The 114,517-nt window shown below is 38.9% G+C and overlaps 3 protein-coding genes across 5 annotated transcripts; 2 read left to right on the top strand and 1 right to left on the bottom strand.

The window, feature by feature from the left end:
• Nucleotides 1–450: 450 nt before the first annotated feature.
• Nucleotides 451–21,328, top strand: ldb3b (LIM domain binding 3b). Of its 2 annotated transcripts, none has more exons than XM_052103419.1 (10): nt 451–510; nt 763–967; nt 12,168–12,316; nt 12,764–12,839; nt 16,183–16,205; nt 16,826–17,026; nt 18,242–18,271; nt 19,590–19,756; nt 19,925–19,961; nt 20,781–21,328. In XM_052103419.1, the coding sequence occupies exons 2-10, from the start codon at nt 872–874 to the stop codon at nt 20,875–20,877; spliced, it is 876 nt and encodes a 291-aa protein (XP_051959379.1). In that variant the 5' UTR covers nt 451–510; nt 763–871; the 3' UTR covers nt 20,878–21,328. The 2 variants fall into 2 exon arrangements, with proteins under 2 accessions (XP_051959379.1, XP_051959380.1); XM_052103420.1 differs by lacking the exon at nt 451–510 and adding an exon at nt 511–618.
• A 1,385-nt stretch (nt 21,329–22,713) lies between these two features.
• On the top strand, nt 22,714–98,263 carry bmpr1ab (bone morphogenetic protein receptor, type IAb). Its single transcript, XM_052103418.1, has 13 exons — nt 22,714–22,928; nt 44,921–45,059; nt 63,757–63,993; nt 89,744–89,915; nt 90,019–90,121; nt 90,261–90,357; nt 90,502–90,598; nt 91,410–91,545; nt 91,880–92,072; nt 92,179–92,476; nt 92,945–93,120; nt 94,722–94,852; nt 95,004–98,263. The coding sequence occupies exons 3-13, from the start codon at nt 63,924–63,926 to the stop codon at nt 95,127–95,129; spliced, it is 1,599 nt and encodes a 532-aa protein (XP_051959378.1). The 5' UTR covers nt 22,714–22,928; nt 44,921–45,059; nt 63,757–63,923; the 3' UTR covers nt 95,130–98,263.
• Nucleotides 98,264–98,350: 87 nt separating this feature from the next.
• Nucleotides 98,351–114,262, bottom strand: mmrn2b (multimerin 2b). 2 transcript variants are annotated; one of them, XM_052103415.1, is made up of 8 exons: nt 113,893–114,262; nt 110,469–110,582; nt 110,265–110,365; nt 109,751–109,852; nt 107,440–107,553; nt 104,130–104,536; nt 101,440–102,937; nt 98,351–99,039 (listed from the first exon to the last, which is right to left on the bottom strand). In XM_052103415.1, the coding sequence occupies exons 1-8, from the start codon at nt 114,165–114,167 to the stop codon at nt 98,621–98,623; spliced, it is 3,030 nt and encodes a 1,009-aa protein (XP_051959375.1). In that variant the 5' UTR covers nt 114,168–114,262; the 3' UTR covers nt 98,351–98,620. The 2 variants fall into 2 exon arrangements, with proteins under 2 accessions (XP_051959375.1, XP_051959376.1); XM_052103416.1 differs by having other exon boundaries at nt 98,398–98,868; nt 110,265–110,371.
• Nucleotides 114,263–114,517: the final 255 nt, after the last annotated feature.

Genomic DNA, 114,517 nt, shown 5'->3' with positions numbered 1-114,517 from the left:
CATGATTACCACGTAATATTAGAATAGTTAACCCTTAGTTATAAAATACTTTTAGTATAAATAATTTGTAATTTTACATGTAGTTACCCCTTTATCCCTCAAACTTTGCATATTTTTCCCTTATACCTACACGTATGTAATTTATAGGTACACTATTATTACAAAAAGGTACGCTGTAAATTCTGTGTACTTACGCTCTAAATTGCAGGCTGTAATATAAAGTGTTACCCAGAAGACTTGCCACTAAATTACATCTAAATGCTCCTTTTGTTTATTAGTTGCTTCTTATTAGATTTATATTCACTGTGACCTGTGAGTTGAAGCCTATGGCAGAGTGGAAAAATGTGTTGCCCTAAGAAGAGGCTATATTCGCCATGTGAATCATGGGGGCCTGGCATCTAGAGGTGTCCCCTTACACACCATATAAGGGCTGCCAGGACTTAAATGTTATGGCTTTCTGCAGAGGGGATCTATCTATTCTTAGGCTGTCTGTCCAGGCTATCCAAGCAGGCAAGAGCTCTCCTTCTTTTGCTTTTTTAAGACTTTTACTTACTTTTGTTAATGTAAACAGGGCTGAGACTTAAGTATTTGTTGTGTTGAAGTCTGATCAATTCTGTGGTATGTTTTGCATTGTGTTGATACAGCTGATAAGTTGTAGCTTGTGTCCTGTGTGTATGGTTGTGTGGTGACTAAGGGCAATAGGTAGTAATACAGCATTTTTTCACTGTACTGCTGTTTTTGTCTGTTGTTGTTCTGTTTCAGAGGCTCCTCGGTGCCTGCCCGTACCCTGGGTGTTTGGTCATCCCGAGTACAGGGAGAAGAACTGAAAGGAAAGAAAGGAGTTAATTGACTCTGTTAAATTCTCTGCATAATGAATAATTACACAGTAACCCTGAGCGGACCTGCCCCATGGGGCTTCAGGCTGCAGGGAGGCAAAGACTTCAACATGGCCCTGACCATCTCCCGGGTGAGACAACCAATTTGTCTTTTACTTTATGCATACCAATCATATGGATACATCAGTAACCGTCAACTGACAGCATACTTACATTAAATATAGTATTACTGGTAGAAAAATTACTTAATTGTCATCATACAGTATGTCTGCTTTGATTTTAAATACCCCATATCAGAGATTAGTTTGACCTTTTATAGAGGTCTTAGGTTTTGCCATATCTAAAAACAAGGCATTGAGTCACAGTAATGTGTTGAGTCACATTAATACATATGTTGTTGTTATGTAACAAAACGTTGCAGCTGTTGTTGTATTGGTTATTGTCCAAGGCAAAGGAGACATTCTCTTACCAGTGAAATGTAAGAAGCCTGGATATATGCAAATTATATTTACCCAGAGAGAAAAATTAAATTATACTTATTTAATCTATACAGTATGTAAAGAATAAAAAGGAGACTTGCGCTAAACATCTCATGAGAAAGCATTTAAGTGTAAATATGTTTATCTTTTGTTTTTTCCCTTTGAATTGTTTGTTCTTTATTCTAGGCAGATGTTATAATTTTAAGGAAATGTTTTGTCAAAAGACACTCAAATTATTTTATTTTTTCTGCATTTCTGCTTTAGGATTTTAAAAGAATAGTTCACCCCAAAAAAGACAATTCTCTCATCATTTACTCACCCTCATGCCATCCTAGATGTGTATGACTTTCTTTCTTCAGCAGGACTCAAATAAAGATTTTTACAAGAATATCTCAGCTCTGTAGGTCCAACACATATAGGAAACATAAAAGTAATCCATTGACTCCAGTGGTTTAATCCATATCTTTAGAAGTGATATGATAGGTGTGGGTGAGAAAAATAACTATATTTAAGTCTAAATCTCTTCTTTCACAAAAGAATGGTGGCTCCATGTCTTGCCTAGAAAGAAAGTCATACACATCTCAGGTGGCATGAGGGTGAGTAAATGATGAGAACATTTTAATTTTAGGGTGAATTATCCATTTAATAGCGTTTTCAAAACATACACATTTTTTTCAAGAATTCCTGTCTTGATGGAAAAGGCATCCCATCCATCATCTCATGGTTGTACATGGTTGTACATTCTGTTGTTAAATTTGCTTTCCTCAGACAAAATGTCAAGATTGACATAAGCTTACTCATTACAGTGAAAAGGACACAGTAGATGGTAATAGTAATTACACTGTGGACATTCACATTTGTAAACAGTGCTATTTCAGAATACCTTAGCATCCAAGGGTAACAAAGCACTCCCAAACTCTCCCAAATAAATCAATACACTGTGCTATTGACAGAGTAGCGCCACTTAACCCATATGTAATTGAATTGTTAATGCAAAGCGCTCCATAACACATAATATACAACAGTCTTCTGTCTCTCATTCAGTAACTGAAGCTCCATGAATCCTAATTGTGCCATGTTATGGACTCAGGGAAATGGATGTACATTGTCTAACAGCTCGAAGAGATTATATTGTTCAAACAGAGAGTGATTTTCTATCTTACAAGAAGTCACTGGCCTTGTATAATCAGTCACAGGGATTTCAGCCCAGTTTGTTTGTTCCACAACTGAGCCCTTTCTTGACTTTTGATTGGCCACTTCAATAAGAGTCATTACCTCTGTTTGTCATGGTCATGGGAGGTCCGGCTCCTCATATTAGCTGCTTGTCTGGAAGCAATTACTGTGTGGAACATCATTGAAATCAACCACCATACCGGAAAATATGTCTTGCCTATTTAGATTTCCATTTTTTCCCTAATCAGTATAGTCAGTGGCAAGCGCTTTGACACTGTAAACAGAGTCTGCTTTCCTAAAGCACTGCAATGATAATCTACATAAACTCTTAAAGGGAAAGTTCACCCAAAACTGAAAATTCAGTCAATTACTTACCCTCCATGTACTTTCAAACCTGTATGATTTTTGTGAAGAAGAAAAAAAGATGTAAGGGAGGATGTTAATCTCAGTCACAATTCACTTTTATTGCATCTTCCTTAAAATAAATGTGAATGGTTACTGAGGCAAACTTTCTGCCTAACAAAAAAAAATGTCTTTTTAGGGTGAGCTATCCTTTTAATCCGGGCCCCAAAGCTCAGGGAACTGCTTACTTCCACAAAGAAGCCCAGTAATTACTTGCAGTGTTTTCTTTGCTTTTGTAATACTTGCTAATCTTCTCCCTGTCTTCCCTTGCATGTTTAGACAACGTGTAAATCATGATAAATGTACTGTAAATGCCTTATTTTGAAGACAAAAGAATGAGTTGATTTTCTAATTTAATATTTTGATTCAGTAAATAATGACAATCTGATATTTTGTCTCTGGTGTAAACCCTTATGGGAGAAAAATTCTCCAGGATATGTGATATTAGTGTCAATAGAGGAGCCGAATAATAGCTCATGTCAGCTCGGGCTAGACAGGAGAGTAATTTACTGTGGCTGTTGACAAATGCATTTAGACCTGAGATGCAACCTTCTCAAATATCTCCTCACAATTATTCCTCAATGGCTGTATTTCATTTTTCATGCAAACTATGATCCAACTTTAATTAAGATGACCTGGACTCAATGTTACAAACAAGGCAAAATGACAAAGTAAATACAAGTGAGTGACAGAACAATATGAGATAAAGTTAATTATGTTTTTGTAAATTTTGAAAAGGTACACATTCCAGAGGTGCCATAGGCCATAGGCCATCCTAGACCACTATAACCTCACTAGAAATTCAATAAAATTGAATTTAATTCAAAATAGTAACAATAGTAGTAATAATAATGACAATTATAATAGTAAAAGTAATAGTAATAATAACTCATTTACAAAACATATGTTTTGTCAGGTAACCCTAAAAAAATGTCTTCATAAATTATCATCAAAATGTACTGCTTTTATTAAGTTAACACACACACACACACACACACACACACACACACGCACACAAATATTTAAACATAACTAAATAAACATGACTACATAAGGTTAGATCTAGTAGAAATTCATCCTTAAAGGAATATACAGGTTCAAAAGATTTTAAGCTCAATCAACAGAATTTGTGGCATAATGTTGATTAACACAAACATTAATTTAGACTTGTCCCTTGTTTTCTCCAAAAAAAAAAAAAAACATCTGGGTTAGAGTGAGGCATTTACAATGGAAGTGAATGGGGCCAATATGTAAACAATATGAGTGTTAACGTGATTCTAGTGTGATAAAGTTACTTATTAAACTTTTCTGTATTAAGTCTATCACTTTATTTTTCAGTTTCCTTGTTACAATATTACATGTATTGACTAAAGTAATAACAGTAAATTATGCATAAATACAAGTATCTAACACTAAACCAAACGCTTACCCTAACCCTATAATAATTACATGTTGTTAATTAATATTACTCAGTACCTACTTATGTAATTACACTGTAACAAGGACATAGTAACATGAAGTGTAACCATCATATTCAATTTTACAACTTTGTTTCCATTACAATATAATGCTGTACACCCTGTAATCCTGGTAAACAATTAAAAATATTTACAGCTCAAATAATACACAAGTTTTAACAGAATGTCAGTACATTTATAAAAATTTAAGCTTCACATTTCTGCATTTAAACCCTTTAAAAATCGGCCCCATTCACTCCCATTTTGATTTTGATTTTTAAATGAGGGACAAGTAAAAACATTTTGTGATAATCAATGTTATGCCACAAATGCTGCTGATTGAGCTTAACTTGTATTGAAACCGGGAAATTCCTTCAAAGGTAACATTTGCAGGTTACCACTTTTTACAGTATCCTGAATTGTGCTTCAGGATACTGTAAAATTGTGTTTTGACTCCTCTTCTAACCTATATAAAAAGCTTTGTGGTCAGTAATGATAGCTATGACAATCCCAGGGCTTGACAACCACCTTTGGCCCCTGCAAATCCTGACTTATGGTTACTGATTTTAACCTAAAGGTCAGTCCAGCAGAAAGACTTTTGAGGGTCATAAATGTGAACAGTACAGAGACAATGATTTGTAGGGAACAATTCATGAGGTCAATGTCCACAAAGCATGAGGTCATCTTGAATTTAATATAGAGAGAGAGAGAGAGAGAGAGAGAGGAGAGAGAGAGAGAGAAAGAACTAGGCCTACTATTGGGGTTGTTGGTCCCTTCCCTTTAAAACTGTTCCAGAGTAAAAAACTATAAACCTATTTTTAGACTCGACAATATGGGACCATTTTAATTGGAAACATTTAAATTTAAATAGCTGCTTGTTTTTGTCTTTGTGTGAACCAAAGTGTTACATCAGAAAAATGCTAAGAAAACAGGACTTTCAATCGCAGTGAGCAATAACCTTAATAAACTATGATAAAAGCACACACAAAGTCAACTTGTTGATGGCTTTAAAATTGGGAGATATTGTCAGTGGCTCTTTGTGGAACATCACCACAAATAGCAGAAAGCACTGGCACCAAAGTCCTCTCAGAGATAATTTTCATCATCATATAGTGTTGTGGAGGATATTGGAGTCCAAAGTGCCAATATTGTTTTCTAATCAAGGCTTCACAGAGAGCCATAAAAAGTCTGGATTCATATGTAATGTACTGGATTAAGTAATTTCACCAGAGATGAATACTTAAGATGCTATCTGGTTAGTGATATACCTACATTTTACTTATCATTCTATTTTCTTATATTGCCATTGATATATGTTCATATTGTATCCCCACAGGCCTGTGTATTGCCAGTGTTCTTGCAATATAAATAACGCATAATAAGTCTATATAATTGCTTAAGGTATTTGGTCTTTGCTTTTTAGAGTTGTAAGAGGTCAGGCTACATGAAGCTGAGGCATATTTGACATAAAGTCATTAAGGGTCAAGTTCTATAATGCATGTACAGTATGTTTTTGTCGAACCAGTTTCCTCCACGACTTGACAGACTTTTTGAAATGCCAGATAAACTACACGCATTTAACTGTAACTTTAATAGCAAGATTAAAATTTTAGCACACAAAACTGACCTGTAAGTGAGTGATTTTCAACCTTATTGCAGTGTAATGTTGTTTACATTCATGCACTTGGCAGACACTTTTGTCCACTACATTAATTGTATCGTCAACACAAAACCAGTGCTTTGAAATAATTTAGGAGGTGGAATACAAAACATCCTTGATTGACTCTCAAAAATGCATATTCAAACTCTCAATCACTCTACTGTGTGTGTCCATCTATTAAATTAGTCTCTTACTGTCATTCAGCATGTTGCCCCTGTCACGAACCCCGCTCCCTCGCTCCGCCCCCTTGAGCTCGTACGCTCTTTTTCCTCCCTCGGGCTTCCACGCCCGTTTTGCTCGTTCGAGCTTGCATGCTCGTTTTTGCTCCTACGAGCTTACATGCTCGTAGACTATCTCCCCCCCCGGGCACACATGCACTCCGCGAGCATACTCGCTCGCTTCCCGCTCTCATCCAGAACATTATGACCACCTGCACTCGTCCCAATCACCACGTCATTGTTTACACCTGCACTTGCGTCATCTGCACTCCTGTTCATTGTTTACACCTGCACTTGTCACTATATATTCCACACGCATTCGTTTCTCCAGTGTTGGTTATTGTATTTAGTTTCCCGTGTCCTTGCCCCCCGCTAGTCTCGCCTAGTTCTGATACTCCTCTTGTTTTCCTCTTAGCTTGCCAGTTCCTCGTTCCCCTAGTAACCCTGTCTTCTCCCTTTGTAGTTTACCTGCCTCTCGATCCTGTTTAGGCTTTGACCCTCGCTCCCCTCGACTACTCTCCCAGATTTGCCCCCCTTTACTCTCTTTGATTCCCCGGTTTTTGACCCTACGCTTCCCTCGACAACTCTTCACTGGATTTGCCCGTTTGTACTGTTGCTTGCTTTTATTGTTGCAATAAAAGCAGTTTGTTGACTTACATTGTGACTGTCTCATCTTGTGTGTGTGTGTCCGGGTTACAGCCCCTTGATTGACTTGTCAGTCACAGAGCAGTTGGCTTTAAGGAGCATGAATAGGGAGAGGACGAATGGGAACAGTAAGAAGGGTGATGATGATGTACAGAGCTGTACTTTAGTTTAAAGTGTGGCTCCTGGAAAGCATTTTAATAATCTTTAAGTACTTAAGTAAAAATATGCAATTTAGTCTTTCAATAATATCATAAAACTGCATTCATAGTTTAAGAATTAGCCAAATGCAGTTAAAAATAGTTTTAGTTGGAGTATCGCATGTCACACCGCAGGAAAAAGCAGGACACATAAACCTCCCAAACAGTGGCGGCTGCTGGTCTTTTAAAGAGGGGAAGCTCATTTTCGGCCTACAAACTTATTTAAAAGTAAATTCTGCCCTACGTTCCTTTTCGAGAAAATGCACTGTGACTCTGTCGTACCAACTAGGCGTCTTTTCCAGTGACTTGACCAGTGTCTTCTCAATGGCCAGCAGAGCTAGGCTGCTTAAATGACCTTGGCCCATTGTGTTACGGGTGTAGGACTTGAGACGCTTTAAACAGGAGAAGCTCCTTTCTACACCTGCAGATGTAGCTCCAATTGTTGCCACTAATGAGAACAGTTTGTAAAGCTGAGGCATTGCACTGTCCAACTCCATGTCTTTGAGGAACACCAAGTAATCACACAGCTTTCCCCTGTTACCCTGCAAGTCCTGATCTGAATACAGGACTTGAAGTTCAGACCTCAGTCTCCCTGAATCAAAGTGATGCCCATAACTTTTCAGGACACTTTGGAAGGCCTCCTCTGGAAATTCTTGTCTCATGTCATCAAATTTCCCTGGATTGACTAATTCTAAGAAGAGCATACTTTCCAAATTTGAAAAACGTTGAGGAATCTGCTCCAAGATGTTATCAAGGATGGCCATGTAGAGATTTCTGTAGTGCTCTTGGGGATCCTGCAATTGGGTCAGACGGCGTTTCTCATGGGCTCATCTCGTGGGTCTGATGTGAGATCTGCTGTTTTGGCATAAACAGCTTGGAAAGCCCCTCTGACCTTTTCTCTTTGACAAATGCAAGAAGAGATTCAATTCTTTTCTTGCAGTAAAAACATCCATCGCCCTCTGCTGGACAACATCAAAGACCACATCAGTCTCAGTGAAGATTTGTTCATATGTGTACAACATGAACACAAACTCAAAATCCTCCAGTTTCCTCAGAAAGCCTTTGGCACAATCCAGTGTATCATCATCAGTTGTCGTGTCTGCAATGATGTTTTCAAATGTCTGCAGGAGGCCATCATAATTGTTTGCCACAGTGCTCACTATCCGTGATGTGAAATTCCATCGAGTAGGAGCGTTTCTGGGCAACCTTGAACAGCCTGCAGACTCCAGAAAAGACGTCCTCTTTGTGGATTTTGAAAAAAATGTGCCAAACCCAGAGAGTGATGCAAAACAAATTCTGCACTCAGGCAAGCATTTAGCCCCCTGTGACAGCACCAGAATCAGTCTGTGTGCATAGCAATGCACAAACATTGCACTTGGGGCTATTGCTTTCACTTTGGCCTGCAGACCATTGAGTGCTGAAGCCATGACAGCAGCCCCATCATAGGTCTGTGCCACAAGCTTATCCTTAAAATTGTAGGCCTGCATGTTCTCATTTAAAACATCAAAACCGGACTGAGCATCTCGCCCTCCAGAAACATCAAAAAATCCAATAAAGCGCTCCTGAATTTTACCTGCACTATCCACATAGCGAACAATGACAGAGAGTTGGGCACGGCAGGATATATCAGTTGTTTCATCCACCTGCCATCCAAAAAAGGGAGCATCCTGAATTTCATCTCTGATCTGATCAGAAATGGTGGCTGCAAGAGCAGAGATCAAGTCATTTTGAATAGTATGGGACATACCAGAAAACACAGTTGAGGACTCTAATTGAGCAAGGATGTTACATCAATAAGGCGGTTTAGGAAGGCCCTGTTTTGTTTGACTGTTTCATTATGTTTAGTCACTTGAATGTGAGCACCTTCATTGATTGCATGCTCAACCCTGATCCTGCCCATGCAACTTAATCTTGCACATGCACTCACATGTTCATTGCTCTTTTCATGTCTTTTATATGCCCTGTCAAAGTTAGACAGATCTCCAAACCCCACTTTTGACCAAACAACACATCCGTGAGATGGTTTCATCAAGAGGCATGGCCAGCAGTACATTTTATTTTTCACAGCACTTCCAGTCAGCCAGCTAACTTTGTCATACCAGGAGAGCTGAAAATACCTGTTATTTTTCCCTATTTTTTGCATTAAATCAATCTTAGGTGTTGATCTGCCCTGCTGTTTAATTCTAATTTTTTCCTCGTAAGGAAGACTTTCAAATGGCTTCGCCAAAATCAGGTCGACAATATTAGCACCGTCTGCCATCGTGCGCAGTTTCACCCGTACGACGCTAGCCTAGCCTACTGAATGAATGAATGAACGAATGAACGAACGAACGAACGCTCTAAAACAAAATATATTAAACTTGGTAAAACTGAAACAAGGAATGTGGTGTATAATTGTGTGAAATGTATTATGCAAATTGACTAGCAATTTCGCCAAACAAATATAAAGAAATAGGTTGCAGCAGTTTGTCTTTCGACTACACTTGAGAAATCTGCGATGGGACTGAGCGCGAAATAGCTTCAGTGACTTCTTATAGTACAGATTCGCTGTCAATCAAAAGGACATGCAGTCTTTCGACAGATCCTCCAATCATCACGCGGAAGCCCGGAGTCCGGGCCAGCCCACTCCTCATTCACCCCTAGAGACGCTGAGCGTCCGTGGGCGGGACATAATCGCAGCATTTATCCAATGACCGTCTATTTTCGGAGCACTGAAAAAAACTGTTCAGAGCAGCCCCATTGAAGTCAATGGACGCTCGGCTTCGACAGGGAAATGCACTGACGCTACGGGAATGTATGAGAAGTAAATCGAGACAGCTGACCTGCTATATGTAATGTAGCTGATTCTGAACGAACTCGTCTTCGAGATGAACGTGTTCTAACGCATTTTTAGTCAATAAATTGTTTACACAATAGTACATATTTGACCATTATTTTTTTTGACATTATAGGGGAAGCTGAGCTTCCCTTGCAGTCTTAAAGAAATCCCCACTGCTCCCAAAGTATTTAATATCAGCTGCATATGGTACATATGTGCTCTCCTATTAATGAAACATCTCCAGAGGTTATTGTTTGGATGGTGGGTACAGTATTTACTAGTGGAACATTACATTAGCACAGTGTGGCAGCGGGGGCGTGGTCAAGCGCCCGTCCGGGAGAGAAAAGCGGTAAGGGCGCTCACACCTGAGCTAAATTATGTCTAACACCTGTCTCTAATTGCAGTAGCGTGAGGAGAGCGGATAAAAGCCAGCAGCCACAGAGCATCGAGAGAGCCTGACAACACGGCAGAGAATACGTGTGTGTGTGTTAAGAGAACTAAATTAAGTGACAAAAAAAATAAAGCTTACCCCTTAAGCTGACGTCTGTTTCCGTCCCTTCCTTGGTCCTCGTTAGTATAGTGTAGTGCGAGCGCCCTTACCGCTTTTCTCTCCCGGACGGGCGCTTGACCACGCCCCCGCTGCCACACACAGGTTTTCTCAGGAGTGTGTATATGTGTGAATGTTGAATAATAGCAGCAGGTGAGACAAAAGGTTTGGAGGCAGGGTCCCAGAATACAGGGTCAAATAAAGGGAGGCAGGGAGCGTCAACAACAAACTTTATTTTTAACAATTTAATGAGCTGCCTGAAAGTATAGCCACTGGCAAATATGGGATTTATATTCTTATTCCATTGGTTTCAGAGCTTTTTCAAACTCTCTTAAAGGAATACTTTACAAAAAAATTATAATTTTCTCATAATTTACTCACCCTTATGTCATCTTAAACTCGTATAACTATTTTTCTTCTGTGGAACACAAATTAATATTTTTTTTGAATGGTGATATGATGTATTTATATCCATGCAAAGCAAGTCAATGTGGTCTGACACTTTTAAACTCCAAAAAGGATAAAAAAGGCAGCATAAAGTTAATCCATGCGACTTGAGTGGTTCTGTAGCGATATGATTGGTTTTGGGTCAGAAACAGACCAAAATGTAACTTCTTTTTCACTTTTTTGTCTAGCACAAGGAAATGTAATTGAGTTTCAAATTATGATCACACCAAGGAGACTGCAGATGTTAAGATTCATTGTGAAAAATTAGTTACAATTTGGTCTTTTTCTCACCCCAAATAAAACGTATCACTTCAGAAGAAATTGATTAAATACTGCCTTTATGTCCTTTGTGGAGCTTGAAAGTGTTGGACCCCATTAATATCTCAATCAAAATATCTATGTTGGTGTTCCGCAGAAGAAAATAATCCATATGAGTTTAAGATGGCATAAAGATGAGTAAATCATGAGTTAATTGTCTTTTTTGGGTGAAATATTCCTTTAATGTAGTTTTGGTGGAAATTCTTAATATCTCTGGCAATCTGTGATTTGGCTGTAGGTCGAGTATTTAATATAACAGCATGATTGCAAGTGTGATATAGCTTTTATACAACAGTACTATAATCAATAAGTTAATGTCAAGTAACTTCCATTTTACAAATCCAAAGCAAGATCAACAGTTGCGTGTCGGCATGCGAAGCACAGACTGGCAGCTTCCCTTGAATGGTGTAAACAGACAAAGAGAGTGATACAAACAGTGAAGTGTCCCATTGCTATTTCACTAAATATTAGCAGTCTTGGAATGCTACTTGTCCAATCAGATTGGAGGATCATAACTATCTGATGTATTAAATTATTTAGCATATAACATTTCATAACATTCTACAGCAATGACCTAATTTCATTATAAGGGTTGGACAGCATGGATTCTCTGAGCAAATATTGAAAAAAAATAAATAAAAATTAATTGGTGAATTAATCACTAAATGTTTTTATGTATGACTTGTGATCAGAATCAGCCACTGCACTTGTGAGTGACAAGTTATAAATTAAACATGACCAATTTATCATAGAATCATGTATACCAAACATAGTGTAATCGTGTATAACCAAAGCACATTTTATAGTAATTGTCAACATTTAAATTAGATTGAGCTGTATGGCATGGTTCCTACAGCCATGACAAATAATACAATGGCTTTGTCTTCAAGTATGTTGTGCACAAACATCATTCTGTGGTGTAGTGGTCAGTTAAGGTCAATTTAACAGAATGTTTGGTGTCTGTCCACAGATCACACCAGGCAGCAAGGCAAGTGGAAATCTCAGTCAAGGTGACATCATTACAGCAATCGATGGGGTCAGCACTGAGAGTATGACCCATCTAGAGGCCCAAAACAAGATAAAGTCAGCTACCACCAAACTCACCCTCAACATGCAGAGGTAAACATCAACACTGATGTGTTTACAGGCCTACCCATTACCTCTTGAACACTCAATCTCTATCTTTTTTTGGCTCCAACTTGAATTCTTACATCGTCTTTCCATCTGACAATTTTCAATTTTGTTTGTTGGTAAATGGATAAACTTAGGGAGTATCAGCAATGAATCTCATTTACTTTACAACCCTAGCAATTTACTAATTGATTCATTTGTGTCCTGAAAGTTAGTTGAGTTAAGTCACTGAGATGCATCTAAAGTATAAATTGTTTAATGCTATAAATTGTTTATAGTGCATTAAATCACTATAATTAAAATGAAGGTGCTACATCTCTACCCCCCTTATCTTAACAATCAAAAATGTAATCTTCTACATAACCAATACAGAATTGACTCATGACAGATAAAAAGTGTGATGTGTTTTTGATTTGAATTCCATACTGGTCTCAGGTCGAGACGTCCACCTGCTGTTCCCACAGCCACTCCAAGAATGGACTCTCCTATGCCAGTTATCCCTCACCAGAAGGTAATGTCACATTCTCTCCCTCTGAAATGTTGCCTGTGCCAAGTATACATGTTAAACTGATTGTTTGATTTCCTGACTGTGGTGCAAAATTTATGCAGAAATTAAGAATTTGTAGTCAGAGGTTAAAATGTTGACCTTCTGTAAAGAGGAGACAAATATTTTGAAGGAAACTCAACATAAATTTTTGGCTGCAGGTGAGCCATTTCTTTATAACCCTTTACAGCCTTGGGAGTTCCTTAGCATTTATCATAGTGAGAGGAAATAGTGTGGCGAGATTGTGAAAACAAACATTCTCTCCATAGCTGACACTTAACTCCATCTACAGGCTTTTGTAGGCCAAACAACAATAAAGACGTCATATGAACTGCTTCTCGTGGGATTTTTTACCAGTCCAATTCTCGTTTGCATTATTGTTGCCTTTTTGATGTTCTCATTTATCCCTTTTTCATGACTTTGCCTAAAAGTAATTCACTTTATCCCTTTCTTCTATGCCTTGGCTGTTTGGCTAATAGTTTATTTGAAAATATGATCTAATGGTTTATTTTATATCAAGGAAAGAATGGACACTGAGGAAGGAGAATATGATGAAAAAACAGTCAAAATATATGCTGTTCTATTGGCCAAAAAATCTCTCATTCCAAACATTGAGGTGGATCCTCCAAAACCTGAGGAGAAACCAGAAAATGCTTCTATATCCCAACCTTTAATTAATTCCTCTACAAAAAGCCCTGTTTCTATGCATTTCTCGTTTGGCCAAGGGGCAAAAACCACCCCAAATCAAAGAGGGTGGTATAATGCTCCCAATGCCCTGTTTTCAACTGAAGCTTTAAAGGTAATAATCATGAATCAAGGCAGTCTAACTGGCATCCCATTCCTGGAGTACATAACATGATTAGAATTAACCCATGTATCCGATTTAACAAGCTAGTTGCTAGTGCTAACTTGTCACTTACAGGGATCAGAAAGGCATTGGCAAGCCTCACCAGTATCCCTGCAGTACCAATATGGCAACAAATACTCAGAACATGCCGTCATTACCTCTGGACATTCCGCACTCACGTGCATTCTCACATGCAATGGTTCAGCTGGGAATGTGCTTGGCTTACCTGATCCCCCTGCCTGCAATATGAGCAGGGCCTGGTCAAGTGTTATCTGTATCTATAAATGTAAGCTGTTTCCACATGACAACATAGTACAGTTATTTCAGTACCAGTGGCGGCTGCTGGTCTTTCAAAGAGGGGAAGCTCATTTTCGGCCTACATTATAAACTTATTTACCCTATTTTTTGCACTAAATCAATCTTAGGTGTTGATCTGCCCTGCTGTTTAATTCTAATTTTTTCCTCGTAAGGAAGACTTTCAAATGGCTTCGCCAAAATCAGGTCGACAATATTAGCACCGTCTGCCATCGTGCGCAGTTTCACCCGTACGACGCTAGCCTAGCCTACTGTATGAATGAATGAATGAATGAACGAACGAACGAACGAACGAACGAACGAATGAACGAACGCTCTAAAACAAAATATAGTAAACTTGGTAAAACTGAAACAAGGAATGTGGTGTATAATTGTGTGAAATGTATTATGCAAATTGACTAGCAATTTCGCCAAACAAATATAAAGAAATAGGTTGCAGCAGTTTGTCTTTCGACTACACTTGAGAAATCCGCGATGTGACTGAGCTGAAATAGCTTCAGTGACTTCTTATAGTACAGATTCAGCTGTCAATCAAAAGGAGATGCAGTCTTTCGACAGATCCTCCAATCATCACGCTGAAGCCCGGAGTCCGGGCCAGCCCACTCCTCATTCACCCCCAGAGACGCTGAGCGTCCGTGGGCGGGACATAATCGCAGCATTTATCCAATGACCGTCTATTTTCGGAGCACTGAAAAAACTGTTCAGAGCAGCCCCATTGAAGTCAATGGATGCTCGGCTTCGACAGGGAAATGCACTGACGCTACGGGAATGTATGAGAAGTAAATCGAGTCAGCTGACCTGCTATATGTAATGTAGCTTATTCTGAACGAACTCGTCTTCGAGATGAATGTGTTCTAATGCATTTTTAGTCAATAAATTGTTTACACAATAGTACATATTTGACCATTATTTTTTTGACATTATAGGGGAAGCTGAGCTTCCCTTGCAGTCTTAAAGAAATCCCCACTGTTCAGTACTGTCAGGGCTACATCTCTTGTCATTAGATGAAGATTGCCATATATTTAAACTGGTTAAAATGGCTAATAGATAAAGGCAATTCAATATAAATAGAGCTTTCACTTCAGAAGAAGAAGAAGAAGCCTATATTACACTTATATAATATAGTCTAATTGCTTTCAGCCTAGCACAGTCACAACAATGTATCTGCTCTGTCTGTCCAAAGACATAACACATTCCCACATGCACCAACTATGGCACTTCAGCTGTAATTGTACATGGTTGCAAATGTGTGCTTGTTGGCTCGTTTAACAGTCCTGAATGTCACAGCTCCAGTTCAAATATATCCCAAATTAAGTTCTGCCACAGCTGAGCAGAGCACATGCATCCATTGACTTTTCATTTTTGTTTGGCTATGTACGAGTAGTCCAATAATTTATACCCAGAACTTTGCCAGAAAGGTAATTCAGATTATTTCTGGACCTGGGTGTTTGATTCTTGTGGTATAATGCAGCTGGCAGTAGCAAATGTTTGGTCATTTCGCTGAATAGGAGGTTCAGGATTGTTAGCTCTCTTTACTCATAGTCCATACAGTGTCCTCTGGGTGTCCATCTGTAGCCAAACTCCTGTTCCAGTCAATCACTCTGTTCTGGGAACAAACCAGAATGTTAGATTCATGACAAATATAACCAGTTATTGCCATCATCTAAGGTATGACATTTACATTTACATTTATGCATTTGGCAGACGCTTTTATCCAAAGCGACTTACAGTGCAATTATTACAGGGACAATCCCCCTGGAACAACCTGGAGTTAAGTGCCTTGCTCAAGGACACAATGGTGGTGGCCATGGGGTTAGAACCAGTGACCATCTGATTAACAGCCCTGTGCTTTAGCTACTACGCCACCACCACTCCACCATGACATGACAGATTAATGGAAATCTGAATTTAAGAGAGAGATAGAAAGTCTGGTTTAAACTTTTTTTCCCCATCAAAATTACTGAGGTGTTTCTCGAAATTCCTTATGGCAAAATAAAGCAGGTTGCATATGGTAAAACTTCCAGTCAGTTTTGCCCTGCTAATGTAAATGGATATGAATCCATTAGCATTTGTTTAATTGAACACACTGCCAAATAAAGGCTTACGTAAGCCCTTTTGTCTCTTTTTTTTTCCCCTATGTTGTCGCAGGTCATTGCCAACACAGCTGCCACGTCAGTAACAGTTTTTGAATTTAAAATATCCAGAGTTGAGTGTGAATGTGTGTGCTCTGAAGCATGGCCACATGCAGTACTATGATTGTGTTTTGCATGCTTACATTTTGTGCTCTTGACTGTTCAAAATATATTTGAGTGAACTATTCAAATGGGATAAAACAGTAATTTGACTTTTGTTATGGTTTTATTTCTGTTCACTGCATCTTTGCATGGTTTTTGAGTATTATTGCATGCCATGTGCATTGTTCACTGTTTGGGTTGAGAGCTCTAAAAAAAAGAGTGCATACAGATGAACTGGTTGTACATGGCATGATAACTTTGCGTTTTCAGATATTGGATTTTATTAGTATGTCTAGAGACAAAGTCATGGCCATCATAATCCATAAGCTTATAAGTGCATTGTATTGTAAAGCATTGGCTGGTGTAAACAATTCACTTTAAGAATCATTCCACTTAAACTAAGTAATGCAAACTGAAATATATTTACATGATACTGTGTAGAACTTCCAAACTTAGTGCTGTTTTACTGATGCATGAGGTAAGTTTATATTTTATAGTTTATATTCTCTGTGTTTTCACCCTCCCACACCTTGTCACACTCACCTGAACTCTGAAAGCCAAGAGTACGTTCCCAGCTTCAACCCCATCGCACTGAAGGACTCGGCTTTGTCCACTCACAAGCCCATCGAGGTGAAGGGACCTGGTGGAAAGGCTACTATCATCCATGCCCAGTACAACACTCCTATTAGTATGTACTCTCAGGATGCCATTATGGACGCCATTGCTGGTCAGTCCCAAGCCAGAGGAAACGAAACGAGGTACAATTTTCACCACAACTGTGATATGTCATAATTGAAACCACAAGACAAAACTTCAAACCAGCAGCACATCATTGTACTGTAGCAACAAATTGTGACCTCCATTAAAATAAGTGAGCTTACAAAATATTAGTCTTAGACTTTTCAAATGTTCTCAGAAAACAAAAATCAAGGATATTACAAGAAGCAAAACATTATTTGCACCTTTTATTCATTTTTGTACACTAGAGATCATCATTTTCCATTTTTCATATTTACAGTTTAAAGACCATGAAATTGCTTGATGAGTGCATATAAAGGTGATGTCCCTTAAAAAAAGTCAATAGACTTAAAAGTGCAATTTTGTCTTACAAGACCTAGCGGTTTGGATGCAGCATCATTTGAAATCAATAGTTTTCAGTTTCAGATGCCATTGTAGAAATTAAGAATTTACAGTCAGCCATGATTACTTTAATCAATGAGTGAAAGTGTCAAATAACAGGACAGTTACTGAGAATAAGTGAGTTGTATTTGGCTGGTCATGTGATTCTAACATGGCAGCCCCCATGTGCGGACCCTCTCCATGTAGCATAAAACAGCTTTTATAAGGTTACTGATATGACTTGGAGAATATGACCATGTGAGTGGTCATGATTTCCTACATATATTGTAAAATTTCACCTTTAAGTTACATCATTGCCATTAATCATGATTTGCTACCCACTAGTTGGTTAAAGGTGGTATTGGGGAATATTCTCATTCCAGAAAGCATTTGATTGGACACAAATCTGATTAGTGCTGAGACTGTACATTTACTAAAAGTGATCTTTGTTCATGTTCTGGAGTACATTAGCATATGGATGGCCAACACATAGACTAAATGCCACAAAGCACTAATTTTGATTTTATAGGGTCTTTAATCTTTTGATTAACATTTGTAAAACTCCCTCCATTCTGGGATGTTCATAGCAGCTAGAGCTAATAAGGCAGTCATCTAACCACAAGACTGGGCCAATTTCAGACTTCCACAAGGTTATGTGTAGCAAATTCATCTGTGCTTTTCCTCCCTCTTCTGCTGGCTCATTGTGGACTCCATCCACAACCATCCAATCACCCCACCAATCAACTATACCTCATCACTCATCCTTACCCCACCCTTTGCTGCTTGTCCCCTCCCTCAATGTGACATGACTCTGTCTTGCCTCCTCCCATTCTGGATCGTCATGTGATTGATAGTGGAGAAGACTCCGCTGGATCTCCCTTGGCGTAAGTAGCCACAGTCTATTCAGATCCATCTCAGCCATGTTCACTCATCTCAACAATGTTTTAAAGGCTGATTGCATAAACACTGAAGTGGAATTTTTGGTCGATTTCTCAGTCAGTTCAATTGCCATGTTATACTTTTGGGAATTTGTAAGTAAACTGTGAAATTTTTTAAGTAAATTTGAAAAAAGGCCATCTGCATTGTATTTAAAAATCAGAATTCAAACATTGTGGCACTTCCTCTGCAAATGGAAACTTAAAAAAAAGAAATAAGCTAAAAGCAATGTTCTGAGTATATCTGCCATCATTTATATAATATCTAACATTTTACATTCCCTAACATGGGCACTCTGCATTCAGTTTTATGCACATCAAATTCTAACTCATTCTTAAGTCTTGAAAAGTCACTTCTGCCTCTATCACAGATAGATCTTAAACTCAGACGTAATTATAATTTTAGTTATAGTTCACCCAAAAATGAAAAATCTCTCATCATTTACTCTTATGCTATCCCAGATTGTGTATGACTTTCTTTATTCTACAGAACACAAATGAATATTATTAGAAGAATATCTCAGTTCTGTAGGTCCATTAAATGCAAGTGAATTGTGACCGGACCTTTCAAGCTCCAGAGATCACATAAAGGCAGCATAAATGTAATCCACAAGACTCATTGGTTAATGTCTTCTAAAGCAATATGATAGGTGTGGGTGAGAAACAGATACATATTTAAGTCATTTTTTACTATAAATTATCTTACCTGCCCAGTATATGCACAAAGAGTTGGAATCTTCCTGAAAAGGACTCAAATTTTATCATATCACTTTAGAAAACATGAATTTAACCACTGGAGTCTTTCTTGCACTGTGTGAATCTACAGAGCTGAGACATTCTTCTAAAAATCTTTGTTTGTGTTCATCAGAAGAAAAAAAATAATGCCGTCTGGGATAGTATGAGAGTAAGTAAATTATTTTGGGGTGAACTATCCTTTTAAAACATCACAAATCTCAGAGAGCGGATAAATACATAAGTAGCATTTGCATTATGAGATGCATTGTGTATTCATTCAAATATAAATTCAACAAATACTGTCCTTAACTGTACTAATGAATCCAGCATTGGTTGAAAGCTGTTAACATTGGTTTACGTAATCATTACCAATGTGCCCAAAAACATAAATAAAAATACAAATAAAAACACAGAAGAATGGCTAATCTTGTTTTCTCTCTCTCTCTTTCTCTCTCTCTCTCTCTCTCTCTCTCTCTCTCTCTCTCTCTCTCTCACACACACACACACACACACACTCTCTTTTGGGGATTAGATCACTTCCTATTAAAGACCCTCTTGTGGACAGTGCTTCTCCAGTTTACCAAGCTGTGATCAAACCTGATGAGAAGGAGGCTGAGATGTCTGAATGGGCCCGTCGTGCCGCCAACCTGCAGTCCAAGTCCTTTCGCATCCTTGCTCATATCACAGGAACAGAATATTGTGAGTTCAGACATTCTTTATAACAGCATTGAAATTTAATGAATGTGCTGTTATAAAGATAAATGTAACTCAAATGCAGAGTTTGTGTAATAAAAATCACTCTGAACTTAATTTTGTAGACTCATTTGCAAGTAAAGCGAGACTCATGTATCTTTCCTTATGTCACAGTGCAAGATCCAGATGAGGAGGCTCTTAGAAAATCAAGGTAATCCACTTTGCGGTTTTTTTATTGACACTGTTGCCATGTAGCCAGGTCAGACCTCAACATGATATTTCACTCAAAAAATAAAAATTCTGGCATCATTTACTCATGTTGTTTCAAAGCTGTATAACTTTCTTTCATGGAACAAAAAGGAATTTATCTAGTAGAAAGTCCAGGCTAACATTTGCTATACAACGAAAATGGATGAGGACCAGGGCAGCCATTTGCCATTCACTTTCATTGAATGGAAAAAAGCTGCTTGGACATTATTCCAAATAACTCCTTTGCGTTTCAATATAAAGATAATATATTATATTATGAAATAGTTTTCCGTTTTGGGTGAAAAACCTTCCTTTAAAGGGATAATTGTATGACATTGTGCATGACTTTCGTTCTCCAGCAGAACACAAATTAAGATCTTTAGAAGCATATCTCTGCTCTGTGGGTCTATACAATGCAAGTGAATGGTGACTAGACCTTTGAAGTTTCAAAAACCACATAAAGGCCAAAGTAATCCATATGACTACAGTGGTTAAATCCATTATATTTTTTACTATTAACCTCCACTTTTACTTTCACATTTTGAAAGTGAAAGTGGAGATTTATAGTAAATAAATTACTATAATATTTATATTTTTCTCATCTACACTTATCTTATAGCTTCTGAATGCATGGATTTAAACAATGTCTTATAGATTGATTTTGTGTGGCCTTTATGTGATTTTTGAGGCTGGGCCACATAAAGGCCTGCTGATAAATTATAATTATTGTGCATATTTTCATTTAAATTGTCTTTCTTTCTTCCACTCCTGCCTTATACAGGGAGAAGTTTGAATCAGAGTTAAAAGGCCCACGATTTGTCAAACTGAAAAACAGGCACCATGGCCTGTCTGCACAGATCCTTAACATCCAGGGGTGAATGCCAACAGATGTTGGTATACAGAGATTATTGAGGCAGCAATCAACAAGGAAAGGGGAAGGTTGCAATAGGCAGAATTTTAGTGACTGGAATGTGAGTTATAAGATATAATATGTGAGATATAAACTAGCTTGTAAGTGAACACACAAATATCTCCTGTGTTTGATGTTCATATGTCTTCTTAATGTAACTTTCTGTTAACTTTTTGCTGAGTTGTCATTTTTTTTTCATTCTATGTCTCTCTTTTGGCTGCTCTGTTATTCTAAATTAATGCTGAATATTGAATTGCTTGACTTAATTGCTGATGTTAAAAAAATTTAACCTGAGAGGAATTATAAAATATATGTACCACATCCACTGCAATGCACCACAGCACACATTGAGATACTAACCAAATGTACTATTGGAAATGTGAATAAAACATTATTACTTTTAACCAAATAAACAAAAGTGTCAGTGTCAGTTGTGTGCAGTTATGAGCTTTTATTCGTCATGCTAGTGAACTGTAATCTAAATATAAGTCTTTAAGTAATAGTTCACCCAAAATGTAAAATTAATTAGTCGTAAGGTCATTTCTTCTGTGGAACACTAAAGGAGACATTTAGCTGAATGTTCTGGTCTCTTTTCCATACAATGAATGTGAATGGGAACGTGGTGGTCAAGCTTCATAAAAATGACCAAAAAGCACCTTAAATGTACCATAAAGTAGTCCATATAACCTGCACTACACTGCAAGTGGTTTTAGTGTGGATTTTGTAGTTGCTGCAGTTTTCATGCCTGTCACATGGCAGACCTGATATCAGTTATAACAAAAATTTTACCAAATGTAAAGTTATTGCGTTTTAGCTTTGCTGCAGTCCTTTTCAATTTGCCAAGTTTCTCCAAATGAATACCACGTACATGCAGAAGATTCTGGCAATTTTCACAAAACCAGTTCTTCCAAACGTGTGATGGCAGTTTGTGGTTTGGAAATAATAAACAGTTCTGTAAGTCACCTTTAGATGGAACTTTTATTCAGTGTGAAAGGTCCTTTGATTACCTATTATCTCCACTGCACAGTGTATTAGCGCATACCTGTTCCATGAGTTTGTGTACATTTCTCAGCTTAAAAATGTATATCTTTAATACTTCTTATTATTTATTAAGCGCTTGTTGGTTAGTCTTTACTCCAAATTTAATGGGATGGTTCACCCCAAAATGAAAATTCTCTCATCATTTACTCACCCTCATGCCATCCCAGATGTGTTTGGTTTTCTTTCTTTCTTTCTTTCTTTTTTCTTTCTTTCTTTCTTCTGCAGAACACAAACAAAGATTTTTAGAAGAATATCTCATCTCTGTAGGTCCATACAATTCAAGTGAATGGTGGCCAGAAATTTGAAGCTCCAAAAACACATAAAGACAGCATAAAAGTAAATCAAATGACTCCATCCATATCTTCAGAAGCTATATGACTTGCATTGTGAGGTACTACAGAACTGAGATAATCTCATAAAAATATTAATTTGTGTTCAGCTGAAGACTGAAAGTCAGACACGTCTGGGATGTATAAATGATGAGAGAATTTTCATTTTTGGGTGAACTATCCCTTTAAATGTGAAAAATTACAGTTTCTATCTTCGGTTGGACACCAGATGGCACCCGCGGCTTTCATTTTTGGGTGACCCCCTCCATTCATCCTTCCTCACCCTCTCCAGTGCGTCTATGTAGCTTGTTTTTCACCGCGCTGGTCGGCGAATAGAACGCTCGCGTTTAGGCGCGTAGCGGTGATTGGAGGAGTGAATCAGCGCGATGCCGTGATTGGAAGACTGAATCAGGGATGATCGCGTTACGCTCACGGGAGGAATGTTTCCTCACGCAGAGAAACTAGAGAGAAAAGACCGAAAGAGACCTCAAAACCGGAGAAAAACCTCCACGAAAGCAGGATAAAATTATTTAAATCCCCGGCAGACAATGTGTCTGTACTCTACGCTTTAGAGCGGACCTTCGTCACGAGTCAAACAAGTCCGAATTTCAAGGATCTTTATTTGATATACTGGACGCTTCATCTATAGGTAAGTGGGAATTCCGGATATTTGCTTAAGGATTTTCTTTCCTGTAGTAGAGGTGGGGAAAGTTTGTTTGTCTTGCAGTAGTTTTGTTTAGCAACAAATGGGCGCATTAAACATGCAGGACAATGACTTGAAATTATACAGCGAATTCCTAATCTACAACAGGTTGGAAATGCAGACTTTCATGTAATTTTGCGTGCATTGTTGACTAATAAACAGCTAGCACCAGTAACATTGGGCCCTGCAGTTCTTCCTCAGACTATCAGCCTTGTTTCAGCCTTTAAAGCTCTGCCATGTGATAGTACCATATTATTTATTGGCCTATGTTGTTTATTGTATGTCTGTGAAGGGTTGATTTGATTACATCTGTGTTAATATACCCTTGTCACATGTCCTTACAGGCAACGTGTAAAATCATGTTGACTACCTGGTTGTGTTGTGTAGCTTGGGCTCACTTTTATCAGTAGTTGAATTAAAACAGTTCATCAAGTCTTTGATTAGACTGATGTGTTGTCTTGGCATTAATATTGAGGTTGTCCATTGTAATTATAAGTTTACACGTCGATTTATTTGATTGGGTGTTGAGTTGTTTACTTAAAGGCTGTAAGTGTACAATATATATGCATATATATATATATATATATATATATATATATATATATATATATATATATATATTAGTAGGTTATATTTAATATTTGTTAGTAATTGACACATTTGTTACAATTATGACATAGTAGTTTTATTTGTTCAATGCTAATTTACTGTGTATTAAGTATAATTATACTATATTGTTTTAGTATAATTTTGTTACTCCTTACTCCATTATATAGTATACATATTTCAAAATGGCAATGTTTTAAAATCAAAATGTGATGAGTTAAAAACAAAATCCAAATATGAGTCTGCTTGGATTTTTATTTTTTATTGTATTTTTTTTACCACAATTCAAGCAGCAACCCCTTTTGAAATTACATCATATTTTTGCTATGAGTGATCCATGACCTTTTGATCTATGACGTTTATGTCTCGCTCTTTCACACGGCTAATATTTCTTACAAGTTGTTTTTGAGAGATCTTTCGAATGAAGTGGGAGTACATCTTTTTTTGGTCCTGCTGACCCTCCCCAACACCCAGAGAGAATGAACAGACTCCTGATTAGTCCCAGGGGCCATTAAACATGGAGACAAGGATAAATCTCTTACGAGGAGAGAGACAGCTCTATCCATATATCTTAATTTACAGTGGTATTGGCCTTTCAGATCTGAGAAGGGAAGATGAGAAGAAAGCTCCAAACGAAAAACAGAAAACACAAGAGAGGGCTGTGCTTTTTTTTTCCTGGCACTTCTGAGAAGCCCTCTCTTTTTCAGGAGAGGCAGTGTTCGGAAACACAAAAAGACCCGATGCCTTGAGTTTATTTTCCCACTCTCAGTGTCATTAATATGAACAGTCTCAAGTATACACAGGGTACTTTCAGCTTCTTAATGTCTAGAGGCCTTTTCCAGAAACTCCTAGTTGTTGAGAATAGATTGTGTTGGAAGAAAAGATAGTATTGTTAACGGTTTTGAGATAATGTGTTTGCAAGTTTGAATAATGTTAATTGAGGGCAAAGCTCGGCTGAAAATATATTTTTCTTAATGGGGTGTCTCTGTGCATGCCTGTATTGGACTGTGGAATTCCTGTTGCATGCATTGGTCAAACCACCTCATTGGTTTTCATTGGTAACATTGAGTATGTTTATATGGGCAGTTATAATCCAGCTACTGTGGGTTTTTACGCAGTCAAGCTACAGTCTTTATTAGGGATGCAGCGAAATTTCAGTTTAAAGTGAAGAAAAGGCAGAAAATATTGGCCTCAAATTTGAACAGAAACTTACTTTAAAATCCAGTTACAGAAACACTCACATGGGTAGAAAAGAATTGTTTATGTTGCACATTAAAGTCCAAATCCACAGAAGTGAAGTGATCACTCTCTTGGTTATTAGCAAATTAATTACAAGTGTTTTCCAGTGCTCAGATAATTTGTGTTATTGTGTGTCATAGCCATTACTATCAAGCATGAATATGACATTAAAGAAGCATAAAGGCAACATTAAAGTAGCTCATATGACTCATGCATTATATTCAGTCTCTTGAAGCCATACAATAGAGCGCAACAGTGCCCGCCCACTTTTTCAGCTTTCTGGGTTCCGTTTGTTTTTTTCCCATTTATTTTCCTATAGACTTGTCATAAAAGAGTTGTAAGCCATGAACCAAACCAGGCAAAGCAGTTTTTGAAAATCGGACAAAAAAACAAAGATACAAGGCTGTGTACTTACCATCTTTCACGAGAGCATGGACTACAATCCCATAAAGTATTGCGATTGATGTGATTGAATAAAGAATGATGGGATTGTATAAAACTATTGATTTTTGGTTGATTTGTTGATTATAAGTATTTAAAGGGTGAAGACAAGAGACAGACTCGATTACATCATTCACTGTCATGGGAGTGGGCACTCGCTCCAAGACACGTTTTGCTGAATTAGTTGGCAGCTGTTCTCTGATTGGTGAAGCTTTCTCTGCTGGACTATGGGTAATGCAGTTGTTTACCATGAATTATGCTATCAAACGCGACTTTTAAACAATGAAGCTGAAATAACACAGACTAATGGGAACAAGTACTATTGATTAACAACCTCTGAGCTAACGGTAGGTCTGCCTTTAAAGGTTTATAAGTTATCGTTGAAAATCAGTTTGTCAATGGAAAAATTAAAGGGATTTTTACTTCCGGAACCAGATTTATCTGCGCCCCTATCTAAATGAACTGCAGAACTACACGCTCACTAGAAGCCTGTGGTCGGCTAAGGAACATCGCGTTGTCGTACCAACACAGAGGCACCAAAACACTTTCCCGGACGTTCAGTTTCATCATACCATGTTGGTGGACGGCCTTCCCAACTCCATCCGTGAAGCTGACTCACTCTCTTAAACGACTTAAAACACATCTTTTCCATGAGCACTTAACCAGTCACAAAAAAAAAAAAATCTTGTGGCTTTTTAATCTGTTTTGAATACTATTCTGATGCTAGTGAAACTTTGTAGTATGGCACTTTTCGTACCACTGTCTCCTTAAGATGATTCACTTATGTTTGTCCCTCTTTTGGATAAAAGTGTCTGCTAAATATGTAAATTAAATGAAAGTAATGAAGCTGTTATAATCACTCAATGATTTTTGAAAGTATACATCGCATAGCATTAGGGGTGTAATGGCTTATCATGGTACATTGCAGTTCAAAAATGTGATGATGCGCATCAATGAGATGGGACTTATAAAATAAAACATTTACATAAAAAAAACTAAAAAAATGTAGTGTCTGTTCTATCCAAATCACGCAACGTCCTGAGCCTATGTAACCTGTAACATGCATTCAAATGGAAGTTGCTTTATTGCACAAAAGGAGCTCTAAAATACAATTGTTATAGGATGAGTTCAGCTGAAACTGTGAATACTTAAAGTGAAACCAGTCCAGCAGTGGGAGAGAGATGCGCCTCTTTTAGCACAATTTTAATTGTATGTAATCAGTGACAGTGTGCAACCAACTTGCGTATCTAACATTATTCTGTATTTTCAGTAAGCACAATTATTTGATGGCCCCATTGCCCTGTTTTGGGCTGATTTTTAGTCCCAGTACATCCCTGATTAATCATTTAACACTTTTAAGAACCGTAATTTTAGCTACATTTTAAAGGACAGGAACTGTTTTGCATATCTCTTTAAAGTTATAATAAAAAACAAAAAAACTGTTCAATCTTAACTTTTGTTGATTCAGGCTTAGTTTAAAGAATCATGAACCGAAACGAACCTTGAGTTCTTCTGAACCAAATCGTGAGATTAGTGATGTGTTACACCCTTACATAGCATGCTAACCCTGGCCATAGTTTGCATCTGTTACACTCTTTTATTATATTTTATGATGGAATATGTAAAAATGTCCACATAACATCATGAATGCTTTTAAATAAAGACATTTGATGCTTCTGCAAAGATGGGTGTTGGGTGTTACTATGGCATATAGTCAATGGAGAGAATACAGACAAAAGAATAATAAGTAGATGCACTTCAGTATGTCACAGGTGTGAATGGCTTACAGACTGCTGATCCCTCCAAAAATATACATTTCAAGCATTCACCATGATATATTTGGGTTGTTGTTGTTTTTGCTATCCTTCGTATGAGCATACCACCAAGGCCAGTCTTTGTGGTCCAATAATGGTACGTGCTACAATCGCATCATCTAGGTTTGTTAGTTCGATTTTGAAAAATCTGGACTGGTATGATTTCAGTCAGACTAAAGCATTTACATGACATTTTAAAAATATGTATTATTGCTTTTTTGTCATCCCATTGTTGTCTGAATATAGGTATTTTTGTCAGATTTTTTTTGGAATTGGTTCAGTAGACAGAGTTTAGTTTTAGGGACTAATATTAATCCTAATCGATGGCTGTTCTTTTTTTTTGTTTTGTTTTCTATTTATGTTTTTTACCAAATTTTTATTTTATTTTGCAATATTGCTTCTTCCAACAGGCGTACAAAAATGTGTGCATACACAACACTCACATCCATAAACTAGTAAATAGAGACACATACACACAGAATGCAATAATAATAATGGTAATGGTAAAGAAAAACAACAATGACAATAATAATTCATACAAAACAATTAAGTTATTTTTGTTTTTTTGAAAAGGTTAGTCACAAGTCACACGGACAACTCTTTTATTTGTTGTGTAATTACATTAATTCAATGCATGTGATCATCCAGTGCATAGCCTAGATTGTTTAAACACAGAAATGTAATCAGGAATGTTTGCCCTGAAACATGTTTATAAGGTCAGCCTTGCCCTTGACACAGGAATTCACCTTCAGAATCTGTGTCAGATAGATTTGTCCCATACAAGTCTGCCTGTTTTTTCTCACAACTCTTTGTTGCTCTTTGTTGCATAACTCCATTTCTTGCTCTTTCCATCATGTTTTTTCAAACTACTTGCATGTTTGTAAGTGCAAGATGCGGGCTCGATGACAAAGACAACCTCACCACCACCCCTCCCACCTCTATCTTGCAGCAAATGGATCCTTTAGTGATTTGAGTTGCTCCTGCAGACATGGGCTAGAAAAAGTCCTATGCTCTGCTTGCAACTAAAATAGAAGACCAAGAGTGGGAGGGGAAGAGAGAACCAAATCCAATTTTCTCCCTAAGAGCCAGGCTTTCTCTTTTTATATAGCTGTATTTAAAGGAGAAATGGTGGCCTGCTCCCTCTGTGCATGACTCTCTTTATTTTTTGAAGCCTGTGGGCCCTCTTCTAGCCCAGGAGTGCCTCTTTTCAGAAAGGGGGAGGAGTAGTAGAGTCATGTTACGGCCCTGTGTGGCCTAAGCTGAATCAGAGGAGAAAGTAATATCATGCCAACATAAGACTAATCGTATGTGCTCTGATTTGCTTAAGCCTCAGTATGCTTTTGTTTTCAAGTGAGTTTGCATTGCTATTAGTGTTGTCACGGTACCAAAAGTTCGGTAGTCGGTACCAATACCATTGAAATTTCACGGTACTCGATACCATTTTCGGTACCAAAGCAAAAACAGGTTACTAAACAACACTCTTTTATTAACAAAGTTAACAAAACATTAGCAGCAGAACTAAGAACAGAAATATACCATTGAGCAACATTTAATTTAAATATATTATTTTTGAATTATAACAAAACTGTACAATGTATGCTTAAAGTATTTTTGAACACTTGTATAAGATTTGCTTACCAAGTACTAAAAAAAACCCTAAATAAACCAGCATACAATAGAATGAATAAAAAACAATTTCCAAACTGATATGCAAAGTGCTCTCGTATTAATAAAGCTGCATATTGCCATTTTTCTTCATGATAAGAAATGCACAGTGACATTATGATTAAATAAGTCACGAGCCATCGCGTTCTAATCTAGCTGCATTAAGTGTGCGGGCTCGAGGGATGATCGTCCCCGAGGCTGAGCCTCTCTCAGCCGGGTGCAGTTTCAATCCCCCCCAATATATATATAATTCCCTAATACTTTGTGATCTACATAAAATTAAGCTGTGAAAGTTTAGAGTGCATCTGAACTGATCTGTGTAATTCTTTCTCTCCTCAGTCAGGCGTGAACTGCAGTGCTCATTAGCAAGCAAGCAAGCAACTTTATTTATATAGCACATTTTTAAACAACAGACGTTGCCCCAAAGTGCTTTACAGAATAATAACATGAAAGTCATACAACAAAAAACAGACATGCATTATTCAGAAGCTAAAGAAAATAAATATGTTTTTAAATAAGACTTAAAAGTTGTAATCGATGGAGCTGATCTCACATGGAATGGGAGACTATTCCAAAGTTTGGGACCTACCACGGAAAAAGTACGATCTCCTTTTGATTTTAAATTACAACGAGGTACCTTTAAAAGTCGTTGATCGGAGGACCTGAGAACTCTAAAAGGAGAGTAAGGAACTATAAGATCTCTGAGGTACTGTGGGGCAAGGCATGACAATGCCTTGTAAACAAACAAGAGAATTTTAAAATCAATCCTAAATTTGACCGGAAGCCAATGTAGGGATTGCAGTACCGAGTAATATGTTCTCTCTTCGCACCCCGTTAAAAGCCTTGCCGCTGCATTCTGCACTAACTGTAGGCGGACAAGCAGAGTCTGGGGGAGACCGATATATAAAGAATTGCAGTAGTCAAGCTTAGATGTAATAAAAGAATGAGCTACAATTTCTAAATCCTCACTAGATAAAAAATGCTTTACTTTAGCAATTGATCTCAGGTTAAAAAAGCTGCCTTTGACAACAGCACCAATCTGTTTCTTAAAGTTAAGTGATGAGTCCATGATTACCCCTAAACTCTTTACATGATTCTCAGTCTTTAGGGATAAAGATCCCAAATGATCAGGAAAGCAAGATAAGACGGGAGAGCCTACAATCAAAACCTCAGTTTTACTCTCATTCAATTGGAGAAAGCTGCTGGATAGCCAGAGTTTAATGTCACTGTAATATTCCTGTTCTTTGTCCAATGAACAGGTGTTATCTAGCCTCACAGGAAAATAAAATTGGAGATCGTCTGCATAGCAATGATATGAAATTAGAATATCGTGCAAAAGTTAATTAATTTCAGTAATTCAACTTAAAAGGTGAAACTAATATATTATATAGACTCATTACAAGCAAAGTAAGATATTTCAAGCCTTTATTTGATATAATTTTGATGATTATGGCTTACAGCTTATGAAAACCCCAAATTCAGAATCTCAGAAAATTAGAATATTACATGAAATCAATAAAAAAAAAGGATTTTAAATACAGAAATGTCGGCCCTCTGAAAAGTATAATCATCCATATGTACTCAGTACTTGGTTTGGGCCCCTTTTGCATTAATTACTGCCTCAATGCGGCGTGGCATGGATGCTATCAGCCTGTGGCACTGCTGAGGTGTTATGGAAGACCAAGATGCTTCAATAGCGGCCTTCAGCTCTTCTGCATTGTTTGGTCTCATGTCTCTCATCTTTCTCTTGATAATGCCCCATAGATTCTCTATGGGGTTCAGGTCAGGCGAGTTTGCTGGCCAATCAAGCACAGTAATACCATGGTCATTGAACCAGGTTTTGGTACTTTTTGCAGTGTGGGCAGGTGCCAAGTCCTGCTGGAAAATGAAGTCAGCATCTCCATAAAGCTTGTCTGCTGAAGGAAGCATGAAGTGCTCTAAAATGTCCCGGTAGACGGCTGCGTTGACTCTGGACTTAATAAAGCACAGTGGACCAACACCAGCCGATGACATGGATCCCCAAACCAACACAGACTGTGGAAACTTCACACTGGACTTCAAGCATCTTGGATTGTGTGCCTCTCCATTCTTCCTCCAGACTCTGGGACCTTGGTTTCCAAATGAGATGCAAAATTTGCTCTCATCAGAAAAGAGGACTTTGGACCACTGAGCAACAGACCAGTTCTTTTTTTCTTTAGCCCAGGTAAGACGTTTGACATTTGAAGCCCATGTCCAGGACCCGTCTGTGTGTGGTGGCTCTTGATGCAGTAACTCCAGCCTCAGTCCACTCCTTGTGAAGCTCCCCACACATTTGAATGGCCTTTTCCTGACAATCCTCTCCAGGCTACGGTCATCCCTGCTGCTTGTGCACCTTTTTCTTCCACACTTTTCCCTTCCACTTAACTTTCTATTAATGTGCTTTGATACAGCACTTTGAGAACATCCAACTTCTTTTGCAATTACCTTTTGAGCCTTTCCCTCCTTGTGGAGGGTGTCAATGATGGTTTTCTGCACAACTGTCAGGTCAGCAGTCTTCCCCATGATTGTGAATTGAACTGAACCAGACTGAGAGACCATTTAAAGGCTCAGGAACCCTTTGCAGGTGTTTAGCTGATTAGAGTGTGACACTTTGAGCCTACAATACTGAACCTTTTCACAATATTCTAATTTTCTGAGATTCTGAATTTGGGGTTTTCATAAGCTGTAAGCCATAATCATCAAAATTATATCAAATAAAGGCTTGAAATATCTTGCTTTGCTTGTAACGAGTCTATATAATATATTAGTTTCACCTTTTAAGTTGAATTACTGAAATTAATTAACTTTTGCACGATATTCTAATTTTTCGAGTTTCACCTGTACTTTCGAAAAACACTGCTTAAATGAACCATGTAGAGCGAAAACATTAACCATTATTACAGTTTAATATGATTTCATTTTACGTTAAATGAGATCAAACTACTATTCGACAATGAAAATTTGTCTCGTAATTTTTTTATTTTCGACGTTGTCGATAATGTCGACGTATGGTTTCAGCCCTAATGCAAATGATAATATGCTTTTAAAGTCCCCTGCTTTATTTGCTTGAATTAATCCGGGTTTCTGTCTTTCAGGTGCTTTATTAAGTTTGATTTGTTTCCTCCTTTTGTCAGAAAATTGTGAGCACCGTTTACAAATAGATTTTTGCTGATCTATGATGTTTCCCTTTTCATCAGCCTCAAATACAAAGAATTTCCAAACCTGGCTTTTCCCATTTTTCTTTTCGACAAGATTCAGTTGAGACTCCGCAACAGCTTTGCTTGTCGTCATCTTTTGCTTGTTGTGAGCATTCAAAATTTCCAGCCTCTGCATGGGTACCGGGTAGACCCAGTACTCAGTACTCTGGTACCTTCAGAAATTCTGGTATCGTAAAAATATTTTTGTTTCAGTACCGACTTGGTACCGGAGTACCGGTATTTTTGACAACACTAATTGCTATATTGTATTTGTAATGTAACTAGTTGGCTGCTAAATATTGTGTATGCAGCAAGGGCTTAGGTTTGATTTTGACATTGGTGGGAAAGTAAAAGCAATCCGTAGAGCCCCCCTGGAAGCTGAGGATTTTTGTATTTGTGATATACTTTTGACCACAATTTCATGTCATCTAAAGCCATTATTTGTATGGTTGCCAACACACTCATAAATGGAGTTTTTATGTAAATATGTCCCTGAGACAATAATTGCTCAATTTTGATTTTGTAAACCAACAACATTACAATTTAGCTTTCTGTACTTCATGATAGAATATCTAAACAAGCATACATTCATAACTGAAAAAACATTAATTAGGGATTGACATTAAGGTTTTAGTCTATATTGACTACAAGAATATTTTAATCAATGAATTCTATAATGTTTTAAATTATAGGTAAATAATGACGACAAGGAGGCAGTTTAGCAGAGACTTAACTTTAACTTTTATCTGTCCATAATGCAATCGTCAACATCTTTCATACATCAGCATCAGAGTACATATACCTAATGTATGGAGAGCTCCTACAGGTATAACCTGGTATTGTAGTCCACATAACCAATAACCAAGTACTGTAATCACAGAACACAAGAAATTCTTTACTCAATTTTGTCAGCTGAATGTAACATTGAAGGACACATTTTAAGTACTCCTACCTTTTGAAACCAGTGATCTGTTGATTTGTTTCACATCAATATTTTCCAGTTTGTCCTGGTGGACATGGCACACAGCAATATAATTCAGTCTCACTTGTGTCATTGTTGTTCTGATCAAACAAATATCTACATTTACTCTTATAATCATGTTGTTACAAGCCTAGGCCTCACCTCTGACCCTGCCTCTCCACCTGCCTCTCTTCCTGCTCTGTCTGAGCTACTACCTTGCAGGACTACTTCTGTCAACTGACCTGACAAAATAACACATTAATGCATGCCATATAAACAGCGCAGAAAAACATTTATGGCTTAGTAAAGTATTATTATTAACATTATTGTTTACTCTACACATTAGCAACTAAGAAAATATTTTAAGTGACTTACACTTTGACTGTTTGAAAAGTAGATCCTATTGTACACCTTTCTTTTTGGCTGCCATCCTGAATCAGATTATTACCAAATTAGCCTAATTGCTGCACGCAAGCACAAACTAATGTTTAGGCTTGCCACTCATCCTGTGATTGAAAAAAAATGCACTGTCCCTGAATCAATATGAGATGCGATTTGTCCCGTATTTTCGTGCACAGAACTGTTGGTATAGGATGGTGTCTTCCTCACTTGCCTGTAGCATGTTGCGTATCTAGTTGACGAAGCTTTGGCGCTTTGTACAACCACTTTGCACTCGCAAAAGTATAACCAAGTGAAAAAATACACTTGTATACAAAATACACTTACTGTATATTTAAGATACATTCTCTGTCTAAATATCATATATGTTGCTTCTCAAGTGAATGTATCTTGTTTTAAGGATTTTAGCCAATTTTAAATGGAAAACGAGACTAAACACTTGATAATAAAATTTATTTTATTTAAACTTAATAAAAATATTTTTTCCCTTTTATTAATTGAGGGATTTTTAAAAGATGACTTTGTCCTCTTTATTGTTGCACGTTTAATACAACCTTTTAAGTCTGGGCACAAGCTGAATAATCTGTTAAGAGCTAATGATTAATTGTTGCAATAATTGCCAAATAGTCGAATAATCGTTCTAATAATCGTTAGATTAGTCGATTATCAAAATATTTGTTAGTTGCAGCCCTAGCTGTAATAAGATGATGTAGTGAAAAGCCAAATGAGGGCTAGTTTCATGGCCTTGAATGGCAGCTGAAATTGAGCCTGGGGAGATTTTTATCACTCTGCAGTAACAGTGTGCCTGTTTATTTCCCTTTTTACTGCAGGGAAGGGAGGAGCACACATCCCCACTTGGTGAATCTTTTCTCACTAAATGTTATCTTCAAATCTTAATGAATGCCAAGTCTGCAAATGGCCTGTATGCTGTTATCAATTGAAGAATGATTCTTTTGAGAATCTCTGAGAAAGGACAGAGGTAGCAGATGCAGAGCAGCAGAATTGTTTCAGGAATAACACAAAAAAATCTAGTATAATTTCATATAATTGAGTTATTCAGTTCAGTTTAACTTAAATACTACTGCCACAAAAAGCCAAAACTTTGCAGCAATGCCAACTAGGGATGTAACATTTTAAAAGGACATTTATCAAACCTTTGAAATCTTCTCATTGACGGTATTGCGTGAGTATAAAAGATGTTTGCAGAACTTTTCAAAAAATCTAAATCTGTTTAATTTTGACAGAATCGGTAACATTTACAGCATCATATAAACTTGGCGAGAAAAAATAAATCTTTAAATTGTGCCATCCTTATGTTACATTCAACTGTCACTCAAGTTTAAAGGTGACATGCAGGTGTCGCGAGTGCAGTGCATCACGAGCACATCAGAAGTGCAGCACGGGTGCATCATACAGACATGTCCGAGCCTGAACCAGGTCCGCTGTCTAGGATTACTTCGGTATGTTAAAGACCCACGAGGCACCATCAATGTTGATATTTACCCAGTCTTTAAAGTTTATCGCAAAAAAGGTTCAGCTCAGACGGGAAACACTTCAAACCTTAAGCACCATTTACGTGAGCACCATCCCACAGAATTTGCGAGATGGATGGAAGTGGAAATATACAGGATATAGAGTATACAGGATAATAAATTATAGACCCTCTTTTATAAAAGCTCCAGATTCAAAGTTTTACATGATTTATTATGACTTGGTAGGTTAAAGTTATGTTTATGCTTTTTGTCACATTCACAAATGCAGCAAACGGTTTAAAGAACTCGTTCAACATTACAAAGTGCCAACTGTTTGTTCATTTGCTGAAGTGCAGTGCAACAGTAGGCCAACAATGTGTTTGATACTCTTAATAACATGTTTTACCTGTAAAACATAGTACTAAATAGGGTTTACAAAGTGTATGGCTTTTGGTGTGCAAGAAATTGACATTGACAATATACATGCAGAAAATTGACAGTGAAACTGTGGCGGAAACTAATATAGGACAAAATGGAAATAAATAAACTACAAATGAATAATAGATTTTCAGTAGGTATTGTTTAGAATTAAACTATATCACAAATGCAACATATTACTGAATGCATACAAATGCATATCTAAGTATTAACCTGGGCATTAATCATTAAAAATTATTACAATAAAATGTTTTTGATTGTCCAGCTGAATGTGCATTTTAAAATAGTCTCACTCCATTTTCTATTAACCTGATAGCTGAAGGATGTGCTACCCAAGTGCCACCAAATAGAATTGCAAAAATAAACAATGTTTTCAAAACAGTTTTCTGAATACACACCCCATCTGCAGTTGTTCAAAGAGTCAGATAGTCTCGCCCTCAACTCACGACATTGGATGTGTACTGTTGTTAGGTGGGGTCTAAGCAGGTCGCTCAAAACAAACACAGGAATTTTTATAGTGCCACAGAATTATTATTTTTTTATACAATTTTTGAGAAAATGAACCTGCGAATGGCTTACTAATAGTTGTCTCTGCGTATTAAGCTGGGATAGAAGAAAGTATTCTAACACTGAAAAAGTTACATACATAAACTTTAAGTCAAACTTAGGGGAAGCCCCGATACGATACTGGTATATACCACTCTCATATACTCGTGCTCGTAAAAATGCTCTGATACCAAATAAAGATACCATCTGACGTACGAATGTCATTACATAAAAATTCAGCACACAAATTAAAATCATGTTATGTCCTAGTGAGATTATTTAACTGCAAATGTGTCGATTTAATAATATAAATATATAGTTTGTAAATGCAGCGTGCTTACATTGTGTGCACTTGTGAATTTTTGGAGACAGTGTTGTGCCGATGCCGGCCGCATGCACCTTTTTAAAGCTCATCCTTGTCTCATACAGGAAAACACTGTACTGAGCATCACGGGCTGTTTCTAGCAGATGACAGCGAACAGATAGCACATTCACTTTGTTGTGTGAGGCACATACAGAGTACATACTTTTTTAATTCAAAAGCAGCCTTTTGCAGTTTAATAATTTGTCACGTTGCAACCGGCTTTTCCAGACTGAAAATGTACCGTCATAAAAACAAAAACACTTCAAAATAAAAGCTTAATTTAAATGAAAAAATATATGACAGAAATATATCACTGTTGTAAAGGTGTGTAATATTCACTATATTATTATTACTAATAATAAATCAATAGTAATTGCAGGGCTCAATGCTAAGGATTTTTTCTTCTGGCCCGATCGGGCCAGTGCTTCAGACTTTTACTCGGTTTCTTCACGCTTGTGCGCTCACAAGTCTGTTCCTCACTGCTTCCAGTATGTTATGCACTCGCGTGTCATTGCAAGCTAAATATAATCATGCTCTCTTGTCTCTGAGTGCCCGGTTCGAAGACTTTGTTCACTGTGTATTTTTTGTGCTCTCTCGCTGGTTGTATGCTAACACTAACGTTATAAATTCAGCAGTGACCGTTCTAGCAACTGGCCCGATCCTCTCTCACACTGGCTTCGGGCCATCGGGCAGTCCTTATTGTCGAGTCCTTAATTGTATTTTATTTAAGTGTTGTGTCATTCAGTAGAACTCCGAATCTGAGCGTCACTGAGCCGCACCGCAAAGTCATCAGTAGAAAATATATCTATATTTTTTTTGTAGCTTGTATCTGGACTTTAGTTCTCTTTTTTTTTTGTTCAATTTAGTTGTAAGATATCAGCTCACTTTTCATTCACACAGTTATTTTTTGGAACCCATTCAACTTAAATATTATTATAATTTGTAAACAAACGATGATAATAATAATATATTATAATAGTAATATATCTCAATCATGCACCTGTTGTCACCGGTCTCTCTCTCTCTCTCTCTCTCTCTTTCGCACTGCTGTCACAGCGCTCACTCTCCCCTGAGTTCTGATTAAACGCACCAGCACGTCATTAGTGGCTAATCAAGGACTGCATAAATACCCCGGTTTCACACACACTTTTTGTCTGTTCTCATCGATAGTATCTCTGAGACTTCAGACTTTTCTACTATGTCAAACATACCTGTGTCTTCATTATTGCCTGCAAGTATCATAAGACTGTTGTGAGTTATCATGTCTATACCCTGTCTGGAAATTAATCTTCTGCTGTTTGCCACGCTGCTCAACTGGGTTTACATCACTGTTTCAATCATCTGTTCAATAAACCCTGATACTGAGTTCATATCTCTTCCTCCGTGAGTGTCTCCGTGACACCTTTAACTTTTAATCTCTAACGCTTTTATTTTGACATTCTGAACTTTCCAGGAAATCCTGTAAGTGTGTCTGTTTGTAGGCAAGTTCACAGTAGTTTAATTCACTTCTTATTCAAATTCTGGTAAAAATGCACCTCATGTGCCGTTCTAAATGCATATTATAAGTGAACCAAACTTTTAAGCATCTACATCTGAGATGTTGTGTGTGAGTAGCGCTCAAATATTGCACATCGCGTGAAGGCTAAAAGTAGCAGCAGGGTGTGTGTAAACAGAGCAGCGACATTCAGTAACGCGCTGGAGCTGTGTGTGCATTTTATATATTTACTTATTAAACAGAGCCTTTTGTGATTCACAGAGCTATTACACGTCTTCAAGTGGCTTTGAATAAAATGTCGTTTGAAATAATTAAATTGTGTTTTAATTGCATATTTTATGTCATTTTTGGAGTTTGACAGTAACGAACATGACTAATACACCGTATCTGATTTGGATCGGGCTCGTCAGACCGATACCCGATCCATTTAAAAGCGTCAATATCGGAGCCGATACCGATCCAGGTATCGGATCGGTGCATTCTTACTTTATAAGTAAGATATTCCTGGTTCATACATGCACTGTTAATGACGCACAGTGACACAGAGAAAACGCACGCTTCTGTGGAGTGACGATTAAACGAAATCTCAAAGGTTTTGCTTCATGACAAATAAGAGTTGGTGGGTTTAATCAGAGCATTAAAATAAAGTTTGAATATGAGGAAATTAGGACAGAAATATTTTACAATTGCATAATATAATAAAATATTATATAAATATAATAAAATAAATATTACAATTATTATATAATTATATTATTTATAAAAAATATAAAATGTGTTAAAAAAAACAGCAGTGTAAATGTAAAACTGACCAACAAGAGAGACCTATTTTAAGTATTTGAAATATTTTGATATTTAAAACTTTATTTTTCATGTTATTTGCAAGTTTTTAAAGCCTTAAAAGGAAATCACATATTCTTATTTTATTATTTTATTTATATATTTCAAGTTAAATATGTAAAAATGACTTTGGGTGTATGAAAAAAAAATCACTCCTTAAGAAATATGACAATTTATAAGACAATTAATCGTCTTATCCCGAAAACAGGAAACTAATCTTCATAATTGCAATTATTTGTTTGATTATTACTCATAATCGTGACAGCCCTATATTTAAGCAATATTTGACATCTGTGATTCCCTGTAGTGCAGCACTTTTGGATTGTGGTTCTGTATATAAGCACTTAATTTGATAAAAGAAAAAATATACAATTTTATGATGAGAGAATTTTTTTCTCCCCAATTTGGAATGCCGAATTCCCAGTGTGCTCTTAAGTCCTTGTGGTGGCGTAGTGACTAACCTCAATCCGGCTGTTGGAGTACAAATCTCAGTTGCCTTAGTGTCTGAGACCATCAATCCGCACATCTTATCATGTGACTTGTTGAGTGCAATATAGCAGAGTCATAGCATGTGTGGAGGCTCACGCTATGCTCCGCAGAATCCACGCACAACTTGCCACGCGCCCCACCGAGAGCAAGAACCACATTATAGTGACCATGAGGAGGTTAACCCAATGTGCCTCTACCCACCCGAGCAGCAGGGCTAATTGGTTGCTTAGGAAGCCTGACTGGAGTCACTAGTATGTTTTTTTTTTTTTGTGTGTGTGTTTTTTTTAAGCGATTATAATTATGGGGACACTAGAAATGTCCTCATAAACCACATTTATAGCATAATACCCTAGTAATTACCAGTTTGTAACCTAAAAAAACTTAAACCTGCCCACACACACGTTGGTGCAGCTATCATTATGAGGACTCTCCATAGACTTAATAATTTGTATACTTTACAAACTATAGATTCTATCCCCTACACCTAAACCTAACCCTCGTAAAAAAATTCAGCATTTTTACATTTTCAAAAGAAACATCATTTAGTATGTCGATTTCAATTATGGGGACACTAGAAATGTTTAGAAACCACATTTATAGCATAATACCCTAAATTTTGTAACCTAAAAAAACTTCCTCGTAAACCACACACACCTCAATTAGATGGGAGCGCATATGTGTAAGAAATTTGCACTGAAGCCATAGGTACAGGTTTGGTTTAAAGAACAAATTGACGCACTTGGTTTATGTTGTGTTCTTGTTTTTTTTATTTGGTAAATGGCAGACAACATTTGGAATAATCCGTTTTTAAAAATCCGTAAATGACTGACATATTTTCGTATGCAATCTCTACACTCTTTCACAAACCGCCTTGAGTTCGGGTTTTGGGAAAACTTAGCTTACAAAACCCATTTTTGGTAACATCTAAATTTGAAAATATGTAGGTACAGCATTTTAGGTTTTACAGAGCTTATGCGTTTCAAATAATTTGTTAGCATATGCTTTTTATATGTGTAAGAATTTGCACCAAAAAGACTTGTTTTGTTTGGAAACCACATGTAAAATTATCCTTGTTAAGCCCTTACAATGCAGAATACCCTCATATTTGATATGTATTTTTTCATGTCACTCTCTTTATCTCTTGCCATGTCTTTCAGGAGCTTTTTGTTGGAGGGTGCAGTTGTGAGCATACTGAACAATAGAGGAGAGTATGTTGCAGTTAGCTTCCATTATTGGCAGTGTTGAGTCCTCCCAATGTTTAGCTTTACCAAATGCATCTATTGCTACTCCATTATATTAGCGTCATACAGGTATTGACATAATAAGAATTGCATTGGCTTGCTTGAACTTGACACATGTTGCTAGTGCGGCACCTTGGTCTCTCTTAGTTTTTTTTTTGCTCATACTTGCTCTTCTTTGTAAAGTGTTATGTATATGTGTGTATTAGGTATCCCTTTTGCTTCGTATGTTCATTATATTTTAGAAAGATCTTCCCAAATTTTAACGATTTGTTAATTATATCCAAACAGTACTACTACATTGAATGTTAACTGTGTTCTGTGTATTTGTAGTGTAGTTTGTCAAATCTGAGATGTATTTGGCATTTACACAGAACCAAACAACTTCAAAGTTGTCCATTTCCACAGTCAAACTCTCGCCTGAACTTTGCGTGTGCTCATTGCACTGCTGAACCTGAACAAAACCCTCCATAAAAAGCATTCATTAGCACTGATCCCTCCAGCAAGCCCTGCTACCACAGTTAAAGAAGCAGGTTTTAAATGTTGTACTTGTAGGTTAAACACTCATTGACTGGATTTAAGAGTTGAAAAACAGATTCAAGTTTGATTATTTCAACTGTTAACTTGAAATGCAAAGTAGAACAGAAACCTGCTTTTTCTAATCTATCATTTAGCTTCTCCATTTTTCATAATGCATTATTTAAAATATGCATTTGACTGTATTTGATAAGCATATTTCAGTAGAAAAGCCTGTATTTAAATGTCTTACAAAGCACCCTGAGCTAGTAGCCTACATATTGTGTTTTCTCTTTCAGTAACCCAAATGAATGGACAATGGCTGATTGTAATTGAATGACTTCCTCCATAATAGGTTTTTGCTTTGTAGAGGAAATGAGTAAGAATTCCTAAATGGTGAATATGAACAGATGTGTTACATGGTGGTATTGTTCATCATCACTCAACTGTTGTGAGCTCAAGGTTAATTATTTATTATCGCCTTTCATCTTTAGGCTTTGGTCAGTCACACCTCTTTATAGACTGATTTACCTTGATGTGGTGGAACTACTATAACAACATATAGTTGTTTAACTTAAAAGTTATAAAAGTGAAGTCTGAAGAGAAGTCCAAGAGTTCACATTTAGACTTGGTATTATCTAATCATTTGAATGAAATTTCTATATTTGCAGTGTTCTCATGGACTGTATGAACAGATTAAGTTTATGATTTGATAGTAAACAAGTTTAATGTTGTCTCGTAAACCGGAAGATCCTGAACTCAGCGGTTGCCTTTCCACAAAGCTAAATCGTGACTGAATATTCTCTCCTAGCTGTTTTACTTCCTTGTAAAAAATAAAAAAAAAAAACACAAAAATTAACGAGAATCACAACCACAGCGTAAAAATAATGAGTGGGTGCTTTTTTAGCTCTTTGCAGGTTGCGAGCACGGTTGAGCCCACCCTCAAGGCATCTGTGTTCCCATACCCAGTGCCTCAGTGAACCACAATAACCTTCTCATTTCATGGGCTTTAATTTCAATTAGCTATGACTGATCATTTGCTTTGATCGTATTAGTCTCCTCTCAGAGCCCCAATTGCTTTTTATACACTCTCATACTTTCCTGTTAGTTTTACTAAACCCTCTGAAATTATAAGTAGTGATGGAATGTCAAATGTTTGATTTCCACTTCCTACAGCTGTCCCTCATCTTTCAACTCTGGCTTCTCACCCTATATGTCTCTCTGCACTCAGAAAACAATGTCACAAATCATGCTGTGCATTAGGCTGATGTTTCCAGTCTAGTGTTTGTTGTGGAGATTTTTTGTGCATACAAAATCCACTCTGATTAAAAAAAGAAAGTTACTTTCCTTACTACAAGTAGATGGCCATTTTTTGGGGGCTTAAAAAAGCTTCAACTTTAAGCATCCGGGGATAAATCCAAATTCCAGGTCTTGGGATATCCAGAGAAATGGGTTGTAATCCTCTTTTTGAGTGAGGGCATTGGGGTCAACTCCTGGTACCTGTGTGGATCTGAATGTCTCAGGCGTGGTGACACACTGTCTGAGGAGCATTTCTGACCTGTATCAGGCACTAATCCACACAAAGTCTCTGTTCATTTTAATTCTGGGACAAAGGCTGTTTGGAGAAAGTGATCTCCTGTGTGAAAGGCTGATTGCACCTCTCTGTTTTGGCATCATATTGGCTGACTTAGTATTCACTCTGCATTGGCATACTGTGCTAGAGCAGGGTTTTACAGTGCGGGCGTTTCACTTGTATTTGCGAATGTGGCTTATCAATTCAATTATATTTTATTTGTATAGATTTTATTTTTATTATTTATTTTTATTTGCCTTTCACAACACACATCGTTTCAAAGCAGCTTTACAGAAGATCCGCATTAACAGACGATAAAACTGTAATGTCTATAAAGTCGATGAATCATCATTGTGCAATTTAGATAAAATAACGATTCTTAATCGTGTTTAAAAATAATTAAATAATAATTGTATTAATAACCCAAGTGAGCAAGCTGTAGGTGACTGTGGCAAGGAACACAAAACTCCATAAGATGTAGATTAATGGAGAAAAATAACATTGGGAGAAACCAGACTCACTGTGGGGGCCAGTTCCCCTCTGGCTAACATCATGAATATAATGTAAATATTACTTATACATAGTTAAAATCATGGTTTAAAATTATTAAACTAAGTAAGGGTTAAGGGTCAGTGTTTCAACATCGATTGTGTTTGAACTGTAAGATTAATGACCAAAGTCTTTGAAGTCCATCTTGATTAATTGCAGAAGTTCACATAGATGCAATTGTCCTTGTTAATTAGCTGACGAAGGCTTGTTGGCAATAGTTAGTCTATGTATTCCATTTCAAGATCGTAGTCCATCAATAGACCGAGGTGATGCAGGTTGGAGTTGGCATCAGTTCATCCTCTGAAGTCCGTCATAATAGATTGAAGTGATGTTTGGCTGGCACCGGCTGCATTTAGTCATCATCATTCTGCGACATGTAGCAGTGGAGTCCAACATGAAGCAGGAATGGTGCTGGATCCAGCCGGCTCTGGTGACCTCAGGATAGGAGTCCCGAGGTTGAGACAGGGAAACAAATACAAAGATGTAAGCATAGATGCCATTACATTTATTGCAGAGTTAGAGATCATGATCACTGTTTCTGGTTTCTGGTTCCGGCAGACCCAACTAAAGCAGCCTAATTGTGGGTTCGAATAAATTAGGTGTATGCCTGGCTAAATAGATGAGTCTTTAGTCTAGACTTAAACTGAGAGAGTGTGTCTGCATCTCGAACAGTGTTTGGGAGACTATTCCATAGTTTAGGAGCCAAATATGAAAAGGATCTACCTCCTTTTGTGGATTTTGATATTCTAGGAACTATTATAACAGGCCAGGATTTTGCGATCTTAATGAATGTGTTGGAATATAGCGTGGTAGAAGATCACTCAATTACTGCGGAGCTAGACCATTCAAAGTAAAACAAACCTCTAACTACAAATTATTTCAATATAAATGTATAGCTTATTAAGAAATGCTTTATTATTAACTAGTATACTGGATAATGTAGCAGTAAAATAACAGTAATTCCAGTATGAGTCATCATTACTTTTTGTTTTTTTGCAAATTTTTTCAGTTTGTATCTGGACTTTAAAGGATTCAGATCTCTTTTTTTTAATTTTTTTTTATTTATTTGTAAGACATCAGTCCACTCTTCATTCACACAGTTATTTTTTGGAACCCATTCAACTTAAATATTATTATCATTTGTAAACAAATAATAATATATTATAATAGTAATATATATGTGTGTGTGTGTTTTTAACTTTTAAACCCTAACGCTTTTATTTTGACATTCTGAACTCCTCTGGAAGTCCTGTAAGTGTCTGTTTGTAGGCAAGTTCACAGTAGTTTAATTCGCTTATTATTCAAATTCTGGTAAAATGCACCTCCGTTGCTGTTCTAAATGCATATTATAAGTGAACAAAACTATTGAACATCTGCAAGTGTGTGTATAAACAGAGCAGCGGCATTCACAGCCTTTTGTGATTCACAGAGCTTGACCATAACGAACATGACTAACACACAGTATCAGATTTTGATTGGGCTTGTCATACCGATACCCGATCTGTCTAAAAGCTTCAGTATCGGAGCCAATACTGAACCAGGTATCGGATCGGTGCATCCCTAAATTGCAGTTTGCATTTTATCTCTGTACTTGGGTGTTCTGGCAAAACCCCGTTTTCTACTACTCATTATGTCTGTTCTTAGATTTATTTTTCAGGCACTGAAGGTGTATGATAAATAGTGGACACACCTCTCACTGGCTAAAAGCAAGTTGATGGTAACATGGCCTCATAATCAGACCCACTCAAACCCTATAGAAACTATTTTGCAACATTGTGGTTGTCAGCACAAGATAAAAGTTTTTTTCCTCATCTCTGAACTTCATTAGGGTCAAAAAGTACTCTAAGAACATTGTATGGAGATTTGCAGATCATAAAGTGTATGAAAACAGTGTCTGACACAGTTATTTTTTTCTGATTTCTGCTGTTTTCTATTTGTTTTTTTGTTTCTTTACGATCTTTTTTTATGCAATAATGGGCTCATGATGTGATGATCTCATAAATGCAATATTGTCTCCCATTTTTTCCCACCAGATAATATACAGTAATCATAGTTTTCTTTACTCTGTTTCTTTTTAGGTACTCCAAAGATTTATTTAGTGAGTTTGTGGCTTTTGCCTGGTGATACTGCCTCTCAATGCTGATGCTTATGAGGCTGATTAGCCTATACTGTGGTACCCCAGATCATCATGTACTTCCACACTTGCTACCCTGTGAGGTAAGATCTTTTCTTTGTTATTTCAGAGCCTTGTAAATTGCTGATAAATCTGCTATATGTACATTACTTCCTCTACTATAAGAGTGACTTTATCTTCCATTCCAAAATGTTACCTTTTTTACCTTTTATATATTGTATATTATTGTTTTGTTAATCAGGGCCAGTTGTAATTCCCAAAAGCCTTCCTAAACTTGGCTGAATGCTTTGTAAAATAAAACTGCTGGTAAGTGGTTTGCTCTCGGTTGCCAGAGGGTCCCTCTTTTTCAAAGGCTCACGTCATAGCCAACTGCATTAGTCTCAAAATCTGACTGCTGCAATTTTTCTTCACCTCCCTTACCTTTGGCTGTTTTTTCGAAGGGAGAGAGAGAGCATACAGCAACCTTGATTGCCGAAGACCAGAGATTAACCCTTAACCCCATGCCTCAGACAGGGACAGGCCTACGCAATCAGTGGATTTCCTGTCTCATAATTATTGGCGCTTGATTGGTCTGTCAGAGACCAGATCCCCCTGCAGCCCACCTCTAGTGTTCCACTCCACATTAATGACCCACAGACATATGAGAACATATGTGTTTACCTGCAGAACTCCATGCATACAGCATCACTGTTGGAACCAATGTGTTGGGATTATCTCAGGGACTTTAGGGCTTTGATTTTGATTAGACTTTAGTTGAGATGTTGCCCAGAGCCATAGTTTAATCAGACTGTGATGTATTAAGCTGGATGTTGGGATGTTTACATGGGGCTGGTTGGATGGCTGGCTGGAGGGAGGGACTGTTCCACTCAATTGCAGCCACATGTTTGCAAAGGATGTGGAGCTGAATGAGGCTGTGTGATCTGCCAGACTTTAAACAGGACCCTCGCCTGTGGGCAGCTCTGAAGTTTTCCAGCATGTAGCTCCAGCCTCTTCATTACTGTGTTTCTGGATAAACACATTGCCCAGTTGCTGTACAATCTCGCATTTATAAACCATACTCACACTGCTGAAGATTGCCATACAATCGCTCAGACAAATCTGTTCTTGAGTTAAACCAACACACACACACAGACCACACGTGTATACACAAGTTATGTTGGGATGGCACATGGAAGATTTCATATGTGCTGGTGAACATTTGCAAAGAGCAGAGCCAGGAAAACTTTCAAACATGCACATACAGCATGATGGAAAGTGACATTAACTAATTCTGGTTTTGGTTTATAATATTTTGTCCATCCATTTTATATGATTTGTTTTTCTATGTTTATGAAATGTGAGTTGGTGCCATTTTTGGATACGTGTGCTCCGTTTTTGCCTGCATCAGCAAAATCTCTCAGCAGTCCACATTTTTCATAATTTTGTACATTTACATACACCGTTATAATCAAGCTACAGTCTTCATCTGTCTGAGTATACATGACATGGCATAATCGAATATATTTGAAGGAAGGATGACAAATACTAGGAGTTAAAACACATTATTATTCGGAGCGTGTGCACAAAATAGGCCAATTGATTAACGTGTATACATCCTGGATGAAGCTGAGCTACAATTGCATTATCTATGTCTTTTCGTCTGACTTTGCAAAAAACAAACTGATTACACTCAGACTAAAGTTCAGTGGTAAATATGCTGGCTACCACCCCTGGAGTTCGCTAGTTCAAGTCACTGGGCATGCTGAGTGACTTCTAATTTGGTCTCCTAAGCAACCAAATTGGCCCGGTTGCTAAGGAGGGTAGAGTCACACGGAGTAACCTCCTCTTGATCGCTATAATGTGGTTTGCTCTCGTTGGGGCACGTGGTGAGTTGTTCATGAATGACGTGGTGTATGGCGTGAAGCCACACGTGCTGTATCTCCGCGGTAACGTGCTCAACAAGCCACATGATAAGATGCGCGGGTTGACGGTCTCAGACATGGAGGCAGCTGAGATTCATTCTCCACCACCCGGATTGAGGCGAGTCACCACACCAACATGAGGACTTGGAGCACATTGGGAATTGTGCATTCCAAATTGGGAGAAATAGGGAAAAAACAAACACTAATTATTGTTTCAGTCTTGACTAAAATCAAGCTTTTAAAGTGTGTTTCTTTAAAAACACTTTGGATCTCAGATCAAAGTGTCCATATGTCACGTTCTATCTATGAGTAAAGTCTTTAGAACTGAGGCCTTTAATGATCCTCATGCTGCTCTAATTAGGCAAACTCGGTAGGGTTGATGTGATTAGTCGATGTTATCGACTACGTTGACAATACTGAAATTGTTGACAAAAACATTCTTTGTCGAATAGTTGTTTGATCTCTTTTAACGTAACATAAGATCACAAAAAACTGTAATGATGGCGTCCGAGAGGAGCACTTCAGCAAAGTATGAGGAAATTATGCAAAAGTTTAAAAAAATAAGGAAGCAGGTCATGTAAATAATTACAAACTCTGAAACTGGCATTTTTCTCTGCGGTCAGCACCTCTTCTATGAGTCGCGTGAAGTGATCCAACTGCACCTTGCTGATTTACTATGGCATGGGGACGCATGTCTCTCGCGCTCATTTGCTGCTGCTAGATTATAAAGTGATTGCTAGTGACATGTTGAAATAGATTTGTCAAGCTGTGTATCTTATTGTGTAGAAATTGGCGATATGTAGCTCTATAAGAAGAGTTGTTTTTTGTTATATAAGAATGTAGAATATAATATAAAATATTTAAAAATATCTAAAAATCCTTATAAAGTATTTTGATTTTCAGGTAAATCCATCTTTTTATAAGATATTTAGACTTGCTTTCAGGTAATGCTGTATATCTTGAATATAAGTATATTTAGTTTTTACTGCACTGGCAGAAGTGTACTTATAGATATTATACTTCAAGTTGAAGACAGAAGTTTACATACACCTTAGCCAAATACATTTAAACTCCATGTGTGTATGTGAAAATCCCAGGAGATCAGCAGTTACAGAAACTCAAACCAGCCTATCTGGCACCAACAGTCATCCATGCAATTTATCTAATCAGCCAATTGTGTGGCAGCAGTGCAGTACATAAAATCATCCAGATACGTGTCAAGAGCTTCAGTTAATGTTCACATCAACCATCAGAATGTGGAAAAAATGTGATCTCAGTGATTTGGACTGTGGCATGTCTGTTGGTGCCAGATGGGGGGGGACCTACACAAATTAGGCAAGTGGTTTTAATGTTGTGGCTGATCATTGTATGTGGATAACAAGGAAAAAATAGCTTCTTTTTAAACACCTTGTGGCAGACATCTTGATTTTCAGGCTCATGCAAGAACAGTTGAACAGATATTCTGGCAGCACAACCGTGCAGAGTGTGAAAATGATCTGTTTAAAACAAAGAAACGGCTACCGCAGCCATTAGCCGTTCTGCCTAGAGAAATGCAGGCATCAGAACCCTGCATATAAAGTGCACTTTCATGCTTTGCTCATCAGGGCAACGTCCTTCAGCTCAAAACAATTTGCACTTAGTGTTTTTGGGGGAAAGAGGGCAATGTCACATTCATTTGCCAGCTAGATTACATGTGTTTCTATACACGTGGGGACCAGGCACTTAGTAATATGGATTTTGTTTCCCGGATCCAAAAGGCATTGGCAGAACGACCTAAACAGGTCAGCACTGTGGTCTGTGATGTGTTAGGAAGGAATTCCCACTTGTGAAATGTCTGGATTAGGGGAACTTTGAAAAAGAACCCATTGTTTCCCCTTGGAGATTTTTCAGCAGCGGTGCTGTTGTGCGCGTGTCCACGGGCCCGCAACACCAGGCCTGTATTTAAGCTTGTCGGTGGAGGAATAGCTTTTAAACAACCTTTTGAATCGAAATATATAGGTTATTCTTGATCGCCTTGTCATGCGTGTGTTTATTTACTTATTTTGATGCTTGAAGGGCTCTGGAAGCCCAGATAACTGCTGTAATAACTGTCAAATAATGCCTCCTACACAGATAATTTTTTAACTATTATTATCTTAAATCTTATTGTGCTCGGAACAGTTCTTGATGTTAGAGGTTATAATAGTTATGATATTCTGTTTTGCCTTTGTGCATTCCTTCATTATTCAAAGGCAAAATCACTAACCTTACATTTTAAATTTTACATTTATTCATTTAGCAGACACTGTTATCCAAAGCGACTTACAAATGAGGAGAACAAATAGAAGAGATTCATTCTAAAGGAGTAAATGCAACGTGATGCAATACAAGTTACAAAATTGCTTGGAGAAGGAAATACAGTGAGGAAGGTGAAAGAAAGAGGTTTAAAAGAATATATATATAAAATTTGGATAGTTGCCCAACCTGTTTGGTCACGTAACTAAATTATATTGTCTCCTCATCTACCAAATTCTTCCTTGGCACACAACTAGGCTGGTTGACATTGTTGTAGGAAGAGCTACATACAATACAGGACCAACAAAGCCACGCAGAACATGTGTACAATGTGTAAATTGCACATTCTGTCCAATTTCTTTCCAGTTGAGCCAATCTGTGATTTGTTGAACTGTGCATGGGCCTTCTGGTGTGTTCAGAAATGGACCCTCCCAATCATATGTCTCAGTGACGTGTGAGACCCTCTGGAGAGCAAGGCTACATTTGGTTATGAAATGTGCTAGAGCGTGTACGTCTGCTTACACAAAGCCTTATTTTCAGCTCAGTGTTGTAATTACAGACTAGGATGAATCTTCCCATCCCACAGCAGCCCATGCGCAAGTTTCCCAGGATCTACTGGGCTCTTGGAAGTCAAAATAGTGTCTGAGACACTATTAACAAAACACATCTGAGAAGGCCTCAGACAGAGTGACTTTTAGGAAAACATGTGTCTTCAGTGTGAGGAAATTGTATTTGTAAAAATTATAAAACTAGGCCTAAATTTTGTTGGAATAGAGAGCTAGCATTGGCAGGGTCTATGCTGGTGCTGCAAATGTCTCCTGCTTTAAGTGATACTAGAGAGACGACTGTCTGAATGTGGGTCGTCTCAGCGCAGCTTGTAGTCTGGTGCGTGTCTAGACATTTTGATTGATGGGAGTTCGACTTGCCTTTTTACCTATAAAGAAGAAAAGTGGAATGCGCAGTAGTTGAATTTGTTTTATAGAAAAAGAAAACCCAACTGCATAAATTCTTTCACTGTTTTATAATGCTAGTAGTCTTTGTAGAAAACAGGATTTTTGTTACACTTTTGAAATAAACATTTAACATTTGTTTGATTTGTTGCATAATTCCTATACTTCCATTTTGTTATTTAATTGTTTTGATTAGTGGTCAACCGACATATCTGCAAATTTTCCTGTTCAGGGCTACAGGCTAAAAAAAATTATTTAGGACCCATTAAGGAGCCAAATGGCTGTTTTTAGTCGCCAAATCATATAATTGCTCGATTTAAATTGCTGTCCAGAAACAAGATAGAAAGCTGAAGAGAAGGAAGACAGATGATAACCCATTAATTTTGTTTAATAACAGTATATATAGTTGAGAAGATAAGTTTGCATTCACATTTGTCTCATAAATGTTCACACCCCTTTCATAATTTATACAAACATAAGAGATGCAAGTTGTTTTTTATTTAATACTGCTCTTCACAATCTACATTAAAGATATTTACATAAAGTATAGTATGCGTATAGTTGTCTTCTTGAGCATCAATGAATGTTTGCACCTTGTGTAATAGTTGTGAACAATTGTCAAAAGCTTAATCTCATATATATATATATATCTTAATCTCCTTCCGCAGACAAAACATTGATAATATATCTGTCCAAGAACATTCTGTATACAAAGAACTCCAGACAACGAGTTGTGATAATCAGATGTGATCTAGGAGCTTTATACAGCTTTACACCACTCATGCCATTGAAGAGACTGTACATCTAGCCTCGTTCTCATTCCTATTAAAAATCAAAGATGGCACTAGCGTGAATAATGTGCATTTGCCTTAGTCTTTTACTGTTACCAGATGGCCCAGACACAGAGACTACAAGAGTGCAAATTGAATGAAATCCCAGATGCAGTTTATTGCGCTACTCCGATCCCAATCAATAATTACCAGGAGGAAATAATGGTACACAATACTGTACTTTTAATTAAAGATTAAAAGTACAAAAAGATCTGGTTCAAAAGAGTCATTTGGTCACGACTCTTTCGTGCTGGATTTGTTGTTGTTGTTGCGTACAGTGCAGCGAGCTCGCCACCAAAACAGAATGGCTGAAAAGTGGCACGAGACACACTGGTGCACGCTCCATAGATGTATATAATGACTCACAAGATGATATTTGACAAAACTGCATATGAATGCACAAAACCCGACTGTTGCCAATGGAGACTAGATTTTTAATTTATAGTCGCAATAAATAATTTTATGCAACCAATTTTGTCATAGTCTGGAGCCCTGCTGTTTGGCCGATTGTCTTCTTTTTTTCTTGAGGGTGCCTTCTTGCATGTGAAGAGACGTTTTGTTGTTACGTGCATCGTGTTAATACAATAATAGTTGTGCAACACAGTGTCCAAGAACCAGTCATGACAGTGCAGCTCCTATCTATTTGAATGGGGAAAAACTGAAATATCCAAAATGGTGTGTCAAGATTACAATCAAAGAACATATTTCAAATCGGCATTAAAATGTCTTCTTCTTGTTATCGAGTTGATTGACAGGCAATGTCTGTACCTAAAAGGTGATTGGTTCTTTTACCTGTAAGGCGGGACTTCCTATCTACATCCATTGACCATTGGCTGCAGCTGGGCATTCTAAGTTCTCCCATTCATTTTAATAGAAGTGGCCCATCTTTACTAAATCTCTGGTGCAACTTCAAGGTAAAAGTGCTTCATGTGTTCTATAAGTAAATGTCTTATTCACTATGCACTGTATGTACATTTTGGTTTGATTTTGCATTTTTTGAAGAAATGCGATTGCTAACGTGGACATGCCATCCATTGTTGCTGGACTGCTGTGTTTACTGTTATTTCCTTCTTCCTAATATATTAACAATTTATTTGTGCACAAATAAATTAAACATTTTTTTAAGACTAAACAGAAATCAGAAGAAAGTGCTATCTACAATTTAAAATACAATATTCTTTTTTTGTTTTACAAATTTTGTGTGAAATTTAGAAAATTTAGAGCAATTGTATGTAAAAATATTTTATAGCAATTGTATGTTTGTCATTTACTATATTAAATTGTGTGATATATCTGCACCCTGCTCTCTGGATATCGGCATCGGCCATTAAAAAACCCATATTGGTCGACCACTAGTTTTGATGACTTTACTAGTGTTCTTAAATGGGGAGAATAGCAATGATGATAAAGAATAAGTAACTGTGTCTAAAGTTTTAATGGAAAAGTTGTCATAATTTACCCTCATGCCATTCCAAACTCATGTCTTCCTTGCAGAACACGAAGGGAAAAATTAATGAATATTCAGGTCCATCTTTTCATTGCAATGACAGTTGATAGGGATTTCACTGTAAACCCTAATGCTCAAAATAATTATTGTTTTAAGTAGGGAGAATGAAATCATACAAATTAGTTCAAATAAATTAACCTTGATGATTATTTAGAACTTTCTCTTTCTTTTGAGTTCACAAAACTGACATCATTTAAGTAAACTGAATTGTTTAAATGAACTTGTCTCTTTAAATTTACACTAACTTAAATCTAACTGAAACTGGACTGGGGATTTATATTTCTCAGCTTGTTTTGCATGCCACTTGATAGGAAGAGAACATTTTAAAATTAAGTGTTATATAATCTTTTAAGATTAATTTAAATGGGGAGATTTGTTAGTGTTTTATTGCAGTGTTGTGGTCAAGAACAGCTCATTCGAGTCAAATCCAAGACAGAGTAGGTTGAGTTCGAGTCAAGACCGAGACCAGAAGAGGGTAGAGTACGAGTTAAGACCAAGACCAGAGAGGGCCAAGTCTGAGTACAAAAGCTGAGTCTAAGATTTAATACATTCATTAAAAATATTATGAATGTAATAAATGTATAGTTAAAGAACTATTGACTCTTTGCTCATAATATAAACCTAATTTTCTTAAGCCTATGTTGATGCGCAGATGATAATATGCAAGAAACAGAATCTCATAGTCTTCCTTCACGAGAAATAAGGGCTTGTGAGTTAATCAGAGAGCCTTAAAATAATGTGTGAAAGTGAAGAATTTAAGGCAGAAATTCCCTATAAAGTTTACTATTGCATAATATATAATATAACTACAAAAGAAGCAAAAGAAAACAAAACTTTGAAAAAGTCCAATGGATCAAAATTATATCGGCCAAATACGAGAGATATATATTTTAGTTATTTAGACATATTTTGATAATTAAAATATTATGTTAATTATTTTAAATGTTATACTTACGTATATTTGTCCTTCATACGTTCTTGAAGCCTGAAAAGGAAATCATATACCCTTATTTAATTTTATGACCCAAGATTAATTTATTACTTTGTTGTGTGCATGAAGCACACATAGTGAGTTTGTGTGGTAATTAATCATCATATTCGTGAAACAACTAAAACAGACAATTAATCATCATAGCCATAATCGCAAGTTTTAGTTTGAGAATTAATTGTCTGCTAAATTTCACAATTGTGACCCCCTAATTTTCATTCACAACAGCTTGTATCATTATTAAAAATTTGATTTCATGACATCATATACATTGATGGAAAGTTAAATTTTTGCATTTTTAAAAAGCTAAAATGTGATAAAAATATATTTAAAAAAAAATACAATATACTATATTGCATGAATATATATGAAGAGGCCCCCTCTCTCAGTTTGCTTAATATATTTTTTAGTTACATTAATCGTACATATTGTCAAAAGTCTGGCGAGTAAAAACACAAATTTACTAGCCAATGACGATTCTTTCTCCAACATGATCATAGTAAGTTGCAAAGGGACTCGACTGGACTTGAGGTTAAGTCCGAGTCAAATTGGTCATGAGTCCATGACAAGACCAAGACCCTGAAAATATGATCTTTGCCTCGGACCGAGTCTGGTCTAGAGTACTACACCACTGTTATTTAGAAGAGTTTCTGTTATGTTAAAGTTTTTGGGTGTTACTATTATGGTGAATAGTGGAGCTTGTGCTTAGGTTGAGGACTGGTACAATTAAGATGGTTCTACTGTATAATGCTTTATGCATTGATTAGCATAGCAGTTGCTCAACGAGTAGTGTTTCCAATAAGCATGCATTCTTACATGCATAAGCTAGAACTGGCTAGTACATGCGTACTAGTACTGGCTAGTTTTAGCCAGTAATAGCTAGTCAGCTGTAGATGTGGGCAACCAATGGCAGGCTGTGAGAGAGCTTTGTTGATAGCAGACAGATATTTTGGAAGTGCTATGGCTAGCATGGAATGATAGATATATGAGTGCAGAGAAAGATAGTGGGGGAGGGAGTTGGAGGACAGGAGAGAAGAAGTGCAGCAGGAGGTTTGGAAGGGGAGTGCTCTACAGGAACGTTTTCAGTATTCTTATGGTAATCCAGCCTTGCATGAGCCTCCGAAGCAGCCAAGCAAACAATGAGTGTGGAGCCAGGAAGTCTGCTCTCCCTGCTGGCCGCCATGACTTGAGAGGCAGGCGAGGCGCTGGGCTGCCTGCAAGGAGGGGCCCCAGGAGGGGCCAGGGAAATGCATGCCAGCACACATATCCACATACCACATTCACTCAATCTATGATTTACAGAGCATGGCCAATTGTGGCGGAATGCATGTTTATCTGTGTTTGTGTGTTGTGATGTGCAAGACTTAAAGGAGTAGTTCACCCAAAAAAGAAGATTCTGTCATAATTTACTCACTTCTGTGGAACACAAAAGGAGATGCTAGGCAGAAGGTTAGGGACTGACAGCTTCAGTCACATTCACATGGTATGAAAATGTTATGAAATGAATGGTGACTGAGACACATATTTTCAAAGATAGAAATTCATAAGTGTTTGGAACAATATGGATAATTAAATGATAAAAAAATTTCATTTTTGGGTGAACTATCAATTTAACGACTCAGCTCATCAAAACAGTTCAGCACCACCGTCGTCATCATCATTAGCACATATTTGTTAATGTTTTTATTCTTTTTATTTCTTTTAAGAAATTCTTACATTCTTGATGTAAGTCTCTGGTTTATTCAATGTGTGTGTATATCGGTCAAGCCCTTAGACATGGCAGGATATCTCAAAATGTTCCTTTAGTTGTTCATCTCACCTGCCTTTCCAAAAACCCATCTGAAAGGGAATGTTTGGAGTCTTGTGGTTATCCTTCTTTTCTAATAAAACGGCTTACCTGAAAAACAAAGATAGTCAAAGGCCCTTTCAAAGCAGCATTATCTTTAGGAAACAAGTGACACACTCTGTTCTTCCTCAGATCTCTGTCTCCAGAGTGACTTCCCCTTTCAAGTATCATATGATTGACGACTGTGGGAATGCCTTCCCAGAAACCTCATGCTATGCCTCAGTGATTTGTTATAAGGTGTGGTTATTCTATATGGTGGCTACAGTTCCTTTACCTTTTAGCCCTTTCCCCCATTCCTCTGGTCTTTCATCCATTTAAAGCTAATTAATGAGGAGCTTTTCTCTAAAAGAATGCAAAGCCATAAATTATGCTATATAGCTACACCACTCTATACATTTTGATTTAATAGTAGTCCATCTGCTACAAAGATTCTTATTGCCAGTGTTCAAACTTTGAAATTGATATTGAGATGTGTGCCATTGTACTTTCACATCTTTAGTCATTCTAAACAAGAGAAAAATGTTTTTCTTAACTTTATGCTTGTTTCTTTGTATCAGTGCACAAAAATTAAAATTCTCGGCCAAAACCTTAAATTCTGGACACAGTGGGCCGAAAACAGAAAATTATTATTTTAAATTAGACTTTGTTTAGAATAACATAACAAATTCTTAATGTTAATTTTAGGGGTACACCAAAACCACTCTCACTGTAACTACATATTTCACTATAAAATAGAGTAGATAGAGAAGAATTACCTAAAGTAATGTGTAGCCTATTAAGAAAACCTTTAACGTTAACTACTCTACTGGATAATGCAGCAGCAAAATTAACAGTAATTCTAGTGAACATCAAGCCAGTTCTATTGGCACTTTTTCCCCCACATTGTATGTGGATCTGGAATGTGGAATGGATTCTTTAGTGGATCTCTTTTGTGTTCACTTTTGTTGTGATATTATATCACATTACTCAGTCAATTTAAATATTTTTGTAATTTAATAACAATAATAATCATTATTATTTTTATCATTATGCTAATACAGTTATAAACTCTGTCATAATTTATCAACTTTAAAACCCTCTGGCTTTTTTTTTTGTATTATTATTTTGGCTGAACATTCCAGGAAGAACATTGAGCTGTGCTGTTAAGAGAGTGTGTGTGACTGTGTAAACAACACTGCGATTGCTTCACATGCAGACAATATGTTTACTTTTGAATATATCCCTATAATCCCTAACACATCCCTATTTTTTCCTCTGTTTGTTTTATTTTTATGATGTTTATCTGCATCTCATGTATTGTTTAATGACTGTCGTAGGGATGATCTTGTTCACATATTGAAGTGTAAATGTCAGGGGCTACATGCTAGGGAGTTGTACCTTGCACCCAGTACACTTGCCTGCCCAAGCGTTCCTCCATGACTAGTCTTGGCATGCTTTTACCAGTCTTCAGTATATATATACACTCACCTAAAGGATTATTAGGAACACCTGTTCAATTTCTCATTAATGCAATTATCTAATCAACCAATCACATGGCAGTTGCTTCAATGCATTTAGGGGTGTGGTCCTGGTCAAGACAATCTCCTGAACTCCAAACTGAATGTCAGAATGGGAAAGAAAGGTGATTTAAGCATTTTTGAGCCTGGCATGGTTGTTGGTGCCAGACGGGCCGGTCTGAGTATTTCACAATCTGCTCAGTTACTGGGATTTTCACGCACAACCATTTCTAGGGTTTACAAAGAATGGTGTGAAAAGGGAAAAACATCCAGTATGCGGCAGTCCTGTGGGCGAAAATGCCTTGTTGATGCTAGAGGTGAGAGGAGAATGGGCCGACTGATTCAAGCTGATAGAAGAGCAACTTTGCCTGAAATAACAACTCGTTACAACTGAGGTATGCAGCAAAGCATTTGTGAAGCCACAACACGCACAACCTTGCGGCGGATGGGCTACAACAGCAGAAGACCCCACCGGGTACCACTCATCTCCACTACAAATAGGAAAAAGAGGCTACAATTTGCAAGAGCTCACCAAAATTGGACAGTTGAAGACTGGAAAAATGTTGCCTGGTCTGATGAGTCTCGATATCTGTTGAGACATTCAGATGGTAGAGTCAGAATTTGGCGTAAACAGAATGAGAACATGGATCCATCATGCCTTGTTACCACTGTGCAGGCTGGTGGTGGTGGTGTAATGGTGTGGGGGATGTTTTCTTGGCACACTTTAGGCCCCTTAGTGCCAATTGGGCATCGTTTAAATGCCACGGCCTACCTGAGCATTGTTTCTGACCATGTCCATCCCTTTATGGCCACCATGTACCCATCCTCTGATGGCTACTTCCAGCAGGATAATGCACCATGTCACAAAGCTCGAATCATTTCAAATTGGTTTCTTGAACATGACAATGAGTTCACTGTACTAAAATGGCCCCCACAGTCACCAGATCTCAACCCAATAGAGCATCTTTGGGATGTGGTGGAACGGGAGCTTCGTGCCCTGGATGTGCAGCCCACAAATCTCCATCAACTGCAAGATGCTATCCTATCAATATGGGAAACCTTTCTAATGAATGCTTTCAGCACCTTGTTGAATCAATGCCACGTAGAATTAAGGCAGTTCTGAAGGCGAAAGGGGGTCAAACACAGTATTAGTATGGTGTTCCTAATAATCCTTTAGGTGAGTGTGTGTGTATATATATATGTATATGTATATATATATATATATCAAGTCTTATTCACACCAAAGCGAAATAAAAAAGCAGAGGTGAAATCAAGTCCAGACCCTCCGACGGCCAGGCCAAGACTAGACCCCTTGAGGCCCAGATACAGACCAAGACCTGCCTTCAAGTCCCATGCGAGACCAAAACTTGACCTAGGTTGTAGATTTTAATGAAATGAAACAGAAAATGCTGAATTCAATTTGGATTCCTGAAAATCTAGTTTCACCTCGTTTGCACGCTTCCAATTCTATACAGCACATAGTGCCAAGTGATTTCCACGACGTAGAATAAAACCGAATGAACTATAAATGCGGAAATTGACATATTTGGGATGAAATGAATTCATGGAAAATGAAAAAATAACAAATTTTAAATTGTAATCTGTTCTAGTGTGATGATTAAACCACAAAAGGCTGAGATTTCTTTAAATAAATATATAATCTGCAATCTGCATGTGTTGCGCACTTCAAAATGAATGTGTAAAGCCGGCCGCTCATACCTTGACCACACTGTATTGGTCCCTTTCAAGGCTAAATAGTCTCTGATCATAAGCATCACACTCGCTTTGTGAAGCAGATTGCAGCGATCAGCACATGCAGACTATATATTAATATAATTAAAACACAGCCTTTTGCAGTTTAATATGCACCTTAAACAGCCAACTGCTTATCCAGAAGAAGATACCATTAAAAAAACAAACAGAAACTATAAGGGTCCAAAATACTTGCACTGCCTTTCAAAAGTTTGGGGGTCACTTGACTGAAATGTTCACATGATTTTAAAAACCTTTTGATCTGAAGGTGTATGCTTAAATGTTTTAAATTAGTTTTGTAGACAAAAATGTAATTGTGTTAACATAGTAATTTATTTAAGTATAAAACTACAATTATTAAAAGAAAAAAGTCTTTCACCGAATAATAAAGAGAAGAAGCCAATAAGTGCCCAGCATAGATGGGAACTCCTTTACTGTTTTAAAAGCATCCCATTGTGATACCTGAAGAAGTTGGTTGAGAAAATGCCAAGAGTACTGTACAATTCTGCAAATTCTAAGCAAATGATGGCTACTTTGAAGGTGCTAAAATGTAACTTATTTATTTTTATTGTTTTAGTCTCATCATAATTCCCATAATTCCATTTATGTTATTCCATTGTTTTGATGACTTTACTATAATTCTAAAATGTGAAGAACAAAATAATTGTAAAGAATGAGTAAGAGACCCCGAAAGTCAGTGTAAATAAATGCTTCTGATCATAGTAGTGCTTCGACGAAGTTAAAGAAGTCTAACTAGCTTCTCAACATCAAGATGCATACAACAGGCATGGCAACATGGAAAACTTTACAGCCACGTGCATTTCTTACATTCTTTAAGCGATTTTGGTGCAATTCAGATGTAAGTTATCCGTTGTGCTTATGAGAATGTACCATGGGAAAAGCAAAACAATTTACAATTTTCTCCTGGGTTATTCTAATTAAACAAGCTCTGTTTTGCTTCACTTATCGCAAGGGATGGGATGATATACGATATGAGGTTCACGATTTAATATAATATTGTTTTGATATAATAAAAATTAAATGAAAAAATATTACAGAAATGTAACTTTGTAAAAATTATTTAATAAAATCTAAATTACATTAATATTGTATCATGAAATTGTATAATAATGGTATGAGCTATCATTGTTTGAAATAATGTGTACAATTTACAAGTAATTACATTGAGTTTACATTCATTTGTATAAGAAATGCTAAAATGTTTACTGTCACTTTATTAACGGTTCAATGAGCGGCTCACAGTGTTCTGGTTCAGCAAACATCAACGAGAATCTCTCATTTGTTTAGTGCATACATGCTGCGTAAGATTAAAATGAATATTTATTTGTACTTTTTTTATCTGACTGTAAAGAACAGAAAGGATATTAAGACACATTATTCAATGAAAGTGGAGTCTGCCTCATCTTTGATAGACACACATTACATAGAGGAAACAATCTGCTTTAATCTCAAGCACTTTTTATCAAAACAAGGTGATTTTTCAGGTGTTCCATTACTTCACTAAATTCAAGCACTTTAAGGACCTTGTGTGAACCCTGTTAATAGTGTAGATAAAAGCACAGTAGGTGTAAAATCAATCGATAGAGAGATTATGATGTTTGATGGGACAATTTATTTATGATCACATGGGCAGAAAAGAATGTGGCCAATAGTCAGAGTGACTGTATTATGCTTAGACTGTTATATTCCATTTACTCAATGTATACTTTCATAATAAATTTATTTAAAAGGTTTCCTAAAAAAACTAAAAGCCAGGTTTCCACCATTGTAAAAAGTCAGAGGATATGTGAAATAATAATAACAAAAAATAATAAGAGGGGTGTGTGTATGAGGTAATGCAAGAAAACAAACTGCATAAAGAACGAGAATCCGGACCAAGTGAATCAGATCGTTAGTTGGCTTTCTCGGGTTTGTTGTGTTGCTCAATAAACTCTAACCTTTGACACCTGGAACCCCTGAGTTTTCTTACTGAGAGGGAAAAAGTGTCTTCAATTCTCCCCGACAACAGCAAGGCAGCAGGTGCTCTAAAATACGGTCGACTGTGACTGACGTCACTTCCAAATACAAACACGCCCCACAGTATCAACTCCCACCCCATAACTGATTAACAGGTGTCTGTGTAAGGCATCGGTAATGCAATGCAAAGGGAATTGTGATTCCATTTGAATTTTGGCAGGCTCCATATGGGATGCCGTGGAAGCGAAATGGCAAACTGGATAATTAATATTACTTTCTCAATATGAAAGGGTCATCACTCGTAACATATAGGAAATGCAAATTGACTTTTCTTTTCCAATTGAAATTTGGCAGACTTACGGTATTACACTATTGCATTTGGATTATGTTGCAATTTATGCGTCTGCAAATAGCAAAATATTGCAAAAACAATTTGCGATTTGTTTTAAAAATAGTCCTGAAAATCCTCCCATAGTTACAGGACATTTTGGCAATTACTTGCTTTCTATTTCTGTGGTGTTGTACTGGGTAGCTCATCGAAATCTCAATGGTTAGAAATCCCACTCCATATAACTGTATATTAAATGTGTGCTGCAATACACAGCTTAATCACATTCGGAGTGGATAGACCAATTACTTGTTAATGGAATCTTATGTCATCACTTCTGGTCAGGACACAGTGTAAAACTATTATGTACTGTATCCGGCTTTCTCCTTATTACCTCACCATAAGTGATATAGCAAATTAGCATATTTGAAATTTACAGGCGGTTATTTATCATGTTTTGAAATCTGACGTCTAGCGTCAGAAATGTTCGGATTTTCAGAACGAGTTAGTTTACGAGTGCACCTTAGTTTAAATAAATGAAAGTTACAGTATGTCTTTGTGGTATGATTAACTCTTTTAGCTCAAAAGATTAAAAGAACATTTTCATATTGGACAAAAGCTTATGTCATTCTACCCATCTGACAGAACGATTTTAATGTAAAATAAAACTGAGTTAAATAATGTAACGGGTATGTTTTCACTATCCTGGAATGGCATCATTTACGACAAATAATCTGTGTGATATAGGACTATATCGTAGTATAATTAGGGTTCCCACAGTGATCAATTAATTGGTCTCAACAGTTCATAAATGAAGCTAATTGATTCATTAACAAATCTGTCTGAATCCAAATTATTTTTAAAATTCCATATCCAGCAATCACAAATTACTGGAAAAGTCATAGATCTTTATTGGTCACAAAGAGTTGGAACCCTTTATAATGCGAATATACACAGTATTATTTTATATGGCAATATTAAGTATTATTAGTTGGTGAGTTGTTGTTGTTGTTGTTGTTGTTGTTGTTGAATTTTTTGCGTGCAGAATAAAATGGACCTAGATGCCAGAAAGGATGAATGCTTCATTGTTATTTTTACAGTAACAGTTTTATTGCTGGTGTGAATAGGCCGAATGCATAATTTAAATATTTTTGTGTAGAAATTTGTGCTTTGTGAATATGCTTTTACACAATATAAAATGTCAGGGACAGGTGACTCATTCAAAACACAAAATGTCAATGTTCAACACAAAAACAAAATGTTAACTTTAATAAACACACTGTTGTTATTTCTGCATTGTTTCCCCATTTACTAAAATGAAAATCCATTGTGTACATATGGTTAATTGTGGTGCTTGTGAAAGTTGTGTAAGGTACTCTACATCTCTCCATTCCTTTTCTTTCATGTGGTCCTGCGTGTAGAAGGATCTGTACTGTCTTAAGGGGCAACAATAGCCCCGCCTTTGTTTCCCCATTACCCAGGAGTCAGAGAAGTGTGAAAAGTAGGGCGCAGGTCGGGGCTCTTTGTCCCCCTTGGCCAAATGAAAAGTGACCGACACTAGCCCCCTTTTCGTGCCTGTTAATTTAGGCCCCCAGTCCTGCAGAGCAACTGGGAGCCACTAATTGCTTCGAGACATGCAGGAGCAAAAAGAGAGCAGACACATTATGTTATTAACGCTGGACAGATCCCATCACCAGCCATTTGAAAGGGACACTCCTTAAGCAGCCTCCAGACTTGAGAGCCGCCATTCCACTGCTCTGCTCTGATGCGGTTAGGGGTCAGCCTCTCACAAGTCATGGTGCTAAGATGGAAGTGCAAAGGAATTTGAATACCACCCTGGTCCTCTCTATTAAGGAAGCATGTCACAGTGATGAATTTTGAGTTTCAAGTCAATGCATTGAACATTGTTATTCTGAAAAATCTGCTGATTTTAAGCTTGTTATCAAGGTTAAGTTTTCTAGCTGGTCGACATAGATGTGTTTTTTTTCTTCTTTTTATTAGTTGTGAGAATGACTTGTGATTGTCTTTGGAAGCATTTTCTTTTTAACCCTAGTATAGTTTAAAAAATTACAAATGAACATTCTAGCTTTACCAGAGTTACATTCTAGCTGTATGATATCCAGCTATAATCGCAAATTAATATGTTCCTTCATTGCAAAGAAAACATTTTATTTCTGCCTTGCTAGTCCTTGCTAGCCGTGTTTCCACTGTCGGCCAAATTAGGGCATGTTAGTGCATGTCAGTTGTGTTCCCAATGTCACTTCCGGGGCTTTATCGTGCCATCTTGGGGCTTTCTCTGGGCCAATGGCCTTTGGCTAGCTGATTACCCTTGGACAAACAAGGCCAATTGGAGTCTGAGACAGAGTTTCACCAAACTTGCCAGTTTGTGTATCCAGCGCACAACGATATAGGTTCGGGAAAAATAAAATTTGTGGGTAGTGTAAAATCCAGTAAAATGTACAATAGATGGTGCCCAAAGAAAGAACTTTCATGTGTCGAGATCATGGATAGTGTGCTGGGACATTGTCCCGCTGATAGTGGAGAGACCGCTCGGGACACCATGGTAGTTACAGTTGCTGGGTTGTCAACACTAACTTATCTTGCTAGCTAGCTAATGTTTACATTAATATAAGCTGGATATTTTAGATAACTAGGTAACATGATGCATGTTTCTCTCTTGCTTGTGAAATGGATGGGGCGTGTGACGTTGACACTGGGTGGCGTATTAAGGGCGGGTTTTAGGGCAATGTTGCGGGGCTATTGTCTCAATGATGGGAACGCAGATCGATTTTGGTTTCACAGCTCAAGGTCTGAGGCTATTGGCCCTGGCTGGCCAGCTGATAGCCCTGGCTTGCACTGGCCATATAGTGGAAAAGTGGCTATTGTTGAACCTTGAACATTAATAATTGTTCCTCTCTCTCTTCATTACAGGGTCTTAAACAAGAGGAGGCTGTAAAGAAGCCTTGAAGTCTTCATCACGTAATCTTTCTCTTCCTCAGTCCACTTGCCTTCACAGCTTATTGGCTACTTCAGTTGTCTCAGAAGCAGCTGAGCAGAGTACAACCATTCCAGCCATAAGTTTCTGCATCTCAGCCAACATGAAGAAAAGTATCTCTGTCTTCTTCACAGTTTTGGGAGCCGGCGTCCTCCTCTGGTTGCAAACTGAGGGTAAGCCCGTTTCATTATCGTAAAGTGTCTACACTTGACCATCGTTCCCCCTCAGTAGACCAAGCAGATGCTTGGCAATAGTGGCCAGTTTGATGCAGAGTGTCTGCTTTTAATCAAAAACCCCTGCAGCAAGCAAAAATGTGTTTTGTTTGAGAGAGGGAACAAAGCAAAAATGGAGATGACTAAAAGGGTCATCTGTTTTGTTTCAACTGGATGCACAATAGGAATGCAACAGTAATTTATAATCCAAAGCAGACTGAAGCAGCAGGAGAATTGATTTCTCCATATTTGGATGATACCCAGTGTTTGCAGAAGCCTTGCTGCCTGTTTTAATGGATGGTGGCCTTTAAAGAGCAACATGCAGGTTGGACACCCCTATATAGCATAGTGTATGTTGATGATAAAACAACTAGATTTTCTGAACTGGAGTAATATATATTTAGCCATTAACGATATTTTGAGATAAATTGTGATAAAATAACTTCTGCGTCTATAAAGCACTAACCGGAAGTGACGATGGGCGAGGGAGTCTGGTCAAGTTCAAGCTCAGGTTACAATGGATGCGAATGAAGAAACCGAGTTCTCCGGTGTGGACGAACATGCCTATGATGGCCCACAGTCCTATAATTATGAGCAAATTAAGAGTTAATATAATTAAATGTAAGACTTACTCTGCTAAGTCCTCGTTTTCGTTGCACAGAATGTCTTAGCACTTTGTCCTCCAGTCCAGCCCGCGCCAAAATCCGGTGTACACTTTCACGGTGGACTTGATTCCATCGAGTGCACCGAGGGAACAGCATCAGTAATCAGCCTCACGTGGTCCTTACTCCGAAATCCCATCCGAGACTCCAACAAATCTCCAGGTCGATAATTCTCCGGAGTGAAATGTGCGCCACAAACGACCGAGTGTGTGGTAACAGACGCGGCAGTGAAGTCTGCTCTCTTCACCTGCACAAAACGCACTCAAGACCGAAAAGCCTTGTTTTTTCTAGAAGGAAAATGATGGACACGATGTCCTGACAGGCTGGAATTCGTGCAACCAGCACAAACACAATAATTTACCATTATGGCTTCTCTAAAACTTTCTGTACTGCTCTAACTACATCAACACCCACAATGAGAGCTGACCATGAGCTCTTTTGTTTGCCTCAGCCCTACGTCATATGACGCGTTGATAGCGGGAAAGGCGTATTCCAGAGCCTAGCACATTTTCATCAAAATCTCTACATTAAATGAGATTTCATTAGTAATTTCTACATATGTGTTTTTAAAAGACCTCTGCAGACAATATAAAGTATTAATTCAGTTATAAATTCAACCTGCATGTTGCTCTTTAAAAATATAGTACGGTAATGGCCTCTCTTTTTATTCTCATCAGGCCCAGAAAGCTCAGAATCTTTCCTTAAAATATGATGCATTAGCAAACATGCACTGTCTGCAGGATATTCATCCAAATTAGATTAATTAGATTGATTTGATGCCCTTCTGCCAGAGTATTTTTTCTCCATTTTAGGTAAATCCAGACACTGCACAGGAAATGCACACTTTTCTCTCAAATGACACGCTGTATCAGAATGTAATTGCTTCCATCAGAGGCTGTTTTGTGGCATTCGTGTAGTCTTTATGTGGTTCATTCAAGTAACGTCAAAAAATGGGAAAAGGAAGTGACTCATATCTTCTGTGTGCATCGTGTGATTTACATAAAAAATGAGGGCTGATTACATTGATGTGTCTATTGTTGGTCACGTTTGTAGCGCAACCAACTGGCGAATGGAAGTGTGGCATATTTGACAGACTTTTAAATACTCCTCTTATTTTTACTTTCTTTATTTTTTTAGAATAATGTCAAGACAGTGCAGATTTAAAATTCTGAAGGGATTCTTGATATCTTAAACAGTGTTGCATGCAAACAAATTAAATGTCAGTATTCCTTTTTATGTTTATTTGCATGTTTTTGAGGTACTTGGCATGCTTGAATTTTCATGATATTTTGCACACACATCAGAGTTGTCGGCCTTTAGGCCTGGGCATAATTTAACACATGGGCATGGCTGGGGAACTGTGTAGTTCCACCTTTTGACAAAAGTGGTGAGGCCAGTTTCTTCTATGGTCACCAAGCTTTCTACATATATTGTTCTCATCAAGCTGGACAACTTTGAATATTACAGTCATTAGCTCTGCCCAACAGTAAGTTGGTCATTTTGGATTGAATGTGCACTTTTTGAAAATTGCTGGCCCTGAACTTTTGAATACTGCTCCAAGGGGATTCATGTGACTGTCACCAGATTTAGGCAACCTTATGCCAAGACATTGAGATGCTAAAATGTGAACGGATTTTTGATATATCAAACTGTGTTGCCATGGCGAGGCAATAAATTAATTGAAAAAGTGGGAAACAGGACGTGTCCCATATTTTCTGCGTGCATTGTGTGATTTAAATCATACTGGTGCTGTCTGTTTGTTCATGGGGGCTGATCACAAGGATTTGGCTATTGTAGGTCACAGTCTTAGTGCCACCAACTAGCAAAAAGAAATATGGCAGTTACAACAGGCTTTGAAAAAATCCTCTTATATTTATTTGAATTAGAGGTCGACCGATATGTGTTTTTTCAGGCTGATGCCGATCTTTTGAAATCCGGGTTGGCCGATGGCCGATTTAATGCTGCTGATATATTTGGCCGATATGTTCTTGTTTTTAACCTCTTATTTGAAAGATAAAATGTAACACAAATAATTAATTAAGATAGACAATATTTCTCAACAAATACATTTATTGAACACTTGACCAATCTGCACTTGTACACTTAAATTAAAGTAAAAACATATTGTATCAATAATGTATAACAAATATATTAAATAAACAAAGCAGGTGTTTTACGAACTGCTTCGAGACATGAAGGTTGAGATCCAAATGCAGCTTTAATTAAGGGGCAATCCAGACACGTAATCCAATATTCAGAGCATCCAAGAGAAGCACAGGCATAACTAGGGATGGGTATCGTTAAGGTTTTAATGGTATTACTACTCATACCGATACTGCTTATTGATCCGGTACTTTAACGGTATTCTTAACGGTTCTTTTTGTATATATATATATATATATATATATATATATATATATATATATATATATATATATATATATATATATATATATATTAAACAAAGATAGACATTATATAGGCACAATGATTTAATTTCAGGAAAGTCTACTAACATTAATGTTCTGGTGTGGTCTAAAAAGAAATCTAACAAAGTAATCAATTGTAAAATAACACTGCATAGTTTATCATAGATAGATTAATGCTCATTAATGCAGAAGTTATTCATTCAAGAGCTGTAAGTGATTTTCTCTTTGCCTTTTGTTGTTTGATTCGCAGTAATGGCTCAATCGTCAGCATGTTGATTAGACTGCTTCCCCTTTAAGACCGAGTTCAGATCTAATTGGCTCCTGATACACCATATTTTCTCCCAACTTTTTCCATAACTACGTCCATTTAAGACATAAACTGTGTTTAAGTGAATCTCCAAGCCAGTCGTTTTGACATATTTTTGTGTATAGTTAATTGTTTAGACACGCACATGAAACCCAAAGTAGCCTATACTTCGCTTGTCTCGTTGCGGTCTGTTTTGGAGCGCGCGCTGCCTTGGGAACGGTATCTCTTGCGCTCTTTTTATTATTAAACGTGTCCCGCAATTTAGCAACAGTAGCTAGACTGCATTTTACAACAATAAATCGTGCTGATTCTGACGTTAACTTTGTGTTTTAGGGAGAAATGTCCCACGCTGTGAAGAGAAGGAAGTTGTGCTAGACAGAATGCGGCTTATGTATAAATATTATTTTTAGAATCTTTGGAAGGCGAAATCTGAAATAAAATCAGACTAATATCACAGATCTAAACCAGGCTATGTTTGAATGTTTAGTTCTGTCCTCTGTCGTCACTCATTAAGCAGGGCTCGTGTTGTGGTCGCTGTGGCACCGCTTGAGAGATCTCTCTCTCTCTATAGCTAAATTGCATCACAGTCAAATGGTTTCATATCATTATACATATAAATGGCTGGCGAGATAAAATAACTTTCTCTTTATAGCAATAATAAATGTATTTTCTTAATTTCTCCAGTACCGACAGCAGAACCGATAACGTCCGAGCTTACCAAAGCCAGTCCTTCAATAGCCTATAGTGTGTTGGTATCTTTTTTATTACTTATTTCTCTGCATTGAGTGACAACCCTCTCAAATATAAGACACACAAACAGAACAAATAAAAGTGTCAGATTCACTGTCTGTAATTGCAAAATTCTTGCTTACTTATTGTGACATGAGAGCAACCCTTCTGCTGTGATAATGCAACTTCAACTACGCTATCAATATATCGGTAGCGCACCCTTTTGTGGTGACCTACAGTCAACAAACTCTACATATATATAGTTCTCATCATGCCTGAGAACTTTCCATATTGCAGTCATTAGCTGTGCCCAACAGGAAGTTGGCCATTTTGGATTTAATGTGGATTTTTTGACAATTGCAGGCTCTGAACTTTTAAATGCTCCTCCAACATTTGGTCAGCAGGATCCCAAGACATTGAAGATAATAAATTGTGAAAGGATTTTTGGCGTACTTAACATGTGTGAAAACTCTTGAAACTTTCCATACACATCAGTGTTGTCGGCCATTAGGGCTTGAAAAAGGTGCAGGGGGGGCTCTGTAGTGCCTCCTTGAAAATGGGCATGTAAGGGGGGCTCTGTAGCACCCCTATTTTCACCTCCAGTTACCTCAATAGGTACATATATAGTTCTCACCAAGCTGGACAACTTTCATTATTACACTCACCTAAAGGATTATTAGGAACACCTGTTCAATTTCTCATTAATGCAATTATCTAATCAACCAATCACATGGCAGTTGCTTCAATGCATTTAGGGGTGTGGTCCTGGTCAAGACAATCTCCTGAACTCCAAACTGAATGTCAGAATGGGAAAGAAAGGTGATTTAAGCAATTTTGAGCGTGGCGTGGTTGTTGGTGCCAGACGGGCCGGTCTGAGTATTTCACAATCTGCTCAGTTACTGGGATTTTCACGCACAACCATTTCTAGGGTTTACAAAGAATGGTGTGAAAAGGGAAAAACATCCAGTATGCGGCAGTCCTGTGGGCTGAAAATGCCTTGTTGATGCTAGAGGTCAGAGGAGAATGGGCCGACTGATTCAAGCTGATAGAAGAGCAACTTTGCCTGAAATAACCACTCGTTACAATCGAGGTATGCAGCAAAGCATTTGTGAAGCCACAACACGCACAACCTTGAGGCGGATGGGCTACAACAGCAGAAGACCCCACCGGGTACCACTCATCTCCACTACAAATAGGAAAAAGAGGCTACAATTTGCAAGAGCTCACCAAAATTGGACAGTTGAAGACTGGAAAAATGTTGCCTGGTCTGATGAGTCTCGATTTCTGTTGAGACATTCAGATGGTAGAGTCAGAATTTGGCGTAAACAGAATGAGAACATGGATCCATCATGCCTTGTTACCACTGTGCAGGCTGGTGGTGGTGGTGTAATGGTGTGGGGGATGTTTTCTTAGCACACTTTAGGCCCCTTAGTGCCAATTGGGCAGCGTTTAAATGCCACGGCCTACCTGAGCATTGTTTCTGACCATGTCCATCCCTTTATGGCCACCATGTACCCATCCTCTGATGGCTACTTCCAGGAGGATAATGCACCATGTCACAAAGCTCGAATCATTTCAAATTGGTTTCTTGAACATGACAATGAGTTCACTGTACTAAAATGGCCCCCACAGTCACCAGATCTCAACCCAATAGAGCATCTTTGGGATGTGGTGGAACAGGAGCTTCGTGCCCTGGATGTGCATCCCACAAATCTCCATCAACTGCAAGATGCTATCCTATCAATATGGGCCAACATTTCTAAAGAATGCTTTCAGCACCTTGTTGAATCAATGCCACATAGAATTAAGGCAGTTCTGAAGGCGAAAGGGGGTCAAACACAGTATTAGTATGGTGTTCCTAATAATCCTTTAGGTGAGTGTATAGTCATTAGCTCTGCCCAACAGGAAGTCGGACATTTTGGATTTTCTGAGAATCACAAGCTCTTAACTTTTAAGTACTCCTCCTAGGGGATTCATGTGACTGGCACCACATTTGTGCAACATCATGCCAACTTTACAAATTTTATTTTGATATTTTGAATGGTGTCGCCATGGCGAAGTAATACATTTATGGCTAAATATGAGAAACATTAACTTCCTTTTATCTTCTGGGTGCATTGTGATAAATTCAGCTGTATGTTTGGTAATGGGGCTGATCACATTTATGTGGTTATTATGGGTCACGTCACAGCGCCACCAACTGGCAGTAGGAAGTATGGCACCTTTAACAAACTTTGAAATAGTCTGCTACGTTTACGTGATTTGCTTCAAGATTCCTTGAAGCAAATGTCAAGATGCTGCTGATGTAAATTTGTAAAGGGATATTTGATATCTTAAAATACTGTTGCCATGGCAACGCATTAATTGTTATTACTTTCTTCCTATATTTGGGTGTTTTTGAGGCACTTGGCATGCGTGTCATGACATTTTGCACACACATCAGAGTCATTGGCCATTAGTTGTGGGCAAAATTTCACACATAGGCGTGTATGGGGACTCTGTAGCATTCCCTTTAAAATGGGTGTGTAAGACGGCCTTTTTAGCACCCCCATTTTCACCTAGTCACCAAAATTGGGACATATATAGTTATCATCAAGCTGGACAACTTTTATAGTTATAGTCATTAGGGCCACCCAAAAGGAAGTTGGCCATTTTGGATTTTTGGAATATTGCAGTCTCTGAACTTTTAAGTCCTCCTCCTAGGTGATTCATGAGACTGTCAGCACATTTAGACAACATTTTGCCAAGAAATTGAAGATGCTAAATTGCAAACAGATTTTGACATATCGAATGTTGTTAGATCAAAATTGAGATGTATGTTTAGTCTTGGTGGGCTAATCACATGGATTTTACTATTTTGGTTCACAGTCATATCGCCACCACCTGGCAGTAGAAAGTGTCGCTCTTACAACAGACTTTAAAATAGTCCCCTTATATTTACTCAAATTGCTTCAAAATTGTTTAGAATAATGTAAAATGCCAAATGCATGTGTTCACCTTGCATTGTTTTCTGAAAGCTACATGGTGGAAATGGACAAGTTGTGCTTGGGCTTCTTGCAGCTAAATTTAAAGATGGTAACTCAAACAAAAACTTACTATGACTTTTTTGTTCTTAAAAATTAGTAGAGTCAAAGTATGTTACTTTTGTTACTTATTATTTTGTTATGCAATCAAGGCTGCGAAATGACACTTTGCAATGTTGGAATTGGTTCACTCTTGTTGTTTAGAAAACAAAGTAAACTTTGTTCTCTTACGAAAGGTTCTCTCGTATTGCGTAAGCTAGCTTACGCTACGGGAAAGATTCATCTTTTCTGAGATATTGAAGCCAAAAAATTATCCTTAATTTTGTATCCATCGTCAACGCAGTGCAGCAGCTGCATACCTTGAGCGGGCTAGCTAGCGAGCTCATTGGTTGCTCTGCGGCAACTGCTGCAGCCTATAGACGAACTTGAGTGAACTCGCGTCCAATGACAGGCGCCCGCGCCGTCACTGTATCAAAGCCCGCCAGAATGGGCGTGGCTAGAGTGCATATAAGCGTAAGTTCGTAGGCTGGAACCCTGATTTTCATCTATTCAGCGAAGCTCTTTGCATCTCTGAACTGCAGAAGCCGCGTCGCCGTTCAAGGGGCATCTAGCAAGCTTGGACAGCGCTCGAAGAAGCCGGCCGTCTTCGCCACCTTCAGCCATCCTGCGAGCTACGCCATCCGGCGACGTATCCTTTTTAGAGCAAGCTAGTTCCTCAGTGAACTTCACAAAAAGAGCAACGAGCGTCTTTTTAAAGATGCCTTGCACCACCTGCGCCTCATGCCGCGCCCCTCTCAGCGCCGGAGACCGCCACCTCATCTGCGCTCTCTGCCTGGGACTGGAACATGCAGAGCTCGCCCTCGCTGACGGCGGATGCGACCTCTGCGAGGAGCTTCCGATGTCGACCCTGCGGGCTCGACTCGAAGCACTCAAAACCAAAGCCGCCGCGCCGCCTTTCGTTTCGCCGCGCAGAAAGAAGCGCCACTCCCAAAGGCTGCCGGAACCGGTGTTAGAAGCGACTACCTCGCCGGAGCCTCTCCCTCGAGCCTCGTTTTCACCCTCCCCGCCCCCCTGGGACGCGCAGTTGCCGCCGAGCGGCCGCGCTGTTGCCATCTCGGATGACGAGGCGGAGGATAAGGGCTGCAGTTCCATCATGGCTTCGGACAGCGAGGAGTGGTCAGGCTCCCAAGCCTCCTCCTCGGCCCAGGAATCCAGCAGGACCCGCGCCGGAGTCGAGGAAGAACTAACGCGCCTCCTCACACAGGCTGTCGACCGCCTCGGGCTCGAGTGGTCACCGCCCTCTGAGCAGGCTCCCAACAGACTCGACGGCTGCTTTCTTCAGAGCCGTCGCCGCGCGGCGCCCGTGGCCCGGGCCGCTCCCTTCCTGCCGGAACTCCACGCCGAGCTCTCTAAATCGTGGAACGCGCCTCTCTCGGTCAGGAACCGATCCCATGTCTCCACCTCTCTCGCTTCGGTGGACGGCGCCACCGAGAGGGGCTACTCTTCCATCCCCCCGGTCGAGGATTCGGTAGCAGCACACCTTTGCCCGCCCTCCGCGAGATGGCGGTCTAAGCCAGTGCTCCCGTCTAAGGCCTGCAGAACTACTTCCGCCTGTGTTGGCCGCGCCTATGCCGCCACCGGCCAAGCCGCATCTGCTCTGCATTCCATGGCCGTTTTACAGATCCTCCAAGCGGACCTTCTTCGAGAGTGGGATGAGAAAGGCAGGCACCCAGAGGCTGTTTCAAATCTAAGGAGCGCGACGGATCTCGCCCTTCGCGCCACCAAAGCTGCAGCTCACGCCCTAGGGAAGTGCATGGCCGCGCTGACTGTGACCCAGAGACACCTATGGCTAACGCTAGCCGACATGGGAGAAGCTGAACGCTCCACGTTCCTCAACGCGCCGCTCTCTCCGTCCGGTCTCTTCGGTTCCGCGGTGAGTGGCATTGTTGACCGTTTCTCGGAAGTCCAGAAAGCCACCCAAGCCATAAATCTCTTCCTGCCTCGTCGCGCTAGCTCCTCTGCAGGACGCCCACGTGACCAGCCTCCTGCACGAGCCTCTTCACAGGGCCCAGCTCAGCAAAGCCAGACTTCTCAGCGTCGACAGGGCGGCCGCCCTAGAACGCGCTCAGACAGCCGCCGCAGACCGCCGCCCCCCCGCGGGCCTCGGCCTAAGATTGCGCTGAAACCTGAGCAACCGAAGTCCTCCTAGCTTTGTTGAGGAAACGACGGCTCAGTCCCGCCGCGGCCGGACCACCGTCAAAGCTTCGCCCCCCTGTCAGTCCCCTTCTCTCAGGCTACTGCAGTGGTGGATTCAGCAGCCAACAAGCCGGTGATACTGCCCGCTTGCCTGCACTCAAATGCCGTTTTCACGGCGACCCAAAGAAATCTTGTAAAAAGCAAACATGCCTTATGTGTACAAAATGTGCCCACAATCCAGTGTTCACCCCTACACACAAGCATTACACTTCCCGTGTCCCTATCAGAGCCCACTCACATAAAGCGGGCACAGCCAGCTCGAGTGTTAGAGTCAATAAACGCGCCCACAAATCCATGCGTGCGCCCCTTCTCTGCCCGCTCTGTCACACGGCCAGCAAACACCTCTCTGTATGTAAGTCCCATGCCCGTGACTATGCTCGCGCATCACTTCACAGATGTGACTCTTTCCCCATTCACCTCAATCGGGAAGTCACTCACAGAACAGCCTGTCCCTGCTGTCTGCGAGCAGTCATGCATTAGCACAGTAAGCGCGCTCACACATTCTGTTCAGCTCGCTGTGTGCGGCAGTCAGGGCGACTTGGCCATTCACCCTCTAGCGTTACGCTTCAAAGCGTGGAAAGCTATCCCAGGGATATCCAAATGGGTGTTAAGCACAATAAAACAGGGCTATTTGCTACAGTTCGATCGCCGCCCTCCCCGATTCAGAGTGCGGCTCGAAACTACTGTGAACACGGAAGCAGCCTGCATGCTTCGTTCAGAAATAGCAAACCTTCTGTGCAAAAGGGCCATAGAGAGAGTGCCACCTTCTCTGAGCGAGTCAGGGTTTTACAGCCGTTATTTTCTTGTCCCCAAGAAAGACGGCGGCCTCAGACCAATATTAGATCTCAGGGTTTTGAACAAGGTGCTCGCAAAAAGACCGTTCAAAATGCTTACAATCAGGAAACTCCTCGCGCATGTGCGCCAGGGGGACTGGTTTATTTCTCTCGATCTGAAAGATGCCTACTTTCAGATTCAGATAAATCCCCGTCACAGGCCATTCTTGAGATTCGCCTTCGACGGCCAGGTTTATCAATACACCGTCCTTCCGTTCGGCCTGTCTTTAGCACCCCGTACTTTCACGAAGTGCATGGATGCGGCGCTCGCACCCCTGCGGAGTCAGGGCTTGCGAATTCTGAACTATTTGGACGATTGGCTGATTTTGGCACAGTCATATACAGAGCTTCTGTCTCACAGGACAGTTCTCCTCAGTCATCTGAACAGTTTGGGTCTTGCAGTCAATTGGACCAAGAGCTCACTACAGCCCAGTCAGGCATTTTCCTTCCTTGGAATAGAACTAGACTCCATGGCGATGACGGCTCGCTTATCTACACAGCGCGCGCGCCGTGTTCAGCGACTAGCCGCGTCCTTTCAGGTGAACAGCCTCACGCCTCTGAAAAAATTTCAGAGAATGCTAGGTTACATGGCCTCAGCCGCAGCAGTACTTCAGCTGGGTTTACTGTGCATGCGCCCGCTTCAGCATTGGCTAAACACCCACGCGTCTCGCCGGGCTTGGGCCATGGGCCGCCAGCCGATCAGAGTGACTCAGACCTGTATCTCAGCTCTGCAGCCCTGGGCAATGGCCGAATGGTATCAGCAGGGAGTGACGATGGGAGCTGTATCTCGCCGAAAAGTCATCTCGACAGACGCGTCCAACACGGGTTGGGGCGCGGTCTGCGAGGGCTCTCTGGTTTTTGGCCTATGGACAGTTCAGGAAAAGCTCCTTCACATAAATTGTCTGGAAATGATAGCGGTCGTGTACGCGCTCGTGCGCTTCCTCCCGGTCATTCAGGGTCACCACGTCCTGGTCCGTTCGGACAACAGATCTGTGGTATCCTATCTAAACCGTCAGGGCGGTGTCAGATCCAGGAACCTCTTCCATCTGACAAAACGCATACTGAGTTGGTCCCAGTGCCACCTGCGCTCGCTGAGGGCGACGCACGTGCCAGGCCACCTGAACGACGGCCCAGACAGACTGTCCAGAGACAATATTTCCCCAGGGGAATGGTCCCTGCACGCTCAAACAGTCCAGAAGTTATGGAGCATATTCGGCAGAGCAGAGATAGACCTCTTTGCGTCAGAAGAGAACTCTCACTGCCCAGTATTTTTCTCGAAAAGCGAGGACGCGCTGGCCCAGGACTGGCCCAACCGCCCGCTTTACGCCTTCCCTCCCGTCTCGCTATTGCCACAGGTAATGCAGAGGATCAGGGAAACGCGTCACTCGGTGCTCCTCATAGCCCCACGCTGGGAGAATCAGACATGGTTCCCGGAGCTTACGCAGCTGTCACTGACAGCCCCGTGGCCCATTCCAGTGAGAGCAGATCTCCTCTCTCAAGCTCGTGGCACGATCTGGCATCCCCACGCAGAGCGCTGGGCGCTGCACGCGTGGGTGATCAACGACTACCCGTCGCTTTGCCAGAAGGAGTAGCGTATCATACACGCTAGAGCCCCTTCCACGAGAAGACTCTATGCGTCCAAATGGTCTGTGTTTTCAAAATGGTGCACCGACAGAGACCTGAACCCACGGACATGTGGGGTGTCATCGCTGCTCGTGTTTTTACAAGAGCTGCTGGATAAGGGCAGATCCCCATCCACGCTCAAAGTGTATGTGGCGGCCGTCACGGCGTTCGCTGAACCCCTGCACGGTCAGTCACTGGGAAAAAACGAGCTGGTCATCCGCTTCCTCAGGGGAGCTAGAAGGATGAACCCCACGCGCCCCCCATCGGTTCCTATCTGGGATCTTTCCGTAGTTCTCGAAGCTATGAAAGCCCGCCCTTCGAACCGCTTCAATCCGTGGATTTGAAATACCTTTCACTCAAAACCGTTTTTCTAACTGCCCTGTCATCAGTTAAATGTGTGGGAGACCTTCACGCGCTGTCTGTCAGCGCTGCGTGTCTTGAGTTTGGACCAAGTGACTCCAAGGTCATTTTAATGCCTAGACACGGCTATGTCCCCAAGGTGATCGATACTCCTTTCAGAGCACAAATCATTTCCCTATCGGCGCTGCCAGCATCCGATAGCGAACGCGACGCCAATCTTCTTTGCCCAGTCAGAGCACTGAGATTGTATACTGCGCGCTCCGCCTCTTTCAGACGCTCTGAGCAGCTTTTCGTTTCGTTCGGAGGGCGCACCAAAGGTTTCGCCGCCTCGAAACAGACACTGTCTAGATGGATAGTGGACGCTATTGCTGCCGTGTACGCGTCAAAAGACCTACCATGCCCGTTAGGCATTAGGGCTCACTCCACTAGAGGCATGGCCTCCTCGTGGGCATGGTCCAGCGGGATTTCCATTCACGACATAAGTGTGGCAGCGGGCTGGGCTTCCCCCTCCACCTTTGTCAGATTTTACAATCTGGAAGTGCCCGCCCTGCAGGCAAAACTACTAGCGGTTTAATACGCTACAGCTCCCCTGGTGAGCTGCACTGACGGGACACATTCCACACAGACCGGCACCGCCGCTCTGTCTTTCCCTTCCCACTATGTGCTTATGTATTACACACACACTGGCCCGCACTCTTGCCGGCCAAATATTATTCCCCACTCACAAGGGCTCCCGGGTCCCCCACCCCGGGGCTCATGCAGTGGATGCTTGGCGCGCACGGCGTTGACAATGGGTTCCCGTAGCGTAAGCTAGCTTACGCAATACTCGTTCCCTCATCTAGAGAGAACCGAGGTTACGTTAGGTAACCGATTCGTTTTCTTTTGACTGTTTAGTTCTTTGAAGTTTATTTTTCCAATTGCCTCTCTATTTTAGGGAATTATGTATTGGAGTTGTAAACGCTGCCTATTTGTACTCTCCCCCAAGCCATGGGGAGAGCATTTCCTGCTTTGTATCAAAAATGAGAATTATGGCTCAACATAATTTGCAAGAAAAAAAAGTTTAAATTGGTATATTCAAAACTCACAACACCATTACCTCCTTTTAGAGTTAAATGGATAGTTCAACCAAACTTATTTTCTTCCATGAAAAATACAAAAAGAGATGTTTGGCAGAATGACATCCTCTGTCTCTGAGGATCTTTTTTCCATACAAAGAAAGTGAATGGTGACTAAGACTGTCATCCTCCCTAATATCTCCTTTTGTATTTCAAAGAATACAAGAAAGAAAGGAAGAAAGAAAGTCATACAGGTTTGGACCAATGTGAAATTGTTTGGAGTGATCACTGTCCACCTGTGAGAGTTGCAAACCTCTTAAAATATATTCTTCCTGCTGCTGTTTCCCTCCCCACAAAGGAACACAAGAAGAAATGGTTGATGGAAGCATTTCTTCTCATGCGGTAAGTCAACCATATCCTTTAAAACAATGGGTAACTACCCTCGGTCATTGCAAAGGTTCCTTTTAAATGGTGAGGGAGACTGGAACTAGACCAGGTGAGAGTTGAACTGCAGATAAATGTTGCGGAGCCTGTTTTTTGGTTTTTATTTCTGGATGCTAAGGGCATCGTCAAATACAAAATAGTATCTTCTGTTTGCATATGGTGGAAAGTTCCTCTGAAGGCTTTCAATCCTATGTTAATAAATGAACTTGATGGAATGTTCATGCATTCAGAGGAGAAGGTGAGGTTGAACACTTGGCCTCATAGGAAAGAAAAACTGGCAGTGAGAGGCTCTAGTTAATTGACTGAGAGGAATCCCAAGCAGGCTGAAATGAAACAACCAAAGCAGGGTTTTTCATGGGTCAGTAATGGTCTTTGGTGGTGAAAATTAGTCAGATTATGTTTGTTTTATGTTTTCTTTTTTAAGTAACCATCTCTGGTCACTCATGCAGTCTACATGTTGTATTGCACTCTGTTGTTTTCCAAATTTATGTACATGTATGTAATGTGTTTCCTTTCAAGTTACATTTGGTGCAATAAGCAGTCTGAAGTAGATTGTATTTGTTTTGCTTGTTTAAGATAAATTTGAAGTATTTAAAGCAATGTTTCCCAACCACTGTGCCGTGGCACACTATTGTGCCATGAAAGTTTGTCAGATTTGTAGTGGAAAACTAAGCAACAAGAAATATTTAAAAACTGTTCAAATTTGTGAAGAGACATTGAATGTCTCATAATTTCTTTTAATAAAATTTTACCTTATCGTTAATTAATATCAGAGACCCCGGTTATTGAACTAATTTAAACTCACCAAGAAAACACTTAGACCTAAACATAAACGAGTCATTTTAATACTTTCTGCTATCAAAGTAACTGCAAGCTTTTGTTCTCTCTTCCAAATACATGTTTTCAATGTTTATTGTGCACACCTCCTGCTTTTTACATGGCAAACTCGTAAAATCGCCCCTTTTTGAGGCTTTCTGTAACTCTGGTCATGTGGAGGGCGATGCAGCGCTTGACGCTGGGTTCAGCCTCCAGAACCAAATTAAAACTACCACGAGAAGTCGTCTGTCCGAGGCAAAGATGCAAAATCTAATGACAATTGCCTCGGCATCAGTCTCCCTTGATGTGTTTGATTACGCAAAGGCGAGTTTAAGTCGATACGGACCAGGAGGAAGATTTGAGTTGGCCATTGCGTTCTTCTCAGGTAATTTTTTACGTGTTTTGTTTGTATTTTAGTCTTATTTTTTTTTTGTGACTATTGCGTTGTTCACATGTCGTGTTTTAGTGGCTGTCACTGCAAGGGAAAAAAACATTCATCCTCTTCGTGTGGTGTCTCTGTTGTTCATCTGTCCTCTTCATAAATAAATAAATGCATAATCTGCTATGTACTCGTCCTGTAAGTTCATGATTAAAAATGAAAATGTGAATGAAAATAAAAGCTATTAAATGTCTTAAAAACATTAAAATATGAAAATGAAATTACAGGTAATAATAGATTATGACGGAGTTTTACGACCCTGTCCGTCAATATGACGGACGATGAGGAGGTCACATTTTTTAGAAATTTTTGCATAGACGAATTTTAAACATTACAAGTAAACATGCTACTAAGAGGAACAGAAAACATGGACAAGTCCTTGAAAAGGAAAAATAATGACAAGTTGGATAATTGTGTGCTGTAGAATTTTTTAGTTGTAAAAAGTGTGCGGTGACAGAAAAAAAACGTTGGGAAACACTGATTTAAAGGATTTGTTGTTAATGAATTAAAAAATAATACTGAATGTTAATCGAATTGAATAGTGTATTGAATCAAATAGCTCTGAATTAGCAAAAATAATTTTTGAATCTAATTGATTAACTGTCAACACAAGATTTACACCCCCAATTATTATTACTAATAAAATTAGGAATAGTTTGAATGGTGAGAGTGAATGGTATGGCTGTCATTTAGCCTAACACCTCCTTTGTGTCCTGCGGAAAAAAGCAAGTCGTGTAGGTTTGGAACAATATGAGAATGGGTAATTGATGACTGCATTTTATTTTTGCAGTTTTTATATATTTGAATGATGTATATATTTGAAATTGAATGATGTGACTCACCACTTGATGTACCGTTTTATTCCTTTAGTTGTATTGTGGTTTTTTTTTCCCTCATCCAAAAGTTTACTTAGGCTTACATCAGTTTTTTCAATGAATACATGAATGGAATGTGATTGTTTTAGGACCCATAAGGACATTTTGCCAATATGTTGGACAGACCCTCCTCGCTACTTCCGTGATTCTGTCCCCCTAGTCTCATCTCCCATCCTGAACTGTTCTAGCACGATGGGCCAGCCGCCCAGGCCATACTACAGGAAGCTTGTTGAGTCTGTTGTTGGTGCTCTTGAGTTTCCCTGACACTTTTAACGGTTTCCTGTATTACACTGGCTGTCAGGTACCAGACTAAATACTCCAAATCTGCACTGCTCTCCGGAAATAATCATTACAGTGGGACAATGAAGTAGTGTTGATGTGCGTGACTGATCGCAACTGTGTGTGTATGTGTTTTCCTTGTAGACCACACACGCTGGTTTTGAAGCATTTGCATAAAGGGTGGTATTCTGCTGATGTGCACTGACATGTGTGCATGCTCTTGTGCATGTGTTTAGCATTGAAACATAAGGGCCTGTTAAAGGCATTTTAAACTCTCACTTTTACAGCTTGCTGTTGGGTGCTTTGCTCTAGAGGTGTCTCTACGCCCATTAGAGCTTTACTTTCATAAAGGCAGCCAACTTTATTGGTCTGTGTCAGGCAGGCCGTTGTTTTCCACATGTTCCCTTTTTCCTTCCCCTCATTCCATTTTTAACAAGCTGGTCTTTAAAAAGTGGAGGATTATTACGTGTTGGGACATTTTGCCCTGAAACGGGAGCCCTTGTCCAGGAACATGTGATCATTATAATGATCATTATTAAATAGATGAAAGTAAATAAATAATAACGACAGGTTCAGGTTAATGGCCACTTAAATCCTAAGTCGTTCCTGTCAAAAGCCTGGCCTTTTCACAGTGTTAATTTTCTTTGTTGCCTATGCTATCAGGGGTAGAACATTTTGAATAGCTTTAAAAGCTACTTGCAGTGCATTAAAGTTATACATTTTATCATTATTCCCTGGAATTAAACATGTGACATTGAGCTACCAGTATTTATTACATAAATGTCTCTAATGTCTACCTGTTTGATGTATGCATAATTCCTCTCAGAAGAAGGGCAAAACTTCTTCATGACATCCCTCAAGGATACAGTATTCACATGTTATATTGATATGTCTAATGGATACCTTGCCATGTATTTTGGCATGAGGACATCTTGGAGGATTTTTATATTTTTATTTACCTCTCCTACGTCTCTGCTTCAGACACTGGGAAACTGTCACGAGGACCAGCATCTTGATTATAGGCTTGTGATCCAAACGCCCTCTAAGAGACTCGGCTGGGTCATTGCATCATTTCCTGTTAAAGGGATAGTTCTCCCTAAAATGGAATTTCTGTAATTATTTACTCACCCTCATGTTGCTTTTTCTGTGGAACACAAAGAGATGTTAGGCAGTAGAGGTCGACCAATTGTGGATTTGCCCGATACAGATAACTAAGTTGGGCATTACCTGCCGATAACCGATTAATCAACCAATAGTTTTTAAAATTGATTGAAATTGAAAAAATAACACTCAAAATAAAATAGTGCTGAACTTTATTACAAAAATAAACCATACTGACTGAACCATAAAAATGTATTGTACTTTTTTAATGATATAAATATTAATATATATGAACTAATATTCTAATTTTAAAGTCAGCTGATTTTTTATTGACGTTGTTAGTCCACAAAATGGTGCAATAAATAGATAAACAATTCAGCACCAATATATTATTGCAAAGAACATTCATATACTGGCTGTTCAAAAAAGAGCATTTCATTTTCAACTAAAGTGCATAAAATAATAATTTATAGTCTGTCCATATTCTCAAATGTTATGTCAAAAGTAAAATGAGTGGGAAAAGGCTTCAATAGACAGTTCAGATGGCGTTACACTTGCACTGATTACTAATACTTCTGACTCAAGCTAATAATAACAGCAAAATACCACATTGTTTTTATTCAGTTCAGTTGTATGTAGAGTAGCAGTATTCACAGATAGTAGTGGTATTCGGCTGAACTCGATGGTGAAGCAGCTCAGAATATGAGCCCAGGCCATTACCTGGATTTGGTTCCAGTCTGTTGTGTCCCGTCTGTTCGAACAGCCCCGTTCAAACAGACGGGACACAACAGACTGGAACCAAATGCTAAGATCTCGAGACACACATTTCTAAGTTGAACAGCTCTCCTGACAAAGCATTTAAACAACTCATTGCTTAATCTGAGAAATGCTTATAAGAGACGCAATGGCCAAAGACCTCTACCTACTGTAAGGGGCTGTTCACACCGAACACTTTTGCAACCATCCATTTGTTTTTCTATGCAAGCATGTGCTAGACAAACATCATTGCTTCTCTTTGTTTTTCTTTTTTAGATGATGTGTCTAATTAAAAATAACTTTAAAAGCATATTGAGACACCTGCTTTCTGTTATACTGTAATTGTTGTGCTGTGTCTAACCTTTTTTAGCTCAAGAATGTGATCGATCTGAAGTCATCGAATTACAGTGAGGATTTTTTTATTTTTTTTATTGTAATCAGATGCGTTTCTGATATGTTAATACTTTTCTCTCGGATGCATGAAGATATGAATTTGCTTCTCACGTCACTAGCTTTAAATATGCCACTTAGCTGAATTCATAAACGTGAGCAGCTAGATATAAACTATTGCAAATAGATGACATTTGGGTAGGACCTGCTTGTATTTTTGTCACATTGATCTAAATGCTTATGGTTAGCTTTAATGTTAGCATCCTCTCAACCTTGACGGCAAACAAACTACTGTTCTCTACTAATGCAGCATATAGTCAACAAATTAATTACGTTATAATGATATGACAATGTGTATTGTAGTGTACTGTATACATACTGGTAACTGAGGCAATCTTTCTGCCTAAAATCAACATGAGGGTGAGAAAATCATGACAGAATTTGGGCGAACTACGGTTGCACTAAGAAATTATTGCTACAATAAAGAGAATGCAATGACTGATCAGTTTTATGTTAATTTTTTTTAAAGCTTTGCTGTTTGTGAACGCATCACGGTTAGCATACTACTATTGGCATATCTGTATCTACTCTCAAAGTAGAAGAGGATATTGTTCAAATGTATGTACAGTAACCAACTGTTTGTGTACCTGACAGCAACCAGTAGCAACTGGCATAGCCTGTTGATCAAGTTATGAAGTCCCTACCTTTTTTGCACCTTGCTCTCTTATCAGCATCTTGCAGCATAAGCAATGCTTTGTAAAACACTGTCAGAAAAGGAGTCCAATTTTGAAAAGCACGTCTCAAGGTTCCGGCTGATACAGCAGCATATATACTGTATGTATATATGTATATATACCAATCAGCCACAACATTAAAACTACTTGCCTAATATTACGTAATAAGTCATATTAAGACTGCTGTGTGTGAAAATTCTAGGAGATCAGCGGTAACAGAAATACTCAAACCAGCCTATCTGGCACCAGCAATCATCCATGCGATTATCTAATCAACCAATTATGTGGCAGCAGTAGAGTGCATCAAATCATGCAAATAGGGGTCAGAAGCTTCAGTTAATGTTCACATCAACCATCAGAATGGGGAATTTTTTTTATCTCAGTGATTTGGACGGTGACATGATTGTTGGTGTCAGATGGGCTGGTTTGAGTATTTCTGTAACTGTTGATCTCATGGGATTTTCACAAACAACAGTCTCTAGAATGTACTCCTAATGGTGCTAATAACAAAATAAAAAATATTCTGTGAGCTGCTGTTCTGTGGACAAAAATGCCTTGTTGAAGAGAGAGGTCAATAGAGAATGGCTAGACTGGTTCGAACTGACAGATCATAACCGATCCTTCACCTGGACGTCTAATGGTTCGACGGAGACCTGGACACAGTGTCTCACACCCACTGTGAAATTAGATGGAGGATCAGTGATGATCTGGGGGTGATTCAGCAAGGCTGGAATCGGGCAGATTCGTATTTGTGAAGGACGTATGATTCAAGCCACGTACAAGGTTGGAAGAAAACTTGATTCCTATTTGGTCAGCAGGACTCATTACTGCCTGAGTACTGCCAGACCTCAGACTCTATGATGATGGCGATGTCAGAATCAAGCACACATGTAGGAGCATGACGATGCTCTGTTGCTGTCTTTCTGAGACAAAAAAAACAGTGATTGGGAAAGGAGAGAAACATTATTAACAGACTTTAGAATGTCAATGAATCACTCAGTGCCTGAAAGGTACTTTGAGAGAAGAGAGCACAACATGTTGCATCTGCTCTGATTTAGTAACCCTTCTGGCTTGAAACATGTTTTATGTGTTTTAGCTCCGATAACATTCCTGAACCCTGTGGTTGTTGTTGCGATGCTGTTGTGGTTGCGGGAATTTAGCTCGTTCATATCCACGCATTGTAGCTTTTAGGATGTGTAGGGATCAACACATCATAGCACATTACCATGCCTTTTACAGTCTCTCTTAAAAGCAGCCCATGAGCTGGCTGCACCATTCACATTACTTCAATTTACTGGCCTCTTGCAGACAGAGAGAGGGGAAAGAGAAGGGCTCTGTGAGGGCAGTTTCTAAAGGATACAGGGATAATGACTAGGGTTCAGACTGGTAGAGCATGGCTCTAGCAACAAGGTCATGGGTTTTATTCCCAGGGAACACACAAACTGATAAAATGTATACTTTGAATTAGGGCTGGGAGATAATATGATCTCGATATTTATTGTGATAAAAAAAATCCCAGAATCTATGATAAGCTATTGAGGAATATTTTATATTTTGTGCATGTCGCTAAAATGCAAGCAGTTCGGCTTTCTCAGGCTGCGTTTCCACTGGCATGGAAGAAATCTGCTCAGATATGCTCACAACGCTAGGAAATTGGCTTGCTCCGCACCGCGGTCAATCCTACAATCCACCTTGCGAGCGTGGCGCTCTGCTTCCGTAGAAATTAATTGAAAACGCTCTCTCAGCTTCCCTCACAACACGCCAGTGGAAACGTAGGGTCAAATTGGATGAACTTGCTAATGTTAGCTGCCTTAGTAACGATTAGGCTGCATCGGACACCGGATTGATTCCATCCACACTGCAACACTTCATGACAACTGTTGCGCCCTCTTCTCTAGTGAAAAGCGTGACAAAACAGCAGTACTGTGTGCACCAGCTCTGATCTTTCGGCGCTGTAGTCTTGAATATTTGTCTCTAGCACCAAATTCACATAATTTATTCCCTGTCCCGCTCCGCACACGTTGCCTCTTTTCTTTTGTGAAGACATGAAGCGCTGCATAGGTTAACTTGGTTCCAAAGTGCCCTTTAGACCATAACATTTTTCCCTTTTAAATTTAGCTTTATTAATCAGCATGTTACGAGCCTTTAATAATGAACTAATCGATTTCTGTTCTAATTTTGTGAAAATTATTCTGATGTCATCATCTCTGGAATGGATGACAGGGAAAGACAATAAAATTACTAGTTGGTAGCCTAGTCTTTCTCACTTTAATGAAAATATTAAAATGTTCCATTCAGACTTTTACGTTTTCTAAATGTGCTCTCAGGGGATCCCCTGAACCCACATACAGTATAATTCCACAGTAACAATAGCTTCTATTCCCCCTTACTTGGGTATCTGAATCTAAAGAAATATAAAATATATCATATAAATGTAAAAATATTCAAACAAATACTGGACTGCTGTCAATATGCTTCAAAACGAACAGATGATCTTTTATTTGCAAATGCACATAGTTTATGCATTGATATACTATAAAATATTTTAATATTTTGGTAAAAGATCCCTCATATGTCACTGCTTTGGCTGTCTCTGGACCCCCAGTGCAGTTTTGTAGTGACTTTTTTGACTGTTTAGAATTAATTTTTTCTTCTTTTCTTCCACCAACTTTGAAATAATAATAAAAAAAAAAGTGCAATGTGTAAATGTGAATGTATATCATGATAAATATCGATATCAAACAATATGAAATATAATATTGTGATTACAATTTTGTCCATATTGCCCAGCCCTGCTTTGAATGCACTTTGAAGTCACTTGGATAAAAGTGTCTGCCAAATGCATAAATGTAAAGATGCTAACCTCCATAGAATGTTTTTTTCCCTTTCTTTCTTATCCCTCTCTCTGCCACAATGTTTGTTACCGGTTTCCACCTCCATTACCACACTGGGCCTTGTTTGACTAACGGTGCCTGGAGTAAACTGTGAAGTGATCAAAGATGTGAGATCAAATGCTTTCGGCATGTATTTTACATTTTGCGCTAATGGTGGGGGCCATGGGATGCCTTCACGGCTTCAAACTAGCATTTCTCAACTGCAAAAGCCAAATCCTGACATATAAACAGAAGATTGATATCGCTGGAGTGCAGCATATGAATGGAACTCTCTGACTCATTCACTAAGAGAGAAAGTATTAGAGGCAAGGGGAGGGCAAGAGAAAGGCAATAGATTAAAAAAGTAAGAGAGGGGAATAATATAAATTAATTAATTGGCTCTATCACTCCACTCTCTCCTCTCCACCAATAGCTGGTGTGTGGTGAGTGTACTGGCACACTATGGCTGCCGTCACATCATACAGGTGGATGCTGCACATTGGTGGTGGTTGAGGAGACCACCATGTTCTCTGTTTAAAGTGCTTTGAGTGTAGTGTCAGAAAAGTATTGTATAAATGTAATGTACATTCATTAATTCATAAACACACTAATATTCAGGTTTGCACAGTCTCAAGAGCTCAGTCTCTCAGCTCGTGCCACTCAACCTTGTCTTCGACCTCAAATTTACTCACTATAATCCCATCTCTTGTTGTCCTAATCTGGTTTTTCACTTTCCCTCCTAATCCCACTTCTCCCCAGGCCATTCAACAAAATGTTTTGTGACAAGTTCTTTTGTAAGCAATGTTCCACAAATTGACTTGGTGTTGAGTAACACCTTATCGTGTTTGACATATCTGTTCCATGCTCCCTCTCAATAAAACTGATTATGGCAACTGCATTGTCAATCACACTTCCATTCCTGACCTGAGCGTAATTTTTTTCACTCAGATCATTTCATTTCAGAAAAATCCGGTAGCACTTTATTTTACAGTACTGTTCTACATTTATGTACTATATAATTACAAAAAATATAGGAATTACTACATAATTCTGTTCTAATTCTACTACATAATAACTATAGGAAGTACATGTAGTTACCCAGTATTACTAAGTACTTTCTTGGGTAAATACACCGTAAGTATACTGAAAGTACATGTAAATATAAAAGTGTAAAATAAAGTGCAACCAAAAATCCTTAGGCAGGGCTCAACACTGACCAATTTCCTTACGCTGTTAAAGTTTTTAAGAAAAAGCAGTTTAACACACCTTTTAACGCATAAGCGCATTGTTACAGGCATTTGAAGAGTGCACACGTGCGTGAAAAGACCGGATAACAAACGTCAGAGAATGTAGCCCAACAACAAATCAACAGTGCAAAGAATTAAACATTTTTGGGAGTACAGTGGGAAAAGCACATACACTATAAACTATACCCATTTATCTACACCAATAAAAAGAGTGGAAGTCAGGGGTGACTTTCGAACGGGTGGGTTCAAACAAACAGAATTCTTGTTTTAAAACAAACAGCAGCAGCTGGCCGCATAGTTTTAATTTTCTAATTAGCTAACGATCTAGTAATAGGCAGCAGTTTTTCTCAAGCCTCTGCAGCCCGGGTTAAATTCATATTGCAAGAATGATATTCTGATGCTCGCTGACGATTAGGGATGCACCGAAATGAAAATTCTGGGCCGAAACCGAAAATCCAGGATGCACTTGGCCGAAAACCGAAACCGAAATTTTTACCTATTTAAAAAAAAAAAAAAAAAATGTTGTGTATAATTGTATTAATTTTATACTTTTTCGTTAATTTCATGAATTTAATTAATCTGAATTGAAAAACTACAAACCAATAAAATAAATCACACTTTTATTGAAAGTAACACACCAAAATTGGACAACAAATATATTAAAACTATATTAAATATTATTCTTCTTTCAGTTCTGTAAAAATCTAATTTTACAGATTTTATTAACAATTATCCAAATAATGTAAAGTTTTAGAAAACTATTATATGCAAAACAAGAGTCAAGAAATGAACTTAGCTAACATCTTTCAAAAAGTTTAAATATGCAACAGTAATTTTAATTAAAACAACAGGCAGAATGGCAGAGGGCCTCTATTCCACTGATCTATATATATCTATAATATATATATATATATATATATATATATATAGATCAGTGCTCTATTCTGTTTATGTAAACGTACACTTTAAGTGAAAATGATTGTGCAAAACAACAGTGCAAAACAGCACTGAATCCAACCTCAACTGTAAACGACAGATGTATCCTCAAGTGAAGAACAAGTGTAATGTAATTGCTATACACATCAAATTGGACCGCTTTCTATTTAATTACAAGTGACAGGTTTCTCTTCAAGAACAAAAGTTGCTAAACGTTCTGACAGTCTCTCCTGTCTGAAAGCTCATCAAGAACATGAGATGCTGCACTGAACAGTCTCTCACTCTCTGTGCTGGTGCTTGGGCAGATAAATACCTGTGCGCAATCCGCGCAAGCAAAGGAAAGTGGTCTTTGTTTATGCGACCGTAGTCAAGGGGATTGTCGCTTCTGGCTTAGTTCAGCTAGATACGTCTCAAGTTGTGGTGTAGCTGCGCTAGTTGTGACATTTTCCTGTAGAATCTCTTGCTGTATTCTGTATATATATATCTTGAAAGTTCTGCTGAATAAACACTGCAGATCGCAAATTTGATGTCCTTATCAGAAACTTTGAAGAATTTCCACACCGCTGACATGATCGGCCTTTGTTTGGTAGCGCTGTGATAAGGGCTAGATCGATCCAGAGTGAAATCTGAGCACTGAGGGGCGGGGCGAGGAGGTATATATTTTCGGCTCATATTTTCGGCCTTTTTTCTCTTTCGGCCGAAAACCGAAAGTGCCATTTTCGGCGGCCGAAATTTCGGTGCATCCCTACTGACGATGTAAGAGACGTGAGCAAATCAAATGACACACAAACCTGCAACATCTGTTGCGACTCACTTCTTATGAAATTCACCTCAGTGAAAAACTTAGCTGCACAAGTTTATATAGAATGTGTAAAGTATTTTCCAGAACTCATGTGGCGGCACATATGTAGAAAATCCGAAAATATGTGGAAATATATCACAGTGTGTCCATTATTACAAGTTCAACGTGATATTGGGTGAACATGTTTTCATGCGTTTTGACAGGTGCAGTTTCACATCGAGATGGAGACTGGCTTATGCAATGCGAGATTATCACAATTATAGGCTAAAACAGTTGAGTAATCCCATTGTCATTAGGAAAAACATGTATTTATTTTTATTAAAAGTTATGCAAAATATGGTTTCATATTATTAATAATAAATATTCAAAGCCGTTGATCATGTACCAGTGTATGACAGAGAGCCAAATGAGTCTGTTAGACTGAATTTAAGGTCATTGATCATAATTGGTGAATTGCTCTAAAGCCTGAAATATAATGAATTTTGATGATTTAACACAAGAGAATAATACCTGATAAAACTTCAAATAAGTTGCCAGAATATACTGCTGTTTTTAATGGAAGAAAGACAGTCTTGTACATTTTGTCAGAGGGGTGGCTTACTATTGTAGACTTAGTAAACCCTTGCGCTAGTGGCAGAGAAATTACACACTTCACCTTTTAAGTAATGAACCACAATGAAAAAGCAAATAAGATATAGTTATGCAGTCTTGAAATCTGACTCTCATATTCCAACTGTTCTAGGTGGGCAGAACCCAGACTACATGCTCCATGGCACTGGAGTCAAGCATGGATTGGATCACAAAAAAGCCCAGTCAAGGGACGGATCCACCGTGGCTCCAGAGGATGCAGCTCGTTTCCTTAGCTGCTACTGTTCAGGCCACTGCCCTGAAGATGCAACAAACAACACCTGCGAGTAAGTGAAGCATGTGCTGTTCAAGCTGCTCACACCAGACACATCAATATTTGTCCATCTGTATGTGAAGATGTTGATTAAATGGTCTTATGTACTTATAAAGGACGAATGGTCAGTGCTTTGCTATCATTGAGGAGGATGAGCACGGTGAAGCTATCCTCACCTCAGGCTGCATGAAATATGAAGGCTCTCACTTTCAGTGCAAGGTAATACATGGATGGAAGAGTCAAGAATGCCGGCAATGGCATCATGGCAGTGGAAAAATAGTATGCAAGAATAATAATCTTTAAGTTTCGATTGCTGGGGTGTTGTGATTGACTGCAGCATGTGGTTATTGTTGCACAGGACTCTCCTAATGCACAGACCAGGCGTACCATTGAGTGCTGTTCCTCAGATTTCTGTAACCGAGACCTTCAGCCCACACTTCCACCTCCTCCAGACAGTAAGTGGTACATGCTTAACATCCAATGCAGACTGAGTTTAATCTCATTTTAAGATGAAGCAGTAAAAATGGTTCCATAAATATGCATGTTTATTTTTTAATTTCCCTTTAAGTGGCTTTGATATCTCATTGTCTCTGTTCCAGAGCCTCCAATATGGAACGCCCACTTGCTGGCCTTCCTCGTCTCAGTGACTGTTTGCTGTTTCACTTTAGTTGCCATAACAGTCGTGTGTTACTACAGGTGAGACTTGCATTACGTAATGACATGTTTACCTGTCTGAAATAAATGAAATGCACCATAGCCTGTTAAGCATTAACCAGCACACTGAAAGTGCCAACTTTAGGTAGTCAAGTGAATGTAACTTCTTTTGTGGTTGACATTAATACATGGATACATTAGCCCCAAAAATTATTTGGACACTTAAGTCACATGTGTTCTTTGTGAAAATTGTGGCTTAGGTGTCCAAATACTTTTTGTGGCCACTGCATAAACATATATGTCTTATACACCGATCAGCCATTCTGAGATGTTATTCTTCTCACCACAATTGTACAGAGCGGTTATCTGACTTACCGTAGACTTTATCAGATCGAACCAATCTGGCCATACTCTGTTGACTTCTCTCATCAACAAGGTGTTTCCATCAGCAGAAATGCCTCTCACTGGATGTTTTTTGTTTTGGCACCATTCTGGATAAATTCTTGAGACTGTTGTGTGTGAAAATCCCAGGAGATCAGCAGTTACAGAAATATTCAAACCAGTCCATCTGGCACCAACAATCATTCCATGGTCCAAATTACTGTGATACATTTTTTTCCCCATTCTGATGGTGGATGTTAACATTAATTGAAGCTCCTGACCTGTATCTGCATGATTTTGTGCACAGCACTGCTGCCATGATTGTGGGTTGGTGCTGTTTTGGCGACACGAGGGAGAACTACACAATATTAGGCAGGTGGTTTTAATGTTGTGGCTGATCGGTGCATATGTAGTAAGTGATTGATGCTTTGTGAATCAGTTTCTGTTAAGTGACATGTGGCCGTTTGCTCAGGTATAAGCTGCAGACGGGACGGAGACGGTACCAGAGAGACCTGGAGCAGGATGATGCATTCATCCCAGCTGGAGAGTCTCTCAAAGACCTAATTAGTCAGTCCAGCACAGGCTCAGGTTCAGGGCTCCCCCTGCTGGTGAGGAGTTGTTTCTGAAAATGCTTTTCATATTAAGAGCAGGGTTCCAATAGTAATGGAAAACCTCACAAGATAAGATCATTTTAAATTTGCAATTTTCAGACCCAGAAAAGACATGGTAATTAATAAAATTCTAGTCACAGAAAAGTCATGGACATTTTTAGTTGTGCTCAGTTTTAAACTATTTAATCTGCCAGAAAATGCCATTTGTGAGTGCAATCACTATTAAATTATATTAAAACATCTTTATCAAGCTTAAGATATAACATTCATAATTGAAAACCTTGGAAGATTGAATAATGATACACGGGTGTCCTATTCTCTTTGTTCACAGGTTCAGCGCACCATCGCTAAACAGATTCAGATGGTGCGTCAGATTGGAAAGGGGCGGTATGGAGAAGTGTGGCTTGGTCGCTGGAGAGGAGAAAAGGTAGCGGTGAAAGTTTTCTTTACACGTGAAGAGACAAGTTGGTTCCGAGAGACCGAGATTTACCAAACTGTTCTTATGAGACATGAGAATATATTGGGTAGGTTCCACCACTACAAAACACTTACAGATTTGAGATGGAATTTGCTGTACTGATTTAGCCTTTTTATTTAACATGAACTCTCATTCTTCCTGTGCTCCTTCAGGCTTTATCGCTGCAGATATTAAAGGCACTGGAGCGTTCACTCAGCTTTTCCTTATCACAGACTACCATGAGAACAGCTCTCTCTATGACTATCTGAAATACATTACCCTTGATACACAGGCCCTGCTGCGGCTGGCCTACTCTGCAGCCTGTGGCCTGTGCCACTTGCACACAGAGATCTATGGCACGCAGGGCAAGCCTGCCATCGCTCACAGAGACCTGAAGAGCAAGAACATTCTCATAAAGAAGAATGGCACCTGCTGCATCGCTGATCTGGGCCTGGCTGTGAAATACAACAGGTGAAGACAATTTTACAACACACACTCACTCATATATAACATGCACTGGGTTTAACTAATGTTAGCCTAATATATGACATTGTAGAAAGTTTAATGAACATTTTCCATATGTAGAGCATTTGTGAATATTATTTTTGATCTTTCTTGTTGCTATAATGACATCACATTTAGATGAATCACTGGGAATACTTAAAGGGGCTTATTCTGTCATCCTTTACTCACAATCTTGTTTTTTTCAAACCCATAAAACTTTTAATTTTTTTTTTTACTTTGTACTTTTTAAAAAGTTTAGTTGAAATGTTAGCCTTAGTCACCATTTACTTTAATTGTATGGAAAAAAGGTGCAATAAAAATGAATGGTGACTTGTATGGTCATTCTGCTTTTGTGTTCCATGGAAAAAAGAAAGAAAGTGTTCATTCACATCTAGTTTGCCTTAAATATTGACCACATATTTGTATTTTTCTTAGTGATACCAATGAGGTGGACGTCCCTCTTAGCACAAGGATGGGTACACGGCGTTACATGGCACCGGAGGTCCTAGAAGAGACACTGAATAAGAACCAATTCCAAGCATACATAATGGCTGACATTTACAGCTATGGTCTCATTGTTTGGGAGATGGCCCGTCGATGTGTGACAGGAGGTATTTTTCACATTACATTTTTTTTTTTCTTCACATTTTTGTGTTCATTTGTACCACATATACTCATACGTATACAGTTGAAGTCAGAAGTTTACATACACTTAGGCTGAAGTAATTGACCTCTCCACAGGTTTCGTATTAGCAAACTATAGTTTTGGCAAGTTGTTTAGGACATCTACTTTGTGCATTTGTTTACAGACATATTGTTTCACTTTTAATTGACTATATCACAATTCTAGTGGGTCAGAAGTTTACATACACTAAGTTAACTGAGCTTTAAGCAGCATGGAAAATTCCAGAAAATGATATCAAGCCTTTAGACACTTAGCCAATTAGCTTCTGGTAGGAGGTGTACTGATACCTGGGATGTATTTTAAGGCCTACCTTCAAACTCAGTGCCTCTTTACTTGACATCATGGGAAAATCTAAATAAATCAGCCAATGCCTCAGAAAAAAACCTCCTCCAGTCCTTGGGAGCAATTTCCAAATGCCTGAAGGTACCACATTCATCTGTACACACAATAGTGCGCAAGTTTAACTACACCTTGGGACCATGCAGCCATCATACCGCTCAGGAAGGAGACACATTCTGTCTACTAGAGATGAATGTAGTTTGGTGCGAAAAGTGCAAATCAGTCCTAGAACAACAGAAAAAGACCTTGTGAAGATGCTGGAGTAAACAGGTAGACAAATATCTATATCCACAGTAAAACGAGCCCTATATCAACATAACCTGAAAGGCTGCACAGCAAGGAAGAAGCCACTGCTCAAAAAACCCTAAAAAAGCCAGACTACATTTGCAAGTGCACATGGGGACAAAGATCTTACTTTTTGGAGAAATGTCCTCTGGTCTAATGAAACAAAAATGTAACTGTTTGGAGGAAAAAGGGTGAGGCTTGCTAGCTGAACAACTCCATCCCAACCATGAAGCATGGGGGTGGCAGCATCATGTTGTGAGGGTGCTTTGCTGTAGGAGGGACTGCTGCACATCACAAAATAGATGGCATCATGAGGAAGGAAAATTATGTGGATATATAGAAGCAAAATCTCAAGACATCAGACAGGAAGTTAAAGCTCTGTCGCAAGCGGGTCTTCCAAATGGACTGTAACCCCAAGCATACCTCCAAAGTGGCTTAAGTACAACAAAGTCAAGGTATTATAGTTGCCATCACAAAGCCTTGACCTTCTGTCTGTAGGAAAGGGCCAAAATTACAGCAACTTATTGTGAGAAGCTTGTGGAAGGCTTATCCAAAATGTTTGACCCAAGTTAAACAATTTAAAGGCAAGTCTACCAAATACTAATAAAGTGTATGTAAACTTCTGACCCACTGGGAATGTGATGAAAGAAATAAAAGCTGAAATAAATGATTCTCTCTACTATTATTCTGACATTTCACATTCTTAAAATAAAGTAGTGATCCTAACTTACCTAAGACAGGGAATGTTTTCTATGATTAAATATCAGGAATTGTGAGAAAACTGAGTTTAAATGTATTTGGCTAAGGTGTATGTAAACTTCTGACTTCAACTGTACATAATTATCCCCCTTATGAATTTATTATGACTTTCTTTTAATATTGACAATTTTCCTTTGTGTGCAGGCATTGTTGAGGAGTACCAGTTACCATACTGGGACATGGTACCTTCAGAACCATCCTATGAGGACATGAGGGAAGTGGTGTGTGTGAAGGGTATGCGGCCAGTGGTGTCTAATCGCTGGAACAGTGATGAGGTAAGATCCATGGATTTAGAGTTCACCAGTTTAATTATCATTATTTTTAATGAGTTTTTTCACTGGTTAATAACGGAGGATTAAATAGTTAATATTAAGATTATAAAATGCTACTCAAAATAATTTATGCTTTATCTTTACCTCAATGCAGTGCTTACGGGCCATGCTAAAACTCATGTCTGAGTGTTGGGCCCACAACCCAGCCTCTCGCCTCACAGCTCTTCGAGTCAAGAAAACGCTCGCCAAAATGGTTGAATCACAGGACATCAAAATATGATCAGATCTCCCGCCAATACCAACCTGAGATAAATCATGGAGATATTTATGCTCACATCATGAATTATTGCCTCTGTTTCTAAACAGATCTGTGGGAACGTTGCAGAGAAGAGTATTTACCTCCCTGTCTGACTGCGATTCCTCGCCCTGTTGCAGTTACACACTTAGTATCATTTAGCACCCTCTGCTGGACATTACGTGTCAAAGGGCATCCACAGGGAAATAACGGCAGAACTGTAGTCATATGTCCAGCTTTCCACACACAAACTTCAGAGGTTGGTACTCACATCATCCCCGTCTACATAATTTTTTCCAGGCACTCTTTTATTGATTGGGAGAGAAATGATCAGCTTATAGTGCTTTCTGTGAAAGCTGTGTAATACGATATGTCTGTATGGAATGGCATGATAGCAGCATTTTCCATTGGAGTGCAGTAATGAAGTCACATTTCAGGTGCGTTTGGGAGAAAGATAAGGACTGACCCATCTGTCTTTGATTGAGAGGCGGACATAATGGGGGTGATATTTAGATTTGTGATCACCCCCCAGTCATATGCTTCGGATGTGCCCCAGTGTGGCTTGCCCTCACAAAATGGCCACTCTGCATTTGGACTGTGTGCAGTTGTGGACACCAGAACTGCATAAGAGAATGTGCTCTATTTAATACAATTGAACCATATTATCATACCGTATGTGTATAAAACAAAAAATTACCCATTTACTACATATTGATGTTAATTATGAACTTTTTTGAAGAATTATTCCTTTAAATTCTTAAGTTTCTAATCCTGTCCATTTAGATGTTCAAATACAGAATTGGATGCTAGCAATAAGGTTGATGTTAGAAATGTAATCACTTCTAGGGAAAAGGAAGTTTTGCTCTGGTGCAATGACTGGAGTAATGTGATTTTAACTCCAGCACTGGCTTGAAGCAGTGAAATGCCACAGGTCAAAGTTTGCCAAAGCTGCAGCCATAATAGGTCTTTTCAGCTAGAGGATGGTGACAGATCTGATCTGGCTTATTGTAGGTCCGCTGGTGCATATGGATAACCACAGCTCTCATATGCCACATAACTAATGTTTTATTTTATCCAATAGCCTATATGTCAACCACATCTGATTCATCAGAGTCAGATTGGATGTCTGTTTTGAATGCTTTATTTAAATGGTTTTGCCTTGAATCTAATGTTGTCACCACTTGGGAATCATGTGACTGATCCTCAGATTTAGAATTTCATAAATGTCTAATGTGATAAAGCAAATGCATGTGCTGTTTATGTCATATAGGATGAATTATCGAGGTAAGAAACTTTACTTGCAGGACTGTTAACGTTATTCTTGCAAACAACAAATGTTTTTAAGGACTTTTTATAAATGTGTTTGTGTGAATTATTATTTCTCATTTGCTCTCACCTGTTTACTTCCAATGTGTACAACTAGAACCGTCATCTGTAAATGGTACACTGCCTGGCCAAAAAAAGTTCCATACTCGAATTTTTCGTTGGACCGTCTTTAGCTTTGATTATGGCGTGCATTCATCGTGGCATTGTTTCGACAACCTGACAGATGAGGCAGCATAATTAAAATTACACAGTTATGATTGTTTTACTACAAACTTTGAGACTTTATATTATATTTGACTCTCCAGTGCTGGAACAGGGTTAAAACAATGTGTGGATATAGGTCTGGCTATGCGAGACTGTAGTTTGAAGTAATCACTTTTCTTTGCATGATACATTAAGTATCTGCTTATTTAAATCCAAACAGCTACTTTTTTTTTTTTTTGGCCAGGCAGTGTACATGAAAGTAATTATTTGTTTTGCGAGACTTCCTGTAAACTTTTTTTTACTGAAAAGCTTTGTCAAAAATTTGTATCAATATGACTGCATTATTGGCACTTGTGAGAAATGCAGTTTTAACTTCAAAATCAGGGTCCTTTGCCATCATAGCTTCCGCCATTGCATTTGTGGAAAGGTACAACCTTGTATGTAACCTTTTTCTTATTGTTTGGGCTGTAGCTCTATTCTCAAGCTTAGTCTGTCCATTAAAAACATGCAGTTACCTTGTGAAATAACATTTTAGCCCATTTAAAGGAATAGTTCGATCAAAAATAATAATTCTCTCATAATTTACACACCCTCATGCCATCCCAAACTCATGTGACTTAATTTCTTTTGTGGAACACAAAGAAAGATATTGTGATTGAGATATGTGATTTTGTCAATGGTTTCCAAACATTTTAAGCACAAAAAAAGGACGTAAAGGCAGCATAAAAATAATTCATACGACTCAAGTGGTTTAATCCATGTCTTCAGAAGTGATATGATCAATTTGGGTGATAAATGGACCAAAATTTAAGTCCTATTTCTCTATAAATCTTAACATCCGCAGTGTCCTTGGCATGGTCATGAAAGAAGCTTGTTAACACACTTCTATGCATTTTACGCATGCATAGAACACTGTGCATGAACCAGGCTTGTTTGAAAATGCAGGCACAAGGTAAAATGATGGTCTCGCAGGTGGAGTTTTTGTTGTGGTACTTTTAAAATGTACAGTGGTTGCCAAAAGGTTGATTGTAAGCACTTGAAAATGAAGATGCAATGTCACTAAAAACTGCACTATGTTCCAGTTGGGCCAGATGTCAAGATATATTGTGAATAAGGACTTTTGATGTGTTTCTTACCCTAAGAATATCACTTGGATGTGGATTAAACCACTTGAGTCATATGGATTACCTTTATGCTGCCTTTATGACCGTTTGGGAGCTTGAAGGTTTTGGACCCCTTTGACTTGCTTGCATTGTATGAACACCATGTGCATACATTCTTCAAAATATCTTTGTGTTCAGGAGAGGAAAAAAAAATCATAGACATCTGGGATGGCATGAGGCTGATTAAATGAAGAGAGAATTATCATTTTTGGGTAAACTATGCTTTTAAGCTAATTTTTTCTTTATTATTTAATGTGTAATGGAAACAATGTAAAATGGCTTGAATAATATGTACTTTTCATTTGTTTTGTGCACAACATCTGGTTTTATGAGAGGTGCCTTATGTTTACCAAGAAAAGCTGTTCTGTACATAAAATGTGTCCAATGTATTAATTTTTAAGTAAATTACCTTATTTTAGTACACAATCATTAGGATTTTTTCTTTATTTGTCATATGCTTTGAATGTTATCATTTGAATGCATGATAATGCATTCAATTATTTTGAGTAGGATTTTATCCTAAGTTTTGTGTGTGTGTGTGTGTGTGTGTGTGCGTGCGTGCGTGCGCGCGTTCCTGTTTCAATATTGTCCTCCAAATTTGACTAAAATTTCTTGTGTTCTCACAGTAGTATGAAACTGAAACAACATTTTATTTGTATTATTATTAACACAAGTATTTTTTGCACCTCCAGCAAAGGGATAAATGCGAAATACAGAAAACATCAGGAGGTGAATGCTCAATAACTCTAATCTCCCATATTTTTGTCTCTCATCCAATTCTCTTCACTGCATGTCCTTGTGCTCTGTAATGAAGAGCAATAATCCAGACAGTGTGTTATCCCCTGGCTGTGTTTTTCGTAATGATCCATGCATCATTTCTAGTGTCACTGTCTCTCCTTGCCGAAGCTCCAGCAGGCAGCCTCGACTTGCTGTCCCGCCCTTCTCCCACTGTTCCTGTCTTAGGGAAGCCACTGGAACTCCACTGCGCTTCAGTACAGCCAATGAATGTCCTCTTTCAAAGTCTAATGTCACTAGGAAGAGATAAAGTCCAGTCACAGGTGCCTGGAACACCTCTGATGTTGCACTGAAAGCAGCATTGTGGTTCACAGCCACATTTTTTGACATGAGGTCCCTGTTTGGCCCTTTGCTGTGATCGAGGCTTGTGATGAACACAACAGGGGAATGTTGTAGAGTAGCATGTTCTAAAGAGATTAATCAAACTTAAAATTTTGTTCTTGAAATACCTTAATTTCTGATTAAAGAAAAATAAATGCTTTGTCATGATGTAGTTAAAGGGTTGTCCATGGAGGGGCAGTGTTGTGTGTACAAGACTCGAGTGAATGAAGTATACAATGTCTTCATTATTGGCTGCAAACAAAAGAAGCAGCAGCTGCCTTGATGGCGCAATGCCCATTCAGTCAATTACTTGACAGGCAGTGATTTGCATATGAAGGCACCTCATGAGGACAACCTTCCAAGTCACCATAGCATCTTGTCTAATGATCTATAACTAATTCTGCTGAGCTTTAAAGATAATACTTAGAAATTACAATGATTATTTCACACTAGAAATTGAAAAACATTTATAAGAAAAAAAGGGAATGAAAAGAAAAACTTGATCTAATTATTAACTAATTATTGCTTTCACCCATCATACACCCATGTAGAATTTTGGGATCTCAGAGACTGGACCTATATTGCCTTCTAAATCTGACCAGGGCTGCATCCAAAAGCGTTCTGTCAGAGTATTTGCTGAATTTCATGAAGAACGTTCTTCTTGAGGGTTCCCACTCATTTGAAGAGCGAAAATGTGTATATATCGTGGTCGTTTGATGGCTATTTTTTCTGAATTCTGTATTTGACCGGTAAATTAAATTGTATTATCAAAAATGGTGTCTAATGAAATTAATTAATTCAAACTTTAATCAGATGAAAATGGAATTATTTAAAATATATATATATATATTTCATTATTTTTTTTTATCAAATGAAGTGCTGCACAACAAAACATCCCAAATGTGAGATATTGCTTTATTATTGTTTTATTTAATTACAGTAAACATTATTATACAGAAGTTATACTGTATATTGGTCTTTTTTTCTTTCTCGCCATTTCACAGCTTTTATTTTTTGTGTTTTTGACAGTAGTTTTCACCTCTGGATAAGCCATTTGCTTCATGGACCAGTGTGATTATTAAACCCCCAAAAGCTGTACATAACAGTTTATAGTCTGTATGTGCTGCACACTTCAGAGTGCTGTGGTCTCTGTCATCTACTAAACACACAAAAGCGCATGTGATCATGATGAGGTGTTTTTAATGTTTGAGCACATTCATTTTGAAGTGTGCAGCACATGCAGATGATATATTTATTCAATAAAATCACAACGGTGGTTTGTGGTTTAATAATCACACTAGGACATATTGTGAATTTTATTTGATTAATTGTGCATTCAAACATTATTTTCATCCCAAATATCTAAAATTCCTTGACATTCTGTGTTTTATAGCTAATGCCATTGTTATGACTGGATTTGGAGGTTCCATCCATGTATTCCGCATCACTGATATCATAGGGACCTAAATGTGGTGTTTATAAGTGGACTCTAAATGATAAATTATTAAAAGTAAATTCACATCCCACGGTGTAAAGGCTGCATCGCCACTCTACAACTTAAGGGAGTGAATTAATTTTAAAATAAATTAGCAGTCCGACTATTGTCATTGAACATTCGTGACAGGGCTTCGCTCATGACAGTCAACCGTTTATAAGCTGCCAGTAGTGACAAAACTATACGTATTTGTGTGTTTGACACATATCTTGAGTCCAGATTGTTAGTATGGTTTTGTACATGTAGCACAAACCTTGTTAGCAATAATCAAACCGTTTCATTATACTATATTTACCAGGACAAATAATTATTTTCCAGGGCATTTAGGTATTTTTCTCATTTTCCATGACTTGTCCATGACTGGAAAAGTGCATTGCAAAATTTCAGGTTTTCCAGGACTCATGAGAACCCTGTCGAACAGTAAAAAAAAAAAGTACATTCTTTAGGTATGCAGAGTAGTATGAATGCATTCTCAGACATACTTTATCCCGTTGGCATAGTCTGGTGACTGAAATACATAACAAAATTACAACAACCGTGAAAATTATTTTTACTCTATTTTTTTTATATACATCATTTACCACAAAGAGCAACTTTCTTTGTATATATATATATATATAGTACTTATGGTTGAAATGAGCCAACGGACTAACATTTACCCTGCCATTTTATTTATTTATTTTAAATTCAGTGTTTTGAATGCGTTTTGAATCTCACAGTAGGTCATCCAGGTATTTCTCACAAACTCTTTTATGAATACTGAGTTTTTGGACACCCCACTCCATTGACATACCGTTTTTAGCACACTGTATAGTTGGAAAGTATGCATTTCTGACACAGCCCAGGTATCTCAGAATACAGAATGAGCCTTATGCCTTCCTACCTTCATATACAGCCTCTGAAGGCAGCAATTTTCAGCTTTTGGGTGCAGTCCTTGTTTCTCAAGATTCTTGGCAAATGAAATTATAGCAATATTAATGAGAGCTCTTACCTGTTTCAGTGTATCTTTTGTTTCGCCTACTGGAAGGTTTTTCTCCTCTTCTTTCCATCTGTTCTTGGTTTTGGTGGCCCCTTCTTTTCTTTCCTTCTTTCCTCCTGACCAGCCTCCAAACCTCATCCAAATTCAGGCTTCTAGCCGAGCTGGTAAGTTCTTCTGTATGGCTGAACAGTTTTTGAAATGTTCTCAAATGATCCTCCAGGCTTTGATTTAGGGATGTGACATTTGCCTGCAGTTCTACAACAGAACCGCCAGAGGGCTCCGTGCAGTTGCTGCAACGCTCTTCCAGCAGGTATACTCTACCTGCTAATTGCTCCACCTCTTTTCCCAGACTCCAGAAGTCACTGACTGAGTAGTCCACATCATCTCCAGTTGGAGGATCCTTTAAAGAGGCATGGTGACTATCTGAGTCCCTCACTTGGCTCTTTGTGTTGGTCCACTCTGAATACATCACAGGGTCATCACTATTCATCCCATCTTCTTCAGGATGCTTCCTCCGCTGAGAGACCAGACTCCTATCATGGTTTGCAATCTTTTGCTGCATCAATTGCATTTTCTGTAGAAGATTTGGGATACTGAGCTCTTTCTGTTGGTTATGTGACCAGTGAGTGAATTCCAAGACCTCCTCTCCTAGAAGCACTTCCAAGACCTCAGAGTGACGTACAGCATCATTCAGGAGGGAGGAAAATGTGGCAGATAGGCCTCTGATTTCAACCGACTTGGCCTCATCCCTCTCTCTCAGGTCACGGATCTCCTGTTGGCTGTGCAGAAGTGAAGCCTTTAGCTGAGACATGTTGTCGTTGAGAATCCGGCTTCTACCTTGCTCAAAGGCAAGCGATTCTTTCATATTCAGCAGACCCTGATGGAGATCTTCTATTTCAGTGGCCCAAAGTCCCCGATTCCTCTCTTGTTCTGCATTCTCAAATGCAAGCTGGTTTTCCATTGCTAATTGTGTCACGTTAGCCACTTCCAGTTCCAACCTAACCAGTGAATCTCCAATTGACTTACAGTTACAGGCCTGCTCTGCGGTTGGTGAATCGTTTCTTTGTAGCTGATAAAAAATGTTGTCCAATGTGAGCTCTATTTCTGTCAACTGGCCCTCATGTGCACTTAGATTAGTTTTAAGCTCGCTAATGCTGTTTAGCACCCTGACGCGGGTGGCCTCTACCTCCAGACCTATCTCTGCAAAGTGAACCTCCGAGTGCTGTTTGACCTTCTCTACTCTCTGTTGCAGGGTCAGTTGTTCTCTATGCAGGTCTTCTACTGTTCTGGCTGTGTCTTTTGAGGTCTCGGACAAGCTGCTGAGCTGTGCAGAGTTGCTTTGTGCATTCTCATCCAGTCGAGTGATGGCTTGCCACATTATTGAATCCTGTGCTGGCTGGCTTCCACTCTGTTTGCCAGAGTCCACATGCTCTCGCTGCAATGCCTTTTCCAGCCTCTTCTGGTCTAGTCTCACCTCCTCAACCAAGCCAGTTAGAGACTGGAGATTTACCTGTTGGTATAACAACAAAAACATACAGAGGAGTTCAGAAGTCTGCGTATACTTGTGAAAATGCATCTATTTTTCATTTATTTTATATAATACTGTTTTCATAACAAATGATATGCATAACAATTGAGTGAAAAGTTTAATTGAAAAGCATGACTAAGTATTTCTTATTCGGTATGTTTCCTTTTGTTTATGCATAACCTGATGATCAATGAATAACCAACAGGGTCATCAAAAGCATATGTGAGATAAATGATGAGGTTGGTAACACTTTCTATAACCCTGTATTCGTATTGCATTGTAATGGCATAATACAGCATTCATAATGTCTCATAATACACCTTATAATAAGTTATAACTTCTCATAAATAATTATAACCACAATTATAAAACATAATAATAATTACCCATTCATAGCATAATGAATGGGTAATTATAACACAAGCAACATCCAATTTTGCCATTCCAGATGTGTATGGCTTTCTTTATTCTGCAGAACACAAACAAAGACATTTAGAAGAATACTTCATCTCTGTTCTTTTCCATACAATGCAAGTGAAAGGTTGCCAAAAATGTTACACTCCAAAAAGCACATAAAGGCAGCATAACATTTATCCATAAAACTCCATAAATCCATATTTTCAGAAGTGATATTATAGGTATTGGTGAGAAACAGATCAATATTTAAGACCTTTTTTGCTATAAATTCTTCTTCCTGCACAGTAGGGGGCGTATGCATGAAGAATGTGAATAACCAAAACTCAAGAAGAAAGTGAAAGTGGATTTTGACTTAGTAGGGAGGTGAATTATATTACAAATTGACTAAAATATTGATCTGTTTCTCAACCACACTTCTGAAGACATTGATTGAATTTATGGATTACTTTTATGATGACATATGTGATGTAATTTTGCACCTATTCATTTGCATTGTATGAATCAACAGAGCTGAGATATTCTCCTAAAAATCTAAATTAGTTTTCTGCTGGAAAATAAAGTCATACACATCTGGGATGGCATAAGGGTGAGTAGACTATGAGAGAATTCTAATGGATTTGTGTGATAGGAAATGTTAATTTAATCAGGAATCTGCAAAATCAGTAAGTAATGTGATTATGTGAAACCAGGGATTATTCCTCATAGTTCTGAAAATGATGCCTACTACATTACTGTATTAGATGTAGTTGTGAATGACCTGTGCATCCATGCTCTGACTGATCTGGTCATCCATCTCTTCCTTCAGTTTTGATATGTTTTGCTGGAGCAATTCTTGCTGGGTCTGCAATGCTTTCTCCATCTGGGCTCTCTGTGTATCCAGTTGGGTTTTCATTTGTCTGACCAGGAGATCTAGTGTCTCCTCAAATGCTCCACTGTAAGCCTCACCCTTGCTGGACCTGTTGTATTCTTGTTCGAGTCGCAACTGCTGCAAGTCCTGAGATAGTATATTCACCTGACTAGACAGATGCATCAGTGTCTGATTGAAGCTTTCCAGCACTGGCTGAAGCTGATTCATCATAGCTGACATTAACTGATGCATTGACAGCAGTATGGATGAATCAAGAAGTGGCAAAGGCTGAGAGGTAGGGATCCCTTCTGTGGTACCTGGAGCATCAATAACAAGACTCTCTAAATGTTGCAGCATTAAGATTTAAAATAGGCGAGACTGGGGCTAGTATTCACACAGGGAAAGTTGTCACAAGGGCTATATCTCAGTAATGATAAGATTTGGAGTCAGAAGTCCAGTTGCGCAAAAGTGTGTTTTCTGTAGCTTTGTGTGACCCCATGTATACATGTGTGTAAGTTGTATTTTGGCTTTGCCATATCAAACACATAATTTAAGTTGATTTAAACCAACTCAGTTAAAAGTTATACTTTCGACATACTTCATGTGACAAAACAACATGATGCCAATCACAGTGCCATTTATCTTTGGGAGAAATGCCAAAAAATGTAATCTGGTTAGGAACCTAATTAGGTTTTTTCATAATTATCTATGGAGTCTCTTGTTTCATCCGATATGCCATTTTTAAAATTTTTGTGATTTATTGCGAAACACCACGCGGCTAGATACAATGTACACTAATGTGTACTTTAGTGAATCTTTTCCTTAGAAATCCTATTTCTACTGTGCATTTTCACATTGAGAATCAATGGGTTCATCCATCATATAGCTCTTCATGCAGCTACGTGTGTTCAATCCAAACTTCCTATCATAATTTCAGTTTCAGGCTACAGATGATATCTGAACCACTCAACATGTTTGGCAGATATGAAACTATGATAATCCGTATATAGATTCAGAATTTATAATGCATAATTTTATTTTTACATGGTTGGCAGTGATTGGATGATGTTGGCCATTACTTTGAATCAGAATGAATTATGATAATATTTAACATTTAACAAATTAGTCTATTAGTAGCTGTCCTCATATGTTGCCATACATTTTTAGGAAAACTTTGTTCTAATATTGTAAAGGGGTTAAAGGGAAAGGATGATGCGAGAACCGCCTTGACAATATAACTAATATTTTAATTATAAACCAAAAAGACAAACGCACACAAAGGTGAGTAAAATCACGTAAATCTCTCTCTGTCGCACTGCCGTCTTCGGACGGCCTTTATCCCTCTCAAGGGCTAATTAGCCTGATTAGGGTCCGGGTGTGTGGAATCACAACCCGGCCCCGCCCTCCGCCCTGCCACATTCCTCCCTCGTTCTCTCAGGCCGCATGATGTATTCCGCCCCATCTGCCGGCAGGTCATCCCCATCTACTTGGTTGAGGGAGGGGACAAGGGGCACCACACGCAGTATCGATCGTACCAAATTAACAAAACATGAAAAAAAAGAGTAAGAAAGGCCAACATGGAGCTGCAGTGAGAGACTTACTCGTCGGTTCTCTGATATGCCGTAGCTTGGTCCTCAGCCACTCCTCCACCCTCTAATGGACGACAGCCATGCCTCCTCGGGCAGATCGGAGGCAGTCCTCCGGCCCCTGGCGAAAGAAATGCCCCGCTGTGTATTTGGTGGGCGGTAGGGGTCTCCTCCGCCCCTAGCAGCAGTAAAGCTTCAGACAGTTGGATGGGAGCCCCTACTCCCCCCACGGTCAGTGGCCATTCCTCAGCTTTCAGGCGGCCGGCCTCCTCCGTCCTCCGGTGGATGGCCGCAGCTGCTCCTTTGGGATGGATGGTAGCGGCGAGAACTCCGCTACGGCGCATCCTCAGCCCTTCCCGGGCTTCGGCACCAGTGTAAAGGGATTAATAGAAAGGAGGAGGAGAGAACCGGCTTGACAATATAAATAATATTTTAATTAAAAACGTAACCAAAAAGACAAACACACATACAGGTGTCGGACAGTTTTTCGCTCTCGAGGGCTAATTATCCTGATTAGGGGCCAGGTGTGGGGAATCACGACCCGGCCCTGGCCTCCGCCCTGCCACAAATATATTTTTGTTTGCCCTTGGGTAAGGTATTTTTCATAAAAGTCAGATTGTGGCAAATGCAACATTTGTTGGCCAAAACAATTATATTTTTGTATGTTACCTTTTCCACTTTTGTTGCTTCATGAATCGTGCTGTGCCTCATAATTTTATTACTTTTGAAATTTAGCTGTTACGTCTATAATAGGCTGTTTAATTCTGTCAAGGTGTAGATTGTGTTTTGGAGGAATGTGTCTCCCCAAATGTTCACATGAAACCTACACCACTGGTTTAATGGCAGGTTCCATTGTGACAATTTACCCCGCTATTGGGGCACATTTTCACAAAAGGTCAACGTGTGTTCAATAAATGTAGCTTTTTTTTCCTGTGCAATAATGGTAAAACATTTCCAATTGTTTTTTGAAGCAATACTTCAAGAGATGTAGCTATACAGAAAATGACTAAAAATAAACCTCCCCTGTGTTAACTAGTGACAACTAGCCACAGTCTCCCCAACACATCAAATGTTAACAAGGGAAAATGCAAAGTTACACACTTTAAGATGTCTGTATTTCTACATCAGCATATTGATTCCTCGCTACAGGCAGAGAAATGCTATATCAAAGCTTGCACAGATAGCCTCATTGCCAATGCACATTCCCCTGAGAATATCACTGCATCTGACTGAGCTTTTATAGTGCTTTCTTCAGAAATAATCCTCTCCTTGCAGGCCTTGAACACAAACACATCTCACCAGGAGAAGCTATTAAGCCATTTTCAAATAGAGCAATTCCATGACTCATCATGAGCATGTGGTTTAGTGACTTTTTGACCTTCTTTCTGTCTCTTTCCCGTGGTTCACATCTTTGGGTTATTACATCACTGTGAAGTTTGTTTATATGAAAGACAGGATATCCTCCAGAGGAAGGTGTCATTGTTAAAGTAGATTTGGTTGTTCACTCAAGGGTGGTAAAATTATTCTTTTCACGTTTTTTATTTCACAGTATGCCTGCTATAAACTATCATTCAATATGTTTTCACTGTATACTCCGGTCTGTATTGCTGCAGGGCACAGATTCTGGTTCTTACCAACAGGGCTCTGGTTAGACGTAACAGGAAGCGAAGAGTCACGAATGGGAGACTCCTGTAGATGTTTGTCATCCCAGTTCATATCCTCTAGCAAGTCAGTCACCATTTTATCTTCTAGAAGGAAGGGCACAAAGTTTATTTGGAGGGATAATGTGGGAAGAAAGCTGAGCAAAATGTTGTAAGTCTAATGGCAAATATAGAGCCCACTCATATGCTCAGTTAGAGGGGTGTTTATATGTCTGTTTTTTCAGTACATCAAATCTTGACTATTATAGCACTCAAAATGCTCCACCAAAAGTTAAATATAAGGACCAGAAATTTACAAATATTATGAATCAAATATTATTTTGCTCTTTATTTATTAAAAATACAAATGTCTCAAATGGTGGTCTGGGAGGAGGTTTTAGGTAGGGAACGAGGGAGGAGAGGAGGGTGGCAAGGACAGGAAGGGCCGCAGACTGGGCGGCGGCCACTGGACAGGGATCAGCAAACTGGGCTATGGCCATTGGACAGGGGGCATGGATAGCTGGAGCAGTGGGAGTGATCAGGCTGAGTACTGGTCACAGGGGATTGAACAGATCTCTCGATAGCCACAGGGAACTGGACAGACTCTGTGACCACAGGGAATGGGACAGGCTCATTGATGGCCGTCGCGGTCGGGAGAATTTGCATGTCCTGCCCCCGGACATATGGGTATAAAGGGAGGGAAATGCATCTGTTTCATTCAGGATTTTTCTGAGGAGCCGACAATGAGGTTCAGCGATGTGGCCGGGAGGACACAACGTCTCGTTCCCTCCATCAGGGAACGTTCGTAACCTAGACGTTCCCCGTCTGTCACTCACTTTGACGTTGTGTCGAAGAAGTGACACTAGAGGTCCAATTTAAATCACGCCATGCGCTGAGCCTTGTACGTGTACTGCTGACACAGGAGCGGGCAGGTATTTTACGTGCCAAAGCGACCAGCTGTGCCCCGCTGCACGTACCCTTCCCCAATGCCCCATAAAATCGTCAAAGCCTTCTAGTTCTTTACCCCCAACATGGGGGAACAAGGCAACCTGCCAAGCATGGGAGCAGGCTGCGCCAGCCACGCCTTTTCTCTCTCTATGTTTCTCGCATAGAGTTAAAGCGGCTGGGGCCATCTTAATGCTATCATATGCATTGGGGAAGGCGATCTTTCCCAGTTTTCCTATTCTTTCAGGGGGGAAAGACCCTACGGAGACCACACCGGCCCAGACTGGGGGAGGTAAAGAGTGGTGAAGTACATCACATGGGCTTTTAGGTCACATGTGGGGAATGGCGCGGTGGTAGATTCTACCTCATTGGGAGGGAGGAGTTGCTACAAACACGGCGACCGGGGGTCTGTGAGGACTGCTAATGGGAGTCGCGGGTTCACTCGCAAGGGGACCGTACCTCAAGAGGATAGGCAGGCTGTTGCCTTGAGCCCGGATGGAAGTCAACGAGTGTGTAGGGGGGGCGGGTGGTTCGCAGGGACGTACCCGGCGAAACCGAGCCCGCTGCCATCCCCAAATTGCCTCCATCGCCAGCCGGGTCGTCCTCAATCCCGTGGGAAAAAGGAGCGACACGGGGGGCGACTGGAGTGGCGTTCATTCTGAGGAAGGAAAGCCGCGACCGCAACGTTGCCATGGTCATGTTCTCGCAGTGACGCTGCCTCGGTGTCATCGCTGCACAGACACACGAGACAGCGCCTGTGGCCGTCAGGGGAGGAGAGCACTCTACCGCATCCAGGAACTACACAGGGGCGGAAGGGCATCTTTATAAAGATGTGTCCTGAAAAGGACGTTCAACACCAGCTGTGTATATTGCTGTTTTAGAGAAATAAACTCTTTTAGAGAAATAAACTCTTTTACTGCTCTGTCGAAGCACCCAGGGGCAAAGAAAGTATTTTGACACAAATGGGACTCGTTATAAACAAACATTAAGAAGCAAAGGTATGGGGCACAAGGCTTGATCACTTTTAATAGTCTGGGAAAGAATTACTGATGGTTTTACCAGCCAAAAAAGATTTGCCTGCCAGATATTTAGGATGTGTGCCTCTGTTGTTATTAAATTAAACACGTTCCTTGCTTTTGCTTGTTGGCATATTTTGCACTGCAACTCCAGCTTTCATGAGTGCCAGCTGACTCGCCCTTTCATGTTGAAGGACACTCACTGAGCCAAAGCCCTGCTGGATATTCCATTTGTCAGAAGCAAAGAGAAAGGTCATTTTAAAGAAGCAAACATGTAGAAGGAGGTTATGTATGAAAGTTTGAAGGAAATGGCAGCCTTGCCCATACCAAAACAATAGACTTGCCTGAGTCATCACTGTGGTTAACCTTAGACACTTCAGAATGTTGGCTTTCTGACAGGGCCTGACTGGTCTTTGAAACATGCTTCTCATTTTCTGGAGGTTTTTCTGGAAAAGATTAATACTTAAATAAAAAAGTGAAGAGGAATCAATAGTCGAGTCAAAACACCAAACTGATTAGCTTATATGTCACTGTTTCATGTAGGGGATTGGGCACATGAAACTAGCATTGATGTTTGAGGCTAAATAACTGCATGACAAAATACTGAAAAAAAATGTTTTCTACTGCTACATGCACCTACATACAGTGTCTGCGGCTGTACGCACTGTACGTACCACACCTGAATTTATTTTTGTTGCTGAGAATAGTTCAGCAATCCTGACATGTGTCCTATATCTCTGTCAGCTGATTTGAATCAGAACTAGCAATGCCTGATTCATAAAAGTATTATTCTTTGGAGTCAGTTCTTTTCAGTGTATTGGACAAATGCACAATGACAAAGCACAATGGCAATGTTACCTTTTTCCTGGCAGTTGTGTCCTCCATAACCTGGGCAACACCTCCACTGCAAAGCATAGAGCACTGTCTGCTTCTGCCTGTACACAGGCTGTGAGGGCAACCTGTACCTGATCATCATCACCATCATCATCATCATCATCATAGGAAGAATAGCATTGTTGTGAAATGTAAGTTCTGAGTTGTGTGAGTTTTGTTGTGACTCACATGTTGAGTTGGCAGTCAGGAGTTCCATCAGGACATGGGTTCACTGATTTCACTGTTTTTGTCTCAGTGCCGGCTGTTGTGACCACACGGTGGTTGATATATGGGCACCATTTTCTGTAGGAAGACAAATACAAACTAGAGTTATCTGAATCGGGTGGGAGAGGAGTATGACGAGGAGGAGGGCGTGGCCGGGCCACGATGGAGCACGGCCGACGCTGAATCGGCTGATCAGTGAGAAAGGGAGATAAGGGGAAGCTAGAGTCACAGGTTCGACAGAGAGTCGCACATTGTCTGTCTGTTTGTTTTTTTTAAGTTAATTTATGCATTAAAAATTTAAGTTGATTGTTCAGCCGGTTCCTGCCTCCTTGCCTAGCCTTTACCTGTTACAACATGCAAGGACAAATGACGTTAGCCTACGATTTCACGCCAAGTCCGACCTGACTCTCAAAATAAAAATCATTATTGTTGGCTTACCGTAATGACAAGGACTTGGTTTTGGGCATCTTTTTCTTTTTTTTTTTACTCAAAAATGTACTTTTGTTGATTGCAGCCAACTAAATCTATGTAGTGCAGCTTTAAGCGGCACAACCTGAATTAACTGAAGTTTAATACTTCGAATATCAATACAGTTTTGACCTGTAAGCGCTGTGAAAATAAAATAAAAAACAGGGAAGCAATAAACTGAGAGGAGAGATTACAGCAAGAAATAAACTCCCAGACCCCTGTGTTTTCCTGTGGTACCCTTCCCAAACATGCTCAGAGACAGATAATATCACCTAGCAAAAGCTTTTAAATGGCACTCTAATATGCACGTTCAGAGAGCTCGGTTGCTTTTTGCCTTTCTGTTTTATAAGAGAGAATCTGATGAGCCCACATTGATTAAAAAGTTTACACTTACACAATCATATTTTGGAAAGTCTGTTTTACTGTGGTGTAATATTTCAGAAACAGACAAGAAAATTCACAAAAAATATTCTGAAAACCTGAACCCATAACCAGCATTAAAGAATTCGCAAAATATTTTTTTAATATGGTGTATCTAGCACTTTTGTGTTTTATAATAGCATTATAATGGTTTTGTTTCATAACACTGATGAACGCTATATTTGCTGATAATGCGGACACTGTGTTGCTGGAGGACAGAGGACAGTCCTCAGATAATGTCATTCTCATTATGAAGATTATAAAAGAGCTGTGTGACAGAAAAAGCACCCCCTCTCTCTGCTGTCTGCTTATTTTAAAACTTACAAAACTCACTTTATAAAACATATAGGTTAAACTCGAAATTGAAAAATTAACCACATTCACAGCCTTTAGCAGCAGCAAACAGCCCATAGTTATGCCTATAATGAACTACTACATGACAAAATAATTGTTCATCCCAATAATGTACCTCTTTACTGAACATTATTATATTATATTATATTATATTATATTATATTATATTATATTATATTATAAGTAACTTTTATCATGTTGCTGATGCTATATTAATGCACCACAAACAGCCTATACTGTTAGAAAAATGAACTATATTACATTACAGAAGAATTGTTCATTACTATAATTATTAATAATAAATGTAACTCTTTATTTAACCTTTTGTATTATATTATATTATAATATGTATTATGAACTTTTATCATATTTCTGATGCTATGTTAATGCGGCAAGTTGCAATGTTGCTTGGCAGCTGCATAAATGCTTTACTGAGTTATCATATTATGTTATTATTATTAACTTCTATGAACTTTTATTTCCCTAAAATGACTGTATATCAATGGTATTTCTTACTCATCCTTTTTCAGCTGACTTTATGTTTTGCATCCGCTGCAATAGATACAAGTGGGTTATCCTGTTTTCTCTCTTTGCCAACTTGAACGATTCTCCCTTTGTCCAGTAAAACATCAGCCCCTATTTAGCCACTGATTCAGTCATAGTTTGACTGAATGTATACCTGTCTGCTGCTTTATAGTTTTATCGTTAATCTGTCTTCATGTACCCACATCTGAACATCCTTCATCAGTCCACCTTTCTTTCATCTTTCCCCCTTTTTATCTCTCTTTCATTATAAACCTTTTTTTCCCCTTAAACACCAAACACTTTTGATTAGCACACCTCTTATGTCTTTTCGGGACTCGTCTTCAGTTCATATTCTTTTGTTCTGGTCCAGAGTACAATGGAAAAGTGCTCTTGTAAAGTGCTGTACCCTTACCTGCCCTCTACCTCGCTGTTACGCTGCTGTGAGCTTGCCCAGTCCTTTCCAAGCACTTAAGAGGACGGCAGAGATCCTTATATCCACAGAATCAATACTCAACATTCCACCTCATGTGTATGAGTCTTTATTGTGTGTGTCACTAAGATAAGACCAAAATATCAGCTAACATATCTACAATTTCATCAACATATCTAAGATCAGACTTTAGAAGTAGACAGAATAGCAAACAGCTGCTTAACAAGCACCCCCCATATCACAAAGTACCCCTCATCAAAGACTGTAGACTATTTATTAGATAACAAACTTAGCTGGCTTCATGGAGATCATGTTACTGAGGTCAAACAATACATTCCCAGCAAATCTTTCTTGCGTTATAGAGATTTCTGAAGCCCTAACTTTCATTGTCCTTGTAAGATTACTGTTATCAAGCCTATAGGGCAAATTAATTTGCTTTTTCATTCTCAAAACAGTGGGTGAGAGAGCCGTATTTAATTTGATGAGAATGACAACAAGAGAGTGTGGGACAAATACTGTTGTAAACCTTGGTGTTTATTGTTCAACTGACAAGACATTGAATATGTGTATTTCCAAATATTTTCCAGCATATATGGTAACTCTTCAAGACTGCTTGAAAAGCATCATTAAGTTGGTTGAGAGAATCCCAACTTGAGAGTGCAGAGCTGTAATTAAGGCACTGAGTTGGTATTTAGAAAATATTTAAATATAACATTTGTTTGATAATAACACTACTGCAACATGGTTATATTCATTAACAGTAAGTACATAAGTTAGTAAACACAAGCTAATATTAAACAATATTTAATATTCATTTTTATACTAATAAATATTTTATCATTAAAGGTTTTTTGTTAACATTAACCAAGATTAATAAATGCTGTAAAAACATAATTGTTGTTAATTCAAAATACTTAATGCAAGTACAGTGGTTAACAAATACTACTTTATTGTAATATTTATAACAAGTTTTTTCTTGTAAAATGTATTTAATATTTGTATTATATATTTGTATAATATTAAGATAGAATATTCCATTTAAAATGTATTTTATTAAACTAATATAATTTATAATTCATTATAAGTGTGCCATTTGTTTAATAATTGTTTGTCACTACATCTACCCTAACTAATTCACACAACTCATGCATAAAATTTTTGTGTCTGAGATATTAAGTCAATATAACTCACCTTCTGTGTGTAGGTGAATGTACTGTCTCTCTTGAGGGGTTTGCAGAGTTTTGAGGTGTGCCAGGAGATGGCATTGAGGCTGAGGTGCCGTGATGTTGTTGCTCATGTGATTTGGTTAGGTGAGTTGTCCCAAAGGTGCCAGGCATCTGCTTTGCCCATCCTCCAAGCGCTACTGCCGCCTCCTCATCAGTGTCAGGGTCCCTGGCCCTCACCTCACTGTGGCAGCTTAGAGCATTGAGCACTGCAAACATCAGCAAAGGCAATGTATGGGCCATCTTGGCTGTCCACTCCTTTGAAACACACAAGAAGGTACTGGAAGCATTCCTCCAGATGGCAGTTTGTTTTAATTGTAGCCTTGAAGAGCCCTGGAAATTCCCCTCCCTTCTCTCTTTTTCTCTCTGTCCAAACCAGCCGGTATCCTCACCATCATGCCTCTATCCCCACCCTCTCAGTTCCCACTCCCCCTCTCTCGCTCCCTCCTCTCCCTAGACAGTATCAACACCCGCTAACAATAGGAGGAAATGTGCTCTTTGCTAAAATGCTGGAACCATAAATCCATGTATTGCACTACGTATAATCTTGCGGTACACACTGACCACACATAAGCTTACGCAATGCTGTCTTA

This window comes from Xyrauchen texanus, chromosome 33 (genome assembly GCF_025860055.1).
Source record: "Xyrauchen texanus isolate HMW12.3.18 chromosome 33, RBS_HiC_50CHRs, whole genome shotgun sequence".
NCBI classification, from domain to species: Eukaryota; Metazoa; Chordata; class Actinopteri; order Cypriniformes; family Catostomidae; genus Xyrauchen; species Xyrauchen texanus.
This window is presented reverse-complemented; position numbering and strand designations above follow the sequence as displayed.

Bases quoted from the DNA above. Each gene is read 5' to 3' on its own strand.
- bmpr1ab (XM_052103418.1), top strand. From the start codon at position 63,924: ATGAAGAAAAGTATCTCTGTCTTCTTCACAGTTTTGGGAGCCGGCGTC. The intron at 89,916-90,018 runs GTAAGTGAAGCA...GTACTTATAAAG, and splicing joins GCAACAAACAACACCTGCGA to GACGAATGGTCAGTGCTTTG. The intron at 90,358-90,501 runs GTAAGTGGTACA...TCTCTGTTCCAG, and splicing joins ACTTCCACCTCCTCCAGACA to AGCCTCCAATATGGAACGCC.
- mmrn2b (XM_052103415.1), bottom strand. From the start codon at position 114,167: ATGGCCCATACATTGCCTTTGCTGATGTTTGCAGTGCTCAATGCTCTA. The intron at 110,366-110,468 runs GTGAGTCACAAC...GATCAGGTACAG, and splicing joins CCTGACTGCCAACTCAACAT to GTTGCCCTCACAGCCTGTGT. The intron at 107,554-109,750 runs GCAAGTCTATTG...CCTTCCTTCTAG, and splicing joins TAACCACAGTGATGACTCAG to AAGATAAAATGGTGACTGAC.
- ldb3b (XM_052103419.1), top strand. From the start codon at position 872: ATGAATAATTACACAGTAACCCTGAGCGGACCTGCCCCATGGGGCTTC. The intron at 17,027-18,241 runs GTACAATTTTCA...TGTGATTGATAG, and splicing joins GCCAGAGGAAACGAAACGAG to TGGAGAAGACTCCGCTGGAT. The intron at 19,757-19,924 runs GTGAGTTCAGAC...CTTATGTCACAG, and splicing joins TATCACAGGAACAGAATATT to TGCAAGATCCAGATGAGGAG.